This window comes from Coturnix japonica, chromosome 3 (assembly GCF_001577835.2).
Source record: "Coturnix japonica isolate 7356 chromosome 3, Coturnix japonica 2.1, whole genome shotgun sequence".
Classification (NCBI taxonomy): domain Eukaryota; kingdom Metazoa; phylum Chordata; class Aves; order Galliformes; family Phasianidae; genus Coturnix; species Coturnix japonica.
In genome coordinates, this window is record NC_029518.1 from 61,151,032 (window position 1) to 61,276,550 (window position 125,519).

At 45.9% G+C, this 125,519-nt stretch overlaps 1 protein-coding gene and 1 long non-coding RNA gene across 3 annotated transcripts; both read right to left on the reverse strand.

The window, feature by feature from the left end:
* Positions 1–17,277: 17,277 nt before the first annotated feature.
* On the reverse strand, positions 17,278–21,939 carry LOC107311892. 2 transcript variants are annotated; one of them, XR_001554286.2, is made up of 3 exons: positions 20,190–21,939; positions 18,364–19,580; positions 17,278–17,825 (listed from the first exon to the last, which is right to left on the reverse strand). It is a non-coding gene; the product is annotated as an uncharacterized LOC107311892 (long non-coding RNA). The 2 variants fall into 2 exon arrangements; XR_001554285.2 differs by having other exon boundaries at positions 17,278–17,603; positions 17,715–17,825; positions 18,364–21,939.
* A 7,422-nt stretch (positions 21,940–29,361) lies between these two features.
* Positions 29,362–109,755, reverse strand: FOXO3 (forkhead box O3). Its single transcript, XM_015858632.2, has 3 exons — positions 108,901–109,755; positions 44,724–46,155; positions 29,362–33,453 (listed from the first exon to the last, which is right to left on the reverse strand). Exons 1-2 carry the CDS (start codon positions 109,483–109,485, stop codon positions 44,758–44,760), a joined length of 1,983 nt encoding a protein of 660 aa, XP_015714118.1. The 5' UTR covers positions 109,486–109,755; the 3' UTR covers positions 29,362–33,453; positions 44,724–44,757.
* Positions 109,756–125,519: the final 15,764 nt, after the last annotated feature.

Genomic DNA, 125,519 nt, shown 5'->3' on the forward strand with positions numbered 1-125,519 from the left:
CAAAGCTCTAAACCTGGTGCAGATTTGGAACTATGGGGGAAAGAAATACTTACTTATACTGTCTTCTTGACTGCACAGTCTCCTACTGCTTGGAGTAATCAGGCCATACTTCTACATTGTCAACTCTCTGATTTTCTCTTTGCTGCAGGGACTTTGATGGGTACAATTAGACCATTGCAGTTTTTATTGTCTTTAATTCTTCTGAGTTTCCTACAGAACCTGAGAAATTCACTGAATTCTATCATATATGAAGGTAAATCACAGCAACGTGTGCTACAGAAATGGAGTTTTCATTGAAATGCTTCTAGTCAAGTCCAGTAGACTACTAGAGCATTTTGGCTTCCTTTGACCCACAGATTTTTCCAGTGCTTTTTAAATGGTTGAAACATTGGTGGAATCCTGGCTCCACTGCAACAGTGCATAACATGCAGGCAGCTGCACTGAAATGAGCCCCACATGTGTCTGAAACTCAAATGAAAGCAGTTCGGGTAGCAGAGTTGGCTTCTGCAGTCTTTTCAACTTTTAACCTCAGAAAGCTACGTAATAAAGATGAAGGAAAAATCCAAACATTTAACACCTTGTACAGTGTAATCTCAAAAGTTTTCATTAATAATGAGACAATTATAAATTCATGTCCTGCCTTTTTTCTGTTATTAAATTCTGTACTTACTATCCTGGAGACCAATAGGCCAGAGCAGGATTCACATCACCCTACCCCAGCACCACGACCAAGTATGGAGCCAGTGCATGTTGCCTTGACATTGCTCAGCTTCCAGCTGCGTTCATTGCAATCCGCAAGAAAACACCTCAGCCCTCCTTTTATACCAGGGAGCAAAATGAATGAATTCTGCAGACTGCAAAATCTGGAGTTCTGATTTGAAGTGTGCCACTTTCTTACTCTGGGGCATGGCCATAGAGATAAAAGCAGGGAGGGAAGAGCACAGCAATCTTCAGGATGTGTGGCATCATTATTCTTAGAACCCGCGGCAGCCTTTTACACTGCTCCTACCACATTTGATTTCAGCTTTTTTTAGGGCAGAGAAATATTTTCCAAATTGCCTGAACATCACTGTGTTTTTTAAAAGGTATAATTTTCACCTCTTCCATTGACTACCTTTTGGGCAAGTCAGTAGCTCGCTTTCCCCTCATGCATTTGTCTGTGTCATAGGATAACCGTATTTGCCTGCTATCATGAAGCGCTGGAGGGTCCTGCAATTCACGTAGCTTCAGATTGTGGTTTATCTTGATGGAGAACTGTATCTCAGATACAAATATATTAATTTCCCTCCTGGAGAAAGAATATTTTCAGGAAATAAAAGCCCATTTCTAATCAGGCAGGGAAATGAGAGCAGCACAGCACATCCAAAGCGAGATAAAATACTTGCAATTTTCATACAAGATGCGCATGTAAGTGTGTTGCCTTTGCATTTTGGAAGTCAAGGAAATATCAAAAGTGTTAATATTCTTTGACACAAATTATATGAAATCCCCTTTCAAGTGGAAAACAAACAAAAGATGACCAACCAGATCTAATGTATATCTCAAAAAGCATTGCCACCTGTACAGCTTTTGGAGGAGATCTATATGTTAGCAATTGCCTATATAGAGGTAATTCTGTTTCCTAAACCAGTTTCCTAGATCAGGTCTCTCTGTAGCTTTGTTTTTCCAATATACTGTGTAGTGTGAAAAGAAGATATCCGTTTCTTCTTAGACATGCAGGTACCCCGCTGCACATAGATAAAATAAAGGGGTTTATCACAGAACCGTGCAATCATTGAATCATAGAAGCCTAGAATGGTTTGGATTGGAAGGGACTTCAAAGCTCACCCAGTTCCAACGCCCTGACACAGGCAGGGCTGCCACCCACCAGATCAGGCTGCCCAAGGCCCTGTGCAGCCTGGCCTTATGGAAGCACATGCCTTCTAACTTGCTGCTAGATTTTAACACCCTTGGCTTAACAGTGGGTTTCATCAGTTCATAGCCTCACTGAGCGTACCACAAGGGAATGGCTCACACTCCACAAGACACAGATCAGAGCAAAGAACAAGACATGAATGACAGATGTAGGAAGAGGCCAGATCCTCCAGAGGCAGGAATGATCTGCCAGGGTCACCCACAGGCCGCTCATCTCCAGTGCCCTTCTTAGGAGGCAGATCTTGGCCTGTACAGCCAGGCTGACCCCAAGTCCTCCATACTCCCCACACCTGCAAGCTTCCCAGCTGCCAAAAGCAACACATTTGTGAAATGCTTTCTGCATGAATAGCAGAGCAGTGAAAACTACCTCCCAGACTGTCTGTTGAAAATCCCAACAGATTCACCCCTGTTCACAGCACTACTTCTCTCACTTCTTAACATATTCATCCAAGGCAACGGCCAAAATCTGTTAGTGCAGATCTGCAAGCAAAAAAAGCTTGGATTCACCTCACTCGTCTATAAACACCTACAGTACATACCTGCTGCCTGAAATCCCATTGGTGAGAGAGGAATAACTGCTTTTGTACCACAGGTCACCTCAGTCCCAAGTAGTGACCTGCAGCAGGTCACACCGGTTGTGCTTGGAGAACCCATTTTCCCTATTGACTGAAGGGAGGATGCAGAATTTGCTCAGGTTACAAGTCTCCTGGTGAGATGCATCATAGGAAGGCTTCATTTGTTCAGTGGTTTCATTCTGTCTCATTTGCTTCTGCTCTTTCTCACTGTAACCAATGCAGTTGCATATGCACTCTTAAAAGTTTTGGTTCATTACTTCAGTATGTTAATGAACTCTGATTTCTTTCCTACATTATAATGCCCAAAAACTGGTTTGGGGCACGAATACAAACATATCTTTTTCCATCAGATTTGCTTTCTCATCAGGGATACAAGAAGGCTTTCACTGGGTGCTGAACATATTTTATTCATTTCATAGATTTTAGTTTGCATCTGACAGAGCTATTTGTTTTGCTGGATTCTCAAAACTTCTGGAAAGAAGAAACATTGCCACAGGCACATCTTTCCAGCAAACAAACAAATGAACCCAAGGGCTGGGATCTCCAACACTGTGCTACTCTTCTGGCAGCGGTAGAATCGGGCCTCTTTGTACGAACAAAAGAGGACACAGAGCTGCTGTAACAACATCACTGCAGGTGAAAGGCAAAGGCAACATTTCCAGAATTTGGTCTGAAAAAGGATGCCTGCTCATCTGAGCACACACTGGCAGAACCTGAAGGTTTGGGCAAATTCTAGCCCCTGGTGATGTGAATTAGACACCCTTTTATTCCCCTTTGTGGCTTAGCTATTCTTATTTCAGGGCTGTTGTGTTAACTTCTACAGGGAAGGGAAAGAACATTTGTTTTCTCAGATGCACACACACGACAGTCTCTACTTTATATGCAGGAAAAACAGGGTAAGCCTGGGAGAACCAAGAAGAAAGTGAACAGCATTAACTGCAAATGAACAGGACGGTCCTTATGAGGATAATTTTCTCCTTTTAAATCTGGTGCCCATATTAAAAGCTCTCCCCACAGCACGTGCAGGAATGATAGTTACTCAGCTGACAGCGCAAACCAACAGCGACCCTGGCACCAATGCAGAGGCAATATTTACAAAAGGATGAACTATTTCCAAACAATGTCTCCAATGTACTAAGCACAAACAGGCTTTTCTTCAGCAGCAAGCATGCATGTTGTTTCGTTCCAATGATTTTGTTCATCTACAAATGTATTCATTGTGGACAATGCAAGGAAAATGTCATTCTCTATTTATATCCAAGTTTCCTTTTGTCCTCTTTACAGCATCTCAGGGCAACGATGCAGAGGAGAGCCCTGCTCTAAGCCCCATGCTGTTTCCCTCCCCATCTCCTCCTGAAGCGCTGGCAGTGCAGAGCAGCAGAGGGTTAACAGGCTCTCTGCAGCAGATTTTTTCTGAGGCACAAAGATTGGTTTCTCTCCCTCCACTTCCCAGCAGAGAAGACCCAAGTCCTGCCTCTTGCTCCATCACTCAGTGCACATAATGGCCTTGGCAGCGCAGGATGTGGTGGTAGCAGCGTTCTGAGCTGCGTAAGTGGATGCACCTGGCACATCAGCATGAATAGGCTATGTTAAGGCAATTCTCCCACAGTAATGTATGAAACCATCCACTTCATGAGCAGCCTCTGGTGATAAAGGCTGCCTTTCTGCTGGCTTGGATAAGTTCCCCACTATGGTCAAAACAGAATAATGGAAGACTTTGAAAGAAGAGCCCTTGCATGGAAAATAATTAATCTAGTAGTGGAGGAGCAGGGAGAAAGATTTAGGGACACTTGAAAACAAAAAAACAAACCCCAGAGTCCTGTGACTAAACTGAAGCCTGGATGCAGGCTTGCACTGTGTTTTTGTTCTGAAACAAATAACCTACCCCAAAAGCACCACTCTTGGGCAGGTCAGCCACCCTTTGGGTAGAAAATAGGAACTGTATTTTAAATGACAGTTTAGGAAACATTTTTTGCCTTTCGTGTATCCTCTGTTTTTCTCCAAGGTGGAAATTTCCACTGTTCTCGAGTACAGCATTCCACTGTGATAAGCCTCAGTTTATTGGCAAAACGATAAGCATCGCTTTAGTGTATTTAAACACATCTTAAAAACAAAACAAAAAAACCCAATTGATAAAAGTTCTTACTTCTACAATTAAGATTACTTCCAGTTGGAAGCTCAACCTTAAACAGAGTTTGCCTCTAACAGATTTCTGCAATCTTTCCAACTATGTGTATACAAAGAAAATATTCATACATGCCTTGGATGCAACAGTGAAATGAATGTAATGCATTCCACATGTTATAAGAAATTGAAGAACCTACATTTCTAAAGGATATTTGACTGCTGGTGGGATGCTCCCAAGGCCTGCACACTCGAATGATCTGGTAACAAAGATCCTTTCAGTACAAGACTCACATCCAAGTAACTGTCAAGTACCAAAACATGCACCAATGCTTACAGGCTTTGTAAAAAAAAATAAAAATAAAAATAAAAATTGCTTTTTCCCCCATAAAATATCTCAATATCTTATGCAATTTTGTTCTCTGAAAGAAAAGTTTATTTGAGAACTAGAGAACATTGCTAAACGATTTTCTTCCTAACCATAATGCATTTTAGATAAAGGCTATATATAACACCAAATAAATGAGCTCTTCTTGTAATTCGTATTCTAATAATGCATGATTTCATATGCTTTAGCACACGAAAGATTAGATAGCTTTAAAATTGGAGCAGTCAAACTTTTAGCACAGCATGAGATGAAGATAAGGAGTATTCAGTCACTGAAAACATCTTTTCTTCATCACTTTCTCATCGTTAAAGAATTTCAAAATTGCAATTGAGCAATTCTTAACTACTGCACAAAAATAACTTCTATGAGCTGGAAAACATTTTAAGATCTTTCAAGTTTAGGGTATAGAGATAAATTGCCATGCGAAGGCATGCCTTATCAATCCCATGAACTGAAGGCTAACACAAGTTTATAATTCTGACATCTCAACAGTTGATTAAAATCCCCAAGTGACTGAAAGCTATGCATAGCCCTCGAGATTAAACGATCATATATTATGGGCGTTGCTATATATCTGTTATATGTGATTTTAACAGTTAGCTGGCAACAATCAGCCATTCCCACTTCTCACTAGTTTTTAGAGAGCAGCATCTCCCAAAGTTAACACCAGTACCTCCAAAAAATGGACAGTATTGAAATTCAAACTATTAGGTTGTAAATCAGTTTTTTGTTTTTTTTTGTTTTGTTTTGTTTTGTTTTTCCCCAGGTATTTCTAACATTGCTTCATTACATTATTGGAAATACTCGGAAAAACAACAGATGAGTCCCCTTTAAGATAATGAAAAGCCTCTGGAAGGTTTTGGGACTTTTAATATGATTTAAGGCTCCAGTGAGCAGGGGGAAAATATGCTCTTTTCAGCAAAGATTTCAAAACTGTTTTCTCGATTTACAAAGAGCTTTGCTATGTACTTATCAATATGGAAGACCTTCCCTGCCAAGAAGTATCGTGTTATCTGAGGGCAAGTCTTGGAAAATACTACTCAGCATGTTCTCTTAATCAGATGATATACAATGAATGATTATAGCTGACAATAATGTACGCTTTTGTTGTTTTTCCTGCAACTGATATTACTGTTTCTTGTAATTTCACATTTCTTAGCAACAACAAAGTTTAACTTCTGTTATTGGAAGCTCTGCTAGGATTATTTTCACAATCTGCTCAATTTGTCTGCTCTTACATCTGACAATACACCATAGGCAATTGAGAAACATTTTCTGCACAAGCTACATTAAGCCTCACGGCAATTATTGCTGTCTTGACTGATCCATTCAAAACCATTTCTGCACTTAATCTGAAAGCCTAAAGCTTTCTTTTAGGGCTATGTATCTTGGCACATGGAAAGCATGTTGCTACTGCAGTCGTGGTCAGAATCCAGGCACAGGCATAACTCAATAAATTAAAATTACATCAACTTTAATTTTTGCCCAAAGAGGTGGCGGAGTCACCATCCCTGGAGGTGTTCAAGAAATGCGTGGATGTGGCACTGAGAGATGTGGTTAATGGGCATGGTGGGGATGGGCTGGTGATTGGACTAAGTGAACCTTTCCAACTTTGGTGATGCTATGATTTTAGAGAACCCGAAGTTGGCAAATTAACTAAACTATTGGCAAAATGGAAAGAGAGACATATTAAATACCCTGACTAGAGATGGTCAACTCAGAAGAGATGCAGATAAGATAGCCTCATGATAATGTGCTCTTGTAATTGGCTCAGTATTGCCTGTAAATAATAGTACAGTATTTGAGGTCTGCTCATCCAGTAGAAAGGAGAAACAGAGCAGTTATAACCTGACACTGAGTCATAGAATCAGTAAAGTTGAAAAAGACCTCTAAGACCATCTAGTCCAACCATTCACCTACTACCAATGCCCACTGCTGCTCACTGGTCTCTTAGTATCAGCTCCTTAGCTTGGTTGAGAGGTATGGTATGGATATAACATCTACAGTGATAAGACCATTTGGGAAATAAGAGATTTCAGCCAAGACAACTGAGGTTCAGCATCTCAGAAATACTGCTGGGAGAGTGAATACTTAACCCTTTTCATAGTAGCTATCATATCTTTAATTTGTCCTGGAAAAATACTGTGATTTCCAGGTTGTAGCATCTGCTTAGTGTCCAGGGCAGCCTGTTCCCTGCCTTTAAGAATCCATGCCTGCGTTTCTACCGATCCCATTCTGCTTCAGCCTACAGACACTATTTCTTCTTGCAGTTCTATTCGATTGCCACACAGTGCTTCTTCTATGACACACTCAGCTACTCCAAGTATCCTGGTTTGACACTACTTCTGTTTACACACCTGAGAGCCTCATAAGTTTTCTCTGGAGTTTACAAGCTCTAGCATGAGGGATGGGATAGCTAGCACATTTCAAAACCTTCCACCAACCACTGTGTGGACTGAATTCACAATGAAACACATTACTAAAATTTTTGATACACAGTGATGCCTCAAACCTGAAATCTTGCCTGTTACATCTGTTTTGAGAAGGATGCATCTGTAGACAATCAGAAGCGGTGAGAAGCAGGACATGCAAGTACTTGAAGGCATTAAATACTTATTGCTGTGAAAGGGAGCAAACCCACACAACACACAAATTAAGGGGATGTTTGTACTGGGGCAGCATAACACTAAAATGAGATGAAAAGCACAACAATGATAATAGGGTAGCAGGTAAGGATAAGCCCAAACGCAATAGTTATAGACAGAGAAACAAAGGAGGGGAAAAAAAAAAGAAAAAAAGTCTGCCTACCTTTAGAAGACCTCAGGTAGGTAGGAATCTCCAGCAAAATGCCCTCAACTCCACTTCCAGCCCTTAAATGAAGTCTGGAAAGGGGTGGGCCCTGGCTCCACCTTTTCCATTCACTTAGGTGCATTGCATACACCTGAGCTTCCCTGGGTTGGCCCTGCCTTCCATCAGGAATTCAATCACCATTTTAAGCCATGACTTATCACTTCTGCTACAGGCAGCGTGAGCATTTGTTACTTATTTCATAATTCAATGTATATTTTAATTAGAAAGTTACTTCATACAACTGCAGTCATTTTGTGAGCTGGCTGGCTATAGAGACAAATGGTGCACAACTGAATACCCTGTGTGTGAAATAAAGAGTTTCCTCTGCGACTGTAAGCACTAGCAGTGTTGTTTAGGATAAGTGGTGAAAATTAAATGACCTCAGTATGGTCCATCACCCATTGGCCAAGGGCTTAAGAAGCTCCTGACTGGGATGGCTCTGTGTTTAAGAGTCACATGTGTGCCACAGTCCTACCACTCAAGAGTACTGCATCTTCTTGAACACTTGTCACCATGTCATACATTCACAGCTCTGGAGCAGACATTTCTTGCACATAGGGGGGCTGGGAGAAGGAGCCAAGCAAATCTCACCCTCTAACCATTTGAGATGATTGTGCTTGTGAGGCTGAACAGAAACATACCGGTGATGAACAAGTAGCTAAAAGAGGAAATAAAATGCCGGGCAAATGTTGACAGCTGATAGTTTCAATAAATTTGGCAGCCATCTTCAGTATAACCATCCAGAATGGGCTTAGGGAGTTACCAGACTTAATCTCTTTTTACCATGACTGGGATATCCAAACTTCTAAAAGGGGGCAAATCTCATCAGGCTGATCACTTTGCTTTAGTTTTATTCTAGCCAATTGCTCTTCTTTCAGAACAGGATAATTTGCTGATTAAATATTTGTTTAGTTCAGTGGGTTTCTGAGAAATCAAGCCTCTAGTTTGTAACTCACTGTAATAACCCAGACAATTCTCTGAAATGGGATTTTCACATACTGGAGGACTTCACACATTGTAGGCCGGACAATCTTGGTTTACTTCTTGTACAAAACTTCCTGTAGGACAGCATTTCACTTCACTCCTTAGTGGCATTAAATAGGATAGCAAAATTGCTTCCACCCTCTTCATATCAGTAATTACATAAAGGTAGGTTAGAGCACATGGTTTTAATTTAGCCTTTAATGGCTTTATTTGGCAGGGGAAAAAAAACCTACTGCTCACTAACCTTGAATTAGCAGCTGACCTCTGAATTAGTCAGCCTTTTTCTTGTAAATGCGTTTTGTAGAGTATAAACACGAACCATCTATTTACATAACGTTAGTGACAGCCAAATGATTTCTTACCAGCATTAGTGATAAAAATCCCAAACACTCCTTCACTGCTGGAGAATGGTTTATAACTCACGAGAATTATCTCTGCACCAGGTTACTACAAAGAGAAAAGGCCCAGAGCTGTAGGGTTTCTATAGTATTATGCCAGGGAACTAAGGAACAGCTTCACAGGACGTGTCAGATGGCAGCAACTAGCACCAGCTGCCAGTGGGGCCCCACATGCACACCACTGCATTTGGTGCACTTTAGGAGCTCATGGTGATGTCTTCTGGGTTTTCAGTCCTGTTTCACATCCAGGGAAAATGAAAGTCATTGAGCACTGTCTTAAGGTGCCTGTGTTTCTTTGGCTGCTGGCTTTATTGCATCTAAGTACAAAATTCAATAATATGGACATGTTGAGTACAAGGAAGAGAAAATCTGAAAAAGAAATAAAGCACTTATGCAGGTTATCTTGCAGGCCATATAGATGATTAACAGTTTCTAAGAAGTGGAACAGTGACTTTCTGAGCCTTGGTTCATCTTAGCTTATTTTTTTTTCACTATAAAGAGAGGGCATTTTGTGGATGTCATTGACTTTTTGTTGTTTTGACCATTGAATAAACAGTAGAGCATCCTTTCTTCTGAAACTCTTTTTCCAGAAGGTATTTTTTTTATTATTATTGCAATGAGTGCATACTATAGTAGAGCACTTCTACTTTGCTCCACATTTATTGGCATGCCCTGCCATAATGTGCCTTAGTAAGTCTTTAAATTAAGGTGGTATTTTTCATGCTTTCAGCAGCAGCAGGACAGCACTCAGCTCTTTGCTGCGCGTTACTATCAACTCCCCTGTGACTGAGTTCCAGCTCTGGGCACTGACTGTGTGCTGGGGCCCAGCTCTGGCAGCAGATTTCAGCACTTATTTTTCTGGATGTGTTTGCCCTGCCTGATTCATGGTGGAAAGCACAAAAGCTCAGCTGAACAGAAGAGAAGGGCATGACAATTTCAGCTGTCTTCAACCCATGGCTTATGACTTGTTCCCAAGCTAGAATAAAGGGACTTCTGTTCAACACAAAGGGTAAGAAGAGCATTTCCCTGGTCAGAAGGGTATCAGCAGTGCCTTCAGTAGGTCAAAATATGAAAAGAATCTGAAGACATCCTAGATAGCCACTTCAGGCAGCGTGGAGCCATTCCCTAGGGTTAGACACAAATCTACCACTACCACTACTAAAACAAAGCAAACATCTTCTCTCTTCAGAGAAAGAGGATGGTGAATCCCAGCTGAGAATATAATCCATTCTTCTTATCACAACAAATGGCCTGAGATGTCCAGCAGTGCCCACATACCACGAGCTTTGATGCCCATGGGTGTACCCCTACCTCTCCAAGAAACCTGGAGCTTGTACCTCCTTCCTTTGAAGGTCCTCACTGTGTAGCAGGAAGTCTGTTCTGGAAATAAAACATCTGCTTCCAGGACCCGAAGACAGACTGAGTGATCACAGGCATTCACCATGCCTGTTTGTACTCATTTAGGTCATTAGGGGTTAAACACAAAAGCAACGTCACTTTATAAATAGGAAAGCAATCCCTTCACCCCATTTTATGCTGACTTTCCAGCAACGTAGCTCTTTGAGGCTGACACATAGGCACACCTGATGGGAAAAAAAATATAGTTGGCTATTGCTTTTCAGCGTGCAGTTCTTGAGTTACAGAAGGAGGTTTGCAAGTTGCACACTCCTCTTCTGCTAGAAGAGCTCCATCTCCAAAGGAAAAGGGTTGAATGAATATTTTAATGTGGTTAAAATGTGATGCAGTTGGAAAAAGACTGTGACCTTTGCCTGGCCTATCAAATTCATTTCTGCATACCTAGCTTATGTTATACTAAGGCTTAGCTTATGTTTCAGAATAAATTACAGATCACTGAGAAAAGTCTTCTCTAGGTAGTTAACAATGCACACACAAAGGACGCTAAAAGCGCTTGTCCTCTGTACATGGTTGGCATTGTGCACAAAACTGAAGTGCTCCTCTTGCTCTGATTTCCAGCGATAATATCCCTTTAAGGATCTTAGAAGGGACCAGTTACATTCTTATTTTTTTCATATACATGAGGAAAATAAGAAATCTTGGCATGAGTCTCTCAGTCACCAGTGCTATCCACAACAGGTCGTTTTAGGCGGCATAACAGGTTTTTTAACATAGGAAGTGATAGCTGGTCACCATGTCAGGTGGGAACAGGCAAACAGAGCACTGCTGGCATGCTGCTCTCCCCAGCTCCGAGGGCTGTGCCTCCTCCCAGGCTGCCAGCAAGCTGCCCTGTGCCTCTCTTTTGCTCCTCCAGGTTATGGAGCTTTGTGTTATCCTCCTGCCCTGCGATGGGAAACACCGACAGCAATTTATCTATGCTCCTGTTGTCTCTAGATACCTCTGACTGGATTCCTTCTGGCGTAGTTTAACATGCCTGCCAAGTTTTTTTTTTTTAAATACTAAATGCCTTTCTGTTGCTAGGTGGAAATTTTTCTGCCTTTCAGATATAAAGTGACTAATGGGATACATTTCATAATACATCACCAAGTACGGTACGTGTTATTAACATATCTCAGTGCCCTTTAAAAATATTATCAACCTGCAGAGTAAGGATGAAGTGGTGTGTAATTTAGGCTTAATAAAGAAAGTAGGAGGAAATCTTTGCTCTTTGTTAATCACATTTTATAAGTTCAACAAGGTTTGTTGTGTTAAGGAGATGAAGTTAAAGCGTGTTGGGATATGGCAGTAACAAACTATCACCAAATGTTAAGTGATGGGATAGAGTTGACGGGCAGGTGCAGAATATCTGTGGGTTTTGCATATAGAATCATAGAATCATAGAATTACCCAGGTTGGAAAAGACCTTGAAGATCATCAAGTCCAACCCGAAATGCAGAGTCAAGATCATCAAGTCCAACCAAAATGCACATGGCAGTCTTAGAGGAGAGGTTCTGTCCCTGAGACAGGGACAGTCTCTCCCCTCTTGCATTACTCCTTGTGTCTTTGGGGACAGCAATGCCCAGCAGACTTCTGCCCATGGAGCTGAATGACAGGCTCTACCCAGCGCCTGCATAAAGGGGACTGGGTGGAGGCTGGCATTAAACAACTCCTTGGAATAGCTTAAATGCAAATCAAGGAGAAAAGTGATTTCAGTCTTCCAAGCTTCTAACAAGCTGCTAAGAAACCTCTCTATTACCGGCAGCCACTCTCAGTCTGGTTAGGTATTTCAACCACCTCTGCAAGCTCAGGAGCCCTAGAACAAATAAGATTTGCATTCCTCCTGACTGCGCTCAGCACAGCATGTGAGGTGTGGCAGTGGCCCCGCGTTCCTACAGAGGGCAGGAGCCAGCACAGCAATGGGTGTCCACGCACAGTTGTGCTGCCACTCTCCAGCACCCCACGGGCTGATAATTTTAGTGTGCGTACGTGACAAATCTGTGTCACAAAGATTTGTGATAAAAGTGTAATAGTACAGTTTGGAAGGAACCTCTGGAGCACTTATGGTCCAACCCCCTGCTCAGAGCTGGACCAGCTTCTGCATTAATTAAAGCTCCTCAGCGCCTTGTTCAAGTGAGTTTTGAATATCTCCAAGGATGGAGGTTTTGTTTTTATGCATCCTCTTATTCAAATAATTCCCAAAGAACCGATTCACTCAGAGTTTAAAGAAAGGGCTGCCTGACAGTGTAGGAATTTTGTTTTCAATGGCAAAGTTTTGTTTTCCTTTGGATTTCTTTGACACGTCTGAATAGTAAAGAGTAATAAAAGAAATCATCGTTTACACTGATGTAGAAATAAAAGGATGGAAAAAAAGTCAAATTCCATAATTATTTTTAACAGACGAAAATGAAGTTCTCATGACACGCTGACTGTGGAAAATATATTTGTGGGCATGAATTTGGGTATACAAAAATACATTAAAAATGTTTCATCAAAAAAAAACAATAATCTACCAAATAAAGTGAACTAAACACACTAAGTAGTTTCATGGCTCTTTAATTTTTAACCTTACGCATCCTTGGCAAGACTGTGTGCCTATCAGTGGATTCAGATTGACTGAAAACCCGCATCAGGAAGAGGGGGGTAAGTGGAAGAAAGGTTTCTTTGCTCCACATTTTTATTTTAATGTTGCTAAAACTATTTTTGAAAGCCATTGAAAAATTCAGGTTGAATTTTTGAGGGTTTACCATAAGAAACTGATCATCTCAGACAACTCCTAAATGCTGTTTCAAACAAGAGAATCTAAATGAGATTCCACTACACTGGACTGTCTCCAGTGTGTCCAGGTCTCTCTCTTACTGGGGAACCAAAACTTGGGCACAGTGAAAACTCTCAAAACTTTCACGCTGTTCCTTTCTCTTTCCTGCCAAACCTTTGGCTGTTGTAATTCTCACTTTTACACCACAGAAAATGTAAAATAATATAAGGGAAGTCTGCACATCTGTCTGCACCAGGTGAATTGCCCACACATGTTTAGAAAGACCGGTAAGTGGAACATGTTTCATCAGTGTGGGCACCCTATCACATTTACATTTATAGTATTGCAATAACAATAATAACAACAACAACAGATGACTTGGGTTTAACCTCAAAGAAACAAAAAGATGCAGTTTAATCCAGATTTCCCAGTAGCTTTTCTACACGAGTTCCCTCTTCCATACCCATTCCACTTCAAAAACTCAGGAATAAGGGTTGAACTGTCCAATTCAACATGAAAACCAGTGGAGGTTAAAGGGAGAGAAACAAAGCACAGGACCAGTGGAAGCCCATGGAAGAGCTGAAGCTCCATGCTGGATTAAATCCACAACTGCTGTGAGATGTCCCAGCTCCACTGGCTGTTTAAGGAAGATAGATAGTTTTAAAAGACCCACCATGCCACTCATCAGCACTCTGATTTGGGTACTGCAAACAGAAATGGCAGCACAGACCACGGACCAGCCTGTGGACCAGGCTGCTGACCAGGCCACTCCACTGTGTGCGGCGGTAGGGTGGGAAAGGTTCACGTGCCAAGCTCCTGTGGCAAAAGCAACAAAATAGGTTTTGTGTGTGCATGTGTTGCATAATTCAGGATCCAAACTTAATCCAAAATATTTGGACGGCCTCCTGCCCCACGCTTGCTCAGTGGAGCTGGAGACGTGTGCCAAGTGCAGCACCAAGCAGCTGTGGAGCCCGCGACAGCCTGGCTCCCAGGCTTCGGGCCCTGCACCTGCACAGAGGCACAATCCAGGGCCTGTCTGAGTCAAAGGGACCCTGTTTTTTCCACCAGCTCTGGAGGCAGCTGAGGCTTGCCTTGGTGAAAGCAAAGCATAGGATGGCTTTCAGCCCATGTGCCAGTTCCAGGGCTGCTTGCCTGCTTTATTCACCTCTCTCAACACAGCTCTCCACGTCATTCGTTTCTCACAGCATTTCTTCCATTGACCACTGGGAAGTGTTTGGCAAATAACTGCTGTTTTAGGGATAAGAGGTCACCTTAACCACCCTAGCAGTGAAATGGGTACACATGCAGCCTTTGTACACAACTGTAAATGTTCATTTGCCTTTCAGCACTGCTTACAGCCCAAGATTTCATTTTAGCTGGTATAATGTGTTTGCATCATTAACAACAATTACCAGTCATTGTTTCATTCAGGTTAACTTCCCTCTGATGATCTGTATGGCCCACAAACCCAACTCCAAAAGGAGTACCTTCCCACAGAGAACAAAATGGAATATGAATAATCAGTTTAATAACCGCAATTGACTTAGCTTCTCAACACCAGCACGTTTACTGAAAGGCTGCCAGGGTTCCTGGTGGGACAACCTGCTCTGCCCCAGGTTGCTCTCACGAAAGGTGTGGAGCCTTCCCAGCTCTGTTTCCAAACCTGCAAATGCTGTGCTGATCTTACACAATCTCCCTAAGCCTCCACTTCTCATTCTTGTGGTTTAGCATGGGCATTCAGCTGTTCTCCTTCTCATTTGATCCTTCTCGTGCTCTCCTTTCTCTCTCTCCTCTCTCACTACAAAGGCAGCAGTGACAGAGACAGCACTAGTTCCTAGGGAAGCCAAAGAAATTCAGAAAGATAAAAGGGGATGGCTCTGCAGCCCAGTTCAGGTGGACCCAACCACCTTTTCTCCCCTTGCACAGCTGAGTATTTGGGTGGCCAGCCAAGGCTGAAAGCCATTTCTCAGCAACTTTCTGGGTCTTATCTAATGTCCTCAGCCACAGCCCCTCTCAACAAACAGCCCCACAGCCTCCAGGTTGTGGTTGCCTCATGTCAAGCTCCACTCCTACCTGTTTGCTTAGGCTCAAGCTGAGGACTTCCTGCAAATTCCCTTTTCCACCACACATGCAGAAGAACCAAACAAACTTTGGCATGGCAGCAGCCAGCGCCTTCCCATGTCCCTGTGTAGAAAGATCTCAGCTTTTCCCTGCAGCTCTACTCTGCAGCCGCATGTTACTGATGCATCTTTCCCAAAGGAGGGGTGGGGAGGGAGGGGGGAGGATGTGTGTTGGCACTAATACTTCTCCACTTCAACTGTAATAGATACGACATAAGGAACAAGCTGGAAACGCACAATCCTTTTGTGGCCATTTAATGCTGATTTTTCTTTCTCCTCAGTTATTTTCTCAACTGATTCACTCTCCATTAATAGCAAAAGCCATCTCTGATACCATTTTTCACCTGCGTGACTTTTTGTCTTTTACTTTAATGTCATCCTCCTTTTATTGCGGCTGCTCTCTAGATGCCCCGTTCATCCTGCCTGGCCTCCAGCCCACCCCCGTGCCCGCCACACGTCACAGCCCTGCGCTGGCACAATTCATCAGCACGGTGCTCACGTGGGTCAGAAACATGACACTGACGGAAACATTATGACAAAATTGGTCCCAGACCTCCTCTTTGGAGAACTCTGCCACGTAACTTCGAGCCTGGCATTTCCACTCTCAGCTTTCATTGTCTCCTCTTACCAAGAATGCAATACCTCTGTTCATCTGTTTTGTCTCCAGCAACATCACTTGACATCATAGCAAATGCATTAAAGTAGCCTAGATAAAGGAAATCTGGCAGATATCACCTGTCTGGAAAAATAATTGTTTTATCAAAGAGAGCCATCGAGTGAGTCTGGCACGATGCACCTTTGGTTGCATTTATCCCATTTTTGATGTGCCTTTGCATTTTTAATTAACCTGCCAGGCTTGTTCCCAAGCCTCGCATACCAGTGAGGTCAGAGGTACAAGGACTACATCTGGCTGGATTATTTTTTAACCCCATGCAACCAAACACATTGTTACGAGTTTCCCACCACCACACAGTGCCTCATTGGCTCACTGTGCTTATTGGCTCACTCTGCTTCCCCCATGGTAGCAATTCCATTTCCATACCCTTGTTCACATTAACTAGTCTGCTTTTGCCCCTAGGATTTGTCTTCCTAAAATGAGAGCAGAGGTAAAAATACTCCTTTGATTTTAGGCCGTGCCTAGATTATCTTTAATCTCATTTACTGCACAGCAGTCTGACTCTGCTTTTCTCTTTCATTTCTGTTTGAAGTTTCCCCAGTTTTCTTTGGAACACTTTGCAATTTCCAGCTCAAGTTTACTTTTGATTGTCCCCGCTTGATACTTGCATTTCTTGACTTTCAGTTGATCAAATTCTTTACTGCTTGGCTCTCAGTGCTGTGCCGTGCAAAGGGCACATCATGTAGGATCCTTCCCTGCCTGCTCTAAGCTCAATCTTTTGCCTTCTCCACCTGAGCCAGCTTTGACAACCACCATCACCTCACTCCAACAGTTTGCCTACTGGAAAACTCTCCGTTGTATACTCACTTGTGTTTGCTCCCCTGTTTGATTCAGACAGTGAGATGCATTCAGTTCGAAGCTCAGGACTGTGTCTAGATCATCAGCAACTTCACTGCTCATCAGAACAGCACCGTCTTCTACCAGCTCACTGTTGAAGACCATTTCTACCATGCAGCACCATCAACACAGGCTGTTTGCCCAGTGGCAAGGCACTGAATGAAGATATGAATATTTTCCAGAAGGGTTTTTGTTTCAGCCAAAATCATTGAATAGCACCTAAAGGAGCAGAATCAAAGCACATTTCTGACTCCCCAGCTTTGTTCCAGCTGAATTTGCAAATGCTTCTCAATGAAATACTGCCAGAAGCTTTTAGGCAGGACAGCCCATGGCTGTTGATGTGGTGCACAAGGACTGGGGGTCAGGAGAATGAGTTGGAGACAAATGTCCCCATATCTTCCAAGCAGGTTCCAGCATCCTGGTTTCCTGTCATTTAGGGCTGCTGGCTTTTCTTCTCCTGAATCAATCCCTATTCTGCCATTTTGATATCAGACCATGTTTCAGCCTGAGAGAGCTGCAGATGCACCTTGAAAACACCTGAGAGCTGAAGGAGCTGTGGAGCCAGCCTGTGTATGGTACTGTGCGGCCTATGGGATGCAATAGGATGGCAACAAAAAGAAGTGTGAGAGGATGTAGTGCCAAACCCCAGCCTCAGCAGATGAGCTTTAGCAGACCCAGGTGCATGTGTCTTGTTTTACCTTTGTCGGCTGGATGTGAAACAACAACATTGTGAAATACTGTGGGTCTACCAAGTGTCGGTGTTGCCTTCTGGTCGGATCAAGTCATGCTGATTTTGCTTGACTGCACGTCTGGATGAAAGACAAAAACAAACAGACGGGACCAGGGCTTGTCTGCCAACTACTTTATCTTCCTGCATTTCCAGTGTGCCCATTGCAGCAGCGTCTGGGCCATAGGTATGTCTCTGCAAAACAGGAAGGCCGTGGCTTGTCGGCTCATCAGATGAGCTTTAAATTAAGTTGCATGGCCTTTCCAGACAGCCAACCTGAGCTCTATGCTAGGTCAGAGAGGCATTAATGGAGGTTACTGGAGCAGCCTGTGGTAGGGCAATGCCAGGGATTGCATTTGGGGAGATAAGCTGGGACCTGAGACCTGGAGGGAAAAAAACTACTGGGAAATGGAGCCCCAAAGACATTGGTAGCTGCATATACACTAAGAAGGCCAGTGCATAAACACCCTGACCTCTTTGTTCCATCGAAACTCATAAGAATTAAGACCCAGATTCAGGAAGAAACTTGAAATGCATGACTACTCTTGGCAGAGCCAAGCAGATCTGTTGACATCTATGAGGCCTGAAGGAGTTTCTGCTTTGTGATCCTCCATGCTCACCTGTGAGAGCAGCCTCTGGAGGGGGTCCTGCTGCCAGAGCTGCTCACGTTCCAAGGTCAATCACTGCAGGTAAAGGAGTGAAAGCATCCCGTTGTTAGCAGGACGTGTCAAGCACACCCACAGCACGGTGAAGCACTCTTCCTTGGCTGAAAATCGTGAATCTGAAGAGAAAAACCTCAGGAAAACCAGTAATCTGATCATAGTTAGTTGAAAACAAAAAGCTGACACGTAAAGTCAAAATATTGGACTAGGTATTAGAGCATAACCCTGGTAAATGTAGCCCAGAAATTTGTCAGCAAAAGAAAAGCAAAAGAAAACAGAATGAGAGAGATGAGCCAGTGGCAGGGCAGTTCACCTCCGGGTCAGCTTCTCTCTGTGCATGTATCAGCATTCACCTTGGCAGAAAAGCCACCCAAAGTTGTGTTTGTTCAAAGGAAAAGGTTTGCCATCAGCCCGTGGGGGCTTGGTACCCTCCAGCCTTGGCAGCTCTGATAAAGACTCGCTCCTGAAAAGAAGTGTTTGATGGTCGCCTGGGGTGTGGGGTAACACCATCTATTAATTTTTTTCTAGCTCTTCATCTTGGAGACTTACAAAAAATTATATCTGAATATTATTTGTAATATAAACAGACTATAAACCCTCCCTAATGTTTTCTTTTCATCTCTGTGGTAAAGATCTGTTTTCCTCATGTTGGAGATGTGGACTAAGCCTGAAGGAGGTCTGGGACTGCCCTAGCATTGCCCAACCTACAGCCAGCCCATGCTCCTCTGTGTCTGGGATCCACAGCTGATACACATGTCCTGGGGAAGACATAAACAGGATGGGTGTTTAGGGGCCATTAGTTGCTGTGGGGATGAGTAATGCTATTTGGTAAAGCACCTTTGAGTTCAGTGGGTTGTGTACTACTGGGTTGACAGCAGGCTATAGAGAGCTGGAAAAGCAGTGACCCAGAAGGCTTCTTCCCAGATGAGGAGTGAATCAATAGGATGCAGCTTTACCTGTAACTCACTCTCCTTCGTCTTGGAAATCCCTGGAAAGTGAGGAGCTCTCAGGCACACACCTGTCTCTTCTGTCTCTGTTTTCAGGTGTCCAGGGACACCAAGGGTGAGTAAAGAGGCACATCCAACCCGTACGACTACTTACCCAAATTCATAGCACTCTTCCACCTCAGACTTCTACCCCATGCCTCGCACGTATCCATAGCCCCTAAAGCAAGTCTGGAAGTATAATCCAAGTTAGCATTATAACCCTTGCTATGCAGCTTAGTTATTAGCTACCATGGAGCAATTAAGAGCTAACAAGTCTATCAGAGACAACCAGAGCCACCTGGTTACTTTCTCCAGGCTCCCAGGGCCATTTTGGCTGAACTCCTGGATGGCTCTTAGCCTCTCCCTGTCACAGAGTATTCTATGGTGGGAACTCTTTGGACAACTGCTCTGCAGTCCTACGTTGAGTGCTTCCTGTGTTTGTATTTCTTAAAGCTGGGAGCCATGATGTTTTAAGCCATGCCACTGCCCATTCCTCATGCTCCTCCCAGGCATATCTTTAGTGTTAAAAGAGCTGTGAGCCTGGAGAAGAAGCCAAAAAAATCCATTATTTTTTTTTTTTGTTCTGAGGTAGCACAGTGCCTGGCACAGCTATTTTTGGTCTGTGACTCAGGGCACAGCCGTGTTAGAGATAAATAAAATGAAGAAGTAGAACATCTTTGGGCTCATATTTGACACTTGTATTCCAAAAACATTTAACATTGCATAAACCATAAGCTTTGGTATGGCTGTCATCTGTTTGACAATTGTTTCATTTTAATCAATATTTAGTTAACTTACCACCCAAGCAAAAGCTCTCTAATTTCTTCATCCAATTAAATTGATGTTTCCAGGCCTTCTTCATCTTCAGGTTGCATCTCTTCCAACAAGCTCTGTGAGTATCGCATGGCTACAGCACATCTTGCACATCGCAGACGAGCTGAGGCTGCTCGTAGCTGCGTGCCCAGGACAAGGAGCCAAGAAACACAGCAAAACAGTGTTGACACAACAATTAGCATATTGATTCTCAATGCAAATTACCTCTTGATACATTGTGAAACACTTCACAGCTTCAGAGGACCTCAGAGGAGCCTGAAGTGTCTTGCAGACACCGCAAGGATTAAATGCACATTTTCAGTTGTGATAGATTGTAGGAAGAGATGTGCAGGTTGAGTAGATAAAAATGCGTATCTGATATTCCTCACCTGTCCAAACAAGCACCATAAGTGACATTCCTGGAGGAGATTTCAAGCTATACATATTTCAGGCCTTCCTGAAAGAACTTTTGCTTTTTGTTTGGAAGAAATGGTCCCTGTGTTGCCAGGCACTAATGCTACCATAGTCTTCTGAAGAAAAACAGCAGCTTGCAAGCATATTCAGGTACGTCAGAAAAGTACTTTCTGGAAGACCGGAATGAAAAGGCTATATAAGAACTCAGCTACTTCTAAGGAGCTCCAGGGAAAAGGGACAAGTGAAAAAATGCCATCTTCTGCAAAGGCACTTAGGTCAACTCAGGGTTTGTTTAAGCTTGGTTTTCTATGGGAGCAAATTATACAGGGTCAGATACTGCCCATACAGAAGCTCTTGAAACTGCTGGCTGGTTTCAGTCAAGCACGACATGAGAATCTCTGCAGTAGCCCAATTCCTGTGAATTTTCATGAGAATGTTACCCTTACATGGATAGGGAAGAGAGGTCTTCCATACACACTCTTTCACTAGACAGCAGGAGAATGAATGAGAGCAGAAAATGGCCTTACAAATGCTCCAGCACCAAGCATTGCCCAAAAGCTTCAGCCTGCACTGGAGCAGAAGGGGTCAGGGATACAAGCAGAGGACATCATAGTTTCCCGGGTGCTTGTTCCCCATGGCAGAGGGGCAGGCAGCTGCAGACTGAATGGTGGGTATACCTGCTCAAAGGCCCAAATCTTGGCCTTCCGGGACACACATCCCAGATGCAGGGTCCCTGATCCATCTTGTCCACACACTGGCTTTGGGATCAGTCTCTCTATCCCCTGGCTTGAGTGGCACCAGCTGAAATGGCTTTTGTTCCCACTGAAGGGCAACTCTGCAATCTGCACCCTGCACCTCAGCAAGCTCTGGGTGTTCATGAGAGCAGTGAGCCTCGGAAGCTGCCCAGAATTGCAGGCTTCCTGTGCATAGAAGAAAAGATAGGGCCTTTGAAACTCAAAGTGTCTGAGTTGGTTCAATAACTTTTCATAGACTTAATAAAAGGTTAATCAGATAGTCTGAAATGGAAGCACACTTGGCATTCCTGTTCCTGGGTTGGCAGGAATGTGGAATCCTCAAGCACTCTCCTAAAACTGATGCTATTATTTGGGAGAAGCCTTGAGTACAGTCCTATGGGGGTCATAAAAAAAACACCTGAAGCCCAAAAGGCTGCATGGCAAGAACTGAGATAGAAAATTGCACTTTTCCTACCTGTGAACATCATTCATGCAGTTAGTCCTTTATCAGAAGTAATTTGTGCATGTTCCTCATATAAGCTAGAGGCAAGCAAGTTCAAGTAGGTTCCTTTAACATAAAGACATCTTTTAACCCAGCTTTTACTCCCGTGCTCATGCCCTGCTTCCAACACGCACGTTTAGTAGGAAGATCTACCTGTGTACTTATGACACACAATGCAGCTAACCTTGTGAGGTTTGCTCAGGTGTTGCATTATCAAGGCCACATCAGGGATGTGACAAGGAAAGGACAATGAAGGTTGTCTGCAGTGAGGGCATCCACTCCCAGGAGCCTCCAGCCCAGGCAAGTCCCACTGTCATTCCTCCAGCTCCCCAGTCTCCATCCCACCTCAGTAGCCCCATCATTCAGTACCCTTCCCAGTGGCTGCTGGGGATACAGGGCAGGCAGGGATGTTCCTGTAGGAGTCCCCAGGGGCTGGGCTCTGGTGGCACCCCATTGCAAGGCTGAGAGGTCAGGCAGGGAGATGAAATCTCTGCATATAGCTTCTATTGCAAGACAGAAATTGTGCAAGGGCATGCTTGCTAGCTATGAAAAATTATCCAGAGAGGTTTCTCTCTTGTGAAATGCACCTCTTGATCATCCCACAGGAACAGCCCTCACCCTCACAGTGCTGCCACTGCATAGATTCCCATTTCTGACTTTGACTTGCTTGGACATTCTTAGAAACCTCTCTGGGCCAATCACAAGCCAGATTTATCCTGGATGCTTTTCCTAAAATGCACAATTTCTGTTAGAGGGGAAAAAAAAAAACCCAAACCAACCCCAGCTTCATGGCATTGATAGAAATTATTAAGGTTTTAGTGGGGCTCATCATATGTAGTTTTAGCTAATCTAGAGTCCATCTTTATGCTCAGAGTATGTACATATGCATTACTATTCTTTAATGTACTGCCCAAAGGCATTACTTACATGTGCAATGCTGAAACTTCTCAGATCTTCTCTTTAAATGTTTAATCTCCACATGCACAAAAGCAGAGCAGTTAATGCTTACCTGGCCATTTCACTTCCCTATTTCTAACATCATTCACCAGTGCCTGCAGAATTACTACAGATAAGGATCATCCCTCAGTTAAATAAACATACATACGCTTCTTGTAGGAGAGGAGGAAAGATGTATTTTCATACTGCCCTTAAGAACTTTGCTGTGAGTGCAAGAGCAGGCTAGGTTATGTCTTATATATTGTTCTTCTTAGGGAGTGACCTCAGCATGACTGGGGAACCGGCTCTTCAGAAGCCACACACGTCACTGGTTACACAAGGCCTATGAAGCACAGCAGTGTCATCACCACACCTCTATTTATTAATGGACACTTCCTTCTGCTTTTAGGTTAGGTCCTGTTATTCACGGGGAACACTCTGCCCTGTATGAGGAAATAGTGGATCTTTCTCCTCCTTTAAAGTGTGTAATGAAGTTTTGCTCAGGGATTTCCCACTGAATTGATATTTTCCCAATCAAACGTGACACATCTCTTTTATACCTTCAGCTATGAAGGGAAGGCAGTGTATGTGCATAATGCTGAAGTCGCACTGCCTCCACTGAGAACCATCACGGGGTGGCTGAGGTTGGAACAGGGCCCTGGGACCTCCGGCCCAGCAGGGACACTCACTGCAGGGCACCCAGTCCCACATCCAGGTGGTTCTGAGGATCCCCAAGGAAGAGACCCCACAGCCTCTGGGACAGCCTGTGCCAGTGCTCTGTCACCCACACAGCAGAGCAGCACTGCCTGGTGCTCAGGGAGAGCCTCTTGTGCTTCAGTTCATACCCGTGGCCTCTGATCCTGTTGTTTGCTATGTTTTCCTCCTAAGATTTGGGACACAATCACTCAAAATACCAGTGTGAGCACAAGGGAGTAAGAAACCAATTTATCGCGGTTTGGAAGAAACTGCTCCAACTGAAGGGACACGCAAGGAAAGTTGTAGACAAAACAGCAATGACGACAGTGAGACTCCTTTTCCAGGTCCTTTTTCCAAGCACGTGCTCTGGGCAGAGCAGCCAGATAGGATCTGCAGCACCATAAATCAGTTTGCTGCAAAGCGAGAAGAGAAACGGATTGTGAAACGAACTGTAAAATAAACATCTAATGTAAACATGGAAAACGCAGTGGTTTGTTTTTTCTGTCTGGGAGCCCAAGTCCAACCCCAGTTACTGGCTGGCTGCGCCGTGTCCTCTTCCAGCCTTGGGTTTTCTGATAAGCAATCACTCACCCAAAGCCTCCCCATCATGATTTCTCATCCCAGCCCAATCCATGAGGCTTTCCACTCACAGCATCTTCTCATCCAGCCCATCCTCCTGCTGGGAGGGCTGACACGTCCTCAGCAGAAGAAGCTGGTCAGCTCTGGGACAACCCTGACCTTATCTTCTGTGCATCTGCTTCTGACCATGAAGAAGAAACCTGCAGGGCAGGGGGTCTCTTCAGAGCTTGTGCTCTACCCAGGAAAAGGAGAACGTGTCTTCTGCTTGAGATGTGCCTGGGGAATGAGTGAGGTCAACATGAAGTTTCGCAGGGGCAAAGGGAGAGGCTGGAAGGCAGGAGGAACTGAACTGTTCCATCTGCTTAGCGGGCAGCTGGGTCCCATCTGTACCTCTCTGTGGTGTGGGGCACACCCCGGCTCCTCTGTCAGTGCACCGAGACAGCATTGCTCAATGCTTGTTGCCCTCAGCCCGGGTGAAGAGATAATGATTTGCTACTGTACACAGAGACCTGTGCCTCAGGTAGGAAAGGGCAGAAGCCTCTTCACCTTTCTTTTCTTGCTGTTTTGTTTTGTTTTAGGGCTTTAAGTCTATGAGGGAAGTCATAGCAGCACAAGTCTGGGAGAGGCTGCAGAATCCAGTGTGTCTCAGCTTTGAGGCAGGAGCAAGGGAAATCCAGGCAGACATTTTTCTCCCTAAAGCACACTTAACAACGAAGATCCCGTACGTCTAAGAAAGTTTCAACCACCATCTAGTTAGGAGAAATGGCCTACTTTTAGTGCAAATGAAACAGCGTTGTGACCTCTCCTTAGTGGGCAGAAGGATGACTTTGGTAGCCTATGACACGAAGAGAAGTTTGTTCTCTCAGTCTGTTCTGACATACTATCAGCCTTTTTCTGCAGGTTTCCATTCTCTCTTTGAGTGTATCTATCTCCTATTCCACCAGCCAAAGCTACCACTGAAAGTGAGATTCTGGCACAGCTGCCCAGAGAAGCTGTGGTGCCCTATCCCTGGAGGCACTCAAGGACAGGTTGGATGGGCCCTGGGCAGCTGAGCTGGTGGGGGGCAGCCCTGCCCACAGCAGGGATCGGAGCTGGGTGGGCTTTGAGGTCCCCTCCAACCCAAAGTGTTCTATGATTCTCCAAATCTGTGGAAGAAAGACTTCTCCTCCTGCTTGAGGGCCCTACATGTCCCATGGCTGCTGGGCTCATGACACGGCCACAGGCAGAAGCTGCTGACAGCTCCCGGCCCCACAGCCATGGGCATGCAGCCAGCGCTGGGCTGGGTAGACAACATGGAGACCACAGGATGAATGTGGCAGGAGATTAAGCTGAGGGCAGGAGGATGGGACAGGTGGGAGCAGAGATAGCGCATGGGGCCCTGCTTTGGAAGCCTGTGAAAGCTGATAGCTGTTCACGTGTCTTGGTTGACAGAGGACTGGTCCCCACCTCCAAGTTTCTCTCTTGCAGTTCTATTAGGAGGAGGGCAAGGGCTGAGAGGCGACACATGAGCCAAACCCCTGTGGAACAAAGCAGGGAAATCCCCGCAGGACTGGGACTTGTAGCTGATTCCAATGGAAGAGCTGGCATCCTGCAACACACCACTGACTGGTGCAGCACAGCCCTGCCCTTGGACATGCCAAGTTTGGGAGTGTAGTGCTTAAATGCAAACAAGGCACTTCAGCAGTTTATCATAATGGAGATTTCAGATAAGAGCAGTCGGAAGAATGAAATTCTACTCTACCCATTGCTGAATAAATCTTTGTGCAGACTTTCATCCAAGTGCCAGATTCAATCCGCTTTTATACCTTGAACAGCTGAGACTCCTGGCTCACAAGTGATGTCCAGGGCAAGGACAGACCAAAGAGAAGTATGTCTGTATGGAGGTGTCAGACAAATCACCTCTGCCTGATCTTTCCTTAACCATGGGCTCACCCAACCTTCCTGCATGATAACTCTGACCTCCAAGTTAGTCCCGGAATGCTGAACACGCATCTATAGAGGGCTGCCAATTATAGTGGAAAAGAAACAGATAAGAGTTTTGTTTGCTCCCAGAGGAGGCGATCAGGATAAAATGTTCAAATTCTCTTAACCTTCAAAAGAAGTTATCAGATTTTTGACTCTGTGAAATCAAGATAACTGGAGGTTGCCAACTTTATTTCATGTATTATGGAACAGGGTCGCAAAAGCAAGTGCTGCCCACGAGCAGATGTGGATGGTTGCTGTGAATCGAGTCTACTTCTTGACATCCATTTCTCACAGAGAGGCTCAGCAGAGCGCCAACAAAGAAAGACACTTCTAGCAGGAGACAGGCACTCCTTTTTCCCATTCCTTTGGCTGCAAGGTTTGCTCTGGAGTGCTGTGCTCCATCACTTTGTGCAGCCCTACCTACTGAGAGTGCCACGGCTCATGCTCAGCTCCACATCTCCCGACCTTAGCAGACCCCTGAGTGCAGCCGAGTTTACACAGGCTGCAGACCTGCTATTCTGTGTGAAATAGCACTTAAGGTTTGCCCAAACTAAAAAAGTTCCAAAGTAGCTGGACCAGCAAACTCTGCCTTCAGACTTAGACATAGCTTGTAGCGCTGAAAAAAGGAACTTCCTCGTGCCAGCAGTGCAGGAATGCAGGGATTGTGCTGGCAAGCAGCTCCTGCCACACAACTGTGTCCGCACTAGGATTCTCGCTTCTATAAAAACACCATTAAAATTAATCATACCCACAACTGGTATCACTGTCCCCACAAACATTTTAATATTCGGCATTAGAAAAGCAGGGAATGTAATGAGTAAATCTTTTCAAAGAAAGACTTCTGGAGATCAGAAGTGAGGAAGAGCATTTTCATGTATTGCTGTATTGCTCATGTGGAATCACAGAAACATGGGATCATCTGAGTTGGAGGGGACCCTTAAAGGCCATATAGTCCAACTGCCCTGCAATGAACAGGGACACCTACAGCTACATCAGGGTGCTCAGAGCCCCATCCAGCCTGACCTTGAGTGTCTCCAGGGATGGGACATCCACCACATCTCTGGGCAGCCTGTTCCAGTGCCTCACCATCCTTATTGTAAAAAATAATCTAAATCTCCCCTTGGTTTGTGTGAAACCATTTCCCCTTGTCCTGTCACAGCAGACTCTGCTAAAGAGCCCGTCTGCTTTCTTCTTAAAGCTCTCCTTTAGATACTGAAACATCTCTTTCAATTTCACTGCTCACACAGAAAAATCCCCTCTTAGGTGCAGTCCACGAGGCAGCCAGTCGGGAGCTCCCACTCCATTCATTGGTGAGGGTGGGCCAAACTGCACAGTGACAGCACTCTGAATGAATTCTACTTTTACTGCTTTCCCCCAACTTCATGTCAAGCACGGGATGCAGATTTCTTTAAACTCACACATCATTTAGGCCAACTGCTATTGCTGAATTGAGATGTTTTATCTCGGTTTCCAGGTTCAATCTTCTCCTTGTTATGTCATCAAAGCATCAATGGTTACAAACAGGAGACACTTTGCTCTGAAAAGCCAGCATTGTGGCACATGTGGAGCTACTACTGCCGTCAGTCTGAAAAGAAAATCCAAGCATAAAATGAAAACCAGCTAACCAACCCAGAATGAAATTTCAGGATTTCATCAAAAAACTGTGTTTTTTTCTAAAGATTAAGAAAACTACAGCAACAAAACCAACAATCTTTTTTTTTTGTTGTTCTAATGGAATTCTTTGTGCTTCACTTTTATATGATAGTAACAGCGAAAACAAAATCCCCCTGGCTCTGTGAGGTGGGCTGGGCACAGAAGCCATGAGGTAGCACTGGGATGACTCTGGTCTGTCTGCTCCATCTGCCCTGGGCTCCACTTCACCCAAGACATCCTCCCTTTGGAAAGCAAGGCGTCAGGCACCACGACTCCAGCAGAACAAGAGGCAGACTCCCAAATGTGCTTATCTCAAGCTTCTTGAAAGCACCCCTCACTTCCTTGGCAGCGGTAGCCAAACACCAGCTGCAAAATGTTGTGTTCCCTGGTCTGGTTTAACCAGCAACTCAGCACATGCGGTGGGAGCTCCCAAAATAGCTCCGGGTTGCCTCATCAGTCTCGGCAGCAGCTCAAAAGACCTTTGGTTTTCTGGGACTTGGAGAAGTTTAAGATGTTGGAACTTATTTTGAAAGTATCCTGTCAGATAAGGATGAAATATTCCACGGCCGGGTGAACCACAGGTCACCGTCAAGGCATTGCACAATGCAACCAAGGAGGCTTAGCACAAAACTTGCACAGGATTTGATCTGCTCGCTGCTGTCCTGACCTAAATTCGGATCAAAGCTGAGGCCCTCCCATGTTGGCAGCTTGCTGGGCTGAAGGCTTTCATCAAGTGTCCTAAATGCCAAGGGAGTCATGCCAAGGAGGAGGACAACACAGGTCGTTCACTGCCAGCAAAATAGGTCCATTTTCCAGGAGCTAAAGCACAATTCATCCCAGTAAATGGCTATTTTCTGGCTGTATCTCCCTTCTGCTCTTTCTTGGAATCATCATTTGCTTTTGAAAAACTACTTCCAAAACCATACACATCTGTGGCTTCCCATCAGGGCAGGAGAACAGCGCTTGCTGATGTGCCTCATGTTTCTCATCACGCTCTCCTGTGCCTTGGCAAGCGCTGTTGATATGGCTTTCTGCTGAGTCAGGCTGCTGGTTTTCTTATCCCAAATCCCAAACGGATGGTTTCAAGTACTCCAGACATATTTCAAGCACAGTTTGAAACCCAGCCAAGCCCAGGGGGACACAACTCTCTTCTGGCCGCCTTGCAGCTGGGCTGGTTTTCTCCTGGGAAGAGTGAGCTGGGCTGCAAGAGGGAAATGCAATATCATCCCAGGGGACACCTACCAGTGACAGCCTGGCCCAGGCAAGATGTCAGAAGGACTTTCTCCATCAGGCGAGCGTGCAGGATTTGGTGTCACCTTCCTCACCTGGCACCTTTGCTGCTCTGTTGCTCCACACTTGCCTCTTTGCAGAGGGGTCTCATCCCTGGTTGCTCCCCTATCTCCTTCACCCATTGCTCACGGACCAGATCCCATTGTGCAGCATTCCCTGCCCCACCAGCAGCTCTGGAATGGATGGCTTTGTTAACTCTGTGTAGCAAGCTGTCTGCAGTGGAAGGGATGCTAAGTCACTGGCAGTCCTCCTGGAAATGCTTCTGCAGAGCTGCAGGACTTCATGCATGCCTTATGGACCCATGACATCCCTGGCGTCCCCTCCAAGCCCCCCATTCCAAGTCCTGCATGTAGATGTCCATCACATAACAAAACAGCAAAGGCAAGTCTGCAATGTAGAGATCCATTATGCTTTATTTACATGCGTCACCATCTCTTTTACAAACTAGATTACAATTTAAAATGGAATACACAAGGCAATATCTACTAACACCAAGTGGAGTAAGCACTGCGTCTCTACTTCGTTTGGAAAGGGGCAGGTTTTGCTCCAAAACAAACTTCCTTCCAATCTCTGTGTAGTAAGGTAATATATCCATCCAGGGCAGCATCTTATTATTATTATTCTTATTTTTTTTTTATTTTTTTTTTAAATTATTTTATAAAATCCTCAGTAAGACTGCAACATGAGAGTGTCTGCTTTCAAATGAAAGTACAAGATAGCCCAAATGAAAAGTATAAACTGTTCAGCTCTTCGGTATGTAAAGACGGCCATGCGCGCTAAGGCTGTGGATTTAATATTCTCCCAATCGACATGGCTTGAAACAAAAACAGATAAAACAGTTTTACAGATACTGTATACATATTCATTTTTTTTTCCCAATCATGCAACTTTTTTTAAAAAAAAGTTAAACATGTGAAGCCAAATGTACAATCCGTTTTTCCAACCCATAGGAACAAAATGTATCTGGTCCCCCTTCGCATCTGTTGGCAACTCCTAACAAATATTGTGTACTAAAAACAATTACAGGACACTGATTGCCAAGCAATGACGTCATTCGAGAGAAAGACATGATCTAAAAGGTTGTATTTTTGAATCAGTGGCACAAAAGTTTCTGGAGTTGGGTGGTGGCCAACCATCCAATTATTCTCAAGAGAAAAAACAACAAAACAACTTATAAGAGTATTAAATAAACCCCCAAAAATGTGACCAAGAACTGCATTGATGCCACCTCTTTAGACCTTCTGTAAAGTGTTTGTTTAAATGACACCCGTGTAATTGTTCTGGGCCTCCACCTGTTTTACGCGCCTTCAGAAGGACAACTTAGCAGAAGAATGTTCAAAAAAACTCAAAAGGCCAAAGTTTTCAAAAGGTGGCTTCCCCAAATTAACTATTATTTTCATCCTTACTTTGACACCTACACAAGTGACCCTTGAGTTCAGCAAGACGCAGTTATTTTTCAGCACCTCTGGACATGAGGGCAATTTTTAGGCACCTCAGCATGCGGACGAGGTGGCCCTGGGGGGCAGCAGGCACCCCTGCGTGATTTGAGAAGTGCCAGCCCCATGACACCAGATCCACGTCCCAGACTTTCAATGCCTGACGTGAGGCACTTCAGTTTGAAAGTTTTGGCCGCAAAAACGAGCAACAGAAACCAAACCAAACTGAAGAGGTTGTCCAAGTCCATCCCCCTTCAGCTAGTGCTGAGATGATAGTCTCCAGCATAGGGGCCCAATGTGGCCTAGATACACCAATGGAAATGCTCTCCTTGACATTGCTGGGAGGTAGATTAAGCCTTTCAGTTGCTAATGCTTTTAATTAAAAAAAAAAACCAAACAACAACAACAAACCTTCTCTGCCATTGATTGGCTGTCTCTGAATCAATTGTCTCCATTTTCTGAGCAGAGCGGACCATGTTTTTCTCTCTATTTATGCCAGTGTGATCTAGCTCCAAGTTCAATGTAGCAAGGCTGCCCTGGCAGAGCACAAATTGCCACAGGCTGTTTTAGACTAAGGGGCCTTCCCTTGCACTGGACAAGAACTGCATTCATACAAAGGAACAAAACTGAACAATGGGTTCTTGTCACCTCAGCCATCCACCACCACATCAATACTGGTGCTGCCTATATGCACCAGACACCTGGCAGGTGGCCTTTGGGAAGGCCCCGGGACTCACTGCGGACATCACCTGTTCCATGGAGCTCTGCTGGTGGCCAAATCCTCAGGGTATGGGGACAAGCCCAGGTTGGGGCAGCAACCACAGAGCTGCCTGGAGAAGGAGCACCAGAGGACAGGCCTTTGGTGTACGCTCACATTTTGGGGTGTGCCAGGAGGCTTGCAGGGAAGCCCTTGACTGATTCTGCTCCGAAGTGTCTGTGGTTGGACTGATAAGCAAAGTGACACCTAGGCCTGGTGACCTGCGGCATGCTAGGGTTTGCTAACAACCAACCTCCTTGAGTATGGGGATGGGCAGCGGGTGTCAGCTACCTCCCATGGATTTAATCACCTAGTCCCCATGCTGACAAACAGACCAAGCGAGTGTGAAAATAAAAATCTCCTTTTTTTTTTTTTTTTTTTGTTTAGAAATGAGAATGACAAACCCTTGGCTGCTTGGAAAAGTTGATATGCTACAGGGCAACAACAACCACAACTGCACAGAGTTTACACAGTCATTACTGCGGGATGAAACCAAGAGGTGCATCTTTACGAGAACACTGTGAGCGTGAGGGGGGCTACGTTACGAAACAAAACTTCCATCACACGGGGAGCTGTTATTTCACCAATATCACCTTGGGGACCTGGAAAGTGAGGAGCGAGGAAGGGCCCATGAGCGCTCGCGTGGGCGTGCATGACTGTGCGTGTGCGGTGGCAGTGGCGAGAGGGAGTCACTCCACATTGCATGGTACACGGACCGGTGGCAACTCATGCACTGAAACTTTGGGTTAAAATGCTAGTTGGTTTTCCTAACATCCATGCATAATGATCCACTTCTGTACATAATAAAATATATTTATATATTTATATGCATAATGCCTTTATGCAAAGAAAAAAAAAAAACTTCATATATCACTTTGGAGAATTATGTATACACTGTCCTATTCAGAACGTCTTCATACCAAGTTCTTATGTACCATTGGTGTTTTCCCCTCTTCTTTTTATTCTTGTATCCCTCCCCCCAAGATACTAAGAAAAAGTAATCAAACTTTCCAGATTATAGAGAGGATCTATACAGCACCATACCTTTTATTCATTATTATTATTATTCATTTTACAAAAGAAAATCTTAAGAAGCAAAATATATAAAACTGCCTTGTCTTTCAGTGTCATTTATCCTGTTACAATCTATGCTCGTATGAAAAGCCATTTGCATGATACTGTCACCATTCCCTCTCTTGCTGCTGCTTCTGCAATGGATTATATACAATGAGAAGGAAAAAAAAACAAAACATCAAGGATATGTCAAAAATAAAAGGATCACTGATGCAATAACACACACTGCAACAACCTGTGCCTGGACACCCAGTGCTGCCACTGCGATCAATGTGCTGATGCACATGGCCTGTTTGCTCACCTTTCCTGCAAAGGAGAGTGCTTCCCTTTATTTCTGCTCCCCAGACAGTTCCTTACAGGTGGTTATATGCTCAACATGTCTGGCAGCAGAGGGGCAGCTCAACCTAAAAGCAGGATCCCATGGCAGCGAAGGCAGCAGCACCTGTGGTCAGTCCATCCTCACCAGCACCAGCTGGGAGGTCTGCCTCGCTGGTTTTCCTGGCTTTGCAATCAACCCTGGCTTGATGCTTACACAAAACGTGGCCGTACCATTAAGTTAAAGGAAAGAATGAGAAAGAAACAAACGAACCAACCCAACAAGCACACAGATCACACCAATCGCCTCTCTCTGGAATTCAGTTGGTTGTTGGTATCATGAACGGTGTCTATCTGGAGAGCCCTGACATCTCAGCAACGCTGGGTTATGATCATTTCCTTGCACATACGCAGTGTTTCAGATTCCCCAGTGAGAGAAAGCAAAAATGGTCAAAAATCTACAGAAATCAAACTGGAGGTTGTGGGAGGAGGGTGGGCAGACAGGGAAAAACCTCCAAAAAGGAAAGCCAACTTAAAACATCCCATAAACCATTAATATATTGAAACACCACATACTCATTGACAAGTAACTACTGTAAAGGCTACACAGTGTGTTCTCAACAGGATGGTGCTGAACATTGTCTCCACAGCAGGTGCTTGGCCATCCCAGGAAAGGAAGATTTTGCATACTTCAGAAATGAGTTCAATTCCAAAGAAAAAGAAGAAAAAAAAAGAGGAGGATCTTCACTCAGATAAGGGGCCTTTTAACAGTCTGCTTTGTTAGGAAAATAACGCAGGGCTCGCAAACGTCATAAGCTGTAAACAGTATCACTGTCCACTTGCTGACAGCAGATTTGGCAAAGGGTTCTCTCTCTACATCTCGTGTCAGTTTGAGGGCCTGGAAAGAAAGAAGAAAAGACAATGAGATTGCTATGTGTGGGAACAAAAACCCAACCCTACAAAACAACAACAAAAAGCCAAAGCAAAGCTCCAAACCCAACCACAGATAACACTGGCAAGCAATTTTAGTTTGTTTTCATCCAGAAGCTTCAAACGCATAGCAAAGGATAAGTTCACACCATTATCCCTCTTGAAAACGCTTATCTCTTGCCACAGTCTCCATGTGTTTCTTTTCTGGCTAATGGCAAAGTGTAATTAAAGAAGCCCAGTACATGACCTACTTGCCATCCATATTTCCAGATGAAGCACGGACGGATCCTTTGCCTTCTGGAGCTTTTTCATGATCACCCTCTCCATCACATAGAGGTGTCACCACCATCAAGAGGCTGGACAAATCTGTCAGTACGTGACATTAAACACCAGCCCTGAATGACAGCCAAAGAATGCTGCCCAAAAGTAGCAGCAAGGAGCCACCAATTTTAGGTTGGACTGTTCTCCATGAAACGTGAACTTTTCAACACACCAAAAGGTCAGGTTTATGAAGTTGGGCAGAGCCTTAAGGATACAGGTAGGCCTCAAAGGGATTTTGAAAAATATATACATTTAAACATTCCCATAAAATCCTTTCATATCTTCAGGAATCTCATTTGGTAGCCACCTGTATTGCTCAGCATGTGACTCTTCAAAGATTTGGCTTCCAAACCCAGGGCTCAGCCCCCATCACCCAAAGCCTTCTGAGGACTTTCCCTGAGACGAATGACTTGAGTTTTTTCTGCCATGCAAGAAGAAGACGACCCTCGCTGAAAGCACAAAGCAATCTGAGTCAATTACAGGGATGTTTTTTTTCCTCTCTGGAAAGCCTGGTATCAGCCACCCTCAGGAAAAAACATGGATTTAGGGGGACTGCTGGATTAATCTGGGAGTGCAGCTCCTGAGAGGGAAATCTCCCAGCGTTACAGAAAGGCTCTTGTGAGATGACTCCATTACCGCACAGACTATTCTGAGGCTTCTCCTTTTTAAGGTTCCAGGCACTGATCCTATGATAACATTTTATTAAAATGACCTATTCTGATAATGCTAAATGATTGATGGAAATTTAATCATTTTGTCTGATGGTTATTAGAGCAACAGTGTGACAGCTGCTCCCTGCGCCATTAGGGGAGAACTTCATTCAGAGTGGCTTAGGGAACAGACAGATTGTGTCTTTCACCCAAACAAAATTTGGCTTTAGCCTTAATTACGTGCAGGGTTTTGGGGTAGACTGTTTTACGAATAAAGGGATTTCCGACTGGATCAACATATTGATTTCCTCGTGTCCAAAGAGTAAATTAATGCTAGCCCTTTGCTAATGTGACTGCCTGGCAACAACTCCATTTGGTGTGTGTGCCTCTGTGGCCACAACAAGGTCACCAGCAGACAGACCTGGTAACTCCCAGCATTAACCCAGCAGTGGATTTTTTGTGGAACAAATGAATGTCTGCCCATTGCAGGGCCGTGCTCCCCCACTTCAGCAGAGGTGGAACTCACTCATAGCAGAACTGAAACACGTTCGGTTCTCACTGTTCTGTTTACACAGACTTTGCAAATGGATTAAAAAAATGGAAAGAAGCAGATCAAAGTCTTAACCACTGTACCTTTAAATTACCCCGTTACAGCCCATAATAGACCCATGCACTCTCGCTTTCTGTCTCACCACAAAAAGCCTCTGTCAACCTTGAGTTAGTTGCCCACTATTACACAGCAATGAAAGCCATACCGGACAGGAAAGTGAAAATTCCAGCTACACCTCCATGCATGGGTGGTCCTCCACCACAACCGCCCAGCTCTCCCCCACCCCAGCATCTCCAGCTGCATCCTTGGGCCACCACTAGGATTTCTCATGCTCCCAATGGCTGCTGGAAAAGCTGTGTCCACAGCATCCCCCACAGCCCCCAGAGAGCAGCGCTCAAAAGCAGCGAGATGGCAACAGCTGGAGGCTGTGCAGCCCTTACAGCAGAGCTGATATTTGGGCCCTGTGGCTCACAGGCACGTACTGCAAGTAAGGGCAATTCCACTCTGTTTTGACCTCCTGGGCACAGAACATTGGAACAAAGCACATCTGCTGGACATCACAAGAAGCCCAAGTACTTTATGAAACTACAGCTTATGGAACCACACACACATGTGGTAGGAGAAAATGAGCACTTTAAAACAGAAACAGAAAAAGGATTAAATTAGGGGTTGTTCAAGATGAACTCTTGCTTTATCACTTCCCACAGACATTCTGAGCTGTAGATGCTAAATCTGCTTATCCCATTCAGTGGAAGAGCAGAAAACAAAACCCAAAGATTTCTGTATTTCTCAATTCTCCCGTTTGTAAGCAGTTATGTGGGAGATAAGGCACATTCTGAATTTTTCTACACCCTCCTATCCTCTACTTTGCTATCGACCTGCTACAAATGCTACCCTTGCTTTACTCTGGTCCAGCTGTTGGTTGTGATTTCCTTCCCCACCTTCACATTTCCTAAGCTCTGTATCACATCACATCTCCACCATCTAAGTGGAAAATGGTCTACCGAGCCCTACGCCACTTAGTGGACCATCAGAGAAGCTCTGAAAGATCATCTGCTCCATTTTGTATTCTCCCTTTCATTTCCACCTGTGGCAATCACACAGCATTGGACGTTTCTTCAGATTGCAAAGGCAATGGATGCAGTGATGCTCCTTAAGGGCAAGGCACAGATGATGTGCACTGCTGTTATGTTTATCAGTAAGCCAACATCACTATTAGCACATAACACGGATTTGCAAAAAGAAAAGTGATGTACTCCTTCACGCTATCATAGTACTAGGAACTACACAGCCAGCACACAGCTCCTCCATAAAGAAGCCTACTGAGTACCTCCTCATTTGGCTGGAAGGCTTGATTAGTGCATTGCAGCTTGAAAAACAATACCACTCAAGGCCTGTAAAACAGCATTTTCCCTGGGTACCACTCAGCAGGAACAGGAAATCCCAATAATGCCTTTTGCAAGTAGCAGGCCAGAGACTCACGATGGAAATGTCTTGAAGGAAATGCATGTCCTTCGGTGACAAATGTGCATTTGATTTGGTGTCTCTGACCCTTGCTTCTGTCATCACCCCCAGCAGTACAGCTTCTCCACTAAAACAGAGTAGGCTCAAAAAGGAACACTTGACTAAGAATGATTACAGCTTTTTCCTTAAGTTAATATTCAGCCATAGGCTTTCACAGCTCAACACTGAAGAATACAAAATATTTGTTAAGAGTTGAACAAGGAAAATAATTGTTGTGGCTTTCTGTAATGACAAAGTTGCAACATGACGTTTTTCATAAATCACAGAAAGGTTTAGGTTGGAAGGGACCTTAAAAGATCATCCAGTTCCACCACTCACGCCATGGGCAGCGTTGGCACCCACTACACCAGGCTGCAGCATGCCCCATCCAGCCTGGCCTCCAATACTTCCAGTGAGATCTCCACAACTTCTCTGGACAAGAGAAGAATGAAAAACTGAAATGCTGATGCCATGGTGGTACCTTTCAAGCTTAGTATATGCTGCACATGAGTGACACTGTGCCAAAATGCAATGCTGAAGTCAGGATGTGAAGTCCAAGGAAAAGAACAGAGCTGGCAACTTCACTCAGCTTCTTTCGAAGGCCTGAACTTCCAGGCATGTCACAAATTCACTGTTTTGCTTTGAATTGTACTTAGGGGGAAAAAAAATCCTGGTTCAGACTGGTGGGCAGGGAACAAGAGGAGAAGAATAGAAAGACTAAGAAAGCAGCACAGAACTTGGGCATATGGGAGCTAAAAATCTGCTGCGCTGGTATTGCACAGGCATGTAAAGCACAAAAGTGTATCTTTTCCTTCTGTTGCTGCCTTTTCACTCCAGAACACATTGCAAACCATAGCAGACAAACAAATATTTTGGAAGTAAATGTAACTAAAGATGTCAGATCATTCTCTCTCCCCATGTCACCTCTGCAGTAAAAGGCTTGCCAAGGACTGCAGGGAGGTGCCACAACTCAGGTTGGATATTAGGAACAATTTCTTCTCAGATAGAGTGGTGAGGCAGTGGCACAGGCTGCCCGGAGAGGTGGTGCAGTCACCATCCCTGGAGGCATTCAAGATATATGGAGATGTGGCACTGAGGGATGTGGTCAGTGGGCATGGTGGGGTGGGCTGGTGGTTGGTTTAGACGGTCTTAGTGGTCTCTCTCAACCTTAATGATCCTATGATTCCATGGCTAATGATGTGTGTTATCCTGACGGACCTTCCTCTACCTCCTCTTCCTTTGCAGAGGCCAATGCAGTTTGTCATGTTCATAATGCCACTATGGGTTGCTCCTGAACAATAAGCAACTTGGAGCACCACAGAAATTCACAACCACCCAACGCCAAAGCCTGTCTTTGCATTTTGTACAGAGTAAGCCTCTATGAAGATTTAAGCCAAACCGTATAGCATAAATGACTTTATAACTCACCACTTAACTCACCTAAATCTACATTTATCTTGCCATGCACTTCATAATTTGAAGAAACAGAAGAAATTTTACTCTTTTCTTATTCTATTCTTCCTGTAGAACACAGATCAAACGTAACCAAACCACGACTAGATTATCATCTTTTTATGCATGTCAACAGGTTTTAAATAATAAAAAAAAAAAGCTGAATTTTCACAACCGTTGATGAAAACTACTCATAGAAGCACAGGAAAATCTAGGCTGTGAGGGGAACTTCTGAACATCATTTGGACCAATCTTCTGCTGAACCTTAGCTTAGGTTACTCAGGACCCTGTCAAGGCACTCCAGAGCTATTTCTAGTAAGAGAGTCCATCGTTCCTCTGGTCAATTCACTTCACCTTGGGGGTGGGCAAGGTCCCTTCTGATTGCTTTACAGATGGGTACAAAAGGAGACATCCAGAGAGAAACTGGCCCACCTGTATTCACACACTTGAAAAGAAAAACAGATTGGGGTTTTCCTTATGTATTGGGACCCGATACTAAACAACCTAATTCACAGGGAATTCTGCACTTGCTTGCGAGAGGAGCAGGCTCATACAGACGACACTACATATGTCACTGTGTTGCTGCCCATACAAAAAGACCATATGCTGCGACACTTGTTTTTACACCTCCAGATATGTCACTGTGCAGTGATGCTGGCTTTCCAGCACGAGCACTGCTGATATCCAATTGCCTTTGAGAACCACTGCATCAGGCTGGATTCAGACCTCTGCCCTGGCCAATGAAGAAGAGAGTAGATACAAGGCATCACCTCCTAGAGTGCCTCCATGCTTCCTGCTAACATTTTATGGTAAATTTTATGCTGTCTTCCCTTCATGGGTCTGAGGAGGTCTCCTGAAGGAACTCCTTGTTCCCCTCAATGTTACAGATAGCGCCACAACCGATTGAGGGACAACGCTGTGCTCAACACAGCACATTTAAGCAAGATGCCATTGGACTAATGAAAGTTAACTATATGGAGGAAGAAGGCAAAAAACGCTTGCTAAACTGCCTGAATAACAGTGCTATGGGTACATGAGAGCACTGGCAAGGATACCCCTACTGCTGACAGAAAAAGATGGGTAACTGCTGTACACAGGAGTGTACAACACAAAAATGGAGGAGCTATTTGCTCATGCTTTTGAATCTGGAGAACAAACACTGGTCTCTGAAGTGCAGAGTAAAGGATACCTATATGACAGGAAACATCCTGAATTACAGGTTTACAGCACTGTGGGATCCTGCCATCTACTCTTTTTCTGAGTGTCCTCACAGAGTGTTTATTTTTCTCTGCCAAGTACAAGCCAATAATGCTCATATTGATCATTCATAAGGATTTTCACCAAGAAAAATCCTCTATCATGACTTAGGAGCATCATAGTAAGGCAAGAGAGGGAAGGCATTTCCTGAAAACCAGCTCTCTATGTCTGTACAAAATAGTTATCTATGGAAGCTTGAAGAAGCTGTTTGCAAAAGGAATCAGCACAGGGAAAAACAAGAGGCAAGATGTCAAACTAGCTAAAAAGTGCGTGACCACATGCTGTTCTCCACAGCACCCTCCAGGAAACTGTCCTTTTTCCCCCGCAGCAATCACAGACAGCCATGGCTACAGCAGCCTCCTTCAGCTGAGCCACATCTCCGTCCTTTTACTGCTCAACAGATGTCTGCTCTGCCAGGCTCCAGCAACGGCTGCCCTGTGTGGTAATCTGAGCGGAAAAGCTGATTAAATGGCCCCACAAACCAGACTAAGGCAGAATGGTCCCACCACCCAACTGCTGGTACCTGATTTAATGGGGCCAGTGTCCCCATGTACCTCACAGAGGCTCAATCGGGGTAACTTTGATGTGACTGTCCTGCTGGAGACGTGCTCTTCACCACCAGCACGGAGCATCAGGCTGTGAGCATCCATCCTCTCTCTGTGGGCCACGCAAGAAAGGCTGGCTATTAACCCACAGCACCACGCAGCTGCATGCTTTCCTGCTGCCCACATCGTACCTGCACTCTCCGCCTGTCAAGAACACAAGGCTCTCTGACTGTCAGTTCATCACTGCGGCTGAGCACTGAATTGCAATGAAAAAAAGATCCTGACCTTTCCCCAGCTGCATGACGCTATGCTTCTAAAAAGAACCTCTTAATACGCACTTCTTCAAGAAAATATTCTTTTTAGGGGGCTGTTTAAAAGCCTGGCTCAAAAGATGGACGGGAAAAAGCAAACCACCTGTAAGCATTCCAGCTATCAGGCAACAGCACCATGTGGGACCAAGGCTGATCCGCAACTCTGAACAATCACAACAGCTCATTCACATGAAAAAGACAATTTGCAAAGACTCGTTCTGTAATAAAACCCGAGTGCTGCTGATGCAGGGAGGAAAGCACTGGGGAGACCAGTCAATGCGGGCTGTTCTAAAAATATCAGTTTGTGCTGTCATCTGGTGAGAGTATGTCATCCTGTAATCTTGGCATCTGCAGGGACAGCAAGTTTCTGCCTAATTATTGCTGCTGAATCACATGACAAAGCATGAGGCACTGAAATATATATATATATATCTGTCACAAAAACAGAAGAACACCCAAACCACACGACCAGACCAGCATCTTGGCTTCAGCCATCCTTCATTCACAAAGCAAGTCTGTGGACAGAATTCTGTTCTTTTATAGACCTTTTCCCTCAGCTAATAAAACCCTAAGCCAAGGGCTTAGCAAAGCACTTCCAGAAGGAGCAAGGGACTCACAGCATGCATGTATTGGCTTCTGCTGCCTTCACTCCAGCTGAGTAAAGGCCAGGTAGGCATCCTCCTGAATCACCTTGCCAGGCCTGGGAACCTTGCTACACAGGGCTGCCACGAGTGACATAGAACTTCTGAAGCCAAGCTGGGAGCTGTAGGGACTGAAGCCCAGCTGTGCATGAGGTGGCAGCAGCAGAGGCAGCTTTCTGTGCAAGGAAAAGCTGAAACACCCTTTCAAGTGTGGGACCAGCCCTTGGGGAGTGAGGAGCCTGCTTGGGGCAAGCCCTCCTTGGAGATAATGGGACCCCTGTTCCCAGTGCAACAGTTTTCCACACAGATATTTTTGTTCAAAGGCTGAGCTGGGTGTGAGTGATGCTTGGCGAGTCACAAAACCACCTTTCAGAACCTTGGCTTGTTGAAACAACACTGAGACGCTCAAAGCGTGCTGCTGCCTTAACCACCAACCTGTTAGAAACGGAGCAGAAGAATTTGCTCCTCTTGAATTTCCTTCCTTGAAGGTTAAAGCCCCATCTTGGCTCCACACAGGAAACCCGCCAGCCCTGCCCAAGACCTCATTTACTGAAGCTAAGAGAGGAGGAAGCAGGGCTGTGGCCCTGAGGCTGTGGGGGCTCTCAGGCAGCAGGCTCACCAGCTCCGGTCTCCACAGGTCAGCTCTAGCAGGTAGAAATGGTTTCTGGATAAGAATAAAAACCACCTTCCTCGTGGTATGTCTACTCAGGGTGCTCTGATTCCGCTGGGACAGACTGCACCCAAACAGAGATCTCTTCATGTGGAATAACCTTTTCAGATGTACTTTTACTCAACGTTGTTATCCTCAGACCTATGGGTTTGTCTTAGGTATGAATTTCATCCAGAAACAGGCAGAATGGAAATTAATAAAGCAGCAAGCAGTCCAAACAGATATGGACTAATGAAATATAAACAGGCATTTTACCATGTTTCCTGAGAATCTGCTTTATCAGAGGAGTTAGCCGCCAAATTCTGTGAACAAATTCAGGATATTTCTATTAGTGGCTTGTGTGCTGTACTGCCGCAGTAAGATGACTTGGGACTTCAGCGATGCCTGGATTGAATGAATGCCTCTAAATGCTCTGTGCTGTATTTTGCATCTATTTCCAAACAAGTCAGCGTGGCTTCAGCACAACTCTGCTGCAGCGCCCAGAGGGATCCAGCTAAATAGCACATTAAAACATCTCCCAGAAGATGCAGCTCGATGAGTTTTGCAGGCAGCAAAACCAGCTCAAGAAGTTCCTGCCCTACTTGCATGGAGCTGCCCTGCACCCCTTCCAAGCCCTGGCAGCAGTGCTGGCTGTGGGGCTCTCTTGTAAGATGGATCACTGAAGGAACGGAGGTAAATACAGCTTCTCTGGGGAGTTCTGACACCACAGGAGACGCTGCTGAAGTGAACGCTGATCACCAGCTCATGACAGTCCAGGCAGCTGCGAAATTCCCCCACTGCCCTCCCCGTCAGTTTGCTTGAGGTTACTCTTTGCAAACACCAAGTCCCTTCAGCTCCACTGGCTGAGAGGGACACGGAGCTAACCACCATGTGGTGTGAACACAAGCAGAACAGGATGTAAAAACATGGGGTATCCTGGAGAGAGGTTATGGAATAGCAACTAAATGACCTCCAGAGGTCCCTTCCAAAGCCCTGTGATTCTGTGATTCGTGTATTGACAAGCAAGCAGAAAGAACAACCCAATGATTATCTGCGTGGGTGGAGGGCAGATACAGTGCTCTTGGGAAGTAAGTGCAGGTAGGGGAACAGAGACCTCAACTAGCTTAACAGGGGAATTATGGCTGTGTGAATAAGGTACGAACAAAAGTATATTGATTTCTCTTTTCTTTTGTGAAAGAGGAAAAACCAACCAACCAAATTCAGTTATGAGCACCAATTAGGGCCTGCTGAAAGGCTGGAAATGGCAAAGCCTCACAGGCAAAAAGCCAGCGCAGTGGGAGCTGGTAAACATGCAAAGGCTTATGTGCAGCCTAACTCATCATGGTGGCACAGTCTGCATAGGCCTTTGCCTTCCCCAGTGAACAGAATGTAGTTGATTTTCTTTTAAAGAGAGAGAAATAGGCTTCCACAGATGACTGGTCAATAATTCATTGAGGAGAGACACCTCTTTAAACAACTCCATCCCCTAAAATGAGGCTTCTCACCCAGATGTATGGGTTCCCCTCCTCTAAGGCACACCCTGGGAAGGACTGGGGTGGCCATGCTCTCCCTGCATGGCACAGGACAGAGTTAAGAGGCAGTGGGGAGCTGCTGCGAGGAGGTGGCTGATACTGCACCTCCCTGCTGCTCCTACGTCTCCCCATCACTTTCTATCTACACACAGCACTTGACTGTACTGAAACAGGAGGCTGCCTTATTGTGTGTCATACAATGCTGTCAGTAACATCTCTTTTTTAAGCATATTGTACTGCTTTGCCTTGGACAAAAATGGGTTTCTAAATTCCAGCAGCTCATGTACGTGGAGGAGGAGACAACAAAGGTGACCTGACACAAGGTTCTGCTTCATAGTTCATGAATCACTTTTTTTTGTAAATTCCCTTTTCTTTCTTAAATGATCAAGCACTGAAACTGAAAACAAAACCAGAACTCAGCTGGCACCATAGCCTCGCCACAATGCATGGTCAGTGGAATGCAGCATCCTCTACAGCCCATCGTTGCAGCCCATCTCCCAGCCTCACCCTGCAATGCTCTCCCTTCCAAAGCGATGTGAAAGAACCAGAGGAAATCATCTGCCTGGAAGAGAAAGTACTGCACAAACCACTGGCTCCACTGGAGCAAGGAAGCTTTGCAGAATGGCTACACCAAGGAGTCCTGAGCAGTTTTGCCCTCCCTTACAGCCAGCAGATCAGCACACATTTTGAGGGTACTCTAGACACATAGGGAGATACTCAGGAAGCTCACCACTGCTGTTCACATACTGCAAAGCTTCCCCCAGCACATTTACTGTGAAACAAAGATTGAAAACCCAACTGAAGATTAAGGGGTCACCCACAAGCAAAGTCAAAAGACAAGGATTCTCTCTTTCCATCCCTCCCCCAGAAAATAAGTAAGTTGGAGGTAAGCTACAAAATGAACGAATGCCTGAATGAATGATACTCTGCACCCTGTTCTGAAGTTTGCAGAATGCTTTCAATAATTTATAGCCAACCTCTTATCCTACTATATTTTGAAATCTGCTCCCCTATACTAATAAATAAACAAAGGAGAAAGGGCACTTTGCATGGAACCTATTCTGTGAGTCAGTAAATGTATGTCTAAGCAGTCATGGGTAGGGGTGGGAGCCCACAGAAACACAAAGGATGACAGAAACAATGTTTACAGGCTCAGATGCCCCCACTTGCAGATAAATACTGAAAAAAACCACAGCAATGTGGAGAAAAATAATGTGAGGAAGCTAACATTTGATTAGCACCTATGTCAGAACCCAAGCCTACAGATACTCTCTCAGTGAAATTCAAAAGGAAATGACACCTGCTCTGGTCTTGTGGGGGGCCAACCATTTTTGCATAGTTCTAACACTTAAAACAGGGTGTTCCTGTGACCAGGATCCTACTTTTGTTATTACAGCAGTATTTCTCCACTGACCACAAAGCCCCTGCCTCATCCCTATGTAACACAGCTTGGCTACGTGTGGCATTGGCTGCAGAGAGGAATCCGTCTGTTGCGACTTCAAAGAAGACAAACTGGAGCTCTCTGATTCCTAAAACCCACAAATATTCCACCTTTGTTTTCCTGATTTGTCATTAACGTTTCTTATGTCTAAATTAAGAGGGACACAGCATCAGAGGCGTGCTGACCGTGCTGCAGCTCAACAGCTTTTATAGCTTAGCCTCATTTCCCTCCACACCTCCCAGTTTTTCTCGGTTGTGCCTGTTGCATACCAAAACATAGCAAGCCATTGCAAGCCAAATTAGCATTATTAGTGTGCACTAACAATTAAGTGGTTGGTGCAAACTCCAATAAAACCAAGCATCTTACCACATCTACAGGGCACTGACCTGTTTGCCCATTTTCCCTGTCCTCAAAGATCCTTCAGCCTGGTACCCAACTCTGTGATGAAGCCTGTTTAGCACCAGTGAAGTTCCCCACATTCAGACTGACAACGTTCTGTGCTGAGATGAGGGAATCAAAGTTAAAATCCAGCCCATCTGCATCCATGAGTTCACTGCGGATAATGGACTCCATGTCACACTCCAAGCTCCCATTGAAAATATCCAGGTCTAAGTCACTTGGGAATTTCTCGTGTCCCATGACTGGAAGGTTCATGCTAGAGGAATACAAAGAGGAGCCTGAGAGAGGGTCAGAAAGTGTTTGCATAGACTGATTGACAGGTGACTGCTGATGTTTGGATCCCAAGCTGTTGGAGTCATTCAAGCCTATGTTACTGATGGAATTGGACAAGGCACGGCTGCCGCTAAGAGGAGAGCTGTGAGACTGGTGCTGGTGATGGGGCAGGCTCTGATTGACCAGACCGCCCTGACTGGACTGCGCAGCAAACGACATCATGGGGTCATTGCGGAGCATTATATTCCTGCGGGAGTTCTGGGCGGACACAGCTGTGCTGGCCTGGGACATGAGCGGGTCAGACTGTGTCATCATGACATCGCTGTGACTAAGTGCATCCGAGGCGAGCAGATCCTGCAGCGTCTGGTTGTTGTAATGAGAAATGGAAGAGAAGGTAGCCTGCTTGTTCTCCTGAATAGTCTGCATGGGCGACTGGCGGAGGGAATTCAGGGACGACGGCCCAAACACAGCGTTGTTGAAACTACTTGAGGGGGAGCCCAGCCCTGAACTTTTGGAACCATACGGAAAACTGGAGCTTCTCTGCATTATCCCTCCCGTGGGCGACTGCTGGGAGGAAGGGAGTGTTATATTGTCCAAGAGGTCATCCATGAGGTTATCTGTTAGTCCATCGTTCAAATTCATTGTCCCAGCCATATCAGTCAACCTAGGCAACTCCACAGTGCACGGTTTGTTTACTGAGGGGGACAAGCTCGAAGGACTACTGTACAGCATAGGAGAAAGTGGAGCGTCATCATCTTGAACATCATCCAGCTCGGTGCTCGCCAATATCGGTGACAAGCGGCCACTTATTGTACTGGCGTTTGAATTTGTCCGGGAGCGAAAATCTGTCCAGGCATCCAGCTCATCACTGCTGCGGGAAGTTGGGCTCCCCGGCCACTTGGAGAGCTGTGAAGGGCTGTCCTCACTCGTCTCCTGGGCAGTCTGTAGGGCTGCCTTTTTCTTCGCCGCCCGCCCTCTGCTCTTTGTGTACTTGTTGCTGTTGTCCATGGACACAGCGCGTCTCCGAGGCGCCTTGCCAACTTTTCCACCGTCTGGATTGATCATCCACCAGGAGCTCTTCCCAGTGCCCTCATTCTGCACCCTGATGAATCGGCTGTGGAGCGACAAGTTGTGTCGGATTGAATTCTGCAGGAAAGGAAGAAAACAACATGTCAAGACCAGCATTCCTTTTGCTACCCCAAATCTCAATCGTCACAACACCAACTTCACAAGAAAACGACATGAATCAAAATACTGAGCCCCCCTGGTTATCACCGGGGTTTCTTGGGTGATGAAAATGGGAAGGCTGGAGCATGAGAGGACCTTGCCAGCATGCTGCTACTCAGCAAGTGCCATGCCTGCACTAGCTGGGCATTCCTGCTACCTACCCTTATGACCCAAAAGCTGCATCCTAAGGAACAGAGCTAGTCAGGAGCTAGTAGAGACAGCTGGGAACATCAGAACAAGGGAACAGAATGTCTAGCTCCTCTTTGCCAAGAACCCCCCCCTCTCCTGGGATACGCATGAAACCAGAGGCCACTGCTTGTGCCCTTAAATCACTCAACAGTACCTGACTTAAGGGAGCTGCACTTCTCCCCTTTCAGCTCAGGACAAACCTCTACATTAAGAGCAATCTTGCCATCAGCTCAGTGAAACAGAACGTGCAAAGTCACTGCCTAAGTCTGACTGGAGTGGTAGTCACACTCACTGCAGCCTTGGCAAATGTCTTTTTAATTCTCCATCGGCATGTGTGTTTGTGTATTTATTCTAATTCTTGAGCAAACTGTGTGTGCCGCTGCTCCTCTCCCACGGGCACACTGTGCATAAGCTGTGCTTGCTCTCCCGATGAGACGCACCAGAATTACGCCTGTACCACGGCAGCCAGCCAGATGTCCCCCCACTATGGTATCTTCATAGTCTTCAAAACGTGACATGACACAGCACACAGTGATACGCTGTAAGCTGCAGTATGAGGCTGCACACAGTTGCACGCCCCACACTGCACATGGGGAGGTGCATTCACAGCCTTGCTCAAGTCAGCAACATCCCCAGTCTGAAAGCTACACCAGCTCAAACCAGTGATCGTCACCCCAAAACAAGCAGCAGAGAAAACCAGCCCACAGTAGCCCTAATGAAAATCTCACTCTGCTCATCATAATGCTGTTGAGCTTAAAATACAGCTCAAAAAGGGACACGCAAGTAGTACTGGCTACTGAGAATGCTTCCAGAGGACTGGACTTTTTTTTCCCCCGTGTGCAAGGCAAAGATTTTTGGAGAGCTGCCATATCCTTTTGACATAAGTTTTACGTTATTCCTGCATGTTAAAGATGATCAAGTTTAAAAAGTTGAACGAGTTTTGGTTTTAGTTTTTTTTCTTTTTTTAATTACGGCAAATAGCAGCTATAGAGGATAAAATGACGTTTGTTCTACCAGCATGCTTTAAAAGCACAAAGTCAACAGGACCATAACACTGCCAATCCATCTGGCATAAGCATCCTTCATTTACAAAGCGCTGAAGAAATTCCAGGTTTAAATGGACAAAGAATGTGTCAATCAACAAATCATTCGCAAGCATCTCACTGCTCGCAGCGCTGGGATAAATGCACATTTGACATAAGTGAACTGGATGTATAAAGAAAAACAGCCCAGCTTTTTTTTTTTTAAAACAATTCTTCTCGGTATAAGATGCCTTTTTCCCGCTAAGTGTTGTGGCTTTTGTCAGATTGTGAAATGGAAAACACGCCTGAAATTCTTCTCACACGCAGACAGCAGACGCATTTGTGATTATCACTTAATGAAAAGAGGAATCATATTGACTACAGTTCAAAATAGCAACTGCTTTGTTTTAAACAATTTGCGCAGAGCAGCAGACTAGGCTTCGCAGACACACTCGAGACAAGTTTGGGTTAGCGCTTCAGCTGTAAACTTGTCTACTTCCAAGAGACTGTAACGCCATTATAATATGTTGGATTGAGGTGCAGCATCATAGTTCTTCAGTCTAAGGAGAGAAAAGGCCTTTTATTGTTTAGCTGCTGACATTTTAAGCGATATTTTGAGCCTGGTAGAGGTCTGCTTCTAATTTCAAATAACCAGGCACCACTGCTAACTTCCTCAGGTTCTTCCCAAGTGCCTGGAGACTGCTGACTTTGTTTTCTCTTGTTGTTTTTAAATCTTTCCCGATATTCCAGTTTGTACTGCTTCAATGCAGGCAGCTTTTATGTTTGTCCACTGTGGCAAATGTATGTGAAAATGTGGGGATCTCTCCCAGTGGTAGGATTATGACAACCAGAGCTACAACGCCACATCAAACACCGTAACGCACACAACCTAAACATGATGGATATAAGACTAAACAGCACAGTGATAGCTACAAATGAAAATATGCATATATATGCCTCAGAAAACAGAAAAGAAACACCTGAGGTGGGCCATGCAGCCTGCCACTTAGCTTCAAACATAAGAACACTGAGCCAAGTGCCATCAGCTAACGGTTTGCAACCTTTGGTCTTCTCAAGAATTTCTGCTGTGTTATTATAACATCTGGTCTAAAACAGGGCAAAATCCTAAATGGTCAGTTGGTAAAACCATGAAATTCAAGAGCATTTCAGGATGAGGGCTCTTCTATGTGTGTATGTGTATGCACGTGTGCAATTTGCTTATTACAGTATCTTTTCACTCACAGTTGGTATTACAAAAATAATAGAAGAGTGCAATAATACTTTTGCACTGAAAATTGGTGGTTATGAAAAATCCAAGCGGCTTGTTTTCCTTTACATTATGCAATATGCCATTTATGCTCTAGCTTCTGTTTTTCTTTACTTTTCTCCTGTAGGAAGGCTGTTTTCTTAAGCATAATTAGGGGCCAATTTATTTCTGTGTACCTCATCTCCACCCTCTGTTCAAACACCGCCTTAAAACCCACTTCTTTCGTACAGCCTCCCATGCTGACCTCGTCAGCAACAGTATCTCAGTTTTTGGTTTCTCCATGTGTTGGGTGCCCTGCCAAATCAAATTATGGCTGGATCCTGTTATCCTTCCACATGTGAACTTTGCTAGACAAATCACTGAGACTCAGAACTCACAGGAGGGAAGGTTGGTGTGCTGGGCTACTGGCTGCAATCTAGAATGAAATAATTGGGCTTTCTACCTGTTTCTGAACCATCATCGAATGCACATGACTGCTTAAAATACAGGATAATCCTGTGGAACCTTTTATCACAGGGAGATGCATTAGGAACATGACCTTGCAACACACCACAGAGGAACTGGAAAAGCAAAGAAAGTACAGTTTGTGATTTGAACCTGCTGCTGCTCAAATTAATGGGGATTTGTCACCACTTTATTTGGAAGAAAGATTAGGCCACAATGACTGAAACAAAATACATTTTTTCCATACCACAATACAACAAGAAACTTTAAAAGATCTATAGAGGAATGCCCATGAATCTCTCCTGGAGACCATATGTACATGGGACAGATGTTAGCCAGGCCACAGACACCTTGGAAAGAGCTCAGATACCAATGATGGCTGCAACACGAGGACAGTACAAGAGCAGAGCAGAAAAGAAGTATGATGAGCTCCTCCCTTTATTAGCGTCACTATTTATACTTGACTTGAAGTAATCTGCGTGCCCTACCAAGACTGCGATTCTTGCAGATAATATCAAGAGCATACCATACGGTGCCCAGCTGGGTCCCAGCCTCTCTTGAAGGGGTCCTGCAGAAAGGAGTTATTGTTCCTGGAGACGAGGAGGACCCAGAACAGAGGAACACATGAGATGGGGCAGATGTGGTGTGAGCGGAGGATGATGCATGAAGGCAATGTGGCTATGCTCAGCTGCCAGCTGCTTAGAGGTTACTGCAAATTCTCATTTAAAAAAAACCAAACGTACAGCTGTGCAGAGTATTACATGCCACCGACAGATGTCAGGTGGTGTGCAAGGCTGAGAAGAAGATGGACAGGCAGGAGTGTCCCTGCTGGGGAGAAAGGAAGCTGAACATGGAGGGGGCAGAGCAGGCAGAAAGGGAAGGGTGAGGACCAGGGCATTTAGAGAAAGGAATGGCAGTGGGGTGGAGTGGAGCACATCCAAGCACAGCAGAAGGGGAAGATGTCAGGGGAAGGCATTACAAAGCTGAGTGATGGTGTCACTGAGGTGGGTGGTGGAGAATGGGATGGCAGTAAGGCCTGCAAGAGGGCAGGACACCTCCTCAGCCTCCCTGCCATGTGCACTGAGAGACCATGGGGTGAGACTTCTCCCAGACAGCTTCTGTGGTGAGGAAACCAAGCCACCAAGCCTTGAGCAGAAGGGGTGCTGGCATGCCCACCACCTCTCCATTGCTTCCTTCACTGAGCACTTTTCTCCACCGTGCGCCTTGTGGTGTTCACTAACCTGTGTGCTGATGTGAAATGGCAGGCCAGGAGGTGGCCAGACAGCACACTAGGTCTCACTAGCAACACATCCCATCTGAGGGGCCAGAGCAGCAACATGCAAGGAGATGCTACTTCTCCCAAAGCCACATGGGGCATCAGTGCTGACCAAGGTCAACATTGCTCCACTGCTCTCAATTCTGTGAATACTCCCTGAAGGTATCAGCAGTGTTTTTGCTCATGAAAATAAATGAAATCAGTTACCATGTCCTAATTACACATCTTTTTTGGTATTTTGGTACAAGTGCGAACATATAAGCTCCGTGAGAGGACATTCAAACTTTGCCAAGCTGCCAAATACCCAGTTTGGTGCAAACTTATAAATGAGACTCTTGGAAAAGCTTAGGCCGTGCGTTATTTCAGCAAGGAACTGTGGCCAGGCCAAAACAGCAAATGCTCAAGCCTTCAAAACAGAGCAAATCCCCCCCGCTCCTCCTGCCCATGTCTGCTTCAGCCTCTTCCAAACTGTGTTTACCTTGTGGAGCCCCGCCATTAACTCAGACACCAGCTGCAAGTGCTTCCACTGCAACACAGAGTCTTTTTTGTCTGGGAGCAACATGTGGTATCAATTTATCATTCTCAACAACGCCACAAGGAATCCACTCACTTTAAAAATAAAAAGAGAGTTGTGTAACTTAACTCTTAAAGGCCCCTGCTTTAAGAAGGAGAAAAAAAAAGGCTGAAGATTAGCAAGATGAGGTGCAGCTGGTGGCTGCTGTGTCCAAGTTACACACTGCTGTTTTCATTTTGGTGTTCTGCAGTGAGCGCTTAATTTGTTATTTCAGATACAGGCTCCTAAACTGTAAGATCGCTTCTACAAATCAAGGGCAGTGGTTTATTTTAACAATTGGGATACTGCGAAATGATGAGAGAAAAACAAACACGATCTGTGGACCCGTGACTGCTGCTAATGCTCACTTGGGAGAACTATACTTTATTTTACACTTTATAAACATATTTAACACTCTGACTTCACCCTATGAAGTTGTCTGGTGACCACACAGTAGGGCAAGGCTCAAATCTAATGCCACTGGGGAGAAGCCATAAAAATAACACCTCCAGCTTTCCAATGGCCCTGCTTACTCCTTTGACTTTGGTTTCCAGCCTTCAGCACCATCCTCAAAACTCTGTAGCACAAATCTGTTCTGGGGATGAATAACCCCTCCCCCAGAGGCCCTTCATCAAAAAGCAGTTATTTTCTTTAAGAAAAAGCAAAACGAACCAAATTAAATTCTTTGTATTCAGTGGTCACTAAAATATAAGGTTGTGAATAATCAATAAATTTTGCCCACCCATCCAGTCTAGCACTTGTGCCTTCCCATGAAGTAACTCAACATTTGCTTCAGCTACCATTTTTATGTTTTGCTTGCTTTAAAATCCTCCACTAGGCTCAGCTGCAAGTAAAGAAGAAAAAGGATACAGTGACTTCAAAAGGATGAATAGTTAAAACTGACTGCAGTATGCATGTAATATAGAAGTTTTTGACAAAAGGCATTTGTGAATCTGGACAAGGAGACTTTCAGCCTGTATATTGGTTCTACATAGTCCTTTGCTACACTGCCCTGTAAGGCTTAGCACGCTCTTCTCAAGGCACTTAAACATCCCCAGCCCAAAGCAGTCTCTGAACTTCTTACCTTTTTCATATGTTTTTGCAATCCAGAAAAAAATAAATAAATATGTAACATAATAAAGTAGTGAAAGTGCTCCATAGATGCAGAAAAATTGAGAATTAAAACATAAGCAAAGTAGCCAGCAGCCCACTGTGTATGGCTCACAGAGGTCACTGCATAGAGAGCACTGAGAGGAAGCGGGGATGACACCGACTCAGCCCTGACACTGCACAGCATCAGACGTTGGCAGGGAGCTCTGTGCCCATCTGGCCCAACCCCTACTCCAGCAGGGACACCCACAGCAGGGTGCCCAGGCACATGTCCAGGTGGCTTCGGAAGATCTTCATGAAGGAATCTCTACAACTTCTGTGGGCACTTCTAGGAAGCTGAGTCGTCAAGCATATCCTCCTACTGCAGAAGGGGAAAAGCCTCAAACACACAGGTTTAGGACCCCCTTAAAATCAGTTTGATATCCGAAGGGTGGCTTTGTGGTTTTTCCTTCCTCATTCTCTCTTTAAAAGAAGTATTTCTGATCTTGATGGCAGGGGAACTGCTATAAGAGACTCTTGATGAGTCCTCTGTACCCACTCCCACCTCCTAGGAGAGCTGGAAGCAGTGAGGGACATCAGAGCTTCTTGGGAGAGCACTAAGCCCAGTGAAGAGTTACACTCTGAAAGGTGCTATGCTCAGATAGGCAACCACGGCATACATCTCCCCCTTATCCAAAATAAGGACTCTACACTGTTCTAGATTTTGACAGGACTCAACCAGAGGAGACAAAACAAACCCTAAAGACGCATGCCTCGTACCTGGGGCTGATCCCTCATTCAAGGGCAGGCAGTATGCCCCCAAAGGAGGTGGGAGCCATCCCTTCCAAAGGAAAAGGCATCTCAATATGTGGAGCCAAGGGAACTTAGTCACAGCATCATTAAATGCTTTTGCTAAAAGCAAAAAAAAAAAAAAAAAACAAAAAAAAAAAAGCAAAAAAAACTCTAATTAAAACAACTGCTGCCTCACTCTTTGCAAACACTAATACTGCAAATCACTATGCTGACGTAAATAAAGCTCAGCTGAAAATATCTTCTGCCTGGAAATTGTCTCAGAGCATCGCACTTCCAGTTAGCAGAAAAATCTCCAATTATTTTATAGTCAGACATCTATAGACCACAGGAGGACTCTAATAAATAACATTTGTTTTGCTTTGAGCTGAGCACGCTGCTTGCAGTTTATTTTTTTTTCCACTGGGCACTGGGATGAGGGAAACAAGAGAGTGAGGAAAATGCTGGTAGCTGCCAAGAAGGAGCAAGGTCTGAGGATGAAAAGTGTAGCCAACTTCATAAAGGGCAACGGCAGTGGCCATGCAGCATGTATTTGTATATTTTTCAATGTATTTTTATATATTTGAAGCCTCCTGAGCAACCTCCTGCACAGCTGCTTTTGCTCTGGGAGTGCTGGGCAGAACATTCCCTTCCTGCAGCCCAACCCACGTAAGCTGATATATAAGCATTTGGCTCCATACACAAAGCTGATATACAAGCATTTGTCTCCGTACACAAAGCGGATGCTTCTCCACATCAGAATGGGATCTGGGGACCCAGAATCACGCAGCAGCATCAGGAGTTGCTAAAGGCACCTTGTCAAGAGCCTTCTTTTTCATCCTCTTCCACCTGCTTTGTACCATGTCTGCACAAAATTCAGGAGCACAATTAATTTCAATCAAAGGGCTGAACTTAATTAAGAGCAGGAATTTTCTTTCAGGCATTATCTTGCAAGGTGCTGAATTTGTGAAAATCCCAAGGCGCATCAGTGCAGGCTTGACTGCGACACGAATACAGTCAGTAAAACTAAAAAACATTACCACTTACTGTTTTTTAAGTGACTTTAAACTCAAGGAGTTGCATACAAAATAGCCAGGATAAACACACACAGCTGGATCTTCGCAGAGACAGATCAAAACAGTTACGATCTCTGTTCAGGAGCAGCGTGGCCAGCAAATAACATCTTTCTTCTCTCTTTTTCTTTAATGGCAGACCCCAGAATTTCAATAGTGACTCTGGAAAGGGCACCACTCTGCATTTGCAGAGTACCTCCAATGGGGAATCACGGTGTTTCTCCTCCAGGAGCCCCAAGAGATGTGCAAGCACACAAACTCCATCAACCCAAACCATACACACAGAAACTCTCACAAAAGTAGCTGCTGCTTCCATTGCACACCCAACCACTTGGGCTTTCACAAACCTGACTGGTCACTGTGTTAGACCTCAATGGAAACAATGCAATTTCACTGCGAGGCTGGCACCCTGAAGTCTTTGGGTTTGTTTTTCTTGACTAGAAGAAGAAATTTTTCTTCCGCTTTGCATTTCTTAGATGCACAGATCCCACCAAAAGCTTCACATAGTGTTTTGGAAGCCAGAGTGTTGAAGCTTTATTTTTGCTCACTTGCAGCATATGGCCGTTACTATACATTGACTATTTAGAAACATGTACAGGCGTTTTTTCATGCCTTTATAAATACACGTGAGTGATGCTACTGCTTATAATAATACACTAAAAATAGTAGCTTCCCATGGAAGATGACAAAAGCTTGTCAATGCTGATTCACCTATTCTAAGTCTGTACTTATACAAATGTAGCTGTGCCAAAAGCCACCTGGCCACAGACCTGGACATCCTGCTCTGGGTGTCCCTGCTTGAGCAAGGGTTGGACCAGATGGACCCAGAGGTCCCTGCCAACTTCAACCATTCTGTGAAGTTTTGAGAAGTTTTTTGTGGTTCTGTGCTGACTTTTTTAACAATTGCTAAGCCTGGGAAATGCAACTGGACTCCCAGTAAATCCCACTGCACAGCAGCATAGGAGCAAGGTCAAGGTTTGTGTTGCAAAGCCTCTGAGGGCTCCTGCCTTACTCGAATGCATCACTACCTTGCATGCAGCTCCACAAAGTGCCAGCTCTGAGGTGGCCTGACTCTGAAATGATGGATCACTGTGTGCATGGGCTGTGTTAACTGTAAGTGCTGAGCTGCAGCTATTTTATTGCAAATCTGGTGACAGTTATGGCTAACATGTGACTGACAGAGGAATGGATCTGATACACTGACTGACCGAGTTTGATCAGGCCTGAGTAAGCCCTTCCAAAGCTGGCACAGGCACACGGGACCTTCTCGTAAAAACAAGCCTTCAAACTATCTCCAAAGCAGCCCTGGACATCTCTGTTATGTGACTAATCTGAAACAGGACCCCTATCCTGTGCTATTTTAAGCATGCAACTCGTTTATTATTGAACCAGAAGATATTATCAGATTAAAAATAAATAAATGCATTTTAAAATACGATGCACTCCAGCTGGCATGGCAAGGGACCGAGGCTCCTGCTCCACAGCCCCAGGCACCAAGCAGGTTCGGGATACACCTGTGGGTGATGGCCTGAGGTCTGACCCTGCCCTGTGGGACACAATCCCTTGGGAGCCATGGGGATGCCAGGCTCACAGAGCTGCAGTCCCCAGATCTGGGGGCAGTTCCTTGGCACAACGCGGGGCTTGCCTTCTGTGGATATAAGCTCATGCCTAAGATTAACCGATTGGACAAAAACATCCATCTTCTCACTAGTTTTAGATCTACAAAGCAACATGGGTTCATTTCAGCGCTTCCTCTACAGCCTGTTCTATCATCTCACTTCCATCAGGAAGGCACGGCATTGAGACAGGGATACCCAGCCTCAAAATAGCCCTGCTCAAAACCTCGAGCAGCAAGACAGGGTTCCAGCTTCCACAATGCAGTGCCCTGCCTGCATTCTTCCAGATCACAGCATTTCTATTTTTTTCCCCTATGGAAAGAAGTCTTTTGAGAACCTTAAAATTTAATTCACCTCACCCACCTTGGGCATGGCTTTGTATCTGCTTTGGGCATGGCAGCATTTTGGGAGCTGCTCAGAGCCTGCCCCTGCTAACTCTGTGCTCTCCTTCCACTCCTCACACACATCTCAGCCTCACCTCGCTCTATTTATGAACAGCTTGAATCAAACCACAGCTTGCTTGGATGACCTGCATGTTACTGGTTTTACTGGATTTCTTTAATTTATTTTCTATTCACTTCAGGGGCAAAATACACCTCAGGAGCTGACAAAAGGGAAGATGACACCTATAATGCTGCCAATGAATCAGCCCTTTGCTACAGCGAGCAGGACATTCCTGTTTCATGTGTAATTGGCAACAGCACCATCCCATCAACCTCAAAATCAAGGTAAATGCAAAGACATGATAGCCTCTTGTTCTTCTTTCTTTCTTTCTTTCTTTTTTTTTTTTAATACATTCACCTATTCTGAGAAACCTCCAGTGCTGCCACTGCTACAACCGCAGTCATCAGTGCCAAATATAGAGGCTAACAATAGACATTGTCCACACTTTCCAGCACTTCCCCGTGCTTTCTGAGCTCCCCACCCAACACCAGAGCCCTAAGAGCAGAAGGGTGAGTGCAGCCTTTCATGTTCCCAGTTTGAACCTGCGCCCATGAGTCATGCCTCCTGAAGTCTATGTTGGATCATCTGCATTGTATCATTTAGGAGGCACATGGGGCCATTCTTCAGAGGCAGCTGTGGACCATGAGGGCAATGGGTTTTGAGACCTCTTTTGCAAAGTTGAGGTTCTCAGCCTTGGTTGGGCACATGTGCCACAGCCAGCCTTTAAGGGAAAATAGTGAGTTACAGTAGTGGAGCTGCCTTCCTTGAAAATAAATTCTTTTTTAACATCTACATGGCCAGGGCATGGGTGTATTTTAAAGGACAATGCTACAAATGATGGTGATGTTGTTCACTGGTTTTTGCTCTATGACGTTATTCACGCTATTCACAACTCAAGAATGCCAGGCCTCCAAAGCATGCCAGGTATCATTTTCATAATAAAGGTACCTAAGAAAGCAGTACCAACTGAGCAAATGAAGACAGAAAGGAAGGATCATTGGCAAATCCTTATGAGGGATACTTGGAATCACACAGTACCCCAAGTTGGAAGGTACCCACAAGGACCACTGAGTCCAACTCTTGGCTCCACACAGACAGCCCAAAATTCAAACCCTTTGAGACTGTTGTCCAAATGCTCCTTGAACTCTGGCAGCTTGGGGCTGTGCCCAGTGTCCTGGGCAGCCTGTGCAGGGCCTAACCACCCTCTGGTGAAGAAACTTTTCCTAATATCCAATCTGAACTTCTTTTCAGGAAAGGGAGATAATCTTCTACCAGGCACCTGAACAAAGCGCATGTGTAGACAACAGCTGCAGAAATAGAATCATAGAATCATAGACTTACTCAGGTTGGAAAAGACCTCAAAGATCATCAAGTCCAACCGCAGCCTAACCATGGTACCATAACTCTAACAACCCTCTGCTAAATTGTATCTCTGAGCACCACATCCAAATGGCTATTAAACACATCCAGGGATGCTGACTCAACCACCTCCCTGTCCCCAGCCTATTCCAGTGTTTAACTACCCTTTCTGTAAAGAAGTGTTTCCTAACGTCTAACCTAAACTTACCTTGGCACAACTTGAGGCCATTTCCCCTCATCCTGTCACCTGTCATCAGTGAGAAGAGACCTGCCCCGCTGTCACTGTAAGCGCCATTCAGATACTGGAAGAGAGCAATAAGGTCTCCCCTCAGCCTCCTTTTCCCCAGACTAAACAGCCCCAGCTTCCTTATCCTCCCCTCACAGGGCTGATTTTCCAAGCCCTTCACAAGCCTCGTTGCCCTTCTATGGACCTGCTCCAGTACCTCCATGTCCTTTCTGTGCTGAGGTGCCCAAAACTGAACACAGTACTCAAAGTGAGGCCTCACCAATGCAGAGTACAGGGGCAGGATGACTTCCCTAGTCCTGCTCACCATTCCTGATACAAGCCATTGGCCTTCTTGGCCACCTGGGCACACTGCTGGCTTATATTCAGCTGACTGTCCATCAGCACACCAAGGTCCCTTTCCATCAGGCAGCTTTCCAGCCACACCTCCCCAAGCCTGTAGGGTTGCCTGGGGTTGCTGTGACCAAAATGCAGGACCTGACACTTGGCCCTATTGAAACTCATGCTGTTAATCCTGGCCCATCAATCCAGTCTATCCAGGTCCCTCTGTAGTGCCCTTCTTCCCTCTGGCAGATCAACAATCCCTCCCAACTTTGTGTTGTCTGCAAACTTACTGGGGGTGCACTCAATCTTCTTATCAGGATCATCAATGAAGATGTTAAACAGAACCAGTCCCAGTGCTGAGCCCTGGGGGACGCCCAGGGCTTACTACTTACTAATATGAGCTGATACACAAAGTACGAGTAAGCTAACACAAAATTCTGCCTTTTTCTTCATTTTTATAAACAGACTAGAGCTTAGTAGAAACAGACTATCGAGAAACATACAAATTGAGCCAGGCTGCATTTAGGTTAGGGATAACAACGTTAACTCATTAGGGAATTACACCTTTATCAGAGCTGGTGGAAATTCATTTTGCTTTTAGGACCTAACTCTGTACCCTGCTGCAAAGAGACTCTCACCTACAAAGCCTTTGGCAGGTATGTAAACATATACTCTCTAAGTTGCTTTACTGGCCTGAACCAGTACATTCTCAACATGTAGGGTTAAATGCATACACATCTTTGCTAGACTTTGCCTTATTGGAGTGGGAAAACAAGAGGAGACAGACAGATAGATACACATAGGCTTTCAATCTATTCAACAGGCAAGTTTCAAAGCTTGCAAAAGTTAATGAAAACCTTCCAGTAGTTTTGTATTAGGCTCCATTTGAGTTGAAAATAGACCACATTAATTATTTTCAGCAGAAATGGGTTCTCAGTGCCATCCAACCACAGCTGTAACCCCAGTGGTCCTTCGGAAGTGGAGTGACAGCTGAGTCACTAATGTTAAAACAGGAATGAGAAAAGGAAAATGAGAAAGAAACTAGGCTGCTTCCCCTGAGGAGCTAAATACAGTATTTAATGGCACCTCTTTATAAGGTTAACAAATCAGGTGCTTCAACTATGAATTGCCATCATCACAAGTACAATAGGATAACCCTGCACAACCCGTCTCTGTCGAGTCTATTCCCTCCTGTGACACACGGTGACTGGGTGGCAGCCCAGCCTCTCAGCCTGCTTGAGGACGCTCAGCCACAGCCACAGAGAGCTGCAGGAGGACAAACAGCCCCCTTGCCAGCAGCAGGGGCAGGAAGCAGGAGGAACAGATGGGGGACTTGTGTTTCCCTGCACCTGCAGAAGCTTGCCCTCACCGCCAGCTGCCGTCCTCGTGGCACTCTGCCGGCATGGGCCGCAACAGTTGGGTTCCTCCTCTTTAACGAACAGTGAGGAGCAGCCCCCGCACATCCCAACACCCTCACATAAGAATGTCAGAAGCAATTAAGGCAGGAGGCCATGAAACCTTTGAGCTGCGTGCAACAGGGCACGCTCCCTCCAATGCTGCAGAAGCGCGAGGCACCCAATGCTTTTCAGCCCCTCAGCAGCCTGCTGCTCACAAGCTGTGTTTTAACAGAGTGGTTTCACACAGGCACACGCCAAAAGATAGCAGGGAACTCCTGGAAGACCAGGGAGTTCTTCAGGCCTTCACAGAAGAAAATGTCTGTGGGAGAGCCTGAAGATAGGGTGACCCTCTTTGCCCAGCCCTGTGCCCAGCAGACACCATCCCCTTTGCCACCCTAACAATCATTCGGGCTTCAGGCCCCAAGGGGGGAGCAGAACTGCAAGCTCTGAGACTCAAGGGGATTGAAAAGAGGGAAAAAAGGGCAACTGTTTGTCACAGCCCCCTAGGAACAGGAATGGATCTATGTGCCAGGAGGCTGGAGTCTGTCATTTGAATTTCAAAGGCTCTCAGGAAAGGCTACCTCAAAACACTTTCCCAAGCGGCTTTGAATGAGCTGCAGTTTGGTGCTCTGCCTTTCTCTTTTTCCTCCTTCTCTCCTTTTGACACCCAGTGAAAAGCAAAACCTATTTACTCCACTATTTACAAGCACTTACACGTCACTTAGCTCTGGGTGGTCACTATGTATTGCACAGTGCACAAGTCCCTGGGAGCTCCAGTGCCCCAGAGCACCTCAGTGCTACAGGTTGCAGCAGGGCTTTGGCAGGCCAGGCAGCAAACAGGGCGTGCTTTATGCTGTCGTGCCCTTCTCCTTTCCTGCTCCCCTTCCAGGATTATGGCCAGAACCTCATACAATGCTGTTTGCCACCAACACGCCTTTAAGAAACAAAAGGAAGCATTGTACAGAAACAGGATCGTATCTCAGGTTGCTGGCGATCCAACGCCCCAGCGCACCAAGTTGGAGCTGGCTTGTTCTGATGAGCACAACAAAGACAAAACCTGCGAGTAATCCGTCCTGCGGGCACACAGCCTTGGGATGGCTGCCAAGGTGCTCCGGCATGACCCGGCACATTGGGGACACCGACTTTGTCCTGCTGTTGGGCCTCCAGTGCCAGGCATGGGGTGGAGGTCAGCTCAGGTCCAACAGCAAGCAGCAGCCCCGTTCTTGCAGCTCTGTCCCCATAGGGCAGGGCAGCTCCAAATGGGGCTGGGCTGCTGACAGACCGAGAAGAGTCAGCAGGAAAGGCCCTTGTGGAGCTTTCCGCAGGAGCAGGGGTAGTAACAGCTGTAAGGCTGAAATCACACTCCAGCATGGTTCTGGGAGATAGCCTCAGGAACAGAGAAGCTCAGAGCCCTGTGGGACATAATCCACTGGCTCTCACAGCTGTCCTACCAAGTAAGGGAGCAAAGAAAGGCCTGGGACACATGTCAGCAGGTATCAGATGCCTGACAGGCAGTGGTAAGGAGAGCTTCCCAGCCTCCGGAACAGCGGGGAGTATCGCCTTCCTCTTGGTACATAGCAACAGTTGCTAGCATCGGCAGACGGCGAGATGCAGTGCAAGACATCGCTATGACATCATCTGATTATCACCTCGCTTTCTTCATATTCAATTGAACTCCAATAAGGAATTATTTTTAGAACTGCTACAGACAAAAGCCTTGAAAACGTATATGTTACAGATTGGGGTAGAGGAGGCCAGGGTCTGAGTTTCTAGCAGACAGAGGCTTAACAAGGCCCACGTATTTGGAAGCAGAAACCCCAGCAGAAGTAACATGTATATATTACCAATGAGAGTAACCAACAGCCTGAAAAACGTGCTTAAAGGCACAGCAGATGCCTCACCGCCTAAAGTTTCTACCATTAAGACCAGATATTAGTCTGAATGGTGGGTGCAGCTGACACTGAATTTGGGATTGAAGTCCAGTCCTTAGGTTCTGCATGAGGCTGCTGCCCTGTGTCATCAAGAGCTCTCAGCTAACTGCTGTAGCCCGTGATATCAGCCATGCTCTGCTGCTTTCTTGGATTTGCTGAGGGCTACAGGCTGGGCTGGAGACTGCAAAGCAGGCCTGGGGTAGGCCAGCACCCATGCTTGTGGCAGCCCTCCACCAAGCTTCCCAGGCACACAGCAGTGCCTCAGTGCTTGTGCAGCCACAGGTACTGGTATTTACAAAAAAACTGCTGCTTTTTACATCCCTTACTTTGAATATTTGATATCCCTTATGAATTTTAATGGACCGTTGTACCGTCTCATGGTTTTTTAGCTTGTCATTTAATATGCTTGTACGGTGACAGACTAATGAAGTACAGAGTGATGGGAAGAGCTGGATGGTATGTCACAACAACACGTTTTGTAAAATAACAGGGCAAAGCTTTATCTAATTCCATGGCAAGGATGGATTCCCTGCTCCACCCACTCCAAATGGCAGGAAAAAGAAAGAAAGAAAGGTTTTGAGCAAGAAAGAAGGGAGGGAAATAAGCAAGACAGGAACAGAACGGAACCATCAGGTTTCCATTTTTACTGCAAACCTCACAACTGAAATGAAGACCTGGGATTAACACACCATTCTGAGCGTACAGCTCCATGCTGACATCGGCAAATGACTTTGCCTGCTGATTTGACTTCCACAACTCACCACATCATGACATGACCGCTAAGAGCTCCCACCAGTAGGCTTTTGTAGAGCCCCGGCCAACTCCACCCAGTTTAGTCTGCCCCAGCCCCACAGCAACATGCTATCAGTAGGACCACACGCGTCCACAAGAGATAGCAAAAGCCAGAGGAAGCCCCCATCCAAGCAACCAAACAGCTTGGCAGACAAGAAGTGACATGTGGTCAGAGAGATCCAGGAAGAGACACAGCTTAAGCGTCTGAAATTCAGAGGCTGCTGCCGCGTGTACTGCAGATCTGGGAGGTGAGCCAGCAGCCACAGGTTCCCCATGACACCATGCCCTGGTCTGCTGCGGAGAAGTCAGTCACGAGGGAACAACCATACCCAGTGTGAAGATAGGATTCCTTGATGCATCTGCACCAAGGGGGCTTATGTGTCAGAGGCCTGGGATAAATACTTCGGTAAAACAAAAGGAAGGAGAAAATGGAAGGCAAAAAGCAGGCCAGCAAGAAACATGAGTATATGAAAATATATGGTGGGATAGGCGGGCAATAAATCACAAACCATCTGGGGATTTATTGGAGTCTGGCTGCCAGTGGGGCTGAGTGGCTCCTTTTTCTGGAGCGGGAAAGGCAAGGAAGCACAAGGGGAAAGACCGAGCTCTTGTTTACTGGAAAAGCAGATTCCTAAAACCCTGGAATGCACAACAGACTGCACAGCAGCGTGCCCAGCCCTGGCCTTGCAGAACATCGGATCTTCAGCTGACTCCACTCACCCCATCCCACACCACCACATGGCTTGGGAGCTGTTGGGAAGTGGAGATTCCTGCAGACTGGCAAGCAGGTGTCTGCTCCCAGTGAGCAGCTCCCAACAACTGCCTCCTTTCTGCCTGCAGAGGTTTTCTTTAACTGTTTACAGTTCCTTTGATCTACTCCTTCTCAGCACTAGCAAAACAAACTGGAGCTGAGGAGGTAGGATCTTCCCAGTTAATAGCTTCAGCATTGTATCTTAATCCCCCCCGAGGCATCTTCCCAGAGTCATTTTACCAGCAGCCACCCTCTTGCCTGGTTGCTTTCAAAAAGACTTTGCTATTAGTTCAGCTCCACAGAGCCTCACAGCACACAGCCCAGAGATGGGGTGGATGCCTACCCATGCCCTACAGGAAAGGGACACCATGCTGGAAGAGAGGATGAGTTAAAAAAGGGCAGAGAACAAGAAGAGCTGTACTGCCCAACGGTGGGCACCCTGGATGCCAAAGTTAGTAGTCGAGGCTCTCTGTGCCCCCCCAGTCATCCTAAGTGTGAGACGTGTTGTTTCAATGCACCTCCAAGTGCAATTTAACCCGCTGCTCTTTGGCAGCAGAGATATCTGAAGTCAGATTGAGAAGATTTTCTCCTTTCCAACTATTCATTTTCCTTTGGCTTCTCCCTTTTTGTAGCTGAGACCACAAGCACTGTGGCAAGCTGTTCTCACCTTTGTACAGCCCCAGAGAAATAAACCAAATAATAACAGTGTAGAGAAAGGAGGGGATTTCTCTCAATTCTGTGATGTTTTTATTAAAGTGACTGGAGGCACAACACTTGTGCCCCAAATGAGGGGAAAGCAGGCAGGGGAAGAGGCACCGCATCATTCACCTGAACCCACAGAAAAGTGCTGCAGACTTTTTTCTCACCTTTTTCAAGCAAAGGACTTGCTTCAAAAAATAAAGGTTTCTCCACTAATAAAGCAGATAAAGAGTGTAATAGCTACAATTTTTAGCCTTAGAGAATGAACAATTTAATCTTCTTTTTAAATTCTTTTTTTAATACTTTTTTCTGGGGAACAACAACAACAACAAAAAAACCAAAATCACTAGCTCCTCACTGTGGTACTTCTACAGTAATTAAACAGGCACCAGATGACAAGATAACAAGCCGATAAACCTCAATTCAATGAAGAAGTGTCTCTAGACTGGTTTAAAGCAGAAACTTTCCTATTCAGCTCCAAGTAAAATCCAGCAGAAATAAACAGACCTTTCTGCCCTCTTCATTTAGGAAGAAAACACGCATGTGACGCAGCCTCGAGGACACAGCTTTCTAGAAGGAAAGGCCAAGTGGAATGGTTGTTCCTGAGGAGTCTGCCAGCCACGGGCAGCCCACCACCTTCCCTACAACTGCAGCTGCCTTCCGCTCCTCCGAGCAGCAGGGGGCTTTCAGGGTTGTGGCAAAGGGGGAAGAGGTGAAGAAGTACAGAGACGCTCCTGCTCAGCAGCTCCTTCAGAAGGCGTTGCTCTCTGGCTGTTGGGAAGGCCAGGTTATGGACTGAGCAAACAGAATCCCCCATTTCTCTTTTGAGGAGGTGGTAAAGCAGGCAGGAAGCAGCATACCAAGTAGAAGACTAACGGGAACAAAAAGCCAACATTTTACCACAAAATAAGGAAAACTTGGAAAAAAAAGAAAACCAACTTTCTGTGAAAATGTTTTAATAGGTTACCTTCATGTGGATGACTCCCCAGTCTCGCCAACTGACTCACCCCACAGTCTGCCTGCCTGCCAGCTCCTGGTTAAACTTGAACATCTTGTGACTGAGATGAATGCATCAAAGGGTAAAGCACCGTGAGGTAATAAGGCTTTCTTTGTCTGCCATCTCCAGATGCTCCACCTCTCACTCTAGCTCCTGCCTATCCCTCTGGGTCTGCAACCCCCATGCTCCTGACTTTCAGAACTGATACAAAATGGGTATACGGAGCAGATAAAACCCACTCTCCATTTGCAAAGCACTGCTGCGCCAGAAGTTCAATTTTGGCTGCTCCTGTGATGGTCTTCAGAGACCTGATGCCTGTCCTGGTGTCACCCCAGCAGAGGTGCTCCTGCATCACAGGGTTCTGCACTTCCAACGTCTCCCTTTCAGTCTACCTACAGCGGTGGTGGAAGGATTTAGAAGAAATAAATGAGTGTATTACTTACTTTCCCAGCTTTCCTCCCTAGAACAGGATCACCTTCTATCTAGGAGGTGACAATTGAGCTTAAATCATTTTTCCTGCCCTTGCTAAAACCATTTTAAAACCAGTAGTCAAGACCAAAACAAACATCCCAGCAAATGTAATGTGTATTACTCAGTGACGATAAACATTATACACCCACCCTGACTTTTCACTTGATGTGGTTGGAAACTGCTATGTAAGGTGGAAAAAGTAAGGCAGACTGCTTTTATTTTTGACATTTGTAAAAGAGTTAAGGCTCCTGCAACAGCGCATTTACTCTGGCTCCTCACGCTGCTCACAGCTCCTGTGTGAAGGGGCCTTGAGGGCTAAATCTTGGGGGGAAGAGAGACTTCATCCCCCACCCCTACTTGCTGCTGTGCTGCCCAAGCAAAGGGAGCTTCTCTTCCTCGCCTGCCACAGAAGGGCTCGGCAAGGTAAAGCTCTGTCTAGCCAACAAAGCTCTTTACCACCAATATCCTCATTAAACACAGCCTTATCAGAGTCCGGTTTCTGCAGTTTTAAGCAGTCAAGAATTAACTCAGTCAATATTTACAATTTCAAAACAGGATTAGAGGCCAGAGCCAAGGGCAAGCTGCAACGTGGGTACCCAACACTGCATTTCCAGACCGAGCTTTGTCTCCTGCCTTACCCACAGAATGGAGCAGTCCATCCCAACAGGGCTGCAGGTTCATGGCCTCCCTGAGCCCCAGACAGTGGGCACAGTGTGAGCCTCAACCTACAACCTGTCAGTCAAGGTACTGGTGAAGACCACAATCCTGCTGCAGAATGGAAGCTGTAAGTGCTGCTTTCCACTAAAGACCTACAGAAACAGTGGAAAGAAGTCCTCTATAAATAGGCAGAATGATAAGAAGTTACAAGCTATGCCTTCTATATGCTTCCACTGGTGTTCTTAGAGAGTAAAGGGCTAGAGAAAAGTCTAGAAAGAGCCATAGGAATAAAGGAGAAGGAAGCCAATTTTGATCCTCCCTTCAGCTGTACTTTGTACAAACCTCTTAGCCAAGTTACAGTTCTGGCTTAAAAACCAAAACATGCATTATTTGTCCTACAGTAATCTACGAACCAAAATCATCAATACTAATGACTGTACAAAGTTTCACTGCCAGTTCCCCTGGATTTCTGTGTGCCACTCGGCAATGCAGAAGTACACAGATTTCAGCACATGCCTAAGCTACAATGATTTTTCAACCCTTCCCTTTCCATCGAGTTTACTTTCAAGAGGTATTAAATGGGTAAACTCATTACCGAGCCTCATTATAAAGACGGAGAAAATACTTCTATCGCTTTTGGCATAAAGCACAGAAAGTTGGCTTTCTGCTTGAGCAAAACCCTGAAAAAAATGAACAATGCACACAGCACACATTGTTCTAGAAGTGCATGTGAGCAGGCCACATGCCAGCTGAGCACTGTGGGTGCCATGCCAAGGCAGCAGGGTGCCCAAGGAAGAGAGGTAGGGAGAGGCCACACTGGTCAATGCCTCAGTGATCTGCCTCTGGGGGGTCTGCACCTTGAGAAACAAACAGCTATGGGAAAATAAATAGACAGCACAACAGACCCTGGGTTCCATACAGGACCTGTGTGCAAGTGGGGCTGCTGGAAACCCAGCTACAGAGAGTGAAACAGAAACTCAGTTAGTTGCCTGACCAGTTCTAAACTATTGATTGTTTCAACTTGACACAATTTAAACATTACAGCATCTACGGAAAGTTAAGGTTTTATGGTGCTTATATTCTAGTAAGAATTGGCTAGTGAAAAGACAAGAACAGGTCTGAGAGGGGACATGCAGACAGCACTACGTGAAATGCTTTCAGTTTCACTGTGAAATCACACAGTAGTGTTCTAAGAGACGAAGTGGAAAAGATCTGAGGCTCAAAGAGTGGGTAGGAACAGCCACTGGGTGCAGAGCTCAAGGATAGCCCAGCTCTAAGCATCCCCACCTGTACAACCCTGTGCACAGACCATGTCTGAAGGGAGGAAGCACCAGGCAGCCAGCAGAAAACCATGGTGTCTTGCTGCAGTGTACACACAGGACTGCAGAGCAGCCCTGGCAAAGCCCCTCAGCACTTCTGGCTTTATTTCATTGAGTGTGCACGCTAAGAGCTCAGACAAGACAAGGCCATCACCCCCAAAGAGCACACGCTGCTTATTCATCTTTTTTCCAAATGAAAAGGAGAAGCTTTCAGCAAGCCAAAACCCGTGGGGAGATTTTCAGTCCCCAGAGGCAGTGGCAGGTGCCTTGATTCCTACTCAAGTCAGCAGAAATCAGGTGCCTAGCTCATTTGTGCCTCTGAAATCCCCTCGGTAATAGCTTAATGCAACAAAAGGGAGAAGCAAGCGGGTTTTGTCTATGGGCTGCTTCTCAAACAAAGAATACAAATTGCATGTGACAGGCTGCTGCCTGAGCCAGGCTCTGTTTGTCTACGTGCAAGTGGAAGAGTGAATGGAGAAGTATGCAAACTTTAGAAGGGCATATTGCTGCCAGTCACTTTCAGTAACACAAATAAAAGCCATCTCAGGAATCCCACAGGCCCCATTACACAAGGCTCCTTGGTGGGAGCAGCCTGCAGGTTGGGAGAACAGGAACGGTGTCCCCCGAGGAGTGAGTGGAACCTCTTCATAGGAAATCAATGCAACCAAGTACCTCCAATTCCAGCAATTTTTAACATTTTGGTTTACCTCTCTAAAGAAACAAAAGAACAAAATACAGAACTTGGATCCAAATCTGAATTCTCCTGTGTAGGCTGCTTGGGCAGGTCAGGCATCTATCAACTAAAACCAACAACCTGACGTTGCTGGCTTCCAAAGCGCTTTTTAGATCGCAAGTAACCTCATGAGCATGGCAGCTGAATTTATTTTTTCCCCCATTCAACTTCCCCAGTTCTCCACGGATGATAAATACTAAAGTTTGTAAACGTGCTGGGATTTGATGTGGGTCTTTTTTCCCCACTTCATAAAGCTCTCTGAAGCAGCACCAGCATTGGGCAATACTGGAGAAAGTTGTTCTCACACTAAGGAGAAACAAGCAGCCAGCACCACCTTGCTCCTGTGTTAACATTTAAAAGAGGTTGAGGCTTTCAGAGGGACCTCAGACAATTAGATGCTCCAGACCCACTGAATTTCAATTAGCTTTGTGCACTTACTTCAGGTTGTAAAATCAGGCCCATCACCTACACCTATAATCATACTTAAGTTTTAAAATGCCTTTCTGCTTTTGTCTGTATGCAAGTCTTTATTCAGGAGCATCTTTTGTGGGCATGATTAACTTCAAACATGCTTAAGTATTTCTTGAAGTAAACACATCTTAAGCGTATTTAGATTTAAGCAGGTGCTTGCCTTCTTTTCTGAAGAAAGATGAACTTAATTACACATCTACATGTTTTTCTAAACGAAGCCCTTTACACTTCTTGCGTCTTTTCTTCCTTGTGATTCTTTCTTTCCTTTTTTAAATGTTAACTTCTCACTACAGAGTTTATAAACTCGGTTATTTTTAGCTCCCTGTAATACTCAGACTGCGATGTGTGAGTACAGATTATACTAACTTATTTTTAACGTTTTAATTTTCATCTGAAGGAAACCATTTGCACATGCCCAGCTTCGCCACAAATTTAAGCAGTCTATGATTAGCACTAATTGCTGGATATGCCGTATCACCGTGTAATATGCTGATCTTCTGAAGCCTTTAGTGGCAATCTTTAATAATCTGTCTCTAAACCGAGGCATGAACTCCGCTTCTCTGCATGTTTTGTCTGACTGAATTTGACTTGTTAATCTTCCCAGGAGCTGCACTCAAAGAGCAGTAACATTTAAAGATCAGCGTTAAGATAGACATACCTGGATTCATCTCAATTGAAGTCAGTAATGCTAACTCTCACATTCTGAGCAATGCTCAGATGAAAGATAGGTGTTCAGGTGCCTCCTGACAAAGAGTGGGAAGCACGAGGCCTGCAGTGCTGATGGTAACGGTCCCAGGCCATATCACCTTTTACGCTAGAGCATGTTCCTCAAGGCCAGTGGTATCACACACACACTGCTGAGCCTGTACTGGGGACAATACCTGCCCATGTCACAGGGGTATCAACCACCTTGCTCAGCAGTCATTAATGAGGCCTCCTTTGGTCCTCCTAGTCTGTTACAGAAGCCTTACTGCATTTATACACTGCCTTACAGCACACAATTCAGCCCATTCACACCCTGTATGGACCATCTTCCTCCATCACCATGAACCTGCCTTGCCTCCTTTCTGCAGGTGGTGCTGGCCACGCTCAGCCTACTGGGCTTCTGTAAGCAAAGAAGCAACTTAAGTACATTACTAGCAAACTCTATGGGCAACTGCAGGATCAGCTGAACTAGCCAAGCTGTGCTCAAAATAGGTCAATTCTATGTTATCAAATGTACTTACTGCAACTACAATTACAGAAAAACACTTTAAAGTAGAGATTTTAAAAAAGTAAGGTAAGAAACAGAGAGGAGGGAAGAGATACAACATTAATTTTTTTGTCCTATTCCTTTAAAAAGAGAAGGCTATACACAGGTCTTATCTTCGGGATAAGGAATAGGCTTTAAAGTGAACCTGGCATTTATCATGTAATAAGAGGTTGCAAGAGGATGCATTAAATTTTCTAGTACTTTGATGAACATTTATATTAGACATAAGGGGGATATTCTTTACTGCTCAGAGAAGCTACCATCCCTAGAGGCGTTCAAGGCCAGGTCAGATGGGCAGCCCATAGCAGTAGGTTAGAACTGGATGGGCTTAAAGGTCCCTCCCAATCCATGCCATAGATTCTATGACTCTATGATCTGAAGCAAGAGCATAGAATAAAGCATTCAAAAACTGCCATGGTAGCCTCTTACCCACAAAGCCAGCAAGGCTTGTGTTAAAGATATCCTGACATGTGGATGTCTTGCAACAATAAAGCAGATTGGCAAAGCATGTGAAAATGCCAAGTGCAGTAAAAGGCATCCCTCCTTGCAAAAGCAGCCAACAGGCTGCAAATTCTTCCCAGGGTCCTACAGACAGAGAACACCTTGCAGTCCACTGCAAGTTTGACTCTTTCTCTATGTGAAAACACAAATGCAACTTAGTCCCTTTGGAAGTAGTATAGGTTTACCTAGGAAGCTAACATTATTTTGAATGAGACAACCAAGCAAAGTAGCACCACAATGAGCAGCAGAACTCCTCATGTGTTGCATGCAAACTGAAAGGCAAACAGTGGCAGGTATGGGGTATTTCATGTCAGTCAAATGGCATTCACCCTTCACTCCTTTCTTAAGGCACTCTCCAAAGAAGTGATAAACGCTACTGAAGAAAACAAGACTCTCATTTTCTTTGCATCATGGTTCCTTCTGCAAGGTGTCTTCTTCATGTAAACAGATTGGTTTTGTAAATGGAAAACAAAACAAAAAACTGTTTTTATTTCTTGTTTATATTATTCTATTTGAGAAATACAAGATTCATAGACAATAGCACTAATGCAGAAAGGGACCGTGACACCACACAAAGCCATAATGAGACTAATCCTTCCATCTCCCCCTAATCCCTTCTGAGAAGGGAGGCAGGATACTTACTACTTTTACCATCAACGTCTGACCTCCCCCTCCACAGCTGCCAGTTACAGTAGTACAGTACGTACTGTTCAGAGCTGCTGAGTCAAAGAAAAAACAGCTCGAGTAATTAGAAAACAAACAAACAAAAATAGACTCTCTCCCTCCCCTCCTCCTCAAATCAAGCAACATCGCACACTATGAATCACACCACGGCCATCGTATGTCCATATCAGAAGCTCTGTACTTGCTATTTCTTCAGCTGTGCGTGTGACGAAGAGAAAAATCTTTCACCACGTTAGTTATCATAAAATACCTGCTGAGTCAGTCGTTTATCTTAGTGATGCAGGGAGTCTCAAGACGCTGATTTCTGATTATGAACTGCAGATTTCTGAAGGAGGAAGCACTAACTAGAGAGTGGTCACACTGTATGTTTGATCCTAATCTTTGCTGACTTAGGAGCAGCATGTTTTTGTGCAACTTGTTCAGATTTAAAATGTGAATGCTGACGCCGAAAGTAGTTTTATTTTTATTTTCACAGGAAAACCGAGTAATACAACATACTACGTAACATATACACTCCTTCTTTCTTTGTACTTTCATTTGGAACGTAAGCACTGCTAACACAATAATATATATTAATCTATATATCCCATAATCCTATAAGCATCACTTGGACAGAAACTGAAAACAAACCACATGCGAGCATGTGCACTACTGCACAGCTGCATGGTGCTACAAACAGACTGCACACTCGCCAGTGACACACCTCCCACTCGCAGCGCTGCAAGCAGTCGATGAAAAACTATCACCATTTAAATAACACCAGAAAAACTAGATTCCGTTTACAGTAACTTCTCAAAACCAGCATTAAATGCAGTCAGAAAGCCTCTAAGCTACACAAGATTGCATACTTCCAGGTACAGATATCCTATTGCTGTCCTAAAAGGCACGGGCAGAATGGAAAACGCATTCACTTCCACCAAGTGCTGCCAGTGTATTTCTCTCTAAAGAAAGCAAATGGCTGAATAATCAACTGCAAATGACTTCTGGGTCACAGAAGCAGGCGGAGAGGTTGAAACCTTGAACTACTGCTGCTGATGTATAGTATCTTTATCTCCCTGCTCCCCATGGCACATAGTTGCTGGTTATCTCAAAGGATGAATGACCCGCCTGCAATGAATTATGCCTGCTTATCTTCCAGACGGGGCATACACTAAGTCATTAAGTCATCTAAGAGCATAAACCCAAGGGAATTACTAAATGAATGAGAAATCCTGCCTCGCTCTTAGCCATTGTGTCAGACTTCTGAGTGCTGCTGATGCAAGAGCAGTGGGCTGGGGGCTTGGAGACCTCTTGCCCGCTGGCTTGCCTACCTGCTTTCTGCTCTTCCCTTTTTCTGTATGGTGCTGTCATCACAGAGCCCACTTCTTTCAAAGCACAGCCCCTCTGAGCACTGAGTCTTTAAAAGCACAAACTGACCTGCTACAACAAACAGCCAACACAAGACGAGCAGAGAGCTCACAGGCATTGCATCCTCTCTGCGATATAATGGGTTTTGTCTACATGAAAGAGTGCACTTCTTCTGAAGAGCAGTCCATTTTTTTTTTAATTAAAAGAAATTGATTTAGTGACAGAATTTACGATAGGGTATCTGACAAGCCCGCTGACCTTCACACATACGTACAAACAACTGAGGCTTGATACAGCCAGAGAAGCCGATTCTTGTTCAAAACAATAAAACAGTTAAAACATTTACATCTCTGGCAAAAAGTGGAGAACTCCCCTAAGCATTGCTAAGCTCTGGCTCATCATCTGCCTGGGACACTCCATGTACTATTCCAGCTCCCACTGCTGCTTGAACTGAGCAACTCATGGAATAGTTAAATACCTTCTTTCAGATGTTCTCAGCACCTACAAAGGAAAGAGCCTCAGCAGCATCTTTATCAAAAAAGGAGTTACACCAGCCCCTCCAGATGTTGCTATGCTGTTGGCACCCAGTCTCCAAAGCTGTCTTGAAAGGGCTGCAGGTTTGATTGCAGTTTCCACACCTGCAGCACAGCAAGCATCCCTGACAGCATTTCACTGAAGTCAGGAAGGAGAGGCATGGGGCAGCATCCTCCACACCTGAACAGTGCTGAACATCGGCATGATCTCTATCAGAAAGGAAAATAAGCAGGCTCCTCCGGGAAATAACAAGCCTGTCAGAATGGTGTTCTGCTCCTTTACAAAGCAGCAAAGCAATCTCTGACCTTTTGACTGTCAGTACCCCCAGTATACACGAAGAAATGATGCTTACTGTCCATTTTGGAACTCCTCTTAAAACTAAAATGGTAGGAAAAAAAAGAAGGGGGAAAAAAAAAAGACATACACAAAAAAAACCCAACCCAAAACTCAGTCTTTACTTGAACTTACAGCCTTTACTAAAAGAACACCCCTCTCAGCCTGGTCACCCTGACAGGTTTCCCTGAATGCTACCAGATAAAAAATAAAACCTAATCCTTGCTTGAACGTTCTTGGGACAGTGCCAGGATATTTATATCTTTCCAGGGCAGAACTTAAACTAGGCCTCATGCTATCACTTGTGCCAAGAAAAGTCTTGCTAGGACATGGAAGGAGGAAATTGCTCTCATTTCCATGTGGACATCAGAAAACTGTCCAAAAACAGAGGATGCCACACAGAAGGTCAGGGAGAGATCAGGCTTCTATTTGGAAAGCATGGGCTCCTCAGACCACACTGCTCACAACCTTCTGTAGGACAGTTCAGGCTTACTGTCATTTTTCTGTGCGCTTTTGTATTGTCTTTTTGTTTTGTTTTTAAAGTTGAGACCTTCTTCATGAGTTTAAAGAAAACAAAAAACCATTAAGTGTTCCATATTTCGTTTTCAAACAGTACTTCACACCCCAAACTGTGACAGGTACCTCCAGAAATGAGATTTTAATCTCATCTTCCTATGCACAGTGGTTTATATAAGGACTTAACTTACTTTCTCTTATATAACACCTATTTTTTCCACACTGTGCCTCCGGCCACTACCATAAACAAGGAGTTAAACTGCACAATGGTGAAAAGATTTCATTAACAGACGAGCTTCTTAGCTTGTGAGCAGTCTGCTAAAGGAAAAATAAAAGCAACAGATTTTCAGGTTTTGTAGACAAGGACAGAAAGGACTCCCTTGTTAGCTTCTATTTATGGTCCCACAGCAGATGACCTGAATCTCCTCCATACTCATCCCCCTCTACAGAGCCTATAGCTTAGATTATTCACTTCTTAATGAAAGCACCACCTGCCAGATGGACAAGAGAATAATTACATTACACTTACATTAATAAAATACATATGAGCCCCATTTGCTGCGCACAGAGCAGTGCTTTCTATCTGGATCCATATACAATAGCGAGACACGCTGAAAGGGGATTTTCCTTACTGTATTTTATGATAATGAAGATCAAGATCTGATTCATGCAATTATCTGACACAAATATACTTGATGCAGGGAAGGCAGCTCTCAGTAACACACTGCCTGCCACATCTCGTAGGGGACCGTTTAGCCATTCCACCCACAACGCACTGCCATTCCCACCTGAAACCCTGAGCAGGAGATAACACCTGAACGGAGATAACACCAGGACTTACACAGAAGTAAGCTCTATTGGGTGTCACACAGAGGGAGGGACCTTATCTGAACTTGATAAAAACGCTTTGGATTTAATTTTAGGGGTGAGAAAAAGTTCAAACCAATTAAAGCCCCCATATCCCTACTACTGCTGACAGCACTGACCAACCGCATGTCCTGTCCTGGTGGCATGTCTCAGAGAGCATTTCCACCTCTCTGCTAAAAGCCTCATTAGTCATGTTTCTGGGAAACAGGGATAGAGAATTAGAAAACAAAACTGAATGGGAGATGTAGCACATAATAGTTTCGTCATTAAAAAGATCACCACGGATTGAGCCACTCTCTGTACGGCCAATGCTGCTGCATTTGCGTTGAAGTGCAGCAAATTGATTCCAACTCCCCTAGAACATTCTGAGCTATGACTGCTTTTATCTGGGAGAGCAACAAGACCCACTTGCACCTTCTGCTGCTTGAGTCCATTCCTCTCTTCTCCCAGGAGAGGTGACGTCTTCAACAAAAGGCAACACTTCAGAAGCTTAACCTCTAGAAATTCTAAGATAGAAATGTCAGTGGTGCCATTTCTGTCCTGCTACCTTAAACGTTTCTCCAGGTTTCCCAGCAAAGGGCTACTAAGACTTTTCCAACCTATTCCATCTTTCTTGGCTCTTGTTTTCTAGATGGAATAGAACTTGAAAATCTCTTGTGATTCCATCCTTGCAGATGCTCAAGCAAACTACTGTTTGCTATGACAGAAAACGGAAATTCTGCCATTATAATTCAGCAGTACTTGCATCTCCTCAGTTACAGTCCTACTTGCAGGGTGAAAAAACAGGAGCATAGCCTTTAGTGTCCACCTAGTTCTCTCTCTGTTATTGGGAAAAAGTTTCCCCTTCAAGAGATCATAAAAGCATAGAATGACTTGGGTTAACAGGGACCTTAAAAGTCATTTAATTCCAACTGCCCTGCCATGAGCAGGGTCACTACCCACTATGTCAAGCTGCTCATCCAACCTGGCTATCATGATCTAAGGAAGCAAAGACAATGGAGGAAGCTCAGAGTCAACACAAACCAATGGTGTGAAAGCCCCATCCTTCTGACTAACTACTGCATGTAGATTTCCCTTGAAGGAAGAAAACACCTCCTCCAGTTTGCCTGGGACCTGAATTTCAGCCCCAGCCAGACAGCAGTCCCCGTCTCACCAGAAGACAGCCTCCAGCACTGGATGGCTTCCATCAAGATCCCATTAAGTATGTGCATCTGCAGCACGCTCAGATTTTGCCAGAGCCACGTGTGTCTTTTGAGCAGACTTTGACATTGTGTCTGTTTCTGGCTTCTCAATGGCTTTCATGGCCTTTAAACAAAGCCTGTTTTCTGGAAACACGATAATTTCTTAAACATGTTCACAAATTTATCCCTGTTACCTGGCAAACAATCTTGAAACTACCAAATGCTCATAGCTTTTGTTTTTACTTTTGAGACAAAAGGCTGTTTCTCTGAAGAAATCTGTTGTTTAGGACATGTACTTTGGTGCTTAGGATTCTTCATTTTATATCACAGCACACAGGTCCAGCCTCAGCTCCGGGTGTGTTTCTGAGTCTAAGCAGACATCAGGTGTCACAGACACGGATTAATGACTGTGTCACAAAACCAGAAATTATGTCAGAATCCAAAACCTGCAGAAAACCCTTGCACAGCGCACAGCTCAGGTAGCCCATGTCATAGATCATCCATGACCCCAAGCAATTCCTCATGTTCTGGGCAAAAGTGGGGTATAGATCTAAATTCCTGAATGCAGCAATGTTTACTGCACTAGCTCAGTGATTCACTGAGAACAGGATGTGCCCAATTATTCTGTGTATTTTTCTGATCATATTTCATACACTTCAGTTGCACAACTAGAGAAATACATTCTTTCTTGCTTGCCCATTAAAATTCATGTTAAGAAAGGCCATCAGACTTCAACAATAAAATCACAAATTGGCTATATATATGATTTTCCTATTTTTTTTTTTTTTTTTGCTTTTGTTATTGTAACCATGGAATCAAAAAAACTCAGCTGCCGAGTATATATATTCCGGGATACAATTGCTTTCCTTTTCATCTCGACCTGCTGAGAAAAGTTTTGCTTTTAACATAGGATACTGGTTTTGTTCCAAACCCAAAAATTAAAACCAGCAGTTCTGAGGACACCGATATCTGAGCCAACAACATTTGGCTCCCTAACATAAAAATTAGCAGAATTGTTATTACTGAAAACAAACCATTAGATCTTTCCAGGATAAATAAAAACTTAGAATTCTGACTATCAGTTCATAAACAGTACCTCTAATTTAGCTTGTTTGAACATCGCACCACAGATGAAACAGATGTACAAGGGCTGCTCTGAAAGTAATACCTCATACTTTATTTTGCTGGCCTACTGCATCAGAGGTAAATGTTGGAGGTATGGTAGTAGAGGCTGAACCCTCCTCATAATATTCCACTATATTTCATTGCTATGCAGCAGGGGGACACTCTAACTAAATGGCATCTGAGGTGGATGTGCATATGAAGCAAAAGCATGTCACAGAATCACAGAATGACCTGGGTTGGAAGGGACCTCAAGGATCATGAAGTTCCAACCCCCCTACCTGGCAGGGCCACCCAGAAACAACTCATTCATTGACACTTGCTGAGCACTGATGGAGACCAACCAGTGGATGTGAGCACAGCGAGGCAGTGGGTGATGCTCTTCAGCAGTGGCAACAGCAGCTCATTTTCCCTGGTGCAGGTTTTCACAATCATGGCATGCAGGCTCTTGTTCACCACTAATGAAAATACATTTAAAGGTAATGATGGTAACTGCATTGAAAAACAGTGTTTTGTAGTTGATAATTTGATACTGTGCTTTTCAATTCTGTTGTAGCTTCCATTGAAATAAATAAGAAGCATTACTTTTGGAGCAAGCCAAGTCATTTCAGTGTCTGTATTTTTAACACTAATTCCACAACCTTCACATTCAGAAACAACTTTTTTTTTTTTCCCCCTTCCATAATGGGTTACTACAAGTACTCGGAACTATTTGTATTGCAGCTGAAATATCGAGATAACATGGCCAACAACCAAGCTGACCTCCTAACAAGCATGTCCAATACTTGAGAATAGCCACATAAAATTACTTTAAGAATGAAACATATTGTTTGTTGTGAAAGTAGTAAAGATGACAATGTGAAATATGAATGCTCTGTGGTGTCCCCATCTCCCACTGTAACACACATGCAACGTTTACAAGAATCACAGTAGTTGGGGAACGTGATGGGGGTGCTCAGCTGCAATAAATCAGTTTCCACCTGGAGAGCTCAAACTACTGCAGCAAGAGGTGCAGCCAGCCCTGCAGCTCCCATTGCTGCCAGGGATGCAAAGGCAACCCACACACCCTAAATTTGAAGCAAACAGCCCCTTCTCACCTGCAGTTTACCTCCATCAGCTGCCCTGCATTTGAAGGCACTAAGTGTCACCTCACCACTTGTGTGTGAAGTCATTCACTTAGCTTTGCAACCTCACAAGAGACATAAGAGTAAGGAAGGCCAAATTAAAACTCTAAGACCATTAATCACACTCGCATGACTTCAAATACAACATGCAACGTGCACCATGTGCTTATGTAGGTCTTGCCTTAGGCCATAATCTAGATTATGGAATCATCTTCACAACAAGCAGGGCTGCAGGGAGAAAGAAATTACAGAAGCGAGGAGGGATAGACATGGGTCATGTGAATTCATTCCCTCTGTAAAAGGCAGTTATGTAAGGAGTTCATACCTGAGCTCAAATGGGCTGATTAACATTCCTGAAATGAAACTCATCAATTCTTCACATTAAATGAGGCCAAAACTGATGGCACATACCCACTCTTTGACACGTTAAATGCCCTGAAGTGGAGTTCAAATGGATCACTGCAGCTTCACAAAGTTCTCTCTGAAGAACTGCCAAAGGAGCAAAGTTATGTGAAATACCACTTCATCATTCCTATGGTAGCAGCAACGTGCAATCACACAAATGGCAGTGGAAGAATGCGGCTGAAGTAGTTCCTTTGACCTACTGCAACACATCAAGAAAGCTCTTCAGCCTGGCTGCTGGATTGCAGGCAGCTAAGCATCACAGTCATTTAGCATCTCTATCTGCAGACAGTGTTGTGTGGCATCCTAAGATCTGCGTTAATACAAATTCTTTAAGGAAAAATAATGAAGCATAAATTGGACCTACTCAAATTATATTCTTTCCATGCTAAGTTAATCCAAATTAAGCTGCCACCCTAAAACGTGCCTGTCTGAACGGCTGGACTAGAGAAGATCCAGTATGTTTCAACCTCCCATTCAACAACAGAAAGCCTTCTGATGGAGATTCAGGAAAATGCTGAAGGAGATTGTTACCTGCAAATATATCTTATTTACTTCAGCAGTTTACACAATTAACCTGCTCCCAATACACTTGTATGAAAGCATTAACCTACTGACATTCCAATATATTTTTAACAATATTTGCCATGTAAAAATACAGAAGCCTTCTATGCCAGCTTTCACTTGTGAGAATTAAAATAGACATTCAACTGAGAGCAAGCACTGAATGGTTGGTGACTCCTGCTTCTGCAGGCTGGGAAAGAGAACCTTCAAGCCTTTGCTGGGCTTGAAAACATTAGCAGCATCTGTTGCCAGCTCATACCAGTACTTTTGTGCATATGCAGCTTCATACAAATCAAAGCCTCGTTGCCTCTGCCAAAAGAAAGGACAACCTTTTCCTTTCACATGTTGCCAGCGAGCTCCTTCAGACAGAGAACATTTACGTAAGTGTTCCTGTGCAATCGATGCAATGGGCACAGCCTCCAGCAGAACATCCCCATGCTCTGCACTGTCTGGGCAATGCTGTGGGCACAGCCCTTGGCCCCACGTCCTGCAGAGGTGTCAGAAATGCAATCGGCTCCTAACTTGGCTTCCACCACCACCATGCCTTTCAATTCTATCATTCAGTGAGGGAAACATCAAAAGATAGATGCACACTTGAAGAAATTACAGAATTTGTTCCGCTTATGCATGGAAACAAATCTGACACAGCCCCAGACAGTTCTGGAGTCTCTGGTAATGGACACAAAACATGGGCGAGATGGAGGAGAGCACTGCATCCTTCTGCAGTGCTCAGCACACCCCTCAAACAGTTGTAGCTTTCACATACTGAATGCACTGATTTTATTTCACAGAATCCTTTTGCTTGAGGACTGTGAAAAGTTTGTTTCTAAGTGATACAACAGTGTTTAATTCACACAACTCCACCTCACAGAAACAGCAGGACATTTAAATTGCCTGGTTTTCATGGAAGTCTCTTAACTGACATGCAGCTTTAATGAACATAATAGAAAATGTCTTTATCTTCATTAGAGACCTGCTATCTGCTCAAAAAGCCATTAGCTTAATAAAATGAAAAAAAAAAGGAAAAAGAAAGAGAGAGGGGGTGGGGCTGGGGTCAAGAATTGCCCAGATGCAGTGTGTATTTGCAGTCCTGGGTTGTTTATAGCCAGGTGGAAAGCCCACCAGTCACTGATTCTATTATTCTCTCTCTTCCCTTCACCTGGGGGCCACGCATCTGCCCTCCAGCTGGGTGCCTGCAGGATGCAGCAACATCAGGAGGAGCTGTGGGGCTGGAGACTGTAAAGGGATCCACATCCTCAGAGCAGAGCTGGGCTCAAGCCTGTGGACAGGCACCATCCTGGACTGGGAGTACAGGCACAAGCTGTGGCTTTTATGAACAGGCTGGTGCCTTCCCTATAAATGCTAACACGTGCTGTAAGGAGAACACAATGGTTCTTTTAATAGTGGCTGCCCCTCCCAGCTAGTCTTGTTAACAGAATGCAAAGGTGCCCTTCTTAAACGTCCTTCCTTGGGTATCTTCCCCTCCAGCCAGCAGCAGGCAGCCACTAAAAATAGTTAAAGGTAAAAGCTGCTCCACAAAGGTCCTACGGAAGACAGCAGGGCAGCATGCCTGGAAGGAATCATTTGTCCGCAGCATCTCAAGCACTCAAGATGGAGATGGGCAGACATGTCTGGATTTACACTCCTTCCTCTCTCCCTCCCTCCCCTTTCTCGGAAATGGCACGATGTTGGGACATTGCCCCAAGTAGCATGGCTTTAAATGCCACTCTCCTCCAGGAATGCTTTCAATGTAGGCCATTCTATTTATGACACTCTTCTGTAACCAGAGGATGAAAGAACACTGCTCGCAAGACACGACTGCTTGGTTCTCAATCCATCTTCAGGCAGTGCCAACAATAGGCCCGCTTACAGCTAATCCATTTATTCAGCTTACCTGCTGCACTCCTAGCCCTTCCTAAGGACAGCCTCATAGAGATCACCTGCTTCCAAGCAGCCCATAGTAACCTCCCTGGCACTTGGAAAGCCATGCTTTTGGGATAAGGCAGAAGAGACTCATAATGGTTGCAAAGCTGCCAGTGGCCTGCCAATGAGAGAAGCCATATATACCTTCCCCTATGGGAGGACATGACAGACAACGCCGTCACCACTAGTGGATGCAAGCACTTTCCTGTCTGCACTTAACCTCCAACACCCAGCAGCCAGAAATGACCAACAGCAGCCCTCCAATGCTGTGGAAACTAACGCATAGTACAGGCCTACATTCCTCTGTGCTGCTTTTCCTTCAGAAGGGTCACAGCTGCTCTATCTACCTACACAAACTACCTCTGGATACAAACCTCCTGGCCAGAAAGACCACTGCCAAATTCCAAGAGCTTTACAATCTCAAGTCTTTAAATCAGGACATTATGCCTTTAAAGGACCCTAAAGCTCAGACAGAATTGATGTGCTTCACGTAGGAATTATTGGATTAAATTGGATGTTGTATATATCATAAAGACATCAGACAATGAACACAGAAGGTCCCTCCAGCTTTAAAATCTATTAATTCCAGCCTGTACATACTAGGAGCTCTATTACATTTATAGCTAGCAAAACCTATAGAAATATTATCATATTACTACAAAACATAGGCCAAAGAAGAAAGAGTTTAAGTGTCAGAGAGCATCACAAAAGACTACTTCTTACATGCTAAGAAAAAAGCTCACTAATTTAAAAATAAATAAGCTATTTTACAAAACTCACCTAGACCTACAGTGATTTCTCCTCATATGACTCCAAAGGTAACATAATTCATTTAACAGCATTCCTTCATTAATGATTAGTATCAATAACTGTAATAAAATGTGTTTGTCTGTTTTCTTAGCAGCTAATTTCTTTCTGGTAAGGACTCATCCTGCACTCTGACTGGCCTGGACAAGGACTCTGCAGTTCTTAGTGCTGTATAAACAGAGTAGTAGGCAATGCTCGCCCTCTCACCCAGCCCATCTGGGGCAAGCTGTCTTCTTCTCCACATCTTGAAGGAAGACGGGTAGGTAAGGAGAATTTTTCAGGAACCACTGTGGCATTTTGCACCCCATGACGTCTCTCCTGCTTCATGGAGACAATCAGCTTCCATCCCTCCTTGCCAAGGCTGCACAAGAAGTGCCTACTTACACTCATGACTCGATCAATCAGGGCTGCTGCTGCACAAAATGAAGTAGAGATGGCTCCATCATATTTCTACATTAATGTCACTTCACTTAATCCGACCTCTTTATTATACTCAATCACTAGGCAAGGTTTTCAAATTTGCAGCTAATTATTCATAGAAAGAATTTGTGGGTGATTTTTTTTTCCTAACAAAACTGGAAAAAAAAAGGACTATTCTGTCTTTTTTGAGAGCAGGCTTTTTCTTAGTAATAAAAAGGATCATATGACAATAGTTTTGCAGCGTATCGTGCAAGCTCTGTTGGAGTCAATCCAATTTCTATACAAGTACTGCCATTTTGACAACAAAGCAGCCTTATTGAAACAGGCAGGCTTCATCTTAATTCTGGCACTACTGAATGGAGAGTACACACTACCCAGGGAACAATGAACCAAGAAAAGGGTTACAAATCTCTAGTGACAACTGCACGCAAAGAAAGAGAAGATGCATTATGATAGCATTGTTTGCTCGACTCCGTCAGAAGACCACTTGCAAACAAAGATCGCTTTTTGCATCGCAAACCAAAAGCTCCTTCCAGATTCTGCATGTGTGTCTTCCTGCCCTACCACCAGGCCAGTCACATCCCCATTACTCCAGTTGGAAGCAGCTCCAAATCTTAGGCAAAGGTGAGAAGAAAGAGCCTCACCTTCTCACTTCCTTTCCTCACCTCTCAGAACCACTTTCATGGGGGCACATTCAGCAGGACTACAGTACTGCTCTGTATACAATATTTGTCCTCCAGCTGATTTACATTACTTAGTTCTCAGTGAAATTTTGCTCTAGTTTGCTTGGAATAGAGACTCAGACCATCCACAGGTGAGCAAACTTGTGAATCAACGCAATTTTAACACTTTGTATCAGTTATAGAAAATAAGACAATGTGTATTTGTCCTGAGCAAGGTGATTACAGCTCTTCCCATGCATTGCTTATTGGTAAGTGCAAGGACACAGACACCCATATAGACATGCATACACGCACAAAGATAGGCCAAAACCTCGTGAAACCTGAGAAACAGGCCAGCTCAGGCCATGAGCTTCAGTGTAATGAGTTTCTTAAAACCTTTCAGGTATTTACCCTGGCAAATACAACCTGATAATACAGGTATTTGTAATATAAATCAAATACAGGTGCGTACACGTCTTTTTTAATTAAAGCAATTACAATCTTTTGAATACTTGAATATAAAGCTTTGGTTGGCAATTCTGGTAAGAAGGTGAGGAAAAATACTAGCTTCAAAGACTCCTGGAGAAACACCAGCTCATCACAAAACGGGTGGCATCTAGTTAGGGATTTTTCAAGGACAGCAGAAGCAGCTTTTTGCTCATAACCCACCAGAAAACAACAGGAGCTAAGAGACCAAGTCTTTCAGCATACCTGACAGTCTCCTCACTATTGCCCCAATGGAAACACCAGGAAGCATGCATGACTATTTAAATTCAAGCCATTTCTATCACACCTGGCTTCATAAACCTGCTAATGTCATGCTGATGCATACTAAATACTCCCAGGGAAAAAGGGACAGAGAGTCAAAAGCAGGATGGGCACCATTCACGTGCTCACATGTGTAAGATGGAAGATCTGGCACTTTCTTTTCCTTGTTAACAAACACTTTTAAATTCTTACTTGGCAAAAGGGAATTTATTTTTTCTCTAGTGAAGAAGAAGGAGGAGAAAAAAAAAAAAAAGTAGTGTCTTGGCAAGAAACACAGAACACAAGTTTAATCTTTCTGGACTAAGTCTTCAAGCTTGGATGATGCAAATGAAAATATGTGACGGGAGTTTTTCCTCTCTATGAATAATTGCATGGGAAGGAGATGAAGCAAGTTACAGACCTAATGAGCATATTTGCTCAGGTCAGCCATTCTGCTGCGTGCTGAGGAGAGCACAGCCTTTGTTTGCTTTTGACAAAACAAGATTACTGCTCAAGTGTCATCTGGGACCGAGTCCATGGCCCACAACCACCACTTCTCATTCATCTCGAAATGGAAAAATTATGAGCCCCGAAAGCTGGGAAATTTTATTTTGAGAACATGAGAAAGAGACAAACACTAAGAAATCCAGCCACCTGAGGTATTCGGAGAAGCCCTGGAGCTAGAATGGATGGGGTTCTCCCACCAAAAATAAATTACAATGTGAAATGCAAAAGGCACCTTAAGGCAGTAATCACCAATCTGCTAATAAAGGCAAAGGTTGTCTAGGTTCAAGAACTTGCTAATCCAGCTACATGGAGATGTCAGTCCTCCAATGAATACTTTGCATGAAGACCACAGCTACAGCTGGCTGACTTAAATACAAGAGTCTACCTTTCTGGCCATCAGACCAATGGCTCAGGGTGCTTAGAAACACAGCCCAAGCCAGAAGGATGAACATCAAAAGGTCTAAGGTCTCTAGCAGCTCTCAGGAATCCTGAAAGCCCTGCACGACTTCCACCTTTTTATATTGAAAAGTACATCAGTACCAAGGTGATTTGGGTCCAATGGCTCTGAATACTATTAGAAAAGCCTCCAAGCAGTTCTCATCTCAACTGTTAAAGAAAACTGCAATTATCCAAAGAGTACATCACAAGCATTTTTCTCTTCAACTGAGAAAGCTGTTCAGGTCACTGAGTAGAGAAAATGCCCAGCCCTTCAGCTTTAGAAATAAATGAAGAAAAAAAAAGAAGTGGTTTTGGTAAGCAAAATCTACTGACTTGCTTCCAAATGCTTCTGACCAAAGCTCTGAGTGAAGCAACCGAACAGTGAACACAAGCACTTCACTCACTGCTGTTAAACACATTCAAACCCACAGGCGATCCCTCTGATAAAATACACCAGTTCTTAGCCTAAGTTCTACTTCACTGCTTGTAATAACTAAAACGCAGAAAATAAAATAAAAAAAAATGCAAGTGATTTAAGAAAAACATTCAGAGTACAGGGTTACAAACCCCATCCTTCAAGAAGAGGAATATAGAAGGCTGTGGAGTGAGCCCTGCGCTCCTTCATTCATGGGCCAGATTTGCGACTGAGAAATGCAATGCAATTCAAAGTATTCAACAAAGAGAATCTGTATACTGATTATGGGTTGTCTTAAGATCATATTTAAATAATCAGATTAACAATAGAAAAAGAAAGAAAAAAAAACACAGCTTTGAGAGTTCTGGGGTTATTTGGTAATATTTTTACTTAAAGAATCATGGAAAGCACAGATAAATTTCTAGATCAGTAATACTGGAAATCTCCTTTGTCTGGTTCAGGAATTACAGAAAGGAAAAGAATTTGGGGGAGGGAAGAGGAGGGGGAAGGAGGGGAAAAAAAAAGGCATTAAGATATGTCTGGACTACTAAAAGGAACTTTTAAAGTGAAAGAAACAGTTCTTATAAATCTTCTGAATCTGATTTTATTTACAGTGTTCTAAATTCAGTCCAACCCAGAGAAACTTATTTATAAAAGAGATGCTAGGGAAATTAAATAAGATGAGCTTCCTTATGTTTCCCAAGTGAGAGGAGGTCACTCTCTAAAACAATGTAAAATATGGTACTAATTTTTGTTGGCTTGCTGTAACACACTAACTGTCTGAGCTACATTCCAACAACACAGACTGGAAACAATAATAAGAGTCAGACTCCCAAATGACTTTCTTCATGTTCAGAGAGGCTACTAACACAGACAAGCAGACCGCTAAGCCTTTCAACACTAATGAGCTGGCTTTTCTGCTGCCTTAATGTGACTTTTGTCCTTACACTGAAGTATCCTGCGTGGCTGCAGAACTGCTCTGAATTATAGTGATGTCCTTTGGCCCCTGAGATGGGTGCTCATCAGAGGCAGTAACAGCAGCTACTACCATGCATTGTGGGAAGGCTCCCTAAGTTCCCATCTGGAGAAGTGGATGCTTCTGGAACGAGCAAGTTGTTGATGGTATTGCTGAAGCACAGCCTAAAACCTCTCCCCTTATCAGGCCAAACTGACTGATGAAACAACTGTCACGCTATGACAGGAAATTGTAAAACGATGCCCAAACAGGGGAACACATCAGTTACTTCTTATACTGTTTGGAAAAGTTCACTTTGTTCTTTAAGACCCCATGGAAAAACAAAGTCATAGCCTAAACTTAATGTCATAATTATGTCATTAACTCAATTTTCATTCTCTTTTTTCTGAGTCAAATCAGATGAATACCCTGCTTTAAATCAAAGAGTTATGGAATATTAGGTATACGTATGAATTGTACAGCATAATCCTGCCTCTGTGTTTGGATAAAGTCAGAACGACAATTACTATGCAACTGTAAATTAATTTACTCTTTTTCTTGCTTAGAATCCAAGTGGCTCATGTCAGACAGCAAACTCTGACCACTGTGCAGGGTTAATGAAACAGCCAAACAAAAATAATCACCAGCGACAAAGAAGCAGAAGAGGTTACTGGAGGGCACACAAACTTAACCACTGGGAACTATCTAAAATAAGCAAGGGATTTAAAACCTTGTTCCCAAGTTGAATCAATTAAATCTGAATCCTGAAATGATTTCTGCTTAGGAGGAACCATTTCACCAATAGCATTGTGCAGTGGTGTAATTACTAGTGCATCTTTATTCTGGTATGAAGACGTAGCTCCTCATCAAAAGAGTTATCCAATGATAACAGCAACCCACTCATAAAAGCTACAGAGAAATGATGCACAGAAGGCACTGCACGCTTTCAACAGAACAGCATTTTTGAACTATTGCAAGGGAAACATTTGGATTTGAGTTATGTTCAGGGACACTGTACCAAACAGAGCCTGTTGGTAGGGCAGCTCTGGCAGGAAAGTGTTCCTGTCCATGGAACTTGCCAAGCGGGAGCATTCTCTTCATGCTAAAATACCCAAGACGCAACCCACATCTAGCAGCTCTTCCCTGAGAATGAAAATGTGTCTCCAAGCGGTCAAATGACTGTAATATGAAGAAAAGAAAAAGGCTGCCTTGAGAGAGATCTCTGCAGTGAACAGGATGGACACTAAGGCTAGTTTCTTTCCCACCCCAAGCAGCAGAAATTAGGATTCACGTGCTGGGTAGCAGGTTTCATAGAAGTCCGCATCTCTCCATGACCAGACACAATGAACAGTAGATTCAAGGCTGAAAATACCATAGCCCAGCCTGCATCCAGCTCAGTCATCCTAGGTCTTGAGTTACTTGGTTGGAGACCAGAAAACACAACTAATGAAGGGAACAGAATTAGCCAAATGCCAGTAAGACAGCAACAGAGGAGGGAGTGGTAAGTCAATGGCTAAAAGGCAACCCTCAGACTACACCTACAGCTGTTAATGTAAGACACCAAGGACCTCTCTGCCCCTGAAGCCAGAGACCACAGCACAGTTCACACCTACAAGGCTCCCCGGACTAGCCCCATGTCAAAGTGGCCACTGGGGACCATTTCCAGCAGGAGCTGGAGCCTTAATCCTATTAGGGCCTGACAGGAAAAAGCCTGGCAGTAGGGCCATGACACCAACAGCACTAGGCCACATCCCTGCAGGTGCAAGCTGCAGCCTCCATAGCCTCCTACACAGGCTGTCTGGGTCCCCTTCTACATACCTCAATTTAATAATAAAACTTAAAAATATTTATAAATAAATGAGGAGCAGTGTGTTTAGGGGGAATCACTGAGACTGATGGAGACACTAAGGCCAAGCACTGAGCTTTCACTGAGCCCCGTGCTCCATGCCATGGAATCCCTTCCACCTGAGGGAGGATATCCACAAACCACGTGTTGTGAAGACATAAACATCCTCCATTTTCAAATGGCCTGGTTGGATCACCCCATATGAGGCAACGCTTGCAAGATCACGTACACAGTTGCCTCTAAACCTCTGGATTTAAATTTTGCTGGCCTGACATGCAAGAAGTCAGGAAACCTCCAGAAACAGGCGGTCTCCAAGAAAAATCACTTGCATAACACAGAAGGGGCTGGGGGATGAGAAGAACGCCTTCATTTTTGCTCGTCTTGCAGAACAATGAACAATCTTAATTGCTTCACGAATTAGAGATAATAAGAAAAGAAATATTTACTTCTAAAAGGATGAGGTTTGCTTTCCCCCTGCCAGGTGGCTGGCAAAAAAAATGAAGAAGAGAATTCCTTAAAATGCCCTTGACTCTGGTGTGCCTTGTTGATGGGTCTCACACCAGGGCCTGGGCAGACCCCTGCTCTGGGGTCAAAATGACTGGGGTACAAGCTGTCAGCCCAGCTCCTCCTGGCCCTGGAAACAGGACAGACAGAATAAGCTGTCATGGCAGCCCATGAGAAGAAAAGAGATAGGAGCTAATTATTATTTTGCCATCATAAACCTTCCGGCACTGACTGAATTTCACAGTAATATATATGTTGTTCATTTTAAACACAGAAGGACTCAGGTTCACTAAGGTAAGTGGTAATGGCAGAGTGAAATATTTCCTTGGCTTCAGCTGATAGCACGTAGAGCCAACACCTGGAGAGGAAGCCTAGCCCCAGACAAAAGCTGCTTTAGGACTACACCACTCCAGAAATTTCTGGCTGAACGCAGGAGGATACCTGCATCCTCACTGCCCAAAGCCCGGCCATCACCTCTCCTTTACAAATGCACCACCTCATCTAGTGATTGCCTCACTCCAAGCAAGCACTGTGTAACATTGCTGAAGCTAAGCCTACCCATCCCGTGCTGCTCTGCGTGGTGTCCCACCCCACAGCTGCCAGCAGCACCCAGCCATCCCCCCAAGGTGCAATCTGCTGCTCCAAAGCAGGAGAGTTTCTTATCTGAAGCAGCATCACCTCTGCAGAGGAGCTCGAGAGAGGCATGCAATAAAAATCAGGGTGGTAACTGTAAATAGCCAGGATCTTCTTGGCTGCATGCAGCCCTTTCAGAGCCATAAGGCAAGGCAAGGCTGCTGCCCTAAGGAGCCTGAAATCTATTTTGGACTGATAATGACAGAGCATCACACAAACACTCGTGAAACAAATGGGCACGGAGGTAGAAAAGCCAGGAGCAAAGGGGGAAAAGATCACATTAAAGGATTAAAAGACGAAACAAAAAAACTTTCATCCTCACAAAATCATCAGAGGGTTTTGAGTCCATTCAGTCACGGTATTTTCACACCACCTTTGTTTAGGTAAATAAATCGCTTTCAATAAACTTAGACCTCTCAAGACATTTGTTAAATGCAAGATCAGTGCAGAACACGCAGGTGACAATCTTAATGGTAACTTCTTTCCTCTAGAGAACTTTGTGACTTGCTGCTAAAACAAAACCAGCTTGTGCTTTGTACTGAGGCTGCCTCAAATTGCTCTTTCAGAAGATCTTAAGCTCCAACCTGTGACCCTTTCAGAATCAATCTTCAAAAATCTAAGCAGTAAGACTTGCTAGCTAACAGCCAAAGCAGTTTATATTTACCTAAGAGACAAACGAGGATTTTCTGACCTTGTCTTTCAACAGAAGTGCCAAGAGAGTCCTCAGATATGGCACCAACCACTCCTGCAACCTCCAGAAGGCACCAGACCCTCTGGAAAGCACACTCTGAGCTTTTTGCCTCTCTGCCACTAAAGGAATAAAAACCAAAACTTCAACACGCTTGAAGAACAGAGGAAACACAGCCCCAGCAGTCAGGAAGAACAGCAGGAAAAAGGTGACAAGCTTTTCAAGCTGTAAATGAGCCACTTCAGGAATTGAAGAAGGACCTCCGTGGGATTGTGCCTTAAGAAAAGCAAAACTCCGCACAGAAACAAATAAAAGACTGCATAGACCAAACTGACAGATACTACACCTGCTGCATAGCTTGGCTTCATGCTACAGATCACATCTTCAGCCTTTTAAAAAGGCCTCAGACACTGAGGGAAATGCTTGGGTTAGGTTTGCTTGTGTCAAAAAAAACCCACACATAAAGCGTGGCAATAGGACTCGTGATAGGAAAGAGCCTTTCATTTTCTGAGCATCAGATCAAAATCCCACCCAGGTCAGCTGCTGCTTGCTGTCTGATAGCTGTTAAAAGGCCCCTGTGAAACGAGCTGGCAGTCTTAATCCAGTTTCAAGTGGATTGTGCTTAGATCTCAAGGTGGTAAAAGCTTTAGCAATCAAGCAGACAGGCACATGCCCTTAACGTAAAACTCAGTACAACCAGCACTAATCAGCAGCTGTACAGGAGAAAAGCCAGGGACGGAGAAGAGGCAGGAAATCCAGTTACCCACTCCATTCCTAGAAATGATTCAGCCAGACTGGACTTAAAGCAAATGGGCAGAAGCACAACAAGTAGCTTGTCTTTGTAGCTATGTTTTATGAATAAGTGTTTCTGCTCATGAACCCTTGATCTTTCTTCCCATAAAACGCTGTTGCAAAAGCCAACTCATATTTTCCACATGCACGGAAAAGTATTTGCTACCCATTCAATTCCTTAAACAAACACGCACACTTATTCACCAGTTTTCTCTCTGACCCTCTTTTCATTTATTTATTTATCCTGTGTTTGCTTAGGGTTGCTTTTTTTCCCTTTTCAGGTCTGTCCTTTCAGTATTACAGAATCCTTTCTGCCTGTGCCATAGCCAGCTTTGGGAGGGCAGCACACAGCGTCAGGACGATGCATTAAGAAGTACTGGGAGTTCTGTTTGCAGTTTGCAAATACATTTGAGAATGTTTTTCTTTCCTGCACTCTTGCAGAGCAGTTGACAAGTGAATGAGAAATCACAAAACACATTCTCTGACTTGTAATTAAAAAAAAAAACACAACACAATCCAAAAGCTCTTAAATCCCTTAAAATACAGCAAAGAGGAGCTATGGAAAGGCAGAGTGAAGGGAAAACCTTAGAAATTAGACACATATAGTAACTATGCGTTAGTTTCAAAAATGTTCCTTGAGCTGTTATGTCCAAACACCGGCTTGAAAATTAAGCACTCATCAAAAGTGCAGAAGCCTCCAGCCCATGCAACGCGGCTCTGGCGGCATCGAGCACACACCATGCTGTCACAGAACGTGCTGCTCTGTCCTGTCCTGGTGTGTCAGTAGCATTGCATCACTGCCCGAGAAGCCACACAGCTGCCTCGCTGCCTTGTTTTTTTTTTTGTCTGTGCGATAGCAAATTTCAGCGCAGCAAATATTTGAGCGTGTGCCGAGCACCGGGCAGTTGCAGTACATACCGCTCATCACCCACGCAGAACCCATTTATCACCAACTTCACCACCGTATCCTAATTTTTAGGGCACTTCTTGTTCCCTCTCATAGATACATTTGGAGAAATAACCCTCCCTTTACCGCAGAGATGCCATGATTAAGCTTAAAGACTGGCAGCCATGTTATTGACTGCTGTTATCCCCTTAGGCCTCCAGAATTACTGCTTTCACTGGCCATTATTGGCACGCTGGCAAGATCTGCAGCACCACTGCAAAGGGGCTCTTGGGTGGCCCCATGATCCCCAGCAAACACTGGATTCTGCTAAAAGGCAAATCCCAGCAGCAAGATACGGGCAACTTTTCTCAGTATCAATAGAGACACTGAATTAGGTGGGATCAATGTGCACTCACTGAGCTGCTGAGAAGCAGGCATACATCTGCCACCACACTTAGGTTGCCTACGCTGCTTTCAAAGAACGCTGCCACACAGAGATGAGAATTTTCTTCTTCCAGCTTTACCCACGATTTATCTGCGGCAAACCTGTCAGGTGATGCTCTTGAGGAAGGCAGGGGAAAAAGTCAGAGCTACCCACGCCTGCTGCATACCGCTCCATATTTTAGCCAAGGGCAACAGGGAGCGTGAAAACATCCTACCAAAATTTAGAGAAAACACTGGAGCTACTTTCAAAACAATTTCAAAGATAAAAACCCCCTTCTTCTCTATTTTGGAAGCACAGGAAAGGCCTGCTTGGGGTGAGGTTTCAGGAACAACAAGGTTTCCCAAATGACAGGCACACACAACGCCCTGCAGATCTCTCCAGAGCACCTTCGCTTAATTTTGACAACTAAATGCTTTAGCATAAGACCATCAGCATCGGCTGCGCTTGCAAAGGCTCCAGCTGAAACCTGCCAGCTACATACTTGTTCAGCCAGATTCTTGTTATTATCTTTTCCTTTTCTCTTCACCATGGCAAGAATAACAATTTAATTAGACAGGGCTGGGGGGGGGGAAGGGGGGGAATGACTTAATTTATAACTATAGTGCAATACATTATTTTTAGCTAAAGAACTCTCCGGAAGGAAACAGTGCCCAGACCAATGCTCATGTACAACTTCCTGAATTTGTGATTCAGACCCAAATTTCAGGGACAAGACTAACTTAGTGATCTTTCTGACCTCACAGTACACACGAGTGCCTTGGGTTTGCTGCCTGTGGCTTTGCTGCTTCCTAATCCCAAAGATCTGCAACCCAACAAAGTCCATCAGCCCCAAACCAGCAGCACCTCAGAAAACACAGCCTTTGGAGAAGACAGCAGAAGAACAAGGCTGTCAGCCTCATGCACATCCCAGGGAAACCTGAGGTGGGCCATCTTGTTTGCAAACCAACACTGCTATTGCAGCCTGCCCTGTGCCCTGCTGGGCAGACAACACCCACAAGCTCCAAGCTGCCATTCCACCCTCAGCGGCAGCTCATTTTTTTCTTTTCTATTTTTTTTTAAACCTGAGACTATATTTGACTTTGCTGTCAAGTATTTCAGCGCAGCTGCTATACTCAGGTTCTCCCAAAATACACACAGTAGGTACTGTACTATTGCACATATAAACACCTACCTTCCTACCGCAGCTATTTATGATTAACATAACTTTTCTCCATTTCTGATTTCATTTCCTTTCCTCCAGCCCCACTCTACACTGCAGAGGAGATGCTTTCAAAAACATAATCAGAACCAACTTTTAGCACAAAATACAGAAAATACATTTTTGCCTAGTTAGAAACTTTAAATGTTAAGACTAGTTTTGCTTGTGAGTTACAATTTCAAACAGGAAATTTCCTTTGCCCTTTAATAGTTTAGGGAAAATAAGAGTGAAAGTCAGCAAGCAGGGTAGGGTGATGGAGGGGAACACCTCTCACTCACTTGCTTGGATTTGGACTTGGTGCTGATTTCTGGCCTGGGGTCCTCTGGACACACCACTGAGCAGACACCCTGTGCTTGCAATGCCCTCAGTTTCCCCACCCTCAGCAGGCAGTACGCTATTGGTGTGGCTTTTCTCTTTTAACTGGGATGCTTTGGTTTGTCATGAGGAGATGGGAAGTATTTTACCCTAAAGGGTGTATGGGATTGCCCCTCCAGATCTCTGCAGACTATTCTCTACTTGCTAAGACCAGGCTTGTGACACAGGTGCCTGATCCCACCTCAGGTCCACTAAAAGCTTTTTCTCTGCAGGAAAGAAAGGTGTTTAAAAAACAAAAACAAAACAACAAAACAAAACCCTAACAGCACATTGTAACCCACAATCATGTGATTTTCTTTGTGTTTTTTTCTACCTCCTTTTCACACTATTTTACTGAAAGAAGAATGACCGGTTTACAGTTTGGACACTGGTGTCAAACAAAGCTCTCCTTGATCACCTCATCTCTAACTCATGGCGTGTTAGTGTTAACTCACTCTTGTTACCTCTTCTACCTCCTTCCTACCTTATTATATGCCACACACTAGAAAACACAGAAAGCAAACAAAAACTGCAAAGGGTGCACAGAAAAGCCTCGATGCCGTGAGGATAGAACAGATTTCCCAGTTTACTTTTCCATCTCTTCCCTTCTCTTGTTCCATCAGATGCTAAGCAGCACATACAGCACCTCATAACCACTCATAACCACACAGGCTGACAGTTTTTACCTGGAGTAAGCTTTGCTATGTGATGCGCAGCATGGGAAATCACATCATTTAAACTCCTCCACCCTCCACAGAAATCACAGGGGAAACCTCAGCTAGCAGCCAGCATTTGGACACATGGTTTTCCAACCTACAAACCAACCCGCAGCGTGTCCTGCTGCAGAGATACTTATCTGCACTTCAGATACGTGCATTTGAATTATTTAAGTGTGCAGAAAGCACACGATGTAAAAGAAAATGACTTCCACGCTGCAGAGTCACACGGCAGAACACCCCGCTCCAAAAGCCAAAGCTGCAGCCAGCAGCAGCTGGGGCACGGCAGAAATACTCCAGTAAGTCAGCACTACAGCTCTGCAAAACTGTAAATGATTACAGAATAACACCCTGCAATCAAAGAACAAAATGCGTGCTGTAGATTAATCACTTTCCAAGACTGGAAAGGAAAGATAGGATTGAGAGATAAATCTGGCTGCAGTGTTTATGCAAGCGTATCATGCTCCTTAGGACTGAATGTCCCAGAACGAACAGAGGAAGTAAACAATGTGCCGGCACTCGCAGCCCCAGATACGCCAGCTCGGGCAGGACATCCAACTTTCAGTTATGAAACAACACCTTCACAGCTCTCCCAATTGCTGCCCATACCGCCACTGCCCGGGAAAATCTAAAACAAAGACCCAGCAGATAGAGCCTATGTTCTACCTCGGAGTCCCACGTTCTCCCTCAGGGCCCTCCTGGCATTCCCAGAGGCTCCTAGATCCTCTCACTTGTGTCAGCAGCCTGAGCACAAGCAGGCAGGCAGAGGCTGTGAGTGCTTCTTGTCAGGATTTACTTCTGGATGCACACATCGGTAACTCACATTCTCAGTGTCCCTCCAGCATATAATCACGCTGCTTTTGGCTGCTTTAAGCGCTGCCAGCTTTCATGCATTCCTCGTTTTTGTGTAAACATGTTTACAGTTGTAACTCCTGACTGGCTTTAATACCGCATAGGCATTTTGAGGAAAACCCTACGAGCACTTGAATTAAAGGCAGCGCTTTGACAGGCAATTACAAAGGAAGTAAATAGCAAACAGCCTGGAACAGGGGGGGCTGCATTTCCACAGAGGAAAGTTTTCTGGTGGCTGCAGCCACCATGCAAGCATGAACAAACGCAAACAGTGCCTCAGCTCGATCATCCTGTGAAAAACACCATGCTGTGCTGTGACACAGGCTGAAAAGAAAATGAAGTGACCCCAAAGCTGAAAGATCACACCCAAAGCTGGCTCCGTTCTTTCAGGCCAAAACACGTGGTTGATGGAGCAGGGTCATGGCATATCTCTTGTCCCCTGCAAAGGAGCACACTCAGAAGCCATGAGGTCACAAGTTAAAAGTATCTCAGCACATCGTGTAATGACTGCCCCCATCATCTGAGCACAGCTTGGATCCAGCTCTGGGGTTGCCCAGGTCACGGGGAACTCCTGCCTGCAAATCCCCCCCCCGCCACACACGAATGTTTGGGGTGGGCCTAGGCCACTGCAGCTCACACTGCAGAAGCACTGAGTCCCCACACCACAGTTCACATCCACGTTACAAAAGCTATGACATCTCTGCGTACACAGCTCCCATTGCCACTGCTCAGGAGCACCATGCAGTACCACACAACAATCCCTGATGTTCACAGGGATTCCACACAAACTGCTAACAATTTTCTGAAGATGGAAGTGATATGCAGCACCAGGGTACTTACCACAACAGCACTGCACACAGGGAACCCACATTGCAGAAAGCAGCTATGTAAAGTCCTTCCTCCCAGCAAATACCTGCCTCTGTACTACAGCCAATTAACAATAATCTACAAGACTGATGTAGCTGTAAGAACCCCCTACAGTGAAATCCTGCCAGCGCTGGTAACTGATCCAGCAACGCGTACCAGGTCAATGGCACAGGCATCTCCAATTCTTGGAAACATTACATCCAGTCTAATTCCCTCCCAAGGTCACAACCATCAGAAAATCCCAGTACATTGTGACCCAGAGATCTGTGACTAAACAGCTGTTATCAATAGCCTGGGAAACCCAAGCATGGTGTCTGAAACCTATCAGCTGCTGTGAACCCCTCAGCCTCCCTGGCCTCTATAATAGCCTGCAGAGGAGTGGCAGAGAATCAACTGTAGACTTCTCTTGTAGGAGACCTGCCAGATTTGCTTTTGTACTACTTGCTGCAATGCCTGTTTGTGTGCACTTTATTGCCATGGAAAAAGGCCAGCCTGTTACCTGATTAAAGTTCCATCATAATAAAGTTCAAAACTAGGGGCTCATAAACTGTGTGCTCTGAGCCTAAGTTCTTTGAAAAGTCAATACAGGGTTATTCCCACCGTTATAGAAGCTGGTCTGGCACCAGCTCTGTACTAAGATGTCTCCTGACTATGAAAGAAACCAGGCGATGTTTACCAAAATCATCAAAGAGAAAGCACAAAGTTTGCAGCAGAGGCAGAAGATACAAGGAGCTACATAAGAAAAGGTTATTTTATTTTCTAAACTAAATATGCTGAGTCAGAGGGCACCCAGTAGAGGATGCAGGATATGTACACAGTACTATGGACTGTATACTTTCACATCATATAATCTATGACATATCACATATTATACGACATACATTATCATGAGGAACTTGTAGCACCATCAGCAGGGAAGGAAAAAAGAATCAGGCCCTCATCACAATTATTCCACATTCCACCAAATACAACGAAAGGTTTTCAGAAGCTGATGCTCAATTTCTCCCTCAGCTTTGGTCACAGGCATCAGCAAAAACAATCAACCAAGTGGGGACCACTGGGTAGCTGATAAAATGGGTGATGAGCTTATTCTGACCTTGTGGCTGCCTGTCCTAGTGCAGAAAGGTCAAAGAGGAGCCAGAGAGTGCTCTCAGCCCACAGTCACAACCCAGTCATATGGATGGAAAGCAACCTTCAAGTCTCTCCTAATAAAATCTTGCAATTTTCTGCCCAAAACGGCAAGCATTTTAAGGACTGCTCAGCAAAGCCCTGAAGTGCACCATCTCAGACACTGCTTGCTAGCTGTCTCATTCAGGCCACGCCACAGTAGAGATGCAAATCTCCCTAAGGCTGGATCATCACGTACACCAACGAGCAATCCCTATTTACACAGTATCAGCAGAGTGAATAACACTACCCGAATGACTAAGGATTTGCACACTGACAGCACCAGCACTGCTTACCCAAGGCTGAATTAGTTTAAAAAAATAAACAAAGTTGTAAATTATAGGTGGTGCTGTGAGCCCCACCTACATCTCGCATTGTCCAACACTTCCTATTATAAAACCCTGTTCCCAGTTGCTAATGGCCTTGCAAACCCGAACTTAAAGTATGAATGGAAATAGGGCAAGCAGCACGGCATGGGCAAGACACTGAAAGCAGGAAGTACTGGGACAGGGGAGAAACATGGAACCAGGAGCTGGAAACTTGGCCAGCTGTACGAAGAGCGCTGATCTGAGAGGCAGGGAGGCAAGAGATGACAAGAGGGATGTACAGAGCAGGGTTGGGAAGAGCAAGGAAGGAGTCTGGAACAGGAGGCTGGGGAGGAGAGAGGAGGCTGCAGGGCTGGTGCTCGCTAGGAGCACAGGGGATGCTGGGGAGGTGATGGCACAGAGCAGCAGGCAGGGAAGAATGTATTTCCTTACTGAGAGCGTAGCAACAAGCATGGGGCAGGGCCCACATGGAGAGCATTGGGGATGAACTGCAACCCTGTCACCCCCATGAAGAATGCAACCCATCTTGAAGCTGGGGAAGGACAGTGTGTTGCTAATGATGGTGTCACAGGGAACAAGAGGGGAAATTCCAAATGAGAGAAGCAACTCTAACAATTTCAATTTCTGAGCACTGGCTTTTATATTTAAACATCTTTTGGTGCAGACTTTGGCATAAGTTGAGTATACTGTCACTTAGTACTTCTGTGGAGCATTTCACGGAGCGGTCAGAACAAGCCACACAGGTACTCGTGCAGTCTTGGAGTATCCACAGGAATACTTCAGCTATTCAAGCAACTTAAGTCTGACTTTCCTATTCCCTCTCTACTCCTGGAAAATGGGAAAGGTATGTGACTGCCACTGCTGGCACCTACCTGCCGTGTATCATGTTGCTTCTAGAGAGAACGCTGTGGCCTTGAGCACACCCATCCCTACAAGAGGAATTGGTGCATGGTGACTTGTGAGCGTTTCCCACAGAAAATAAGGAAGCCATCATGTCTCAGCCCTTGCAGAGCTCTAAGAAAGTAACTGTCATCCAAATGAAAATGTCAAACCAGAAACCAGGCACCCGAGACTGGATAAATTTAGTAAGAGGTCATGATTCAACTACAATAGAAGGAAACCCACACTTAATTTCTCCAGCAATTGTTATCATAGTGCTCAAGTAAACTATTCTTCCTTCAGGCTTAGAGTACACCAAATCCACATCATTTCTCAATTTGCTGCTTCCCCCCCACCCCTTTCCTTTAACTAGAGAGCACTGTCACATTACAAGCTTGGTGTGAGTCTCAATAGAAAAAAAATGACAAGAGTAGATCTTGTCATGGTTAAATCCTGACCCAGCTGTTGGAAAAACCCAAAGTGAACATTCCTCCTAGCCAAAACAGTTTTCTTTTCACCACATATACTCTTGGATCCAGTAGCTGCAAGTGACACTACAGCTCATCTTGTCCGAAACGGACAGAGAATCTGACGACACACACACACATTTTGGAGGCTGGTCTGCAGTTCTCTGAATACTCTGCAGCACTGTTGTGCCAATCCCAAATTGCTGCGAGTTTAAGGAGTGTGCCAAACACTTGTCAGAACAAATCCTTCAGGTTTTTAAAGGAAGGGAAGAAAAAGAAGAAAAGGAAGATAGAAAGAAAAAGGAAAAAAAAGGAAAAAAAGAAAAATTGACTACTTTTTTCCTGCTTCCATTTTTCAGCACCATAGGACCAACATTAGCTGTTCAGTTGATAATACCGCTCTTTATTTGAAGTTATTTTTCTCCTTTCACCACCCACATTCATCTGGGACTTATTCAGTATTATTCTGCCTGACACTGGTCCAAAACAGCAAACAATTTCAGTAACTACACAATAAGCAGAGCAGATCCTAACAGAGGCACTTCATCATCCAAGAATCCCCTTATGTAACATCCAGCTCCATACTGAAAATAACGTGGAAAAACTTGCAACGAGGAGGTTAGGTAGAGTCATGTCTTTAGCACGACTTCTCCCTGTGACCAGGACTGAATTTTACAAGCAAGGAAACACTTCTGTACTTTGGCCTTCTGTCTCCAGAAAGAGGTGGAGATTTATGCCCTTTCTGCTTCTAAATTAGACTTCTTCAGTGCCCCATTTTATATTCTTCCTGACAGGTCCCTATTTTGTATTTAAAAACCTGCTGTCATCGTGCTGCATAGCAAAATACCTTCCCGGATGAAAGAGGAAAAACTCATGCCATAGAGTGAAGAGGCGAGAGGTAACTCCTCAGTTCAGACTGCGTGGCTGAAACACCTCACCCAGCAACACAGTCATTTCCAGCAGGCTTTGATAAAATGGTAATTCACTGTCCAGAAAAGTCAACAACATTAACCATATTACACTGAGAAAGTCAAAATAGGTCATTCAAACAGCATTATTCCCCCCTCCTTTCAAACATAATGCAAAGTGTTTAAGTAGTCTCTCTCTTGCAATTAGCATCGCCTTTGCTTCCTCGGTGCCCAAAACACACTGGCCTCACAGAGCTGCCCTTACCACGATCCTCACCATCATTACTTCTCAGCAAACACAACAGGCTGAAATCCTTCATCAACCCCAACCACCGCCTTAACCCATGGCTTCCCAGCTTCTGCCCTATCACCCTAGACCACAGCCACCTCTCCCTGAAGGACAGAACAGCTGCTGCCCAGAGAAGCCTTACGAAGGTGGGCTGCAAGGATCTCCCCAGGGAACGGTGGGTGAGAGAGAGCTTTCCTGGATGTGAGAAGTCTGACATATGTTTCCAGTGCATTTTAATTTAGAAAAATGTTGGAAAGATTTTATTTATGTTTCTAATTAGGTAAACAGTATGCTTCCTCCACCTGCTCCAAGCTACCCCACCAGGCCCGGTACACATCAGATGCTGACAAACACACGTCAGGTTGATTTCCTTCCCACTGCTAGTTCTCAGTGCCCTTCCTCCTCCAAACCCCCCATGCCATTACCTTATGGCACAAATGCTTTCCTTTTCAACGTAAAATGGCCTTGCAATTGATATCCAAATATCTTTGTAAGCATGCAGCTCCCTTTCTGGAAGCCTGAAAAACAGCTCTTCATAAGAGATTTTTCCCCTATCTCAAGTGTGCAAACCTCCTTGTACCTTTTAATCAAAAACATTTTCACCACGCAGGAACTAGGTTGTAAGAGCAGCGGGCCAAGAAATAAACCAGCTTGGGAAAGCCAAGAATCACACAGTCACCATAATGATGGAAATAATAGCACTGGGTTTAGGGGTTTCAGCTGCTAAACAAACGAAGCTGGATATCTCTGGCCCAAGCCATTCAGAGCTCTGACACCATTTCCATTTTCAAATCTAAGACTTCAGATGCAGCCTACTTATCTGGGTCACATATATGGTTCAGGCTGTGCAAAAGTAGAAGCTGCTTGCACAAGATTCCCAAAACACTCAAGATCTCTTGCAGGTTCTCAGTAGCAGCATCACTCTTGGTGTCAAGGCTATTATCCTCCAAAGGCATTGCTTGAACAGCTGCCTCCTTCCACAGGAGGTGATGAATACTTAAAGAACCACCATTCATGCTGAAACCTGACATAGCAGACAAACGGTTTTGAGTTCTCTGGTACAGTGAAGCTTTTAAACCTAACAGATCATGTTGCACAAAACAAGGACACCAGCTTCAGGAGTCTCAGCTTACGCTGCATCTCAGGACATGACTTGAACCAGCACCGCCAACTCTTATAAATTCCTGGAAAAAAAAAACGTTCTGAACATTTGCTAAGGCCCAGGGTTTTGAAGAGCAAATAAGTTATAGGCTTTCAGGAAACCACATCACTGTTCTCACAGCAAAACCAATCAGCAAAAAAAGGCGATAACGTGAGAGTCAGTGAAAGCCTCACACAAAGACACTCTTTGTTTAGCAGCGTTCTCGCTTATCAGGAGCCAATTTTATGTACTAAGCATATCTAGAACTTTATATGTGAAACTGATAAATCCTCCATCAAGTACGAGCAAATATATTTGCCCAAGATAGGGTTCACTACCTAACTTCACCAATACCCACAAAGTCGCGCACTGTTGATGTGGATTTGGTCCCACGTTTCAAGGTACATTTACATTGTAGATTTTATATGAGAAGGTAGGGCTACCTTTGGTTGTAAACCACCTTTGGAAAGCCGAAATATCTATCTGAAGAGCCAGCATGGAGAATAAGAATAAAACACAGAAGATTTAAAGAGTGCCAGCATATAGCTGGTGAAGATACCAAGATAATATGGTCATAGAATAGCTTTGGTTGGAAGGGACTTCAAAGTACTTCCAATCCCCATATTCTGGACTCAGCCCATATTCTAGACTTGATAAAGTAAATATGACACTGGAGAGCATGTCTTAAAATTATTTATTTAAGATAATGTTTTTTTACTCTTTTTCAGTCTGTTTCAGAAAAAAAATAAATTGAGAAAGCACTAATTTATATTGACAAATAATCTTACCAGTTTCATTGCTGGCTCTTTAGATTAGGAAAGTGTTCCATATTAGAGTATTACCAGGTAATGAAAATGCTTATAAATAGAACTTTATTTACTTAAGTGCAGGCAACGCTGTTACTAACACTGCCTGGCCTCACACAGTCCTCAGGGGGAGCCCAGTTCCAACTGCAGCCAGGGCTATAAGCAGCGCTGGCTCCATTCTTACTGACACTGATGAAATACATGCTGGCACTGCAGGGGAGCCCTGCTTGGAAAGCCCCATCATGCTGCTCTGATGTGGCCTTATGCAGGGACAGGAATCAGGCCCTGCTTTCATCTGCCCCTGCTGCACCCATGCAAAATGATTTGCATCCCCTCTACAACTGCTCCGCAGCACCCCAAGGCAAGACACACGTGAGCCTGTGTTGTGGTGCACCCCTACCTGCCCTCCCACAGCAGGCTGAGCCCTGTCCTCCCAGCCTCCTCCTTTATCTGCTGTCCTCCCACCCATCTGGGGCCACGATAAGCAGATGCCACCTCCCTGCCGACACACTGGCACCCAGCCCAGCTCTTCTCTTTGGCTCATCACATGGCTGGGGAACCAACAAACCAACCACAAACTTTCTTCCTCAGACTGTGCTGCGCACATCTGTTGGTCACAACTCCAGATGTCTCCGCAGACCCAGACAGAGCTGGAGGCCTGAAAAAAAACCCAGGGCGCATGCCTGTCTGAAGTGCCACAAGGCCGGGGTGTGAGCAAGCAAAATGTAAAGCATGAAGGTAGCCTCAGTGGTGCCAGCAGGCTAAACCCACACCTTTGGCAACTCTCTTCCATCCCCTCCTAATTCCACAGCTCCCACATGGGTTTTGTCAGCAGACCTCAGCACAGACCCACCCTCCACCTGGGCAGAGGCTACAGGGACACAGTGGCATGACTCGGTGATTCACCCCACTGAAACATGCCCACTGGCCCCAGGATGCGTCACAGCCCAGGATGATGGCACAGATAAGAGCTCCACACCCTCAGCAGCAGCTTCCTGCTTCCAATTTAGTGCTGTCCAGGATGGCATGGGCTACAGAGGCATCGACACAAGGTGCTTCCATCCACCTCACCTTCACTGCCCTCAGCCATCCTCCCGTGCCTCCCTCACACTCACCAAGCACCAGCCCCACCTGCAAGGGAGAAATTAAATGAAACACAAGTGGGGAAAAAAAAAGAGAACAGAATACCTTGGCAAATGAATGTGTTCAAGTGAGAACACTGCATTTCATAATGTACTCGCAAGTACATTACATGTTTTGATCAAGCAAGTAATTAATTCCATTCGTTACTGCAAGTATGTTATAAGAACCCATCTTCACATCTATCCGTACAAATCTCCAGAAAGGCATTTTTTTTCTAACAGTGAAACTGTACAAAGGAGTCTTATTTCAGTAGAAATCTTTAAATAGCCTTTATTTTTAAATCAGCTCTAGGGAACAGATTAAGAAAATTGCACCAACAAGCAAAGTTCAGGTAGGATGCATGCACAGTATTACCAATGAGACACCAGTGCTGTTAACTCCTGACCTGCCTCCAAGCCTGCAAACAGAGCTACAAGCACATCAGCTATTACCCTTAAGACAAGGTAGCTGATTGAGACAGTAAGACTTCACCCACCGTTGCTGAAGGCCACGCTCCACTCCAGTGGCAGCCAGCTCTCACTGGCTGCAGGAATCTAGAAGTAAGCCCTGCATACAAAGCTGAAGGAGCCCTCCCTGCAGGGCACCCCCAGCTTCTACCACAGACCTGCAGAGCTGAGCTCTTCCCACACACGGGGCTGGGACTGCATCACTGCAGTCCTCCAGGTTTCTGCATGACCACAGAAAGGAAAATCCCAAGTTCCGTGGAACAAAATGAAGCCTCTGTTGTTTCACTTACTACACTTTGCACTCTCGGTCTGTGGTTTAAGTGCTTAGAAAGAGTTGCTCCCCAGAACACAATGTTCTTTGCTCCGAGTCAACACTCAAGGTGTCCTTATTAAGGCACTTGTTGTAACTGTCATGTAAGGGCCACCTCCGGGATTTCTGGATCCCTGTCAGCAGCCATTTAACTGTTCCCTGCCTTAAGCTTCCCACACACCCTCCCAAAGACTTGGTCTTATCTCCACTTTTCCTTCTTGTGATCCAGACCTCCAGAAAATTGTCCACACCAGGCAGAGCTTCTGAAGAGACAGTGGGTCCTCCCTGGGGCTCACAGACACAGCACTGCAGCAAGTTCCTCCTGTTTCTCCGGGTAAGCTCTCATCCACTGATACTCCTCAGTGTTGAGGCTCCAATGGCCTATCAGGTCTACAGCAGCATGCAGAGTTGAGTTTTGGCAAACTGAGAATCAGAGCTCTTCCTTCTTCTCCCTCAACCAGAGAAGCAAGAGCTGCATCTACCACTAGCAAAAAACACTTGGAAACACACCAAACTGCTTGGAAAGCTAAGCCAATGTCAAATAAACATTACATACACATGGCTGAGGAGTTAGGGGCTGTCAGCGTTGCAATAGTATCCCATCACATGCAGCTGAAGCACAAGAAAGCTGGCACAGCCACAAAAGAAAGCATGGGTAACCCATCCTGGTTTTGTCTGAAGCAAGTCAGAACAAAACATCTCACTCCGAAGGAAAATCCCCCTTCTGTAGACAAGCCACTTTTTAATAATAAGTGCTAAATGGACTATTCAAGCAGGTAATTAATGTTAATTAACATATGTCAGGCCATAAATTGGTTAAACGTACCTCATTTTCCAAGCTTAGTGTGTGGCAATGCGCAGGAAATTGTAGTAAAGAACAGTCCAAGTTTGTAGAAGTATATAAAAAAAACACAAAAAGTGAATAGAAGGCTAAGCTAAATCCTCACTTAACTCACAATGTGCTGAGTCAGCACTACTGAAAACTGAATGATGGTGCACATTGCTTCAACGTTTTATCTTTGCTACTGAACCGCTGTGCTGTGCATATGTTGTCATCACCAAGAAAAGCCACATCAAATAAAACCCAGCAGCTCCTTCGGCGCCGCACTACCAGCAGGCTCCACGCTCTCTATAGGACATGACCCCAAGAAGTGCTGCTGGGACTGGGGCTCCTTTCCCACGTGAGCTTGGGAATGGCAGCATTTGGGTGCTCAAGGCTCACCCTCCTGCAGGGAGATCAAGCCTTGAAACCTTGAGGGCTGTATACCTTTAAAGGTAATGTAGGGCTGCTATTTTACAGCCTTACAACCTTTTTCCGTGACAGAGATAGCAGGAAAGCTTTTCCAAAAGTGGGAGAGAAAAGAGAATGTGCAGGGTTTTAGTCTGAACAGCAACTTGCACTTGGGAGCACTTTTGGTTTCTCCGCTAGCAAGATGCCACCACACAACAACCCACTGTAATTGCACTGCAAGCACAAAGCAAACATCACAAAGACTTTCAATGCCACCACAGAAAGAGCTGGCTTCTCAAAGCTTGCAGGGCACCTTTAGGAAGCTGCCACCTACAGAAATCACCTGGCTGCTTATCCTGAGATACCCCTTGCTCCCAGTAGTCCCTTCTTGCACGACCATTTCAGGTAACCTGATGTTTTTAAAGAGCACAGGAATGCTGATTCCAGCACTTCCCAAGCAAGCCTACCTGGCCACGATGCTATTCTGCAACATTCGCTGGAGAACCCCTTGTCTAAGTTTATCAGAACTCGTGACTCTACCTACAGCTGATGACGCTCACAAAGGCAATGTGCTCATATCAGCATTTTTCAGGTCCTTAAGCAGAAGTGCTCCTCACTGAGGCACTGCAGGGGGAAACAGCAGCACCTCTCAGGGGCTGCCCAATACCTCCTTCTCCTCTCACAGCTGTTTCCTACCTGTACAAGCAGGGGAAAGAAAATGAGATCTCTGGTAAATGCTTCCAATACAAAATAATAATGTGCACTAGCATCTACACATGACTTCCACAGTCAAGTTCAAAAACAGATCATTTATTACTTTGATGCTAAAGTACACTCCTCTTCGATGCGAGCAGCTTGTTACCTAACATTTGGGGCTGGAATTCTGCATCTGTTTCACTCAGCATGAAATTCACTTACAAACGTTACTGAGCATTTTGCTAAACTACAAGCGTAAGGCTTTGATCAGGTAAGGTGCTTAAGCAGTAAATTTAAGGACACGAGTAATCCCAGCGAAGTCCCAAGGAACCCTCCACGTGCTTAAACCCACGGCTGCTTCACTGGATCAAAAATAATCAGACTACAGTTTGCAGCCTAAGCCTTTCTGCGTGGACAAATAAGGCAGCTCAAAATTAGGGGAAAAAAGTAAAAAAATAATAGAAGGATTGGAAAAAAAAAAAAAATACCAGTGCCAGCAATTTACTGGGAAACATGGTTTTGTTTTTAACAAAAAGAGCACCAGGAAAACAAAGGTAAAGCAAATTTCAGTTTTATGCTGCTGCTCCTAATAAAACAGCAATTTGCTATTCTGAGGAGGAAGAAGTAAGAACAGAGCGCAGAGTTGCTTCCTTCCCACATCCTTTGCAAAAAGATGATCAAGAACGTCCCACACATCTTTGTATCAGCATCTGGCTACCAGATTTAGGCTTGTGCCTACATCACTGGTAAATTTCCTCAATAATCAGAATACCTGTGCGTTCATCACACTGGAGGAATTGCAGCGCTTCAGCACACATCAGTCAATAAAAGGTAATGAAAGAGGCAGAGTTTGCATACGAAGTCTCCAAAAATCTACCCCCCAAAGTAAAGAAGCCAGCAGATAGTATTTATCCTTCATGACGAAGATGCAACAGTGTAAAAACAAGCGCAACAGGTGTAAAACAAACGGGCTTCTGGTATAAAGCCAAACCTAAGCGAGTTAGCTGTGCCAATATTCAGGAGTTACTGGTACCTGCATACGAGGGACCCATTCACAGCCCTGCAATACAGCTCAGCAGAGAGGAGAGCAGTCCCCCTAGTGTACTCTTCCTGCAGAAAAGGCTGTGTTTTGCAAGAGAGTGCTACGAGAAATTACAAAATAGAGTTATAGGAAACGATACGGGAGCACTTCAACATGTTGCAGTGAAACCAGGCACCTACGCTATAGGCACAAACTGAGAGCGCTGCTTTGGTTTTCTGCTTCAGGATTATTGAGGAAAGTGAGTTGAAACATTATTTTTCCAAGTATTTAGCAAGCAGCACAGAAGCTCTGCAATCGCAGGCTGCAGATAGGGTAACAGATGCCTGAATTCAGGAGCACACACATACGAACCATCGAGGAACTGCATGGAGGTGCGTGCAATACTCCTACACCACGCTGCCAGCCGACACCTTTCCCCCAGCTCCAGCAATAAGAAATTTAAACGCTGACTTCCCACAGCAATCCCAGGCAGTCAGCAAATAAGGGAGCACACACCTAACCCCTCTCGGGCCATCCAGCAGGCTGGACTGACAGTAGTATGGGGCTGGCATCCTGCTGGCACTGGGGCAGGCTGGAGCTGTGTGCATGGGGTGAGCCTTATCGGAGTTAGCGGAAGCGTAATATATGTCTTCCTAACCACATCTGAAACATTCACTTCTGCTTTAATGGCCGAGGCAAAAATAATAATAACGTGTAGTCGAACGATAGTCGCAACTTTAATTTATAGCTCTTAAAATAATTGTTTGGAGGAGTGTAATCCCAGCTATGCATACGGATTATGGTCTTCACCGCATCTCACTGGGAACAGCATTAAAATTTCATGTATAATAATACCTAGGATATCAAAACAAGGTATCGGCTTCCCTTTATTTAAAACGACACTTTTCCCCCCTCAAGGCTGGAGAAGAATATTGTTAAGTGTGCCTGCAGCCTTCTAAAATAAACCTGGTTATGTGAAATTAAGATGAAGTCCGTCTGATACAGAGTTATTTTTCTGTTCACTTAAAATCTTAGGTTAAAACCTGAAAAAAAGCCCGGTGTGAGATGCTGACCTTACCTCCTGAAGAGTTGTGTTCACTACCTGAGAAGGAAACAGAGATGATAACATATAATGTGCGTGAGCACCGGGAGGCTAAGATGGAGTCCCTGTTTAAGAGTAGTGCCTCTGTACAAACTCACTTACTTTCAAAGTAGCTGAAATATCCCTCTTCCTAATACATACACAGGGACTGAAGTGGCCCCTGCTCTGCTCGGCAGCCCGTGGTCAGCTCCTGGCCTCCCTTAACCCTGCATCTCACTGCCTGAGCACGGCCCAACATGCTTCTGTGCCGATAAAGGTCACCCTAAAGGCTGCAGAGGGGCTTCTGAGCTAAACCGTATGAAAGAAATCCCAAGGGATCCAAGTTTTTAACACTGTAATTAGCTCCAAGTACCAGCTAATGCTGCTCAGGAAAGGAATCAATATCAAATTAACAGGCTAAGTTGTCAGAAAAAATAGTGACTGTATTAAGCACGCTGATCAATGCGAGCACTTGGTGCTATGGGCCGGGTCCTGCTGCTGAGGCAATGGGGAGCTCTGCCACCACATTCAGCTCAAGCAGCACAGCCCTGCTGCCTGCCCTTTGGAACAGTGATAGGGAGTTCACTGAAAATTCAACACAGCTGATAAAGGAGCAGCGTTTGCCACAGCAGCTGGCAGCGAGAGCCTCGGCTCAGTGTGCAGTACCTACTGAGCCGAGGCTGGCACCATGAGAATTTAACCCTTTGCCATACTCCATGATCACCCTCACACAACAGCCGGTGCAGCTCAGCTCCAACACTGCAGAGTACGTGGGTTTCAGAGCCCTGCCCCACATTAGCTATGCCCCAATAAACTTTGTGCTCCTGTTTTCCTGAGCCTGAGGTATGGCATCCCAACGCTTCCCCCACAGCACTCCACTTGGAACCTAGCAGCACGTCAGTCCTACTCCAGAACTACGGGGTGAGGCAGAGCTGCCAACAATGCAGCCAGAGCTGCTTCAACCCGCAGTATTCCTGACTGGTTCACGCACAGGTTAACCCTGATGCAAGGCAGGGAGAATCGAAGTAGAAACCAAACCTCCCTGTAGCACAAGGAAACTTCCTGCACACATGCCCTCAACAGCCCCATCCCTTAGCAGCAGCTGCGATGCCCCACACACCCCAGTAACGTTCTGCAGCAGCACCCACAGATCTGTATGGCCGCATGTCAGCTCCAAAGGGCCGACAGCCGGCCATGGGAACAAGCCCAAAGCAAGTGGGTCAGGCAGTGCCCACCTCACACCCCATTTACACTGGGTAAGCATTGCCGGGTTGTATGGGTGCAGGGCCTCTCTCTGCCAGGCTGGGTCCGTCAGCAACACAGTAGCGACCTCAGCGCAGCCTGCCGTGCTGTAAGCTGCTATCACCCCAACGGGCACGATAGATGGATGGGGTAAGTGAGGGGCACACAGGCTGGCAGCACCAAGCCATCACTCTCGCAAACCCTGTCATCTCCATATGAAAACGGAGCTTTGGGCTTCTCTCCACCACCTTTAGGAACGGCAGAGCTGGCAGTTGCTGGAGGAAAACGCAAGTCAATCTACATGTGAGCTTTGGGCTGGCACCGCACGAGAGCAACTCCGCTTATTTCTGTTGCGAGTTACAAGGTCCCTACAACTTGTACAAAATAAAAAGCCTTTAAGAACACCGTCTCCTGCCTTCCCTGCTCGTCCCCCTGCACCAGCCGGCGGCCGAGCGGCGAAAGTCCCATCCCTTCCCATCCTCGTCCCCTACGCTGCGGTCAGCCGGCAGCCCGTCCCCTCACCTTCCATCCGGCCGAGCTGTTGCTGTCGCCCTTATCCTTGAAGTAGGGCACGCACCGCACCATCCAGTCGTAGATCTGCGACAGGGTGAGCCGCTTCTCGGGGGAGCTCTCGATGGCGTGGGTGATGAGGTCGGCGTACGAGAGGTTGCCCCACGCGTTGCGCCGCGACGAGCACTTCCTCGGCGCCGCCGCCGCGGGGCCGCCGCCGCTCAGCCCCCCGCCGCCCGCCGCCGTGGCCGCTCCTCCCGGCGCCGGCCCGGGCCCCTCCGGGCCGCCTCCGGGCACGGGGACCGGCGGCCGCGCCGCCTCCTCGGGGCCGCCGGCGGCCGCCGCTTCGCCTCCCACGGGGGCCGCGCCGCCGACGGCCATGGCCGCGCCGCCCCCCTCCTCGTCGTCGTCCTCCTCCTCGGGGATCATGGAGGCGGCGTCGGCGGCCGGCTCGCCGGCGGGCTTGGCGGGGCTGGCCTGCAGTTCGGGCCTCTGCAGCGGCCAGGTGCAGGAGCGGGGGCGGCTCTGCGGCTCGAACTCGGGGTCCAGCTCCACGTCCAGGGGCGAGAGCGGCCCGGGGGGCGACGCCTCTGCCATCTCGGCCTCCCTCGGGGGCGGCTGCGGCGGCGGCGGGGCGCTGCGACGGGGCGGGCGGCCGCCGGCCCCGCTCCTCCTCCGCCGCCGCCTGCTCGGTGCCGCCGGGAGCCTAGCGGGCGGGCATGCCGCTCCCCGCGGGCACGGAGCGAACGGGCGAAGCCGGCGAAAACAACGAACGGAGAGCGAAAAACGCGATTCAATCGGGCGGAGCGCCGGAGCGCGGTGCCGGGGTGCGCTCGGCGCCGCGAGTGTGCGTTTGTTTATGTTTCTTCACTCCATGCGGGCTCTCCGGCTGCGTCCGCGCCGTACCTGGCCGTGGGGGCCGGCGAGCACCTTCCCTTCCTCGGGGGGTCCTGCGCTCGTCCCGGGGAGGCACCGAGGAGTCCGTCCTTCTTCGGGACGCCCCGAGGGGAGCGTGGATCCCTGCGCGCTGATCGCCGTCACTTCGCCTTGCCCCCAAACACAGCGGCACCTCCTCGCCAGAAGAAAGGAAAAAAAAAATAACAACACCACAAAAAACCCACAACGTAATAATAACGATAGAAATCCTTTCTCTCACGGGGGAAAAAGCGAGCACGAGAGGGACGGATCGGCGCTCCTCCAACAGGTCCGGGAGCTTTAAGCCCTCCCTCGGGCTGCCGAAGCGAATGGGTTTTGTTCCAGCAGCACCGCCGCGCTCGTAACCTCGGCGCTCATAACCTCCGTGCTCCTGCCGCTGCCATCTTGACAGTTCCCTCCGCTCCAGTCACCGAAAAACCGCGGCCGGGGAGCGGTGGGGACAGAGCCGACGACCGCCCCCAGGCCAGCGGAAAGGCGAAGCCCAGCGCCCGGCAGCGGCGGTGCTGGTGTTGGCGATACAGCCGCTCCTGCCGCTGCGCGGCTCCGCTCCGCCCGCTCTGCGCCCGGGGCTCGGCGGAGCCTTCCCTTTAAAGGCGACGCGGGGGGAGGCGGCGAGGCGAGCGGCCCGGCTGCCGCAGCCCGCCCCAGCTGCCCGTGGCCCTGCCGGCCGCCAGTTGGCACGTCCCTCCTCCTCCTCGCCACAACACAAAGTTATAGCCGCGCGCACACAGCCGCAACCTAACCCAACGCAACGCAGCGCCCGCCCACGGGCGGGGCCCAGCGGGGCCTCCCACACAGGGCGGGGAGACGGGAGCGGAGCGCGGCCGGGCCCCTGCGCCCCTCCGCCGGGGGGAGCGGGGACGGTGGTACAGTGTCGTTGCATGTCCGCCCGTGTATCCTCTTGGATTTAAGCAACATGGGTGATTTCACTACTCCATACGCTGAGTTTGTGTCACGTTCGCCCGATCTGCTGCCTAATCCCACCTGCAGGTAGCTCTGCTTGTCGCAGTGGAGCAATAGCGCGCCTCCTAACTGGGCTGTGAATTGTGCGTACAAGTTATTCTTGTGTTACCTCCGGAGTCCAGTTTTGGTCCTGTTTTTGGTGCCGTGTTCAGGCAGCAGGGTGGAGAACACTCAGCCGATGCCCACGTGAAGGCCATCACCCCACTGTGTTCTCCACCCCTGACGGAAGGGCCTCAGAAGCTTGAGGATGTTGCTAATGACAGGTTGGGTAAAGGGGTGACCCACAAACCAGGAGCACGGCACTCTCAACAGCTCTTGCCTGGCTTTATGTCAGCCTCAGCCACGGACCAGAATCAGTACAAAACGTGTCGACTCAGGTGTGCTTCTGAAGCGTTTCCACGCAGAATTACTGTCTAGATCAAAGACCACGCAAGGCTGTGAGTGATGAGGCTTCCTCAAACACCACGAGGAGCCCAAGCAGGCCAGCTGCTGGCTGCCACCAACACCAAAGCCTTCCCCAAACCTGGCCGTGCTTGGGGGCAGCGTTTCCTCAGTTGCCAAGGTTCCACGCCGCACAGTTCCATACCACGCTTTGACCTTGGGCTGGGTTTCAAGCTGAAGTTCTAGTCCTAAATGATATTATCATCTTCGTTTATTTATTTAATTGGCATTGCATTGCTGCACAGGCACTGCCATTACGGCTCATTGTGCTAGGTGAAGGCCCCGCACGTGGTCAGAAATGCTCTACTCCCTGCCAGAATTGCAGCCTAAGTAAGACAGGCCAGGGCGGGAGAAAGGAAATAAGTAAGTAGTAACCCTATTAAGGAGATGATGGACCGAGGCACCAAGCAATTACATGACTCTGCTGAGGTCATACAGGAAGCCCGTGTCAGAACTAAGAAATAAAACCAGATCTTCTGGGTGCCAGCCCTGGCCCTTTGCTGCAGGATTCTCTTTCCTCTTCAAAATGTGCTCCAGCCAGACAGCCTGTTACTGCATAAGTTACAGTATCCATTCTCCATGCTTCCACACAGTGAAATAGAACGAGGAACCCGTTATCATCGCTGTTCTGTGGCTGGGAAGGCTGCGAGAGGAGTGATCCAAATTGAATCTAAAGCCTGCACAATTTCCAGCCTCTTCCTTTAAGTACCTAAACGCCCTGAGGGTGGGATTTTCAAAAAGCTGGGTTTATGGCAGTTTTATCGCTGACTTCAACAGGAATAAAGTTAGGCCAGCCCCGAGGCCATCCCACAGTCTCACTCACTTACTGTGCCTACTTAGGCTGAGAGTACTGTGTCTTCCTCTGCAACACCTTCCAAAACCTTGAATAAGGATGGTAGACACACACGTATCTCGCATGGCGGGTGAGACAGCCACCTTCTTACTGGGAGGGCTACACGCCATTTGCTTCCTTGGACAAAAAATGGAGTCCAATGACTTGTGCACAGCCACCTCCTTTCCTTGAGCCACAGAAGGACTTGCTGATGAAGAGGTACAGCTGGGTTCATTTTTCCTCCACAAAGTGCAGGACTGCTAGAGAGAGGCCGTTGTCACAGGTGAAACTGAAGTCGGGTGTTCTTCAGGGTTCATAGAAGGGTGGGAAAAAAGGTAGAGGAAATAAGAGGAGTGGTGAAGATGAATGAAAGGAAAACTCACAGAATCACAGAATTATCAAGGTTGGAAAAGACCTAGAAGATCATCTAGTCCAACCAACCATTACCAATACTTCCCGGCTAAATCATATTCATCAACACAACATCCAAACGTTTCTTGAACACTCCCATGGTCAGTGACTCCACCACCTCCCTGGGCAGTGCATTCCAATGCCTGACTACCCTTTCCGAGAAGTAATACTTCTTAATGTCCAGCCTTAATATCAACTCAAACATTTTATGACTATTAAGTGCTCGTACTCCAAGGGCTGATCTGATTCAGAGGATCTACATAAAAATGTACGCGTGGGCAAACTATTCTACACATTTTTAAATGATTTATTCCTGAGTTCCTTTAAAAGCTGTTCTTCTCCGTGCCATAGGCTGTACCTGATATGGATCCAGCGGGGTCATGATTCCTTTGCAGCTGAGTCATCTCTGCGGGTTATCTCGGTCGCACACATTCACCACCCATGAGACGCGGGGCCTATGGCACACTGCCTAGGGGAAGGTAGCAGTCATATGACAGAGCTCTGGAGGGGAATCCTTACAAGTGATTATTTTGTTGAGATTAACTCTTTTAAGCTTTCACATTCTGCTACATCAGCTCGGTTTTTCTTTTGAGTCTTCTATGTTGTTGACACAGAAAGCCAGCTTCTCCTAAGGTGCCGGTGTACCAGTTTCTAGCAGTAACCCAGATCTCATCACTCCTTCCTTCTGCCATAACCTACATTCTGCCTGGGCTGGTAGTTGGAGAAGTGCAGGTCACTGTTCTGGCTTTACCTCTTTACAAAGGCTTGCTGATGCAGCAGCACAGGTGTACGGTTGGAGGTAGAGCTAAAGGTGCATTGAGGAGGGGGGTTGGTCCTGGAACTTATCATTATCGACATCTACTGTAAAGTGTAACTGCTGTTCAGTAACACAATGTTGTTGCAGTTACCTTAAAACAATGGCCACATTGTCTACATTGACTTCACACAAGCAAGTATATAGCAGGTTCCTTTGTAAGCTATCTGGCTTTGAAGCCAGGTTTCCAAAGGGTTTGTGCCCACTGCAATAACCCTGCCTGCCCCTCCCATCTGCCCTATTCTTTTTTCTTCCCTCAGTTCTCTAATGTCCTTTAAACACAAGCTGGGCAAAGGGCAGCAGGCTTTGTGCACAATTGAGATGTCACTTAGAATCCAGCCAACATCCTACTTTGAGACTTTAACCTTTCTGCCCAATCTGGCTAAAACTGACCATTGGGTTCCATAGTTATTATGGGGAGACTGGCTGACTGGCACGGAGAAGCAGAACAAGAGTCCGTATCACATTGTGGAGACACCCGGGGCTTGCCAAAGATGGTTGCTGAGTTCCAACTATAAATTTTTCCTCAAATGGATGAACAGCAGTTTAAGGATCAGTTTTAGGTTGGGCGTTAGGGGGAAGTTCTTCACTAGAAGAGTGGTTAGGCCCTGGAACAGGCTGCCCAGGGAGGTTGTGGATGCCCCGTCCTTGGAGGTGTTCAAGACCAGGTTGGACGGGGGAACCTGATCTAGTAAAGGTGTAATGTTTTGGCTGGCCCCTGCCAGGCAGGGGGGTTGGAACTACATGATCCTTGAGGTCCCTTCCAACCCGGGTCATTCTGTGATTCTGTGAGGTTGGACTTCAGCCTGTGAACTCGCTGACCAGTGAGAAGGGAGGGGAAGGAAGAGAAACACGACACGAAGGAAGAAACGGTGAACATTAGTGCTCCCTTTCCTCAAGTGATCTTGATGAGACTTTGGGGGACCAACCTTAAGACGTTTGGCCAGTCACAGAAAGAATTATGCAACACACCATCATGTGCTGAGGTTAAACAGGTTTCCTTTTTTTCCTTCTTGCTGTTTGAAAAACATTCAAGTTCTCACAGAATCACCGAATGAACCCGTTTGGAAGGGACCTCAAGGATCATGTAGCTCCAACGCCCCCTGCCTGCAGGGCACCAAACATACACTCATTTACTTAGATCACGGTTGCCCAGGGCCCGCCAACCTGGCCTTGAACCACCTCCAAAGGATGTTAGTATGAAAGGGAGAATTTAGTGGCAGCAAGTTCCAGCTCAACCAGACAGAAGACAGCACGCTCCAACCACTTCACTCCTTCCACTCCCCAGGAGCACCTCACAACAATACCCCAAACACACATAGTGCCAATGGGATTGCCCCGTAGCCGACCCCTTGTGCAAGCCGGGCATACCGCCTCTTACCCCATACGGAGTTAATTACACCCACTTATTACTTAATTACCCCGTCCCTATAATTTAACCCGCCGGTCCATTTTTGCCCACACAGCGGAGCACGGCCGCCGGCCCCACCCCAGGAGCCCGCCAAGCACGCGGTTTACCATCTCAGCGCGTTCCCGCCACTACAGCAGGGCCCCGCCCCGGGCGCATGGTACACGGGGCCTGCACCTAGCCCTTAAATGATAGCCTACCGGAACCCCTCGCGTAGCCACGCCCCCTCCCTTAGCCACGCCCCCCAGCGCGTCCCGCCCTGACCAAGCTTGGCTGCGGCGTGCAAACAGATGATGTCATGCTCTACAGCCGCGCGTGACCGCCGGGGCCCGCCCTCGTCCCTACCGCCAGATGGTCCGCAGCGCAATGCGACGTAACTGCCGTCAGGACAGCGCTGCTCGCCATTGGCTGGCGCCTCCGCCCCGCCACCGCCTCCCGGACAATAATAAACAATCGAGTAAGCAGCGCGGCTGTTGCTGGGTCGGTGCCTCAGCCGGGCGGCCGTTAAACGGGCGGCTTGGTCTCCATCAGCGCTGCCGTCTCTGCCACAGCGCCTGGCCCGTCTCCACGCGCTTGTGGTGCGCTTAAATCCACAGCGCTGCCAAGTCCTCCAACAGCGCTTGCCCCACTCCCGAGAGCGCTTGCCGGTCTCCACAGGCGCTGCCGGAGATAGTCTGCCTTCTTTTGATCCACAAGCAGCCTTGAGAGAGCCACGTTATCAGCCAATCCACAGCGCTGCACGGGATTGTACGACCTCATTCGTCACACGTGTTCTCACTCAGGCGCCTTAGAGATGCCACGTAGAGAGTCATCACCGCTGGGAGCAGGGTGTAGACTGTAGGCACGCACAGTGAAGTTTCCTGCATCGCCAATTATATATGCCAGCGAGTTGCTGAGTTCCACAGCGCGCTCTGGCCCCTCTCCACAGCGCTGGAGCCGTCTCCCTCCACAGCGCTGCCGTCTCCACAGCGCTGCCTCACAGCCGGTGCCACCTGCGGCCCCAGTCACTGAGCAGCGCCAAGTAACTGCCATCTCCTGGGCTCCTACCGCACCTGGGCAGAGCAGCGGCAGGAGGAATGTGCCGCTGTGGCCTGCTGGCGTGTGTGGGGTTTGCTCAGAAGAGCAGGGAGAACGACGATTATGGGCGAAATACTCAACATGAGCCAGCAGTGCGCTCTGGCAGCCCGGAAAGCAATGGGATCCTGGCTCCATCAGGAGGGGTGGTCAGCAGGGATAGGGAGGTGATCGTCCCTCTCTACTCGCTCTTGTAAGGCCCCATCTGGAGTACTGTGTCCAGGTGTGAAGCCCTCAGTAAAAAAAAGACATAGAGATTTTGGAAAGGGTCCAGAGGAGGGCCACGAAGATGATCAGGGGGCCTGGAGCCACCTCCCCTAATGAGGACAGCTGAGGGAGTTGGGTTTGTTCAGCCTGGAGAAGAGAAGGTTGTGAGGTGACCTCATTGCAGCCTTTCAATACCTGAAGGGAACTTAACTCCCGGGAGGGGAAGAAACTCTTTGAAAGGGCTGACAATAGCAAGGACACGGGGAAATGGTTTTAAGTTAAAAGAGGGAAGATTTAGGTTGGATGTTAGGGGGAAGTTCTTCACGAGGAGAGTGGTTAGGCCCTGGAACAGGCTGCCCAGGGAGGTTGTGGATGCCCCGTCCTTGGAGGTGTTCAAGACCAGGTTGGACGGGGCCCTGGGCAACCTGATCTAGTAAATGTTATGTTTGGTGGCCCTGCCAGGCAGGGGGGTTGGAACTACATGATCCTTGAGGTCCCTTCCAACCCGGGTCAGTCTGTGATTCTGTGATCCAGGGAGGAGAGGTGTGGGGCTGCAAGCCACGGGGGGCTTGGGTATGCCCAAATATCCCGCATCTCCACATGCAGACAGGCTAAAAATAGGTGAGCCCAGGACTGGTCTCTCCTTCAGTCTGGCAAACTTCTATGTGAGAGACCCATGGCTCAGATCACTCGCTGTTGTACCTTGGAATGCTGATGACATTGAGTGAAACCTGTTTGGTTTTATTTATTTCTTTCTTTTTTTCATGTACCATTTTTGCGAGCACATGTAATTGAATACACGCTGAGAAATGATCTGCTCAAGAGCCTGCTGTTTCTAAATGCGGCAGCTACTCTTCATAATAGGCATATTAAACATAAAAATGTATCAAGGTAGAGCTATTATAAAGCCTTGTTTTTACCAAAATGGATTAATTTTTTTCCCCTTTGAACAAACATGGAAAGCTGGGAAGAAACAGCAGCTGAAATCTGACATGTCCAAATACAAGAGGCCTAAAAGAGGAACGCAGGCTGTTCAGTTTGCTCACAGAGGCTTTGCGACCTGTGTCCTCGTAGGAATCACAGAATCACAGAATCACAGAATTACCCGGGTTGGAAGGGACCTCAAGGATCATGTAGTTCCAACCCCCCTGCCTAGCAGGGCATGACAGAATGATGACAGAATCACAGAATCACAGAATTATCAAGGTTGGAAAAGACCTAGAAGATCATCTAGTCCAACCATTACCAATACTTCCCGCTAAATCATATTCAATCAACACAACATCCAAACGTTTCTTGAACACTCCCATGGTCGGTGACTCCACCACCTCCCTGGGCAGTGCATTCCAATGCCTGGACTCCTGACTACCCTTTCCGAGAAGTAATACTTCCTAATGTCCAGCCTGAACAAGAAGAAATGAACTGCCTTGGCTAATTGCACCCTCTCCAGGACGCCATTTAGCTGTGAAAGTTGTTGGTGCACCCAAATTTCTCAGCTGGGGATGATTTCTGAAGTGAGAAATTTCTGTGGGTTGGAAGAGCTATTTAAATTTTATTCCTAATTGGAAAATTAAACGCTGTTGCTTTAAAACAGTGGTGCACCGCTTTGGAAAAATTAAGACCATATGGAATCATTTATTACTTTTCAATATGTATTCGGTCTCTGGTGCAATTTTATGTACCCACTAATGCATAAAATCTTTTGGAACAAGAATAAAGCACCACAAAGCGTGATTTAATGCCATGGGGTCACCAAATCTGTTTTGTGTTACTGGATGTTTCAGTCTGCTGAAAAGAAGGGGATGTCCCTGAACCAACGGAACAGTGATAGGGCAGTGGGAGGGAAGCCCATAAATCTAAAACACTTTGGCAATATACAACACTCGTCAAACAAAACTTTTTGAGAACTATTGGGGATATGGGCGTACGGTTAGGAAGAAAACTGAACTAAGAAACATACAAATTAAAGTCGTATTAAGAGCACAATACCTGGTTGCAGCTTATGGAGTCCTAATGAATCATGTTTTCAATAGTCCAGGCTCACATAGGTGAGACTCTATGCCTCAGTCATGGAGCTGGGAGCAGAGTAAGTGGCTGGCAATATATATCTGTAATTTATAACCAGCAAGTCATCTGCCTAATCCGCTACTACCCCTCAGCACCAAAGCTTGTTCATCACACATTTGATAACTGACAGTAGCCACTTCAAATAACTTCAAATTACTGCTCATGATACCGTGACACGCTGCTGTTTGCCTATAGATGGCACTAGTATTACACTGCTAAAGGAGCCCCCAGCCTAGGAATTGAGACTATGGAGGCGACGAGAAGAAAAAAATACCTGCTTTTTTTTTCACTGTGACAAGGGGAAATGGTTTTAACTTAAAAGAGAGAAGATTTAGGTTGGATGTTAGGGGGAAGTTCTTCACTAGGAGAGTGGTTAGGCCCTGGAACAGGCTGCCCAGGGAGGTTGTGGATGCCCCGTCCTTGGAGGTGTTCAAGACCAGGTTGGACGGGGCCCTGGGCAACCTGATCTAGTAAAGGTGTATGTTTGGTGGCCCTGCCAGGCAGGGGGGTTGGAACTACATGATCCTTGAGGTCCCTTCCAACCCGGGTCATTCTGTGATTCTGTGGTGTTAGGAACTGCTCTACTTGCTGGAAAGGGACTTGGAACTCATAGTGTGAGAAGAGATCCTGAGGTGATGAGGCAGCATATTTCCCATGCTCGATGTCAGCATTTGTTCCGTAAAACTGACCCTTACGACACCCTGAAAATGAGGAACGTGGTACCAGAGGGCAGAGCAGGAAGCATGAAGTGATGTAACACATGTTTCTTCTGCTTATGAAGTACTTTATTATTTTTTTTAAACACCAGGTTTGTGATTTGGCATTTTCTGCCACTGTCAGAATATGATGGGGAAAACTCTGCAGAAAAAGTGAAGGGACCTCTAGAGATCATCGAGTCCAACCCCCCTGCCAAAGCAGGCTCCCTACACCACGTCACACAGGTAGGCGTCCAGGCGGGTCTTGAATATCTCCAGAGAAGGAGACTCCACCACCTCCCTGGGCAGCCTGTTCCAGTGCTCCATCACCCTCACCGTAAAGAAGTTCTTATGTACTCTTATGAGAAACTTCCTATGCTCCAGTTTGTGGCTGTTGTCCTATCACCACACACTGCCATTTCTGTTGTTCTAGTTTCTGTTTTATAAAGTGTTTGCCATCAAGTATTTTTGTTCCCTTCTATAGAAGTGTGGAGGGGATTATCTTTCCCCTAAACCATTCTTCCCTCAATTTCATGATCTGAAAACCCTGGAAATAAAAGTAGAAAAAGCAGCATTTAGGCACAGCCTGGGTACTGAACTGCTCAGCTATTGATGACGAAAGTGAAATGCCGTGGGCTTTGTTGGAGTTAGATGACCAGGCGGCTCCTGTTTTGGCTCTGGCGAAAGGTCTTCTGAACTTAGTGTGACAGGCCAGCTCTATTGAGGTACTGGTACTGTGCAGATATCTGATTCAGGATGGCTGGCCTGGGGATGTTCTGAGTTGAAGTACCAGCCTTGTGGGGCTGCTAGCCTGGCATGCCCTCTGGCTTCAGTCTCTACTGTGTGATGATGATGTGCAATCTCACACACAAGCCCTTCTCTCTGAGCTTATGCAAAAATGCCTTTACAGTCAATGACAGTTTTGTAACCGAAGCCCCGGCTTCACAGCCCTCTACCTCTGAAGCAGTGGTATGGTTGCAAAATGCCTCCTCTTCCTATAAGTCCTCCTTTAAATATAAGGATTTGCCACCAACTTCTTTCTTCGTCTCTTTTCATGCTGAGATACATGAGGCTGCATTGAGGCCAGATACACATGCTGGGGACTCAGCAAACATCTCGCCTCTTTGGAGCCAGTGTGAGCCCTCAGCCCATCCTTGTGCAAGGAAAAGGATGCAAAAGTACGGACACAGCCATTCATGCTTTGAAGGGGAAGAAGGTTCAGTGGCTGCTCCGTGCCAGTTAGATAATTTGCTGGCGCAGACGCGGTCTTGGCATGCCTCAGGTGATGTGTGCTCAGGGTGGTACCCTCTGTAGCAACAGCATTGGTTTCCCATATCAAATCACATCTCAGTGAACAAGCAGGGAGACAGCCTTGTCATACTTTCTCTGTACCTGCTGAGATGGCAGTGTCTGTGAGGGTAACTGATGGCTGCTTTTCAATTGCTCCCAATGCCGGGCAGAAGGAAGATCACTTGCATCTGCATGAGGTTTTTGAATAGATTTTTAAGAGTCCTAAGGGAGAAGCAACTGGGTACGAGCACATACCGTATTAGCAAGACCAGCACTGGGATGGCTCGTGTTTTTAAACTGATGTTGAAAAATTGGCGGTGGAACATTAGAGCCACACAAAATGAGTCAGAGCCTGAAGAAAACGCTTTGCAATTAGAGATTTGCAGCACTCACTCACTCCAGCTTATCAAAAAAAGGCCAAGCTGGGAATTGATTACGATGGCTAAGGAACTTCATTGGGAGAAATATATCAGGTACTGAAAGGCTCTTTAATCTAGTAAATTATGAGAATATGTATCAGGAAGCTGAAACCAGATAAATTCATATGAAAAACTGAGAGCAAATTGATGAGAATGAAGGTGATTAATCACTGGAACAAGCTGTCAGGGCAGCTGGCACATTTTACAGATGTGCCCAAGCCAAGACAGGCACGTTTCTCATGGATGTGCTCTAACTGCATTTAAAAGCATGAGTGACGCCTAGTCAAGGTAAGCAGGCGAGGTTTGGAGGGCTGTGATATACAAGAGGTCTGACTAACAGTTCCCAGAGGATCCGCAGAGATCTAATGGTTCCCATCTGTCCTTAACCTCTAAGAGACTGAGAAAACAGCACTCAGCAGAGAGCGGAAGGGAAGCATCGAAATGACAGCCCTGTCACGGGCACACTAATGTACCCTCTGTATCTAGGAGGATTGTACCCTTCGCCTCCCGAGGTCTTCATCAATATGTTTTCAACACTGATTTCGACACTACTTTTTCTCCAGCCCTCTGTGCTGATTGGTGTCAGTGTCTTTCACCTTATTATAAAGTGAGTATAAAGCTGTGATGCCCAGCTGCTCATACGATAGCTTGGAAAAGTACTTTCCTTTTTTGTTTGTTGTTCCTTCACCTACTTGAGCTTCATGGCCTCCTGTCCTCCACACCTCCTAGTTCCCTTACCGCCCATTTCCTTTCATTTCCTTCACCACTCGGCTCTGTACAGCGTCGGCTGTCTCTATGCAGCACATCTTGGAGGCTTCTTCGAACTCATTCAGGGGTAAATGTAACAAAGTGAACCCTCTGCTGCACAGATTTTGCATGGGAGGGCTATGTGCTGTTTAGATAAGAGAAATTTGTGCTACAGCGCCCTTCATTCAGAACTATAAATCTGTAGTTACTGCAGCTATTGATGCTCCAAGGTGGCCTTGCAAAATAACTCCTCCTGCAATCTGTATCTAGAGAAGTGCTCTAATCTAATTTTAAAAACGAGACTTCTTTCCTGGAAAACCAGTTGGTTGTGAAAAACAAGATTTTCTCATTCTGCCTTGCCTTTTCCAGGGTCCCAGTGCTCTCCCACTTTCTCCCCATCTGCTCTGAGTGATGGAAGAATTTGCTGTTCTCTCAAGCCTTAAGTAAAGTCTGCTGCCTTTTCCCTGTGCCAGAGGGCGATTCTGTACAAAGTCAGAGCTGAAATGAGGCAAGTGGAGGGATGGGGAGAGATCCAGCCATCATCAGTACCCACAAGCCTGATAAAGGGAGCGGCACAGGTAACCTGCAGCAGACAAGAACTGTGACCATTAATAAAAACCCAATGAGAATAAATGAAAGGTTGAACAGAGATTGACCCATCTCCTTTTATACTTTCTTTGGCCTTGTTTTGGGGAGGTGTTCATTCTCGGAATACAGGCAGTGGACAGGATTGTTGCAGGCTGAGCCATGTGGGAGGAGCTGAGAGACTGATGACAAACTGGTGGCAGAACAGGACTGGGGACCTTCCAGAAGCTCTTATCAGAGCAAGTGTGATAGGACAACGGGGAATGGTTTGAAACTGAGACAGGGGAGGTTTATGTTAGATATTAGGAGGAAGTTTTTCACACAGAGGTGGTGACGCACTGGAACAGGTTGCCCGAGGAGGCTGTGGATGCCCCATCCCTGGGGGAATCAAGGCCAGGCTGGATGTGGCTCTGGGCAGCCTGATCTGGCGCTTGCTGACCCTGCACATAGCAGGGGGTTGAAAGTGGATGATCATTGTGATCCTTTTCAACCCAGGCCATTTTATGATTCTACAAAGAACCATCTCTTTTTGTAGAGGCATAACCATGGGTTTTTCTTTAAGAGGATTCTACTGTAAGACTAATGATAGGAATGCTCTGGATCTCAGAGCAGCAGAGTTTCAGGCTTCTCCAGGCCAGAAAGGCACTGGCCCATGCTATGAGGGGAGAAATGAGGTTGTGTCAACTCCAAATCTGTTCCAGGTGGTGTGATTTTTTGAGAACAGTGCCAGGATCCCAGCAGAGGAAGGATATATTACTCTAAGGAGATTTCCTCACTGAGATACAGAATATCTCATCATCACAGTTGCACTTAAAGTTGGGTAATTCACACTTACACCTGAAACTGGGTAGTTCTCCCTTTGTCCCGAGGCTACTTGTGGATGCACTGAGTATCCCTGAATACTCCAAAGACGTTCCATGCTGTGGGGAGGTGAGGGCCCCCCAGCACCAATGAGCTCAGTCACCAGAGAGAGCAGCTTGGAGGTGCAGAGCAGCCAGGGATGTGCCAGTCCTTCAGGGAAGCCAGAGGGCTGTGGGGGTGAAGGACCTCATGAGCTTGGCTCCCCAGCTAGACGAATGGTCACCACCATCACCAGTCTAGGTCCAGCTCTTTGTTTGTCACTTTCTCCACTTTAAATCAAGCCCTGGCTTTCCTTCCAGGCTGTTCCTCTCAGCAAAGGCTGATCATAACACAGGGTTGCAGATCATTATGATGTCATTATGCAAAGGTAGTGACGCCTGGCAGCTTTATGTGGTCATCTTCCTTACATCAGTATGTGCTCTGCTTTCTCTGATAACGCTTTTCTTCCACACTCTCTAGGCCTGGTCTGTATCTACTTCATTGCCTGAAATCTCTCTTCACTCATCTCCTTGTTCTTTCTGTTGCCTTTGCTGACTGGACTCCAAAGTGAAACCACCAAGATGAGTCTGAAAAGCTGAATATGTGATCATGGAGCACATCACTTACTCTGCACAGGTAACCAAACCCATCACTAACGCTTCCTCCTTACTCCCCTTACAGGTTCTAGATTCTCTATTTCAGAAGCCCAACAGCACAGTATACGTCTTTCACTTTGTTCTCCGTATGACAGATACGTGAAAGCCATCAGCATCCTTTATTTACTTCTTAACTTTACGTAGTCTGTAGGAAGAAAGGAAAATAAGAGTCAAGTTCTTTACAGGACCAGCTCTGACCAGCCCGGAGGCTGCCAGGTCACCTGGCCCAGCAGCCGGAGTCCCTCCCCGCTCTCGGTGCGGTTCCCCGCCCGCAGCCGATGGCTGCCCCGTGCCGTGGTACAATGCTGCCATCTCGTGGTCCTCATCTTCCTTGCAGACAGACTCCCGCCGAGCTCTCAGCATCCCGGCTTCATTCCACGTGCTCGTGCGGCTTTTTATTATTTACGGGATGCGTTTCAGTAGGAAGAGGCACTGAACTTCAGGGGAAAAAAGGTGTGATTCGTATCAGCCTCCCCGCTTGGTTTCGTTGAAACACAGCATTTAAGAGAGAGCGTTGCTGTTGCTTGCAAGTTGGCATGGGAAGAGGAGAGAATCCGACGCATGGTGGAGCTCGATGATGGCAGATGAGGTGTCCGGCCCCCATAGGCGGACTCCGTAGTACAAAGGTGCTCCTACAGGGTTAGGGACTCGCTTTCTGTTCCCATTTACTGCTTATCCTGTTGTAGCCTGCATGCTCTGATGAAACAGTGAAACCTCCCAAAGAGCCGTAGCTCAGGAGGTCTTTGTGCATCCCCCCTGTATGAGCATGAGAAATGCTACGGGGCAAAGGCGATGGGAAGAGGGGAGCTCCTGTCTGATTTACAGCCAAGAGCTGGGAAGCTCTGCTGCAAGCTCTGGTTTTAGGCATCTGCTTGAAGTGCTACATGAGCTCAGTCATCTCTGTGTTTACAAGACAGCAGGTGCTGCATCTGGCTCTTATGCAGGAACCTACATCTATTCCAGCGAGGTATCCTAGAACATTGGAAGATTTTGACCCAAGGGCTGAGGCTTTTCCCTCTCATTTCTCACCTGGGGCACAGGCAGGAGCGTGGCATTAGCAGCTGTAGTAGTTTCGTCGCAGCAGCACCAAAACTGTGTGTGCACAGCCATGGCAAGGGGTGTCTGGGTGCAGGCAGGTCCTGTCTGCCACACTGAGACTTGGTCTGAGGGGCAGAAGGCAATTGAGCAAGGACAAGGCAAAGCTTTGCAATGATCTGCGGATGGAGGGTAAAATGAGAGCAATCAATGAGCAAGCTGCTGTGGCTTCAGGAAGGCGATTACAGACATACTAGTGTAATGAGCACATCTGATGCACAGGAGCTATTTAACCTTCAGCCTTGTGCCTTATAAAGCACCTCTGGGGCACTGGGTAAGGCTGTTAATTATCGAGGTCAACCTCAGCAGATGGAGGTGTCCTCAAGTATTGCTGTGATACACTCAGATAATTTCTCCATTATGTCAATAACTAATTTCCTAAATTGTTTAAGAATTTACAGATTAGAGTCCATTAACCAAGCCTTAACTCATGGCTGTGGGAGCAGTTACAGTCCACAAGGACTTCAAAACCCATTAATATGTCCTCGAGTGCATATATATGTGTGTGTGCGCATATATACGTGCTATGTCACAGCCATTAGTAAAACAAATAATCGATGCCCATAAAAAGCCTGAGTGGGCAATGGCAGACACTGGCTCAAGCAGAGCAAGCACAGCCTTCAGATGCTCAGATATCAGAGGGGGGTGGCTGCCCATTATTTAAAGAATGGTGTATTTAGCAATTGTAATTTGCAATCTGCTCTGTGCTGCCTGAGCTGGTGGTGCAGTTCATGAGGCAGAAGAGTAGTGTGTGTGTCTCAGTGCACCTGCCTGGTGCTCTCCTGGATGGCTGCTGGGAGTTAAACTGAAAGAAGGTGAAGAGAGACAGGAGAAAGGAGGAAATGAATGATGGCAGCAATGAGGCCTAGTGACAACATCAGGCCTTCAGGAGGTCAGTGGGGAGCAAGGTCCTGGAAAAGGCACCACCAGTCCCTTTGAATGACAGCCAGAATGGTGCCAGGCTGTTTGTCCAAGGCTGGGGATGGACATGAAAACTTACCAAACCCTCCTCCAGCACAGATGAGAGGCCCAGAGTGCAGAGAGGTGAGAGCAGCCTCAAAAGGAGAAACACTGCCAGCACAGGAATCAGGGACAGCTGCGACAGAAAGGGGACACCATCCCCCAGTAGTGCTGCACCAAGCTGAGGGAGG

Bases quoted from the DNA above. Each gene is read 5' to 3' on its own strand.
- FOXO3 (XM_015858632.2), bottom strand. From the start codon at position 109,485: ATGGCAGAGGCGTCGCCCCCCGGGCCGCTCTCGCCCCTGGACGTGGAG. The intron at 46,156-108,900 runs GTGAGGGGACGG...CCTTTCCTGCAG, and splicing joins ACAGCTCGGCCGGATGGAAG to AATTCAATCCGACACAACTT.